The sequence below is a fragment of the Salvelinus fontinalis genome, chromosome 42, assembly GCF_029448725.1.
Source record: "Salvelinus fontinalis isolate EN_2023a chromosome 42, ASM2944872v1, whole genome shotgun sequence".
Taxonomy (NCBI): domain Eukaryota; kingdom Metazoa; phylum Chordata; class Actinopteri; order Salmoniformes; family Salmonidae; genus Salvelinus; species Salvelinus fontinalis.
Window position 1 is genome coordinate 24379910 of NC_074706.1, and position 121990 is coordinate 24501899.

The 121990-nt window shown below is 42.6% G+C and overlaps 5 protein-coding genes across 11 annotated transcripts; all 5 read left to right on the plus strand.

Annotated features, from left to right (window-relative positions):
- The first annotated feature begins 766 nt into the window (after positions 1–766).
- On the plus strand, positions 767–4424 carry LOC129841254 (zinc finger and BTB domain-containing protein 49-like). 2 transcript variants are annotated; one of them, XM_055909442.1, is made up of 4 exons: positions 770–1511; positions 1822–1952; positions 2120–2287; positions 2547–2674. In XM_055909442.1, exons 1-4 carry the CDS (start codon positions 1238–1240, stop codon positions 2577–2579), a joined length of 606 nt encoding a protein of 201 aa, XP_055765417.1. In that variant the 5' UTR covers positions 770–1237; the 3' UTR covers positions 2580–2674. The 2 variants fall into 2 exon arrangements, with proteins under 2 accessions (XP_055765416.1, XP_055765417.1); XM_055909441.1 differs by having other exon boundaries at positions 767–1511; positions 2120–4424.
- Positions 4425–4564: 140 nt separating this feature from the next.
- LOC129841265 (zinc finger protein 19-like) lies at positions 4565–13463 on the plus strand. Its single transcript, XM_055909460.1, has 3 exons — positions 4565–4727; positions 11262–11392; positions 11596–13463. Exons 2-3 carry the CDS (start codon positions 11387–11389, stop codon positions 12535–12537), a joined length of 948 nt encoding a protein of 315 aa, XP_055765435.1. The 5' UTR covers positions 4565–4727; positions 11262–11386; the 3' UTR covers positions 12538–13463.
- A 5116-nt stretch (positions 13464–18579) lies between these two features.
- LOC129841250 (sal-like protein 4) lies at positions 18580–31044 on the plus strand. Of its 3 annotated transcripts, none has more exons than XM_055909435.1 (7): positions 18580–19074; positions 19306–19436; positions 19638–19808; positions 22331–22495; positions 22853–22964; positions 28301–28428; positions 30048–31044. In XM_055909435.1, the coding sequence occupies exons 1-7, from the start codon at positions 18792–18794 to the stop codon at positions 30765–30767; spliced, it is 1710 nt and encodes a 569-aa protein (XP_055765410.1). In that variant the 5' UTR covers positions 18580–18791; the 3' UTR covers positions 30768–31044. The 3 variants fall into 3 exon arrangements, with proteins under 3 accessions (XP_055765410.1, XP_055765411.1, XP_055765409.1); XM_055909436.1 differs by having other exon boundaries at positions 28301–28401; XM_055909434.1 differs by lacking the exon at positions 30048–31044 and having other exon boundaries at positions 28301–29730.
- An 895-nt stretch (positions 31045–31939) lies between these two features.
- Positions 31940–61785, plus strand: LOC129841239 (neurotrophin receptor-interacting factor homolog). 4 transcript variants are annotated; one of them, XM_055909407.1, is made up of 8 exons: positions 31940–32444; positions 35122–35252; positions 35455–35637; positions 36157–36231; positions 48395–48556; positions 48960–49071; positions 53295–53422; positions 59724–61785. In XM_055909407.1, exons 1-8 carry the CDS (start codon positions 32162–32164, stop codon positions 60630–60632), a joined length of 1983 nt encoding a protein of 660 aa, XP_055765382.1. In that variant the 5' UTR covers positions 31940–32161; the 3' UTR covers positions 60633–61785. The 4 variants fall into 4 exon arrangements, with proteins under 4 accessions (XP_055765382.1, XP_055765386.1, XP_055765383.1 ...); XM_055909411.1 differs by lacking the exon at positions 36157–36231; XM_055909408.1 differs by lacking the exon at positions 59724–61785 and having other exon boundaries at positions 53295–54733.
- Positions 61786–71962: 10177 nt separating this feature from the next.
- On the plus strand, positions 71963–98419 carry LOC129841240 (zinc finger protein 205-like). The gene is made up of 7 exons (XM_055909413.1): positions 71963–72646; positions 73042–73172; positions 73379–73555; positions 75699–75857; positions 76207–76318; positions 76556–76680; positions 96510–98419. Exons 1-7 carry the CDS (start codon positions 72370–72372, stop codon positions 97509–97511), a joined length of 1983 nt encoding a protein of 660 aa, XP_055765388.1. The 5' UTR covers positions 71963–72369; the 3' UTR covers positions 97512–98419.
- Positions 98420–121990: the final 23571 nt, after the last annotated feature.

Below are 121990 nucleotides of genomic sequence, written 5' to 3' on the forward strand. Positions count from 1 at the left end.
GAACAAATTGTTATATTGACTACATCTGTCGTCGCTCGCTCATTGTCTTAATCGAAATTACGGATTGCCTCTTACCCGCTTGTCATCCCCTTATTCCATAGTTTGTACATTTCAATTGTCAGTAGAAACCACATTTGTTTAAGCAAGTCAGCTATGTTTCTTTAAAAGGCAGTAAATGAGGCTGAATGAACTGTTTCGCTGCCAGACAAGGCTCAGCTGAAAGCCAGGTGTAGCAATGGTAAGGTGTTGGGGCTGCTGTTGGGACAGCTTTGTGTAGTCCCTAACAATTTGTGGGCACCATTTGTCACCGTTATAGTGCAATTAATGTATTGTTTAGTGTTGTGTAGTAGCTTTGCTGGCATGCATCCCACATTTTTGTTTTATTTTGTTTTCCCCACCAAGATTTACATGCTGAAATAGCCACTTCCCAAGGGTGAGTGATTTCACTGTTAGCCCCCCAGTGAGCAGGTCTGAAGAGAAAGATCCAGAGAGGGTGAGTTTTAGTAAGGTAGGATTTCCTGCTTTAATTGCTATGGTTATTAATTATCTGCACTGATGGAGCATAAATCCCAGAAAATAGATGTGGTAGTGGCATCAGCTGTTGGCCTGCAGTAGGATCTGGTAGGGCTAAAGTATTGGTATATTGTTACATATGTGTATAGTTAGATAGTGGTGAGATGTATTTTTCCCCTTTCTTTTCTGTGACATATTGTGCAATTCGTACTCCGACCTGTAAAGGCCAGCAACATTGCGTCAAGTCTGCAGGAAACTCACAGGAAAATGAAGTAAACGGAAGCAGAGAGGAAGAGGCGAAGCGAGAGGATTTACGCCGCCCAAAATCGGTTCTCGTGAGATATTTACATTTACATTTAAGTCATTTAGCAGACGCTCTTATCCAGAGCGACTTACAAATAAGGTTTAGAAGTGTCGAATTACGTGAGGCTTATTCAATCGAATATTAAGTTTCGTAATATTTAGGCTGTTCTAAATGTACTGATATAAGCGGACGTGCGTGGAATTCAGGCAACTGAGGAAAACGACTTAGTTGTAAATAATCTTTACGGAAATGAAGTGTCCAATAACAATTTCCACGTTAGCGTTTCTATTGTTATTTAGGCGTGTATTAACACCCAACTAAAAATATTACTCATTTAACTGCATAGAATCACATACTTAATTCGCATTGGAGACAGGACTTGGTTGATGTTATCTAGGTAACGCTAGCTAGCTGCTAAAAATGGCTAACAGTATGGTTTTTCACACTCAAATAGCCTCCATCGTGGAGGTGTTAGCGAATGCAGCCGTGGCAGAGATCTGTAAACTCGTAGACGACGACTATGCAGTGTTTCGTTTGGAAATAACTCAAAGCCAGAAAGAAAACAGGGCATTGCGGAGGAAACTACTGGAACTGAAGGTGGCACGGGAGCGCGCAGAAAGGACAATGCGAGAGCGCGTCCTCGCCAGTCGTCCAAGTATCAAGATCATCGACCGATACAGAGGAATAGCAAGAGGTAGGTCAATTTTTGGATAGTATGCAATAATTGCCCTGATTACCTAGCTATCTTGCGCAAAGACAAAATATAATGTTCTTGATTTACTGCATTTCCTATTACTAATTAATTAAAACAATGTGATGCATCAAACATAACACATCAATCAATAAATAGTATATGAAGAAGTTATGCAAAGTGTTAGCTTGCATCCTTGCCAATTATAGACAGTGTCAATAGTGTACAACATACCAAAAACTGTCAATAGTGTACAATACAGTGTTGGCAGTAGCTAAACTAATTGCCTCTTTTCCTCCAATCACTCTCTCAGGTGAAGGACATCTCACTGGAGGCCACAGGAGCTTTGTGAAGACAGCAGGACACAATACATTGAGAGATGACCAACCAATCACTGTTGATGAGGGGAGTGGAACCTCAACCCAGCACATTATTGTGATAGAGGTTAGTGTAGTTGTGTTGCATATAGTGTTACTTTGTGGCCCCTTTATTTCAGAAAGGCTCCCCTCAGCTATTCACTTGCTTACATGTACATTCTCATCATAGGGGGACTTGTGAGACATTGTTATACAATTCAACTCATGTAATAACCATCTCTCTTCTTATGTCAGTCTGCAGAGGCTGCAGGTCCTGGGGTCAAGCAGGAGACATCTGAAGGAGAGGAGAACCCACTGTACAACAGAGACCTCCAAACTGGAGCAGTTGGAGCGCCTCCTGTAGCCACGGACAAACCCACCACCGCCCCAGTGCAGCCCAAGACCCGACGCAGCATCACGGAGGTCAGTGGAACGCTGAACACCGTCCTCAAGTCAGAGACAGACACAGAGACTTTAACTTTAACTGTAACACAAAGGCTTTTACACACAGGATCTGACCAAATGTCAGACCCAGAGAGAATGGGGCTGGGGAGACAGGGCTGTCCTCCTGCTCCCGCCTCAGAGTACATACTTTATGGAAGCCCGAGGACGGTTCATTCCCATCCGGACTCAGGTGACGCGTCAGAGACTGGTAATGATCCTTCTTGTTCTTATATTTCAGAGATGGACCCTAGCGAAATGCCCTTGGGTTTAAAGGCACAGACTGATCTGTCTAGACGGGACTGGAACCGGTGCAGTAGAAGTGTATACTCTGAAGGGTGCCTATATGAGCCAGGGGAGGGTATGGCGGTAGATGACGTGACTGTGAAAGTGGAGGGTGACATTCCTCCCACATGGAATGCAGATAGTCACCTAGGAGATGGACACTCACAGGGCAGAGATTTCTTAGATTACAGGGAAAGCTTGGAGACCAATCCAAATGTCGCTGCCCACTACCCTTTACACACGCTCAGGGATCGTGACCCATTGTCCACGTCGATGGGGCCTTCTGATTCACATGGCAGCGTCCTTTTCGATCAGGTATTGAACTCAAACGACAGGACTAGAGCCCAGGCTCAGAGAGGGGAAGCTACATCAGGCAATAGTAAAGATAAACGGTTCCCCTGCATGTTCTGTAACAAAGGCTTCAGCTGCCCCCAGAAGGTGGAGATCCACCAGAGGGTCCACACAGGGGAGAAACCCTACAGCTGTGCCCAGTGTCACATGCGCTTCACCCAGGCTGGCAACCTGAAGAGGCACCAGAGGGTGCACACTGGGGAGAAACCCTACAGCTGTACCCAGTGCCACATGTGCTTTGCCCAGACTGGTCACCTGAAGATGCACCTGAAGGTCCACATGGGAGAGAGGCCGTTCACTTGTACGCACTCTGGGAAGAGGTTCTCAGAGAGAAGCTACCTCAGGATACACCAGCAGAAAAAACACTCCACTTTGATAGCTTCTGACGTTTAGATCAAACCCTGGATTTTCAGCAGAAAAGCTCCACTTGGAATGACAAGATTAACAGATTTCGGTGTGGAATATTCCTGGGTAGAGTGTTGCATCCAGACATTGGCATATTTAAGCCTACAAATCTGTTACATATTGTGTTTGTACTGTGTTGGCTATATGATGTTCACAAATGCCTATTTCAATACTTCCATTCAACTACTTACTTTTTTCCACAAGACACTTTTTTTTATTTTTTTTTATTTTTATAAATGTTTATCCCATTTTCTCCCCAATTTTCGTGGTATCCAATCGCTAGTAATTACTACCTTGTCTCATCGCTACAACTCCCGTACGGGCACGGGAGAGACGAAGGTCGAAAGCCATGCGTCCTCCGAAGCACAACCCAACCAGCCGTACTGCTTCTTAACACAGCGCGCCTCCAACCCGGAAGCCAGCCGCACCAATGTGTCGGAGGAAACACCGTGTACCTGGCCCCCCTTGGTTGGCGCGCACTGCGCCCGGCCCGCCACAGGAGTCGCTGGAGCGCGATGAGACAAGGATATCCCTACCGGCCAAACCCTCCCTACCCCGGACGACGCTATGCCAATTGTGCGTCGCCCCACGGACCTCCCGGTCGCGGCCGGCTGCGACAGAGCCTGGGCGCGAACCCAGAGACTCTGGTGGCGCAGTTAGCACTGCGATGCAGTGCCCTAGACCACTGCGCCACCCGGGAGGCCCTCCCAAGACACTTTTAATGAGAAAATGAATGCAGTTTATCAAGTTCATGCCTAAGTTTTGTATATGTGTGGTTTTCGTATGGTGTATTTAACAGTTTTGTTTAATAAACACAAAATGGGACTTTTCATTCTAAGACTTTCATTGAGACTCTTTAGTATACGTCACATCTTATCTGTATACACCTGACAGCGCTTTATAACCATATACTTACTAAATATACCCATACCCTTACGAATAGCTACTGTAGACTTCTACATAGTTTAGTCAGGTTTCTCTAATGATGACTTTTGACTTATCATAGCTAACTTGTATTTTCCCACATCTTATTTATGTCCACCATGATGGGTTTAACAACAATGAAGTCATTCTATAACTACAGTATAGGACTCAAATGTAGTTGCGATTGGTAAACACTCCATGTTGAAAGTGTGTTTATTATTTCTGTGTGTGTGTATGTACATACGTACTGGAGGGAGTGTATGTCTGTGTTATCTGTATCACCTCTCTCTTCCAGGAGGAGGAGAGTCCAGAGGTGCTGCTGGTGAAGGAGGAGGGCTGTGAGGAGGGTCTGGGGAACCCTGAGGGGACCATGGTCATGGAGGACATCCAGACTACACCTCCTGAACCCACAGAGGAACCAGCTGAGCAGCACAAGACCACACAGAGTCTCACTGAGGTAAGCCCACTGTGAACTACTGTCTGAATGGTATTAGGTCAGGTCCCGTATCCACAAAGCCTCTTTGAGTAGGAATGCTGATCTGGGATCAGTTTTGTCTTTTAGATCATAATGAATAAGACCTGATCCTCAATTAGCACTTTTACTCGGACTCTTTGTGCTGGGCCCATATCCACAAAACATCTCAGAAAAGGTCCTAAGAATCCTATAAAAACCTGTTTTTAGGTCTAAAAAATCTCCCTGCTCAGAGTAGGTTTTAAGATGATAGATGATGTTAAGACACTGCCCATACATACTCTTGTGCCAGGAGTAAAATCGACTCAAAAAATATTCTCAGCTGATAATTACAACAGTTTGAGTTACCGCAAAGGAAAGATAGTGATGATGCTCATTGACATTTTTGCAAATGATGGGGAATAACCAATCACAATGAGGCATCACCAACTGTGAACTCTATAGCACGCTTCAGACAACCACGGTGAATGTGACTGTACATCAAATGTTGCCATGGTAAACGTTTGATATCATTTTCACCTGACAAGATCACTTTGCCTTCTCTTAATTATTGCCTAATATGTTGGCATGCATAGCCTTTTTAATTTTTTAAATAATTACCATTATCAACACATCGTGACTCCTGTTTAACAATTTTAAATTGCTTTGTCACAGTAGGAATCAAGTCACTTGCCGATAATGTTGCCTACAACATTTTAAAGGTCTATTATTTTAAATTAACACAACCAAAGTTAACATATGCCTTCAATTGCCCAATTTAAGTATATTTTTTTAACAACGCGATATTGCGCTCCAAAATGATGACTTGAAATAACATAATGTAGGCAATAGAATAATAACACTGCCTCATTAATGTGGATGCTACCATGATGAGTGAGAAAGTTTGAGGCATAAATATCACCCCCCTTTCCCCAATAAAATAAATAACTGCTAACCTCCCCTGTTATTGGTAATGCTAAGAGGTTGCATGTCTTGGGGGTATGATCTTTGTGACTTTGTACATTTCTGACTCATCATCATTTCATTCAGGACTATCTGTAATCATGGTAGCATCCACATTAATGTAGCAGTGTTCATAAACTATTCTTACTTAAAATAAAAGTGACTCCAAAATGACACAATACATGATTTACCATTCATTTCTATTGGGCACAACTTAATCTGTCTGTTGCCTCGTATGAAACATTTGATCTCAAATCCAAAATGCTGGAGTAGGCTATAGAGACAAATGAAGTTTTAGCTTCACTGTCCAAATAAATACATAGGGGAGTGTGCGTCACCATGTCACTGGGATAAGAGCCAATTTACGCCTGATCTGAAAATGTGGTCGGAGGTGACGTATGGATGGTGTGACGCAATTGCGGAGCCTCCAGAGGCATGCAGAAGCCAAATTGAGCTCCGTACCACATCAACGTGCGCCTCTCAAATTGTGTAACAATGTGGAGGGCTCCGTATAGCTCCGCATTGACATGATTAGTTTACGGTAGGTGAGGGCGGGAGGTCTAGTATAAACACACACTCACTTCCTTGACAACAGCTCTGTGCTGCTTGGTGAAGTGCAAGAAATATGAATGCCCTGATTTCTGCAGAGGCCATATCACTGTAAATGCTGTGCGGTCAATGCAGATGTCGGTTAGACCATACAGCACCTTTTAGTCTACAGTCCATGACCTCAAGCTGTTTGCAGTAAATGGCCTATAAGCCATGTGATGACTGAGGTGAAATATTATGAACTGAAGTGCACATGTACTTGTTGTTGCAGACTGACTTGTCTATACAAACTGGGTCAGAGTATACTTCTGTTTAGGAGTGTAATTAACCACATACCCTTCATTAACCCTTTGTTAACTTGTCATTTGAAACAGGCTTGAGTAAATACCTGTTTTTAGAGAGACAGTAAACCTAGGCTAGAACAAGGACAGTTTAATATTTACCTTACTGAGGTGATGTAGATGGAATAAAGACATATTACTTTCTACTTTATTCTTGTTAACACACTTCTTTCTAAACCAGTCTGCTCTGCGCTTGAAAAATATTGATCACGAATAGGAGATTTGATGTCTAATGTAATAATCAGTACCGTATTTAAAAGACATGTTATAACATTTTCATTTAGCGACACCGTTTGAGCAATGATGCCAATCAATAACATTGTATAGAGATCCCAATAAATTACTAGAGGGGCTTTGTCATCAACCCTAAAAGTTCTATAAAGGCGCGATAATGGCAGCCATGTTGGTCAGGGAGAAATCCAAACCAGTCTAATTGGAATGATTGGTAATAGGGGCATAATCCGGATTTGACTTATACAGGAAAAGAAAAGTAAGGCATGTGATATCAAAAATTGTATAATAGAATTCTTGTCAACCTAAAATATTGTCATGATTATAAGTACAGTTTATATGAGTTTTATACACATTTTCTGAATAAATAGCCTCTAAAATATATGTAAACTGACCATAAATGTCTCAAGTTGGCTTTTCCACTTGGAAAGTGGTGAGTGCTATTATACGATAGTTTATCAGTACTTGTTGCATTTACAACTTGTCTAAGTTCTGTCATCAACTGATTTCAGCCAGTCTATGGTATGTTGGCAGTTAATTTGAAAAATTTATACAATTATTCCTCTAAAACAGACTGGCTAGTTAGCTAACAAACATGCAGTGCAGATACATTCTTAAAATGTATTATTTGAACCAATATTTTATCACAGCACTGGCAAAGCATGGTTGACCAACTCCCTGACAGAAATGGCTGACCTTTAACTCATCGCAGGCAAAGTCAAAATTGGCTATATCGTAAAAATGAATGAAAACAAAAATTGGGTTTTAATTAAAGGTTAGACGTAAGGTTAGCAGTGTGGTTAAGTTTAAAATCCCATTTTAATAAAAAAAAACATTGTAGAAATGGGCGGGGTTTATGACTTTGTGGCTGTGGTAACGACCCCATAAGAAGGTTTATGTCCTTTCTAGTACCGGTATTCTAATTCTATGTAACATCCTTTCTCGCCAATGTAAACGGAATTGAAGTGAACAGTGCCGAAGAACATTTTCCACGTTAGCGTTTTTATTGTTGTTATTTAGACGCGTATTTACCGGCACAGCATCACATACGTACCCCCATGCAGCCTTTAATTCGTGTTGGAGACAGGACTTGGTTCATAGATGTTAACTAGGTAACTCAAATAGCCTCCATTATGGAGGTGCTAGCGAATGCAGCTGTGGCAGATATCTGTAAACTCGTAGACGACGATTATGCAGTGTTTCGTTTGGAAATGACTCAAAGCCAGAAAGAAAACAGGACATTGCGGAGGAAACTACAGCTACAGGAACTGAAGGTGTCACGGGAGCGCGCAGAGAGGACAATGCGAGAGCGAGTCCTCGCCAGTCCCAGTAGTATCAAGATCCTCGACCGATACAGAGGAATGGCAAGAGGTACATTTCGCAGAAGGCGCATGCTGCGCGGGCTTAGGCGTTCATATGTACAGTAGCTCCACTAGTGGAAAGGGGACTCAGTTGTCATACTTGAGCAAAAGTAAAGATACCTTATTAGAAAATGACTAAAGTAAAAGTCACCCAGTAAAATACTACTTGAGTAAAAGTCTTAAAGTATTTGGTTTTAAATATACTTAAGTATCAAAAGTAAATCTAATTGCCAAAATATACGAAAGTATGAAAAGTAAAAGTATAAATAATTTCAAATTCCTTATACACTGCTCAAAAAAATAAAGGGAACACTTAAACAACACAATGTAACTCCAAGTCAATCACACTTCTGTGAAATCAAACTGTCCACTTAGGAAGCAACACTGATTGACAATACATTTCACATGCTGTTGTGCAAATGGAATAGACAAAAGGTGGAAATTATAGGCAATTAGCAAGACACCCCCAATAAAGGAGTGGTTCTGCAGGTGGTGACCACAGACCACTTCTCAGTTCCTATGCTTCCTGGCTGATGTTTTGGTCACTTTTGAATGCTGGTGGTGCTTTCACTCTAGTGGTAGCATGAGACGGAGTCTACAACACACACAAGTGGCTCAGGTAGTGCAGCTCATCCAGGATGGCACATCAATGCGAGCTGTGGCAAGAAGGTTTGCTGTGTCTGTCAGCGTAGTGTCCAGAGCATGGAGGCGCTACCAGGAGACAGGTCAGTACATCAGGAGACGTGGAGGAGGCCGTAGGAGGGCAACAACCCAGCAGCAGGACCGCTACCTCCGCCTTTGTGCAAGGAGGAGCACTGCCAGAGCCCTGCAAAATGACCTCCAGCAGGCCACAAATGTGCATGTGGTATGAGGGTGGCCCTCATACCACCCTCATGGAGTCTGTTTCTGACCGTTTGAGCAGACACATGCACATTTGTGGCCTGCTGGAGGTCTGAGGACAGTGCCCCGCATACAAAAACATGAAAAACATTTTTCAACCAGGCAGGTGCGACACGAAAGTCAGAAATAGCGATATAATAAATGCCTTACCTTTGAAGATCTTCTTCTGTTGGCACTCCAAAATGTCCCAGTTACATCACAAATGGTCCTTTTGTTCGTTAAAGTCCTCAGTTTAGCTGGCGCGCTTCATTCAATAGTCCACCGGTTTCCCTCCTTCAAAATGCATACAAAATGAATCCCAAAGGTTACCAATAAACTTATCCAAACAAGTCAAACAACATTTATAATCAAACCTCAGGTACTCTAATATGTAAATAGACGGAGAATAGTATGTTCATTACCGGAGATAAATAACAAAGAACGCACTTTCACCCACGCGCATCGAAACACTACAGCCAAAATGGGAGCCACTTAGAAAAACTAACTCATTTTTCCAAACCAGCCTGAAACTCTTTCTAAAGACTGTTGACATCTAGTGGAAGCCCTAGGAACTGCAATCTGGGAGGACTTCGCCTCATAATAAACATGAAAGCCATTGGAAACAGTGGTAGGCTGAAAATTATAATTTTTTAGATGGTTTGTCTTCGGGGTTTCACCTGCCATATCAATTCTGTTATACTCACAGACATCATTTCAATAGTTTGAAACATTAGAGTGTTTTCTATCCAAATCTACTATAATCTATTATATGCATATCCTAGCTTCTGGGCCTGAGTAAAAGGTAGTTTACTTTGGGCATGTTTTTCATCCGGACGTGAAAATACTGCCCCTTACCCAAGAGAGGTTAATTTATCATCTAATCACAGCCTTCTTCAACTTCGCCAAACAGCTGATGATTTAACAAAAGCGCATTCGCGAAAAAAGCACAATCGTTGCATAAATGTACCTAACCATAAACATCAATGCCTTTCTTAAAATCAATACACAGAAGTATATTTTTTTAAACCTGCATGTTTAGTAAAAATAAATGCATGTTAGCAGGCAATATTAACTAGGGAAATTGTGTCACTTCTCTTGCATTCAGTGCAAGCAGAGTCAGGGTATATGCAACAGTTTGGGCCGTCTGGCTCGTTGCGAACTGTGTTTCTTCCTAACAAAGACCGTAATTAATTTGCCAGAATTTTACAGAATTATGACATAACATTGAAGGTTGTGCAATGTAACTGCAATATTTGCACTTAGGGTTGCCACCCGTTCGATAAAATACGGAACGGTTCCGTATTTCACTGAAAGAATAAACATTTTGTTTTCGAAATTATAGTTTCCGGATTTGACCATATTAATGACCAAAGGCTCGTATTTCTGTGTTTATTATATTATAATTAAATCTATGATTTGATATTTGATAGAGTAGTCTGACGGAGCGGTGGTAGGCAGCAGCAGGCTCTTAAGCATTCATTCAAACACAACTTTACTGCGTTTGCCAGCAGCTCTTAGCATTGCTTGAAGTACAGCGCAGTTTATGACTTCAAGCCTATCAACTCCTTATCAACTCCTGAGATTAGGCTGGCAGTACTAAAGTGCCTATAAGAACATCCAATAGTCAAAGGTATATGAAATACAAATAGTGAGAAAGAGGAGAGGAGAGAGAAATAGTTGACGCGTCATAATTCCTATAATAACTACAACCTAAAACTTCTTAACTGGGAATATTGAACCATCAGCTTTCATATGTTCTCATGTTCTGAGCAAGGAACTTAAACGTTAGCTTTTTTACATGGCACATATTGCACTTTTACTTCTCCAACACTGTGTTATTGCATTATTTAAACCAAATTGAACATGTTTCATTATTTATTTGAGACTAAATAGATTTTATTTATGTATTATATTAAGTTAAAATAAGTGTTCATTCAGTATTGTTGTAAATGTCATTATTACAAATATATATAAAAATGAGCCGATTAATCTGTAATTGCTTTTTTTGGTCCTCCAATAATCGGTATCGCCGTTGAAAAATCATAATCGGTTGACCTCTACAATCAATAAATAGTATATCAATAAGTTATGAGAAGTGTTACCTTACATCCTTGCCAATTCTAGACAGTGTCAAAACTGTCAATAGTGTACAATATAGTGTTGAGCATTGATGGTACCTAACCTAACCATCTCTTTTCCCCTAATCACTCTCTCAGGTGAAGGACATCTCACTGGAGGCAACAGGAGCTTTGTGAAGCCAGCGGGACACAATACATGGAGAGATGACCAACCAATCACTGTTGATGAGGGGAATGGAACCTCAACCCAGCACGTTATTGTGATGGAGGTTAGTGTATAGTGTTGCATAAAATATGAGTTACTTTGTAAATCAAATGTGGGCTGTTTATTTCAGAATGGCTCACCTCAGCTATTCACTTGCTAACATTTACATCCTAATGTATCTGCCATATGGCTTGTAAGACTTCCATATGATATTGTTATTAAATTCAAATCATGTACTGGTAATAACATCCTATCTTATTGTGTCAGTCTGCAGATACAGAGGCTGCAGGTCCTGGGGTGAAGCCTGAAAGAAAGGAGGACCTACAGCATAGCATAAACATCCAGACTGGAACGGCTGGAGCGCCCCCTATAGCAACGGAGGACTCCACCACCACACCAGCGCAGCCCAGAGCCGGCTCAGAGTATTTACCGGTATTTCACCAGATCCAGAGGACAGTTCATTCCCGTGGAGATGGTGGCGCACCAGTCACTGGCGTTGATGATCCATCATGTTCTTACAGTACAGAGGTGGACTCTGGCAACATGCCCTTGGGTTTAGAGACACAGACTGATCTGTCTAAAGGGGAATGGAACCGGTACAGTAGTAGTATATACTCTGAAGGGTGCCTAGATAAGAAAGGGGAGTGTCTGGTTGTAGATGAGGTAATTGTGAAAGTGGAGGGCGACGCTTCTCCCACATGGAATCCAGATAGTCACCTAGGTGACGGACACTCACAGGGCAGAGATTTCTTAGATTACAGGGAAAGCTTAGAGACAAATCCAAATGTTGCGACCCACTCCCCTGTACACATTCTCAGGGATTGCGACCCAGTGTCCACGTCGATGGGGCCTTATGATTCACACGCCCACGTCCTTTTCAATCAGGTATTGAACGCAAACGACATGGCTAGAGCCCAGGCTCAGGGAGGGGGAGCCACATCAGGCAATAGTAAAGAGAAACGGTTTCTCTGCATGTTCTGCAACAAAGGCTTCAGCTGCCCCCAGAAGGTGGAGATCCACCAGAGGGTCCACACAGGGGAGAAACCTTTCAGCTGTACCCAATGTCACATGTGCTTCGCTGAGGCTGGCAGCCTGAAGAGGCACCAGAGGGTGCACACAGGGGAGAAATCCTACAGCTGCCCCCAGTGTGAGAAGAGGTTCTCCCCCCAGCACCATCTGAAGAGGCACTTGAAGGTCCACACGGAATAGAAGCCGTTCGCCTGTATGCACTGTCGGAAGAGGTTCTCATAGAGGAGCTTCCTCAGGATTCCACTCTATAACATAGAAAGTTACCATTCCATTCAATGGCTTCTGATGTTTAGATCAAATCCTGCCCTAAAGATAGACTGAGCGAGATGACGTAGATCAATTTCCACAACATCAAAGAGCGTTGAAGGCCAAGACATTTTGGTATATATGCGCCTAAAAAGTCTTAACATAATTTAGCCCAGTACAGACACTATGTTCACAAATGCCTATTTCATTACTTCCATTCAACTACTTTTTCTTCTTCAATAATCACTTTTATTATTATTTTTATTATTTTTTACCACTTTTTCTCCCCAATTTCGTGGTATCCAATTACAGTCTTGTCCCATTGTTGCAACTCCCGTACGGACATGGGAGAGTCGAAGGTCGAAAGCCCTCTGAAACACAACCCAGCCGAGCCACTTCTTGACACAATGCCGCTTAACCCGGAAGCCAGCCACACCAATGTGTCGGGAGGAAACACCGTACACCTGGCAACCGTGTCAGCGTGCATTGCGCCCGGCCCGCCACAGGAGTTGCTAGAGCGCGATGGGACAAGAACATCCCTGCCGGCCAAACCCTCCCCTAACCTGGACGATGCTGAGCCAATTGTGTGCCGCCCCATGGATCTCCCGGTTGCGGCTGGCTGAGACAGAGCCTGGACTCGAACCAGGATCTCTTGTGGCACAACACAACTAGCACTGTGATTCAGTGCCTTGGACCACTGCGCCACTTTACTAATAAACACTTTTAATGAGAACATTTATGAAGTTCATTAAGTTAATGCAGATTTGTAGTTGAGATGTGTATGTGTGGTTTTCATATGGTGTATTTAAAACGTGTTTGTTTAATAAACAGAAAATAGGACTTTCATTCTAAGACTTTCCCGTTGGCCCATGTTGACTCCAATGCTTCCCACAGTTATGTCAAGTTGGCTGGATGGGGGACCATTTTTGATACACATGGGAAACTGTTAAAAGTGAAAAACCCAGTAGTGTTGCAGTTCTTGACACAAACCAGTGCGTCTGGCACCTACTACCATACCCAGTTCAAAGGAACTAAAATATTTTGTCTTGCCCATTCATCCTCTAAATGGCACACATGCACAATCGATGTCTCAAGGCTTAAAAATCCTTCTTTAACCAGTCTCATCCCCTTTATCTACACTGATTGAAGTGGATTTAACAAGTGACATTAATAAGGGATCATAGCTTTCACCTGGATTCACCTGGTCAGTCTGTCAATTAGTACTCTTAGTGTATATGATCTTCTGTATAATTTGTGTTTACAGTCTGCAGGCCATGAGGACTTGCTGATATCCAGTCTTGTTGGCGGGAGAGAGTGGACCTCTGAGGTGGCTGGTCATAAGCCATGGCCCCGGATCAGAAGTCGTCCTTCTTCCTTCCCGAGGCGGAACCAGGACCGAACCACAAGGGACAGAGACTCCACCACCACACAGCACATAATCCCACCAACACCCAAACAATGGCTAGAGGTCAAGGGGGTCAGACTAACCACCTGAGGGTGGTGGCTCCTGCTTCTACCTCTGGTGTCTTTGGGTCACGACGTGGGAGGCCAAAGCCGTACACTTGCTAGACGTGTGGTAAGCGCTTTGCTAAGGCAAAATATGTGAAGTAGCACCAAACCGTTCACACCAGGGACAGGCCCTGCAGACTGTTACAAAAGCTTCTCCTTCCTGAGTAGCTTTATAAAGACATCGAAATGTCCACAATGGGGAGACATCGTAGCAGTATAGTTATCATGTGAAGTGTCTTGAGGTAAGAGGCTAATCAACCACATTAACCCTTTGTTAAATTGTCATTTGAAACAGGCAAGTAAAATAACTACCTGTTTTTAGCGAGACAGTTAATCTAGGCTAGAACAAGGACTGTTGAATATTTACCTTACTGAGGTGATGGAATAGTCATTCATTCTATTATTTTCTACTCTATTCTTACTAAACAAGTCTGTTCTCAGCTTGAAATATACTGATCATTGGAGATTTGATGTGTAATGTAATAAGCAGTACGGTATTTTAAAGAACCACACCCTTTGAGCTGACGCCAACCAATAAGATCCTTTCTCTTCTGTGTAAACGAAGTGGGCAAAATTATGCTTGACAGGAGAGCCACCAGACAGCTGAGATGCAGGTAAGCACTGGACTTCAGCAAGAACGGTGAGAGTCATGACGAGGAAGAATGGCGCCAATCTCAAACCTACGTCTTCCGAATATAAATCTAGTGTTGGTTTTTCGTATTAAACAACTACTGAGGCTGATTTCCTTACGTCTTAAGTTGAAGAGAGTGATGAAGTATTTATATATTTTTTTAAATGGAGGAGCGGCTTCAGAGCCACAAGTTGTGGCTGCTGCTGTGTTTGTGGAGCACGAGGGGAAAAGAGCAGAGTTGGGGACGAGAAATCTGCAACCTGTCCACGATCAATTCTTTGTTGATTGGAGTACGATTCAAGGAAAAGGTCGACCATGGGGTTTTGTCTGACCCGTATGATGTCTCGCAGTGAGTAAGCGAGGGAAAGTTCATTCAGTCAAGGTTGCGAGGAGTGGCTTCATTATCATAGGGTGTACCACCATCTGCCGGAGGAACTGAGTTTTGCGCTTGGTTCAACTGAGGTCACGAGAAGTAACGCGCTTTAGCCTATGGAACAGAGCTCCTCTCTAGGGAGTGTCTTTGGCTTTAAAGATAATTACAATTGTAGGCTATAACAAATTGCAGTAACAGAATGCTGCAGTAATTGAGAATGCAAATCATTAATGATTACTTACACTGAACAAAATATAAATGCAACATGTAACAATTTCAAAGATTTTACTAAGTTACAGTTCATATAAGGAAATCAGTCAAATGCAATAAATGAATTAGGCCCCGATCATTGCACATGACTTGGAATACAGATATGCATCTGTTGGTCACAGATACCTTTAAAAAATGGTAAGGCCTCCCGAGTGGCACAGCGGTTTAACAAGCTGTAGACCTTACTCAATCGTTGCACCCACACTGCTTCCGACCTCAACAAGCGTTTGCTTTGCCAGGCGCTAAAATTGAACTTGGTTCTATTTGTGACGCATAATGTACTGCAAGTCCCGGGAGATGGGGTCATGGAAGAACGTGGAAGTTTTCAGCATCGAGGAATTGTGTACAGATCCTTGCAACATGGGGCCGTGCATTATCATGCTGAAACATGAGGTGATGGCGGCAGATGAATGGCACGACAATGGGCCTCAGGATCTCGTCACGGTATCTCTGTGCATTCAAATTGCCATCGATAAAAAAGCAATTGTGTTCGTTGTCCGTAGTTTACGCCTGCCTATGCCATAACCCCACCGCCACAATGGGTCACTTTGTTCACAACGTTGACATCAGCAAACCATTCGCCTACACGACCCCATTCGTCTGCCATCTGCCCGGTAGAGTTAAAATTGGGATTAATCTGTGAAGAGCACACTTCTCCAGTGTGCCAGCGGCAATTGGAGGTGAGCATTTTCCCACTGAAAACTGCCGAATTGCACTCAGGTCAGAACGACGAGCTTCCCTGAGACGGTTTCTGACAGTTTGTGCAGAAATTATTCTGTTGTGCAAACCCACAGTTTCATCAGCTGTCCGGGTAGCTGGTCGACACCTTAACCATTACACCAAGAGGTTCTAAGTCTAGAGCAGAGCAGAACATGTTACATGTGAGTCTCAGCATTTAATCATTTGAAAGATATTTTTGTAAATAAAAGACCAGGCCCCTTCTGGATCCGCCCCTTCTCTCACAAACACCGCTCTAGCTCAGCCCTTGTTAATCACACAGACAAATGGTTGGTACCAGCAGATGCAAAATAGATATAATCCAATTGTAAAACCCAGAAGAATGTAGCTCAAACACAGTGGGCGTGTCCGAATACCCATACTTGCGTCCTAAATAGTAGACTGTTTGAATATGTGATAAAAAATAAATAAAAATTGTAATGTGACATTTCGAAAATGTACTGTACTTTTAATGTCATACTCATTTTGGCTTTGACAACAGCTAAAATCAGATATGGGGATGTGCTACCGAAGTTAACCAATAACGCGAAACAGCCCAATCGCGCATGACGCATTCTCAATATGCAAAAATAGGACGTTTTTATAGTATGTGAATTTTAAAAAATCGAGTATGGTTTAAATGTCAGGATGTTATAATTTCAGCTCTTCATCTATACGTAACAAAAATATAAATGCAACATGCAACAATTTGAGACTTTGCTGAGTTCAAATCAAATTGTATTTATCACATGCGCTGAATACAACAAGTGTAGACCTTATAGTGAAATGCTTACTTACAAGCCCTTAACCAACAATGCAGTTTTAGTTCATATAGTTACAGTTCATATAAGGAAATCAGTTAATTGAAATACCTGAATTAGTCCCTAATCTATGGATTTCACATGACTGGGCATGGGCGCAGCCATGGGAATGAGTTTTCCCCCAACTAAAGGGCTTTATTACAGACAGAAATATCCCCTCCCTCCCCCCGACGATCCCGTAGGTGAAGAAGCTGGATGTGGAGATCCTGGGCTGGTGTGGTTACACGTGGTCTGCAGTTGTGAGGCCAGTTGGATGTCCTGCCAAATTCTCTAAAACGATGGAGGTGGCTTATGGTAGAGAAATAAACATTGACTTCTCTGGCAACAGCTCTGGTGGACATTACTGCAGTCAGCATGCCAATTGCACGCTCCCTCAACTTGAGACATCTGTAGCATTGTGCAAACTGCACACTTTAGTGTGGCTTTTTATTCTACCCAGCACAAGGTGCACCTGTATAATGATCATCCTGTTAAATCAGATTCTTGAAATGCCATACTAGCCGGTGGATGGATTATCATGACAAATTATAAAATATTCACTAACAGGGATGTAAACAAATTTGTGCAAAAAATGAGAGAAATCATTTTTATGCGTATGTAACATTTCTGGGATCTTTTATTTCAGTTCATGAAACATGGGATCAGCACTTTATATGTTGCGTTTTATATTTTTGTTCATTGTAATTGAGTTTGATGCACACTTTTCCACAATGCATTGGAAATTCTGCCTTCTCCCTACAGTTTTCAGCGATTAACTTTGCCCACGACTGGCTCATGGGACTCTGTGTTTGAATGTAAATAATCATTGCTTGCGATACGGCTGTGGAAACAATTGTCCCTTATCTTTATTCAAAACATACGGGCCTTCTTTCATCACTGTGAAAGAATCCTTCAAATAAAAAATATACGCTTAATGTAATTAGCAGTTTTGCACAGATCCATACAACTGTGACTTTATGACCAACATTATCCTATTTATACTTTAGTAAATTTCAACACCAGAATTAATGTTTCTGACTCATATCGATGCCACATAGAACCAAATTATCTGGTTTTAAACAGCCTAAGGGACAGTTGACATTTATTTTAACCATACACTCTTTAAGCTATGAGGCCAACCAATAAGATCCTTTCTCTTCAGTAATGGAGAGGCCAAGGGCTTAATAAGTGATTTTTATTTATTTTTAAATGGTAGGAGTTGTGGAACAGGGAGGGAAAGGGAAGACACCTGTATAAGATCCAGGAAAAGGTGGGGGAGGTCCTCAGGTCAAGAGAAGGAAGGAAAGTCTAATCACAAGGCTGAGACTCATAAGGCTCAACAGCGCTTTGAAATCAGTAGGGAAACATCCAACTGGAAAGTGTAATCACTGCCAGGAGATGGAGACAGTGGAACACATTCCATTTCAGTGGCAGCGCTATAGGAGGCAAAGATACCATTTGCTATAAGGATTAAGGAATAATGGTATTGAGGAGTAATATTGAATTTAAAAAAACCTTACGCTGATATTGTATTTATTTATGTATTCCGTTTCCTTGGGGAGAAGGCGGGGTTTGATGGGTAGAGTTCAACTTTAGACACGTTTCCAGTCGCTGGTTCACACTCCAGTCCAGTTGGTGGTGGTAATGCATCACTAAAGTTGATTGCCAACCGCCATTTAAAAACCACAGAAGTGTAAACGAAAGTGAAGTGACCAAGAACAACTTCAACGTTAGCGGTTTTATTAGTTATATATTAATTAACACACGACCTCAAAACATGACTTAACTACACAGCATTACATACTTATCCCAGGTAGTCTTTAATTCGTGTCGGAGACAGGACTTGGGTGACATCTGTTATCTAGGTAACGCTGACTAGCTGCTAACAATGGCTAACTGTATGGTTTTTCATACTCAAATAGCCTCCATTATGGAGGTGCTAGCGAATGCAGCCGTGTCAGAGGTCTGTAAACTCATAGATGACGATTACGCAGTGTTTCGTTTGGAAATAACTCAAAGCCAGAAAGAAAACAGGGCATTGCAGAGGAAACTACAGCAACTCGAATTGAAGATGGCGCGGGAGCGCGCAGAGAGGACAATACGAGAGCGCGTCCTCGCCAGTCGACCCAGTAGTGTCAAGATCCTCGACCGATATAGAGGAATGGCAAGAGGTACATTTTGCAGAGGTTGAGGGGCCTTTCGCCCCGTTCACATATGCAGATTTTTTACATTAGATGTCTTAATCACATGTAGTATGCTATAGTTCTCCTGATTACTTGGCAAACTTACTGAAAGACACTCACATTCTAACCAGATAATAGATTTCCTATTATTTACTCTTTGAAAACATGAGCATTGACAGCAGAGTACCTAACCACCTATTTTCCCCCATTCTCTCTCAGGTGAAGGAAGTCTCACTGGAGGCCACAGAAGCTTTGTGAAGCCAGTGGGACACAATACATGGAGAGATGATCAACCAATCACTGTTGATGGGGGGAGTGGAACCTCAACCCAGCACGTTATCATGATAGAGGTTAGTGTAATAGTATTACATCAAAATTACAGTACATCAAATGTGGCCAGTTTAATTCAGAAAGGCTCCCCTCAGCTTTTCACCTGCTTATATGTAACATCCTCATTTATCTGCCATAGGGGAGCTTGTGAGACTTCCCTACGACATAGTTTTCCAAATCTATTCATGTACCGGTAATAACCTTCTCTCTTCTGGTGTCAGTCTGCAGAGGCTGCAGGTCCTGGGGTGACACAGGAGACGTCTGAAAGAGAGGAGGACCTACGGCACAGCATAGACATCCAGACTGGAGAAGTGCCTGGAGTGGTGCCCTCTGTAGCCACTGGGGACCTCGCCAACGTGCCCCAGGCCAGGTCCCGGTGCAGCATCACGGAGGTCAGTTTAACGCCGAACGTGGCCCTCAAGTCAGAGACAGACACCGAGACACTAACTGTAAAACACAGGCTCTTACACACAGGATCTGTCCACAGATCAGACCCAGGGAGACTGGGACTGGGGCCACTGGGATGTCCTGCTGCTCCCAGCTCAGAGTATTTACCGGTATTTCACCAGAGCCAGAGGACTGTTAAATCCTTGGAGATGGTGATACGTTAAACACTGGTGGTGATGATCTGTCTTGCTCTTACACTACAGAGATAGACCCTGGCAACATATCCTTGGGTTTAGAGGCACAGGTTAATCTGTCTAGAGGGGACTGGAACCACTACAGTGGTAGTGTATACTCTGAAGGGTGCCTAGATAAGAAAGGTGAGGTTATAGTCGTAGATAGCGACTGTGAAATTTGAAGGTGATTCTCCTCTAACATGGAATCAGACAAGACTCACTTAGGGGAAGGACACTAACAAGGCAGAAATTTCTTAGACTACAGGGAAAGCTTAGAAACAAATCCAAATGTTGCATCCCACTCCCTTTTACACACGCTCAGGGGTCGCGACCCAGTTTCCACGTCAATAGGTCCTTCTGATTCACATGACTGCGATCAGTTATTGAACTCAAAGGGCCAAGGCTCGGGGAGGGCGAGCAACATCAGGCAGTAGTAAAGAGAAACGGTTCCTCTGCATGTTCTGTAGCAAAGGCTTCTGCTGACCCCAGAAGGTGAAGATCCATCAGAGGGTCCACACAGGGGAGAAAGCCTACAGCTGCCCGTAGTGTGAGAAGAGGTTCTCCTACCAGAACCAGTTAAAGATGCACCTGAAGGTCCACATTGGAGGAAGGCTGTTTGCCTATATCCGAGAGGAGCTATCTCAGGATACACCAGAAGAAAAAACATTCCACTCTATAACATAGAAAGTAACCATTCCACTCGATCGCTTCTGACAACAAAGATTACTTTTCATTGTTGTCAGCATAAAATATCCACAGATGCATTTGGAATAACGAGAGTAACATATTTCAGTGTTGAATATTCCTGTGTAGAATATTGCATCCAGACATTGTAGGCTACGTGATGTTTACAAATGCCTATTTCATTACTTCCATTCAACTACTTAATTTTTCCCCCCAAGACACTTTTTTAATGAGAAATTATGCAGTTTATCAAGTTAATGCAGATTTTTAGTTGAGACATTACATTTTTATATTTACATTTGAGTCATTTTGCATTCCCTTTTATCCAGAGCGACTTACAATTAGTCTTACAAAAGCTGGGTGAGACAACCACACAACATATTTGTAGCACGTTGGGGGGGATGGATTCATTTAAGATACTCTTTGAAGAGGTAGGGCCTCAGATGTCTTCGGAAGATGGGCAGAGACTTTGCTGTCCTAGCTTCAGCGTTAAGCTGGTTCCACCATTGGGGTACCTTGACAGAGAAGAGCTTTGACTGGGTTGAGCAGATGTGGCCAAGAAGCCAGAGGTGGCAGAACGGAGTGCTCGGGTTGGGGTGTGTAGGGTTTGAGCATAGCCTGAAGGTAGGGAGGGGAAGTTCCCCTTGCTGCTCTGTAGGCAACCAATATGGTCTTGTAGTGGATGCGAGCTTCGACTGGAAGCCAGTGGAGTGTGTCGAGGAACGGGGTGACATGGAAGAACTTGGGAAGTTTGAGTACCAGACGGGCTGCGGCGTTCTGGATAAGTTGCAGGGGTTTGATGGAACAAGCAGGGAGCCCAGCCAACAGAGTTGCAGTAGTCTAGACTGGAGATGACAAGAGCCTGGATTAGGACTTGTGCCGCTTTCTGTCCGAGGAAAGGTCGTACTCTATGGATGTTGTGGACTATGAACCTGCAGGAGAGTCAATGCTTTGATGTTTGCAGAGAATGACAAGGTGTTGTCAAGGGTCACGCCAAGGTTCTTTTCACTCTGGGAGAGGGACACCATGGAGTTGTCAACCATGATGAAGAGGTCTTGGAGCGGGCAGGCCTTCCCCGGGAAGATAAGCAGCTCCGTCTGAGCTCGAGGTGGTGGGCTGACATCCAAGCTGAGATGTCTGCCAGGCATGCCGAGATGCATATCTGTGTGTGGTTTTCATATGGTGTATTTAAGTTGTTTATGTTTAATAAACACACAATGGGACTTTTCATTCTAAGACTTTTATTGAGACTCTCTTTAGTATACATCACATCTGATCTCATCTTATTCTGCATAAACATGACAGCGCATTATAACCAGTATATACCTACACATACCCACACACTAACAAACACCTGCTGTACACGTCAAAATAGTTTAGTCAGGTTTGCCTGATGATTCATTTTGACTTATCATAGCTGACTCCTATTTACCCACAACATCATATTTATGTCCACCATGATGGATTTAACAACAATGAAGTCATTCTGTAACTACAGTATAGGACTCAAACGTAGTGGGGATGGGTAAACACTCCATGTTGAAAGTGGGTTTATTATCTCTGTGTATGTACCTGAGGGTGTATATATATGTATCACGTGTCTCTTACAGGAGGAGGGTGGTCTAGAGGTGCTGCTGGTGAAAGAGGAGGGGTGTGAGGAGGGTCTGGGGAACCCTGAGGGGACCATGGTCATGGAGGACAACCAGACTACACCTCCTCCTGAAACCACAGAGGAACCAGCTGAGCAGCACAGGACCACACACAGTCTCACTGAGGTGAGCCCACTGTGAACTACTGTCTGAATGGTATTAGGTCAGGGCCTGTATCCACAGAGTGGGAGTGCTGATCTGGATCAGTTTTGTCTTTTAAATCATAATGAATGACTATATAGGCAGATGGGGACCTGATCCTAGATCAGCACTCTTACTCTGACACTTTGTGAATACGGGCCCAGGTCTTGACCATGCCTTTGAATTATAAAACTATGAAAGAGTGTCAAGTGATCAAATGAACTAACATGTTTGCATAGTACTCACAGCAGTCCCTCATTGCCCAATCAGAAGATGCTCCATAGCAGGGTGCTCATATCAGATTTCTTGATCCAACATCCTCTCACTCTGTATCTCTTACAGTCAGTAGACATGGAGGATGGAAAGCCTGATCTGCTGCTGGTCAAAGAGGAGACAATAGAAGACGGATCAGAGAGCATTGACCTGCTGAGTGGTCTGAAGATGGGGGATCAAGGTGAGGGAGAAATGCGTTCTGTGCCTAAAGAAAGTATTCATAGCCCTTGACTTATTCCACATTTGTTGTGTTACAGCCTGAATTCATTTTGTATTAAATAAATAACAAATTCTCACACAATACCCCATAATGACAAAGTGAAAACATGTTTTTAGACATTTTTTTAAATGAAATTCAGAAATATCTAAGTCGCGTAAGTATTCACGATGCACTGTGTCAATACATCCTGGAATCACCTTTGGCAGAAATTACAGCCGTGAGTGTCTGGGTAAGTCCTGCTGAAAAGTGAATTTGTCTCTCAATGTCGGTTGGAAAGCAGACAACCAGGTTTTCCTCTAGGATTTTGACTATGGATCTATTCTCTAGGATCTATTCCATTTATTTTCATTACCAAAAAAACTCCCTAGTCCTTGCGGATGACAAGCATACCAATAACATGATGCAGCCTCCACCATGCTTGAAAATATGAGGAGTGGTACTGGATCTGCCACAAACATAATACTTTGTATTCAGGACATAGTTAATTTCTTTGCCATATTTTTTGCAGTTTTAATTTTGTGCCTTGTTTTAAACAGGATGCATGTTTTTCTTATGTTACTTTTTTTAAATACATTTTTCGTGATGTCCAATTGTCCCATCGCTGCAACTCCTGTACGGACTCGGGAGAGGCGAAGGTCGAGACCCAGTCAAGCCGCACTGCTTCTTGACACTCACTTAACCCGGAAGCCAGCCGCACCAATGTGTCGGAGGAAACACCGTACAGCTGGCGACCGAAGTCAGAGTGCATGTGCCCGTGCACCACAAGGAGTCGCTGGATTGCGATAGGACAAGGACATCCCAACCGGCCAAACCCTCCCCTAGCCCGAACGATGCTGGGCCAATTGTGCGCCGCAGCCCGGGATCGAACCCGGATCTGTAGTGACGCCTCTAGCACTGCGATGCAGTGTATTAGACTGCTGCACCACTCGGGAGGCCCTACAAGGATGCATGTTATAGAATATTTGTATTCTGTACAGGCTTCCTTCTCACTCTGTCATTTAGGTTAGTATTGTTGAGTAACAACAATGTTGTTGATCCATACTTAGTTTTCTTCTGTCACAGTCGTTAAACTAAACTAACTGTTTTAAAGTCACCATTGGCATCATGGTGGAAATCCCTGAGTGGTTTTCTTCCTCTCCGCAACTGAGTTAGGAAGGACGCCTGTATCTTTGTAGTGACTGGTTGTATGCAAACACCATCCAAAGTGTAATTAATAACTTCACCATGCTCAAAGGGATATTCAATGTCTGCTTTTTTGTTTATCCATCTACCAATAGGTGGCCTTCTTTGTGAGGCATTGGAAAGTCTCCTTGGTCTTTGTGGTTGACTCTGTTTGAAATTCAGTGCTCGACTGAGGGACCTTACAGATAATTGTAGTTGTGGGATACAGAGATGAGTCATGTTAAACACTTATGTGGGTCTCCCGGGTGGCGCAGTGGTCTAGGGCACTGCATCGCAGTGCTAGCTGCGCCACCAGAGTCTCTGGGTTCGCGCCCAGGCTGGGCTGGGTTCGCCCCCAGGCTCTGTCGCAGCCGGCTGCAACCGGGAGGTCCGTGGGGCGACGCACAATTGGCATAGCGTCGTCCGGGTCCGGGTTAGGGAGGGTTTGGCCGGTTTGGATATCCTTGTCTCAGTATGTAAAATGTAATAAAATGTATGCACTCTACTGTAAGTCGCTCTGGATAAGAGCGTCTGCTAAATGACTAAAATGTAAAATGTAATGTGACTTCTTAAGCACATTTTTTTTTCTCCTGAACTTATTTAGGTTTGCCATAGCGAAAGGGTTGAATACTTATGCATGTTTTTCTTATGTGTTTTTTTTTGGGGGGGGGGTACTTTTTTTAAAATCAAGATATTTCAGCTTTTAGACATTTTTACAAATTCATAAATTTTTTTACTTAATTCCACTTTGACATTATGGGGTATTGTGTGTAGGCCAGTGACACGCATTCTCAAAATGTGGAGAAAATCAAGGGGTGTGAATCCTCTCTGAAGGTACTGTATAGCCTACATACTGTAGAGTAATAGATATTCAATGGGAATAGTGATGCACCTGGCTATTGTTTGTTCTTCATTTTCCTCATTCATGAAATCAATAAAACTTATGTTTACATAGAAAAACACGCATTATAGTGTATGAACTAAAAAAACAATGACTTATCAGTGACCCAAGTCCAGCTCAGATTATCCCTACCATTGTGTCACTGAATTGTCGGAGTGCTGCTGCAAAAGTACATTGTCAGTCATAATGTGTGTCCCTCTAACTGCCCTGAATGCCTCTGTTGATCCTACAGCTATTGTTTGCAGTAATCGTGTGCCTATGAGCCAGAGTTCTACTCTTAGCACTGAGGCGGTGTGCCCTAGTAGGAGGTACACTGTGTGCAGCTCACCTTGCACTATAAACTCAAACATAAATAACATTGTCATGTCTACTTCTGATCAGCTTCCCATTAAAGCAATAAAAAATATTAAGCATCCCAGAAAAGTGCTGAAAATAGCCCACATTAAGAAACAAGGTTCATGAAATCAATAATTTGAGGCGGCAGCGTAGCCTAGTGGTTAGAGCGTTAGACTAGTAACCGAAAGGTTGCAAGATCGAATCCCTGAGCTGACAAGGTACAAAATCTGTCGTTCTGCCCCTGAACAAGGCAGTTTAACAGTTTAACCCACTGTTCCTAGGCCGTCATTGAAAATAAGAATTTGTTCTTAACTGACTTGCCTAGTTAAATAAAGGTAAAATAAATAAAGGTAAAATAAATAAAAACTTGCTAGTAACAGATGAAATTCATATTCTGAAATGCACTTAGATAAAACCTTTGATAATACAGTGGCAGCAATACATGGTTATAACATCTACAGAAATGCCAATGGAGGCGATGTTGCGGTCTATATTCAGAACCACATTCCTGTAGAGCTTAGAGAGGATCTGTTGATGTAATATGGCTACAGGTTCATCTGCCTCACCTGAAGCCCATTCTTGTGAGAAGCTAACAGTCAATATCTGGATAATGTGTGTGAAATGCTTTATAATGTATGTGATATCAACAGGGGGGTATAGTTTCTGGTAATTTCTATATTGACTAGCTTTCATCAAGCTGCCCACTCAAGAAAAAGCTTCAAACTGTAACCAGTGCCTGCCATTAGTCAATCTACCAGGGTAGTTACAAACAGCACAGGAATGAAATCATCAGCATATATTGATCACATCTTTACTAATGCTGCCAAAATTTGCTTTAAAGCAGTATCCAAATCCATCGGATGTAGTGATCACAATATAGTAGCCATATCTAGGAAAACTAAAGTTCCAAAGGTTGGGCCTAATATAATGTATAAGAGGTCATACTAATAAGCATGCATCCATTAAGAAAATTACTTAAACTGTTGAATTCTGTTTGATTTATGAGGAATTAAAACATTTTATGGTTTTGAGGGATGAGGCGAAAGGAATGGCAAATAAGTTTGGCTGCACAACCGATTGGTAAATGTGACTAAACTGAATAAAAAGAAGAAACTATACTATGAAACAAAGATGAATGATAGTAAAAAGCTTTGGAGCACCACCTTAATTAAAATGTTGGGCAAAAAGGGTAACTCGGATCCATCATTCATTGAATCAGATGGCTCATTCATTACAAAACCCACTGATATTGCCAACTACTTGAATCATTTTTTTCATTGGCAAGTTTAGCCAATTTAGGCATGACATGCCAGCAACAAACGCAGACACTACACATCCAAATATAACTGACCAAATTATGAAAGAAATGCATTGTAATTTTGAATTTCCTAAAGTGAGTGTGGAAGACGTGAAAAAAGTGTTGTTTATCAACAATGACGAGATACTGGGGTCTGACTACTTGGATGGAAAATTACTGAGGATAATAATGGACGATATTGCCACTCCTATTTGCCATATCTTCAATCTAAGCCTACTAGAAAGTGTGTGCCCTCAGGCCTGGAGGGAAGCTAAAGTCCTTCCACTACCGAAGAATAATAAAGCCCCCTTTACTGGCTCAAATAGCCGACCAATCAGCCTGTTACCAACCCTTAGTAAACTTTTGGAGAAACATTTTGAGCCAGATAATGCTATTTTACAGTAAACAAATTGACAACAGACTTTCAGCACACTTATAGGGAAGGACATTCAACAAGCACAGCATTTACACAAATTACTATTGATTGGCTGTGAGAAATTGATGATAAAATAATGTGGGGGCTGTTTTTTTTAGACTTCAGTCAGGCTTTTGACATTATCAATCATAGTCTGCTGCTGGCAAAACGTATGTGTTATGGCTTTACACCCCCTGCTATATTGTGGATTAAGAGTTTAACAGAACACAGAGGGAGTTCTTTAATGGAAGCCTCCAACATAATCCAAGTAGAATCAGGAATTCCCCATGGCAGCTGTCTAGGCCCCTTTTTTCTATATTTACTAATGACATGCCACATGTTGATACAACAGTACCTAAGATGGGGAGAAGTCTGTCCATAATAAAGCGCTGCTCTGCCTTAGCACTATCAACAAGGCAGGTCCACCTGGACTACTGTTCAGTAGTGTGGTCAGGTGCCACAGAGGGACTTACAAATTACTATTGGCTCAGAACAGGGCAGCACAGTTGGCCCTTAAATGTACACGGAGAGCTAACATTAATAATATGCATGTCAATCACTCATGGCTCAAAGTGAAGGAGAGATTGACTTCATCACTACTTGTTTTTGTAAGAAAAGTTGACAACCTGAAAGCACCGAGCTGTCTGTTTAAACTTCTAGCACACACCCATGCATACCCCACAAGACATGCCACCAGAGGTCTCTTCACAGTTCCAATGTCCAGAACAGACTAGGGGAGGTGCACAGTACAACATAGAGCCATGACTACATGGAACTCTATTCCACATCAGGTAACTGATGCAAGCAGTATAATCAGATTTAAGAAGAAAAAAAAAGATTAATACACCTTATGGAACAGTGGGGACAAGTGGACACACACACACACACACACACACACACACACACACACACACACACAGGTACAGGCACATGCTAGCACATGCACTCTACACACACATACATTGTAATATTGTTGAATGGTGGTATTATACATTTTGCATTGTAGATATGTAGTGGTGTAATAATGTTATATGATGTACTGTTTTAGCTTTTGTTTTATGTGTGATGTAAGTGCCTTAATGTGTTTGGACCCAGGAAGAGCAGCAGCTATTGGGGATCCCTAATAAATACATATGTAGAGTTCTCTACCATGTTTGTGAAGTCTACTTTGTAACCTCTTCCTGCAGGTGGTTGGCTGGAGGCTAACAGAGGAGACTGGGCAGCCATCTTGAATTCCCAGACCCAGACGGGTGCCGCCAAGGGCCCAGGGGACATCATCACTGAGCAGGTCAGGAACAGAGGCGACATAGTGGAGGTCAGTGGATGGGACAGCATCAGCAACTCTGGGCTGGGGAACAACACTGTTAACTACAACCAGAAACAGACAGTGGAACACAAAACAACAACCAAACTTAGTCTCCATGACAGCAGACTGGCTGAGACCAGGGCGAGGCTTAAATTTGGTCTGCGGGGACTGGGAGGTGTCCGTATGCAGCGAAAGAGAACAGACACAGACTTTGCTAGGGATGCTCCGTCCTGCTCCTATAGTTGTGATTCAGAGAGACTGATGGTGCCTCAGGTTAACCCCCTAACAATTGCTGCCTTCAGCCTGCCTTCTATAGGATCTATCAACTGGAACATGGACCCTGCGACAACACAGACACTCCCTGGCCTTCATCCTCCTCACACTCCCCTAATGTTAAACCAGACCTCAGACAATGCCAGTGCCTCAACACTAAATGGCAACACAAGCCCATTGACAAATTATATTAGTAGTAACGCTATTAGTAAATCCGGTGGCAAAGAGAAGCGCTTCCCATGTTCGTTCTGTGGGGAAACTTTCAGTTTCCCCCAACAGTTGGAGATCCACCAGAGGATACACACGGGAGAGACATCGTTCAGCTGCCACCTGTGCCGGGCCTGTTTTTCACACTTGTCCAGCCTGAAGAGGCACCAGAGGGTTCACACAGGGGAGAAGCCATTTGGCTGCCACCTGTGCAAGGCCAGTTTTTCACACTCGTCCAACCTGAAGAGACACCAGAGAGTCCACACAAGGGAGAAATCCTAGAGCTGCCCCAGTGTGAGAAGAGGTTCTCGCACCAGCTGAAGATGCACCTGAAGATCCACACAAAAGAGCCTGTTCGCACTGCGGGAAGAGGTTCTCAGAGGAGCTAACTCAGGATACACAAGCAGAAAATGCACACGGCCCATGTGTTGTGACATGTAATGTAATACTAGTTAGTTTGATGTTAATTCTGTTTGTTTTGGATTTACTGGGAAACTGGATGAGATGAACTGAGGAAAGAATGAGTATGATGAGGCAGAGTAGATGATATGGTTGGTGTGATGGTGTCTGTGAAAATGCTTCACTGATGAAGTGACAACCTTGTCCAGTTGTTTGATGCTAGTCTTTTATATTGAGGAAATTAGTGCCTTAATTTGTTTACTTGACATGTAGTAGTGAAGCAGTGGAATGCAATGCTGAACCTTTTCCAAAGTATTCAAAAATGTATTTTGTCAAAGGTAGGGTACCAGATTTTAAGAAAAGGTTGTTACCATAGTGAGAAAAGTTATTCTACTTGTCACATGTTTTGTACAATTAAAGTTGTGTACTTCACTATGAGAGTGTATGACCATTTTGTTGAAATTAAATACAACATTGACTGTTCTGAATGACTTAGTCCCTGCAATGATACAAAAATAACTGAGTTTTCCTTATCTCAGTGAAACCAAAACATTATACTTCATTTTTGAATCAACACATGTCATTTTTTAAATAATAAACTCCAATGGATCCATATTGTTAGGTACTTGAATCACAGTGTTAGAGATGGGCTTAACTGTGGTTAACATTTTATAATGTCATGTTTCTGTGTGTACAGCAGAGTTTCTTATATAAACTGCTATGCTTTTCTGTTCAATTTGTGTTTACAGTCAGCAGAACATGAGGACCTGCTGATATCCGGTGTTACTGGCGGGAGAGACTGGACCTCTGAAGCAGCTGGTAACAAACTCTGGCCCCGGATCAGGACACTGGATCAGGAGCCGTCACTCTTTCTTCGCGAGTTGGAATCAGGACCCAAATGCGAAGGACAGAGACACCACCACCACACAGAACACAACCAGTGGACAGGTGGTCTGAACAACCTCAGTCCTGGTGGTCATCAGAGAGACAGAGGCTCCAATCAGGGATCCAGTCAGCAACCGAGGCCCTTCTCTTCACAGTCTCAGTGCAGGGATGTAGCAGTGCCTGGGGCTGATGGGGATAGACCCTCCTATTCCTATGATACAAACACCACAGTATCCATGATGAACAGAGCAGGTCACACTGGGCTTCAGCCTTCACAGAGAGTGGTGGAAGACCCGCCTAGTGGGAGTCTAACAGGAAGTCTTTCTCCTTCAAGATCTCCTCTAATGCCTGGTAACTGGGTTCATAGAAGGTCTGGGTCTAGCCTTCCTCATGGTTATCCCACCAATACAGACAGGGTCAGGATGGGCTTTCACCATGATAGGTACCTAGCCTATAACATTGCAGACAATCCCAGCAACACCCAAACAATGGCTAGAGGTCAAGGAGGGAGCTCAAAGGGTGGTGGCTCCTGCTTCTACTTCCTCTGGTGTCATTGGGTCACAACGTGGGAGGCCAAGCATTAGGACGGACGCCGACAAGCCATACATCTGTCGCACGTGTGGGTAGCGGTTTGTTAGGGCAAACTATTTGAAGGAACACCAGACTGTTCACAACAAGGAGAGAGGCTCTTCAAGTGCAAATTGTTACAAGAGCTTCACCTTCCTGACTAACCTTATCAGACATAGGAGTGTCCACAACAGGGCAAAATAGGAGGAGTGTGGCTTGAGATGTGCGCAGGGCCTATCTGGGAACCATTCTGTAGGTGACATTTAATCCAATAAAATCATTTTCTCAGTTTAATTTCTCCAGGTGTCCTGTTCAGGTTCTCTCTCAATCACTTTTTTAAATAGAAAAACATTTGATAAGTCCACCAGAGGTTTGGGAAAAATATTAGATATTTAGATTTTTGGGGTGTAGTTACCCTAAGTGTGCACCAGCAAGAGACTATCTTTTGGTTGTGATGTTTCTGTACCGCTCATGTGATTGCAGAGTTTGCTAAACAAATGGCCACTGGATTGATGCAAATAATCAAGCCAGGTTGTAGGCTACATTGTAGTTAACATTTAAATTAGAAGGTTTTTGGGAAAGGCTTCCTTTCCCAAAAAAAAGGAAACCTTTTCCTTTTCTTTATTAGAAGGTTATCATTAGCATCATTGCTAACGGCTACACAAAGTGTATACCTAGGCACACGGGCATTCCTGTTTCAGGAAGTTGCAGGAAAATAGAAATCATTGATGCATTTTTTTCATATTATTAATTTATGACACATTTTTTAAATATAGGTGAATTACGTTTTAAAGTCTGGAATCTGTGATTACGTCCGTTTTTAATAGGGCTCTACATATCATGTATAGTGTCTTGGTCAGATACCCCTCATTAACCATTTAACTTTTCATTTGAAACAGGCTTGTCTGAATACCTGTTTTTAGAGCCCGTAAACCTTGGCTAGAACAAGGACAGTTTAATATTTACCTTACGGAGGATGGAATAAAGTAATTATACTCTATTCTTGCTAACACACTGTTCTATCTAAATTAGTCTGAGCTTGTAAGATAGTGATCATGAATAGGAGAGTTTATGTATAATGTAGTAAGCAGTACCGTAACTAAACGAACAGCGCGCATCCCTATTCCTTTAACCCCAGCAGTTTAGCTATGACGCCAACCAATAAGATGCCTTCTCTTTAGTGCGAAATTAACCTAACGTAACCAGGCTTAGTGAAAGGAAGTGTAGTGACCAAGAACAAGTTCCACGTTAGCGTTTTTGTTATTTAGACGTTTATTGGCACCCTGGAACTCAAAATATGACACATGTAACCGCGCTGCACATACTTACCCCAGGTAGTCTTTAATTCGCGTTGGAGACGGAACTTGGTTGAGGATGTTGTCTAGCTAGCTGTTAACGTTAGCAAACAACAATGGCTGACTGTATGATTTTTCACACTCAAATAGCCTCCATCATGGAGATGCTAGCGAATGCAGCCGTGGCAGATATCTGTAAACTCGTAGACGACGACTATGCAGTGTTTCGTTTGGAAATAACTCAAAGCCAGAAAGAAAACAGGGGATTGCGAAGGAAACTACAGCAATTGGAACTGAAAGTGGCACGGGAGCGCGCAGAGAGGACAATTAGAGAGCGCGTCCTTGCCAGTCGTCCCAGCAGTGTCAAGATCCTCGACCGGTACAGAGGAATGGCAAGAGGTACATTTTGCATTAGGCTGAGGCTGCGGGGAGTGTCGCCCCCTTCCCCTCTGCGCATGTGTTAAGATGTGTACCCAGAATTGGGTATTGGTCAGTTTTTGGATAGTATTGTAATGAAACAGACAGGGAGTGCAGCAAGAACCCTCAACCTTCAAGCCCGTTGCCCCGCGGAAATCGATAGTGCTAAAAAAAACATGATCAAGTGAGGTTGTTGTGTGGCGGACACTGGTTTAAAAGAGCAGATATCTACTCTGCATCTGCTGTTTTAAACCAGGGTCTGCCACACAACTCCATCACAGGACACCTTTCTAGGAGTATGCAGCATTGCTAGTTATTGTTTATGGCCCTCTCATGATAAATTACTTTTGTGGATTATGTAGATTACATTTCAGATTACTTTTAGTTACATTTAACTGGTTTTAATATAGACAGCGTGAATTGACTGTGAACTCTGCCATGATACACAGACACACGCACACCTTCAATCTCCAGGTTTCTCTCTGCCACCCCCACTGCTCTGTGTGGTTTAATCTGCCCTGTCATGGAATGTATCCGTGAAGGGCATGGGGCTTGATGCTGTGCATTGATGACATGACACCTGGGTCCTGCTGGTTATTATATGGGATGTCTTCCTTAATCTGAACTGGCAGTGTCTGCGGGGTTGGCAAGTGAGAGGGTGTGATGTCATGTACAGTACCAGTCAAAAGTTTGGACACACCTACTCATTCAAGGGGTTTTCTTAGTTTTTACTATTTTCTACATTGTGTAATAATAGTGAAGACATCGAACTATGAAATAACACATATGGAATCATGTAGTAACAAAACAAGTGTTAAAGTAGCCACCCTTTGTCTTTGACAGCTTTGCACACTCTTGGTATTCTCTCAACCAGCTTCACCTGGAATGCTTTTCCAAAAGTTTTGAAAGTGTTCCCATATATGCTGAGCACTTGTAGGCTGCTTTTCCTTCACTCTGCGGTCCAATTCATCCCAAACCATCTCAATTGGGTTGAGGTCAGGTGATTGGGGAGGCCAGGTCATCTGATGCAGCACTCTTCACTATCCTTGGTCAAATAGCCCTTACACAGGCTGGAGGTGAGTTGGGTTATTGTCCTGGTGAAAGACCAATGATAGTCCCACAAAGCATAAACCAAATGGGATGGCATATCGCTGCAGAATGCTGTGGTAGCCATACTGGTTAAGTGTGCCTTGAATTCTAAATAAATCACTGACAGTGTCACCAGCAAAGCACCATCACACCTCCTCCTCCATGCTTCACAGTGGGAACCACACATGCGGAGATAATCCGTCCACCTACTCTGCGTCTCACAAAGACACAGCATTTGGAACCAAAAATCAAACATCAGACCAAAGGAGAGATTTCCACCGGTCTAATGTCCATTGCTTGTGTTTCTTGGCCCAAGCAAGTCTCTTCTTCTTATTGGTCTCCTTTATTAGTGGTTTCTTTGCAGCAATTCGACCATGAAGGCCTGATTCATGTAGTCTCCTCTGAACGGTTGATGTTGAGATGTGTCTGTTACTTGAACTCTGTGAAGCATTTATTTTGGCTGCAATTTTTGAGGCTGGTAACTCTAATGAACTTATCCTCTGCAGCAGGGGTAACTCTGGGTCTTCCTTTCCTGTGGAGGTCCTATGAGAGCCAGTTTCATCATAGCATTTGATGGTTTTTGTGACTGCACTTGAAGAAACTTTCAAAGTTCTTGAAATTTTCCGGATTGACTGACTTTCATGTCTTAAAGTAATGATGGACTGTCGTTTATTTTACCAAATAGGGCTATCTTCTGTATACAACCCCTACCTTGTCACAACACAACTGATTGGCTCAAATACATTAAGAAGAAAATAAATTCCACAAATGAACTTTTAACAAGGCACACCTGTTAATTGAAATGGATTTCAGGTAACTACCTCATGAAGCTGGTTGAGAGAATGCCAATAGTGTGCAAAGCTGTCATCAAGGCAAAGGGTGGCTACTTTGAAGAATCTAAAATATATTTAGATTTGTTTAACACTTTTTTGGTTACTACATGATTCCATAAGTGTTATTTCATAGTTGTCTTCACTATTATTCTACAATGTAGAAAATAGTAAAAATAAAGAAACATCTTGAACGAGAAGGTGTGTCCAAACTTTTGACTGGTACTGTAGGCAAGAGGAGTAGTGGTGCACGCGCACGCCAGTCATGTACACGCACTGTTGTGGATGCAAGGTCCAACTCAGATCACTTCTGACACCAGTGTAATGAAACAGGCAGGGAGTGCGTCACGAACCATCAACCTTCTGGCCCGTAGTTCCGCGGAAATCGACTGCCCTAAAAGCATGCTCAAGTGGCAGTCTATCCATGCTTATAAATCCAGGGTAGCTACAGGATGCAACAATACTTCCCCTGATTACTTAGCTATCTTGCACAATTTATTTGATCTTTGTTTTACCAAGCAGGTCAGTTAATTAAGAACAACTTCTTGCACAAAGAAACTATCATATTCTTTCCAAATTCCTTATGTTCATACTCAACTAAAATAATGTGATGCATGGAACAATAAATAGTATATCAAGAAATTAGGACAAGTGTTACCCTACATCCTTGTCAATTGTAGACACTGTCAATAGTGTACAATATAACATAACCATCCCCTTTCACTCAATCGCTCTCTTAGGTGAAGGACATCTCACTGGAGGCCACAGGAGCTTTGTGAAGCCAGCGGGACACAACACATGGAGAGATGACCAACCCATCACTGTTGATGAGGGGAGTGGAACCTCAACCCAGCACGTTATTGTGATAGAGGTTTGTGTCATAGTATAACATTAAAAGTGACAGTACATCCGATGTGGCCCATTTTATTTCAGAAAGGCTCCCTTCAGCTATTCATTTGCTTACATTTACATCCTTATTTATCAGCCATAGGGGAGCTTGTGAGACTTCCCTACGGCATTGTTATCCAATTCAACTCATGTACTGATAATAACTTTGTCTCTTCTTGTTTTAGTCTGCAGATGCAGAGGCTGCAGGTCCTGGGGTCAAGCTGGAGAGGTCTGAAGGAGAGGAGGACCCACAGCACAGCAGAGACATCCAGACTGGAGCAATGGCTGGAGTGGCATCCCCTGTAGCTACCGAGGACCTCGCCACCGCTGCAGCACCTCAGACCAGGACCGGACGCAGCGTCACGGAGGTCAGTGGAACGCTGAACGCCGTCCTCAAGTCACAGACAGACACGGAGACTTTAGCTGTAACACAAAGGCTCTTACACACAAGATCTGATAACAGGTCAGATCCAGAGAGACTGGGGCAGGAAAGGCTGGGCTGTCCTACTGCTCCCGGCTCAGAGTATTTACTTTACGGTATTCCGAGTTTGAGGAAGGTTTGTTCTTATCGGGACTCAGATGACGCGTTAGAGACCGGCAATGATCTGTCTTCTTCTTACCCTACAGAGATGGGTTTAGAGAGACAAACTGATCTGTCTAGAGGGGACTGGAACCGGTACAGTAGTAGTGTACACTCTGAAGGTTGCCTAGATAAGCAAGGGGAGGTTATAGATGAGGTGACTGTGAAAGTGGAGGGCGATGCTCCTCTGACATGGAATGTAGACGAGACTCACTTAGGAGAACAACACTCACAAGGCAGATATTTCTTAGATTACAGGGAAAGCTTAGAGACAAATCCAAATGTCATGACCCACTCCCCTTTACAGGCTGTCAGGAATCGCAACCCAGTGTCCACGTCGATGAGGCCTTCCGATTCACACAGCGGTGCCCTTTTTGATCAGGTATTGAACTCAGACGACAGGGCTAGAGCCCAGGCTCAGGGAGGGGGAGCCACATCAGACAATAGTAAAGAGAAACGGTTCCTCTGCATGTTCTGTAACAAAGGCTTCAGCTGCCCCCAGAAGGCAGAGATCCACAAGAGGGTCCACACAGGGGTGAAATCTTTCAGCTGTACCCAGTGTCATATGCGCTTTGCCCAGTCCGGCAACCTGAAGAGGCACCAGAGGGTCCACACAGGGGAGAAACCCTTCAGCTGTACCCAATGTCAAATGCGCTTTGCCCAGGCTGGCCACCTAAAGAGGCACCAGAGGGTCCACACAGGGGAGAAACCCTACAGCTGCCCCCAGTGTGAGAAGAGGTTCTCCCACCAGCACCATCTGAAGATGCACCTGAATGTCCACACGGGAGAGAGGCCATTCAGAGAGTAACTACCTTAGAATACACGAGCAGAAAAAACATTCCACTCTAACATAGAAAGTAAACATTCCAGTCGATAGCTTCTGATGTTTCGATAAAACGCTGCATTAAAGAGAAAGATGATTTTTCATTGTTGTCAACATAAAAATATCCAGAGATGCATTAGGAATAAGGAGAGTAACAGATTTCAGTGTTGAACATTCCTGCGTAGAATATTGCATCCAGGCATTGTGTGATTTATAAGGCATACAGAAGCCTAAAAAGTCTGTTACAAATTGTGTTTGTACTTTGTAGGCAATATAATGTTCACAAATGTCTATTTCATTACTTCCATTTAACTACTTTATTATTTTAACAAACAAGTTTTAAATACACCATATGAAAACCACACAGACACATCTCAATCGGCATGATAATGTGATAAACTGGGAAGAAAATTAACACAAAATGGGACTTTTCATTAAGACTTTCATTGAGACTCTCTTTAGTATATATTACATCTGATCTTAACCTATTCTGCATACACCGACAGCGCTTTATAACCATGATATTATGATGGGGTCATTGCTGCCGGCTCACCTTACAGGCACCGCAATCGCTACTCCTTCCCCCTTCAAGGCACTCCGAATCAGAATCACCTTTATTCGCCAAATACATTTGCATGTACAGGAATTACAGAAGCCCTGAAACCCAAGGTGAAAAAAATTATAAAAATGTGACTCTTGGAATTATCTCATTTGAACGACTTAGTATCTTGTTCAAACAACTTAGTGTCTTGTTCTAACAACTTAGTATCATGTTTGAATGACTTAGTTAAAGTCGCATACAAGAGATGGTAAGTCATTCAAACGAGAGAATTGTTATTTTGTCTCATTAGGCCTTAATTTGTTATCAACTTTGTCAGACCATGTAATGGTTGCTGCAACCATTCATTCACTGTTTCTTTAATTGATATGATTGACAAGTTATTTGATAGCCTAAAGCATGCATGCCAGAGCATGGATCAAGGAGCAGAGCGTAATTGAGTTGATTTTTTATTGTATTTTTTGTCAGCGCTGTAACTGTACACGACTACACAGTCTATAAGACTGATGTACTCAGGCAACTGATTGATCAGACATTCTATAGGAGACTCACTACAAACCCCACAAAACAGCTTTTGGCTGTAATCGAACAGACTGTCCCCAAGGGCATGCACAATGGTGAATAGAACACAGATTATTGGTGTGTAAAAACAGCTCCACACCGGTAATCTGCAGTCACTAAAATATTGTTTAATTATATACATCCCCAAAGGGACAGGACGAATTTTCTTTGTGATATCAGACCTGGTTTGGCAGAAGGCATGAAGATCTCTGTTCAGCTTCAAATGCCCCGATTGATAAATATGCCGCTATCTATTGTGACACTTCTGTTTACATTTGAAGACATTTGTTAAACGTCTTCCCGCTAATAAAAAAAACGACTCCACTCAATATTATTGTCCAAATAATTTGTGTGCGCGTAAGATTTTTTTTTTCTTCCAGTAGTTGGTTTTGACTATAGCTTGAAGTATTTGAACTAGCTGAATAGTAAGTTAATAATAGTTTAATATTATAGCAATAATAAACTGCTACGACTGCATGAGGCTATAAAACTGCATGCCACAGGAAGTTGATCCCTGCAATGGGAGGATTTATTTTGCAACCCGTCCAACAAATCCATCCATTAAGCAAGGTTCTCGCATATCATCAAATGAATAGGTATATGTCATCGGTGCTATTGAAAATCAGATAGCTTCCTTAAGTTTCAGTAAACCATTAGCCAACACTTCAACGATGAAACAAAAGTTTCATCATGAAAGTTTACTATCATTTTATTTTGGTGATTAAATGTAATTTCCCCCCCCAGTTATTGTGAACTGTAGGCTATAACCTTTTTAATTGAAGGCCTATCACAAACCTTTTTTTTTGTAGGCGATTCTGATAGGCTACTAAAAGCATGTTGTTCACAGCATAAACCCGCCTATTATCTCGGATGTTCATTAATTTATTGGTGATGGATACTTTAACTGTTTGTTTAGGCTACTGTTAAAGCGCTCACATAGGCTACTCTCTGCCAGAGCTCGTGAGATAACTAGTAATTCCCTTATGATAGATATCATGTTACCTCCTTACACATAGGTGGCGCGTCCATAAGGCTAGGCGAAGCTAAGCTTTAAATTAAAGTGTTAAAGTAAATTTCATTAAATTATATAATTACCCTACTCCTGTCTATACAGAAATACATAAATAAAATCATAAAAAATAGGCAGCTAAAGCATGATTTGGCCACAGAGGAATATTAGCTTGTTTCAAAAAATATTAGTAGATGTTTTAAATCTTATTGCCTACAGTCAAAAGGAAAGGCAACGCAAACAATTTGTGCAGCTCGCACAGCAAATACTAAGTGGATGATTGTTGAATTGCGACTGTCGGGTTGCGACTGTCGGCATATTGCAATATAGAAAAAAAAGTGGGATTTTTGGGGGGGGGGGAAAGCAAATGCCTATTGATGTAAAGAATGCAATGAAATTACTCTCATCTGTCTTTTAGTCGGGGCGCAACTTTCACTGTGCAGTTGTATCATTGGAATGTGATACAAAACGAGGCAATAGGGTGCTTTAGGACCATGTGGACGCCTCGGAGCGGTCGGGTAGGCTGTTTGGAGTGTTTATCTGACTGGAAAATTTAATTAAAAAAGTTATGTCTCTCCCACATCTAAAACCAAAGTTTTCCCCCTGCTTTTAGTTATCAAAATTCTAAATTTAATTGAGCGATCAACAGTATAGCCTATCTTATTGGCATCAGCGGAGAGCATCGGCCATATCCCGGATGACTGCACATATTCACACTATCATTGTTGGGTCAGTGCCACTTAAATTTATTTTTTGGACAATAATTTCCTCCTCCAGTTTAGATGGACGTCATTTTCTATTTGTGTCTCCCCTTCTCGTATGGTCTATTACAGGGGTGTCAAACTCATTCCACGGAGGGCCTAGTGTCTGCAGGTTTTTGGTTTTTCCTTTCAATAAAGCCCTAGACAACCAGGTGTGGGGAGTTCCTAACTAATTAGTGATGTTAATTCATCAATCAAGTATAAGGGAGGAGCGAAAACCCGCAGACACTCGGCCCCCCGTGGAATGAGTTTGACACCTGTGGTCTATTATATGGATAACGTCGTTTTTATTGATCTGTTTGTCAGTGTCAGCAGCATTAAAACGATTCTGTTTATGTCTCCAGTCATATAAAGTGTAGTAGAATTGCATGAAATGTTTTTCCTGTTCAACGAAAGAAGAAACGTTTCTGATATAGGCTAGCCTATAGCCTAGGCCTACTCTACGCTTTACGCTCTCAACCATGCCATGCACCTCCCCTGAGTGAGACGTTAGCTCCACTAAATGCAACAAAAGTCAAACTTGGGGGGGGTCTCTAAATAATGCTAATTTAACCATTCTCCTATTAGTTTAAAATGTAATAGTAAATGTGTTTTACAGTGGTAAATATTAAAATATAAGCTTCCAAATGAAACTAGCACCCCCACCTCTTTGTCATGATTTAAACCATTTAAGTTAGCCTAGTGGTTAGAGTGTTGGGCCAAGTAACTGAAAGGTTGCTGGTTTGAACCCCCGAGCCGACAAGGCTCTGTTGATGTGCCCTTGAGCAAGGCACTTAACCTTAATTGCTCCTGTAAGTCCCAGAGCGTCTGCTAATTGACTAAAATGTAAACTTATGTAGTGGCGCTGTCCACTAAATAGTGCTGAATTTTGTCCTTTACTCAGATTTTCATTCGTACTTCGTAATTTTTGCCATTTGTTTGCCATGCGTCCTTGATTGTTTTAAAGTCACCATTGGCCTCATGTTGAAATCCCTGAGCGGTTTTCTTCCTCTGTGTCAACTAAGTTTGGAAGGACGCCTTTATCTTTGTAATGACTGGGTGTATTGATACACCATCCAAAGTGTAATTAATAACTTCAAAATACCCAAAGGGATATTCAATGTCTGCCTTTTTTTAACTTTTTTTTTTACTCATCTACGAATAAGTGACCTTCTTTGTGAGGCATTTGAAAACCTCCTTGGTCTTTGTGGTTGAATCTGTGTTTGAAATTCACTACTCAACTGAGGGACCTTACAGATAATTGTATGTGTGGGGTACATAGATAAGGTAGTCATTCAAAAATCATGTTAAACACTATTATGTGACTTGTTAAGCAAATGTTTACTCCTGAACTTATCTAGGCTTGCCATAACGAAGGGGTTGAATAATTATTGACTAAAGACATTTCAGCTTTTCATTTTTAATTAGTACAATTTTTGAAAAACAAAATTCCACTTTGACATTATGGGGTATTGTGTGTAGGCCATTGACAAAAACATCTACGTTTTATACATTTGAAATTCAGGCTGTAATACAAAATGTTTTGAACAAAGTTAAGGGAGTGTGAATACTTTCTGAAGGCACTGTATAGACACACAAATTACACAATCCACATACAGTGTGTACATACCAGGCAAAAAGAAAATACAGACTACACTATAAACATCAGTCTAAACTACAGACTACACTGTATGCCACGACACCTCAGTGGGGCTCGACGGCAGAACCAGCATCCTGGAACTACACCCTCGATCCACCACTCAACTCAGCCCTGCTTCCGTACTGCCTACTTGGCTCTGACACCGCTCATTCCACTTCAGGCAGACTCAACAGGATGTCCACTTCTGCCTGCTTGCTTACTGTACATCAGCCACTAGCTTCTTCCTTGCCACTCCTTCAATGCCAAGTAGCCACAGAGCTCTCCAGAGTGATTGGCCTGCGAAGCACCTGCAGCCGACCACAACTGGTAGATTCCAGGTTCTCCATCCATTCTGCTGACTCTCAAGGATGAGGGACTGGTATTTGAGCTTCCACTCATGCAACAACTCCATCCTCTCCTCCCAGGGCACTGTGAGCGTGATGAGGACCACCTGCTTGGAGCCTATAGACCAAAGAACGATAACCATCGGTCAGACCTGCTTGGCAGGAGGAGAGCACATGCTCGGTTGTCCACATATTGTGCTGCTGGGCTTTTTGCCAACCCCCACGTCTGGAGGTTTGTTGGTGTGGGCAAAACATTGTACACAGAGCAAGCCAGAAACTTCATCTGCTGCCCTTTCATGTTCCAGAAGTGTTGCTGGGTGAGTGCCCTGTCTCGCACGCTCTCTCGGCGTGTCCAGCTGGCTTGTTTTTTCATGGCTACAGCTCTGACGTGCCTTCTTTCTTCCTCAGCCTTTGTGACCTCCCTTTGTACTCTGCTTTCTTCCAGCTTGACGTGGTTCTGCATCCCAGACCCAGCCTGCCTTGGTTTACTGACCAAACAATGACAGCGTGTTGCAGTCGTTCCTCCACCTCTATGAGCGCTCTGCTGGCTGACCACTTGTGACCTGTTCTGACCTCGATCTCTAACCTCCTTTCAAACCTCTCAAATCAAATCAAATGTTATTTGTCACATGCTTTGTAAACAACAGGTGTGGACTAACAGTGAAATGCTTTCGTACGGGCCCTTACCTACAATGCAGAGAGAAAGAAAGTCGAGAAATAATAGAAACGTAAAACACGTAATAATAGATACACAATGAGTAATGATAACTTGTCTATATACAAGGGGTACCAGTATCGAGTCGATGTGCAGGGGTACGAGGTAATTAAGGTAGATATGTACATATAACTAGGAATAAAGTGACAGATAGTAAGCGGTGACAGCAGCGTATGTGTCAAAAAAGTTAGTCCAAAAAGGGTCAATGTAGATAGTCCGGGTAGCTATTTGCTTAACCATTTAACTAACTATTTAGCAGTCTTATTGCTTGGGGGTAGAAGCTTTTCAGGGTCCTGTTGGTTCCAGACATGGTGCATTGGTACCGCTTGCTGTGCAGTAGCAGAGAGAACAGTCTATGACTTGGGTGGCTGGAATCCTTAAAAAAATGTCTGGCCTTCGTCTGACACAGCCTGGTATAGAGGTCCTGGATGGCAGGGAGCTCGGCCCCAGTGATATACTGGGCCGTACACAATACCCTCTATAGCGCCTTGCGATCAGATGCCAAGCAGTTGCCATACCAAGCTGTGATGCAGCCAGTCAAGATGCTTTACATGGTACAGCTGTAGAACTTTTTGAGGATCTGAGGACCCATGCCAAATCTTTTCAGCCTCCTGAGGGGAAGATGCGTTGTCGTGCCCTCTTCAAGACTGTGTTGGTGTGTTTAGACCATGATAGATCCTTAGTGATGTGGACACAGAGGAACTTGCAGGTCTTGAGCCGCTCCACTACAGCCCTGTTGATGTGAATGGGGGCGTGCTTGGTCCTCCGTTTCCTGTAGTCCACGATCAGCGCCTTTGCCTTGTTGACGTTGAGGGGGAGGTTGTTGTCCTGGCACTAGACTGCCAGGTCTCTGAACTCCCTTTATGCTGTCTGATCATTGTCGGTGATCAGACTTATCACATCGTGTCATCGGTAATCTTAATGATGGTGTTGAAGTCATGCACGGCCACACAGTCGTAGGTGAACAAGGGAGTACAGGAGAATACTAAGCACGCACCACTGAGGGGCCCCCGTGTTGAGGGTCAGCATGGCGAATGTGTTGTTGCCTATTCTCACCACCTGGTGTTGAACGCTGAGCTATAGTCAATGAACAGCATTCTCACGTAGGTGTTCATTTTGTCCAAGTGGGAAAGGGCAATGTGGAGTGCAATAGAGATTGCATCCTCTGTGGATATATTGCAGCGGTATGCGAATTGGAGTGGGTCCAGGGTGTCTGGGATGATGGTGTTGATGTGAGCCATGATCAGCCTTTCAAAGCATTTCATGGCTACAGAAGTGAGTTTTACGGGGTGATACTAATTTAGACAGGTTGCCTTGGCGTTCTTGGGCACAGGGACTATGGTGTTCTGATGGTAGGTGTTACAGACTGGGTCAGGGAGAGACTGAAAATGTCAGTGAAGAAACTTTCCAGCTGGTCAAAACATGCTCTGAGTACGCATCCTGGTAATTTGCCCTGCGGCCTTGTGAATGTTAACCTTGTTAAACCTTGTTACAGGCTTTGGTTTTGCCATTTATATTTTGAGGTTGGGCGTTAGTATGTTTGCATGTGGGGCTCACTGATTGGTGTCACCTCGTTAGTCAGTATGTATTACACCTGTGCTGGCTTGTTCATCTCGTTAGTTGTAAGGTGTTTCACCTGTGCTGTCCCAGGTAATATTTAAGAGTGGTTGGCCCAGTGCTCAAATTGTCTTGAGCGACATGGAGGGTTAACACCTTCAGTTGGCATTCCCTATTTGATTTCTAGACAAACAATCCTTTATCTGATCTTCCCTATTTTGTTTTGACCACTTTTTGCTTTGCTTCCTGTCTTTAAGTTTGGTGTGGGTTTTTGTTTTGTTTGCCTCTTCTTGGGCAAATTTTGTGGGCTCTCATGGTGGGTTTCTTTCAGGTTACTGTTGTTGTTGCTAGTCAACTTGTCAGTGGACACCCCCATGAGTGTCTTTCAGAACCCCTCCTAAAATCCCACCTGTTTCGTTTTGGTTGTGGTCAGTGACTCTGTTAATTCCCCCTTCTGTTTGAGCAACATTATTTGGTTTACTTGCTGGGGAACGTAACAACCTGTTTAAAGGTCTTACTCGTATCGGTTACGGAGAGCATGATCACAGTCGTCCGGAACAGCTGGTGCTCTCATGCATGGTTCAGTTTTGCTTTCTTCAAAGCAAGCATAGAAGGTATTTAGCTCGTCTGGTAGGTTAGTAGGCTTGTGTCACTCGGCAGCTCACGGCTGGGTTTCCCTTTGTAATTTGTGATAGTTTGCAAGCCCTGCCACATCCGATCAGCGTCAGAGCCGATGTAGTAGGATTTGATCTAAGTCCTGTAATGACGCTTTGCCTTTTTGATGGTTCGAAGGGCATAGCAGGATTTCTTATAAGCGTCTTGGTTAGTGTCCTGCTCCTTGAAAGCGTCAACTCTAGCCTTTAGCTCAGTGCAGATGTTGCCTGTAATCCATGGCTGTTGCCTGTAATCCATGGCTTCTGGTGGGGATATGTACGTACATGCGCAGGGTCACTGTGAGGACGATGTCGTCGATGCACTTATTAATGAAGCTCATGACTGATGTGGTAAACTTCTCAATGCCATCGGATGAGTCCCAGAACACATTCCAGTCTGTGCTAGCAAAATAGTCCTATAGCTTAGCATCCACTGGCACTTCCTGTTTGAGTTTTTGCTTGTAAGCAGGATTCGGGAGGATAGTTATAGTCAGATTTGCCAAATGGAGCGCCAAGGGAGAGCTTTATATGCGTCTCTGTGTGTGGAGTAAAGGTGATCTAGAGTTATTTTTTTGCCTCTACTTGCACGGGTGACATGCTGGTAGAAATGAGGTAAGACAGATTTCAGTTTCCCTGCATTAAAATCACCGGCCACTAGGAGTGCTGCCTCTGGATGAACATTTTCTTGTTTGCTTATGACCCTATACAACTTGTTGATTGCGGCCGTAGTGCTAGCATCTGTTTGTGGTGGTGAATAGACAACTCTCTTGGTAAATAGTATGGTCTACAGCTTATCATAAGGTATTCTAACTCAGGCAAGCAGAACCTTGAGACTTCCTTAATATTAGAGATTGTGCACCAGCTGTTGTTAACAAAGAAACACACCACCCTCCTTGAGCTTACCCGACGCTGCCATTCTGTCCTGCTGATGCATAGAAAAAACAGCTAGATGTATATTATCCATTTCCTTATTTGGCCAAGTTAACAAAAAACATAGGATATTACAGTTCTTTAGGTCCCGTTGATAGTAATTGTACATTCACCAATAGAACAGAAGGTAGAGGCAGTTTATTTATTCGCTACGGTAGTTTCATCAGGGTGCCTGCACGTTGGCCTCTATATCGCGGTCACTTTCTCTTCCCAGTAAGGGGGTTAGGGCCTGGTCCAGGGTGAGTAAATCGAAGAATCCGATGGCGAAAACATTATGTAAAACATTTTTAATATCAGCGCAAAAAATCACACCAGATAGCAGAATTGGTCAGGAGCCTGTAAAACATCTCACACAAAACATCTCACAAAAAAAAAAAACATCTCACACAATCTTTGTCATTGAGATTGGCCATGTACCACTTTCCCAGGCTCTTCCCAGGCTTCTCTCTGATGGTGGGAATGGTCTCTCTGATCTTGAATTGTCGTTTTTTCTGGACTAGGCTTCTTGACTTTGCAGACTTGAACTCCATTCTGGCCCATTTGATGAGCTCTTCCAGATCCTCCAAAATCCATCAGCCTTCTGGAACAGACTTCATTTTCAGATCGTCCATGAATGCTCTGATTGGAGCCTGCTGGACGCCGCTTGCCGGTACTGCACCCTGTCTGAGCATCTCTTTTGATTTAACGAGAAGGTTCATCGCTGCAGAAATCAACATGATTGAGAGTGCACCCGGCCAAAGTCAAGAAGCCCAAAGTCCCAAAGTCAAGAAGATTTTACCTTCCACATTGAGGAGTGAGATGGTTTGGAATTGCTTGATGTTTGTGGAGTTATCTTCTTTTGGAATGAAACAGCCCTCAGCAACTAGCCAACTTTCTGCAAGATAGCTTTTCCTCCATCCCACTTTCAGCAGCCTTGTACAGAATACCATTAGGCCTTGGTGCTGATCTTCTCCTGGCCTTCTTGAGAAAGTAATCTCCTGCCAGCTGGGTTCCAACACCTCGAAGGGGATGGTGGATTCATTGGTTTGATGAGTTTTGCAATCTCTTCTAGCTCCTTTTCATGCCTGGGGTTGCTGTGGACTCCACGAAGGTGCTCCTCCACCTCTTCCTTTGTTGCTTTGAGCTCTCCTGATCTTTTGACCCCCAGGAGTTTTGATAGATACTGGAAGGGTAAAGTCTGTCCTCTCCGTCATCCGCCTCTTTCTGTCGCTGCAATGGTATTCAGCTCGGCACAAAGTCTTGATACGCTCTCTCAGATTGTCTCAATGTCCTTCGATGCTGGTTTCACTCCCTCCCTTAATTGGTGAAAAGCCTTCTTCAGCCTCCGCAGGTCGCGTCTTAGGGTCGTTATATTCTTCAGACCGGTTTTCTCTTGGCTTGATGTTCGTCTTGGATTTCCTCTCTTTTTTTCCAAAACTGTCAGCCCCTATGCTCCAGATGATAGTTGACATGGGTCAGATATTCTTCCCTACATCTCCTGCGAGTGTTACCTCCAGCACATGATCCACGTTTCGGTCGAACATGTCCTATTCCTTCTTTGCTGACACATTAGGCCATCTTAAGACCGATAGGGCCTTAATGATCATGTACTCTTATAATCTCCACCCAGCACAGCAAGAAGAGGACTGGCTACCCCTCGGAGCCTAGTTCCTCTCTAGGTTTCTTCCTAGGTTACAGCCTTCCTAGGGAGTTTTTCCTAGCTACTGTGCTTCTGCATCTGCATTGATTGGGGTTTTAGGCTGGGTATCTGTATAGCACTTTAACAACTGCTGATGTAAAAATGGCTTTATAAAATAATTGTTATTGATTGATGATTTCACAGGCTCCTTCCTGGTCTCTCCTGTGTTGTTTTGTACATATTGTCTTCTATGTTGTGTGCCTTGCCTTGCCTGTTGGTTCTCTGTCTCCCCTGGTGCATCAGTGATGCTCCGATTGCAACCCCTTGCCTGATATATCTTCAGACCCATCTCGTTTTTGAAAATCTTTACACATCTGTAGACCCTAGATAAATTGTTTAGCTGTTCGGTTGTCCTTCATGAGTGGTCATAACAGTGGTCTGTCCTGTACGTCGATCATCCTCCCCGCTCTGGCCCGAGAGTGCTATCTTATTAGGAATCTTTCCATAGCAATTGATAGTAGGTACCTTCTTGGGAAGGTTTTGATTAAGCCTTCCAAGAAAGATATTTAATGTTATGGGACTATTTTGCTTCCACTGGTACTGGGAATCTTAAGGTCAATGGCATCACTTTACTACCAGTACATTTTAGCCAAAAACCTGGTTGCCTGAAACTAACCCCAAGCATATATCAAAATCCACAAAGAAATGGTTAATTTACCAAAAAAAATCTACATTTTGCAACTGGCCTGAACCTCATTGAAAACGTTTTTTTTAATTGAAGAGGGCAGTCCATAAGCGCAGACAAAGAATATCAAGGATCTGGAAAGATTATGCATGCAGGAATGATCTAATATCCCTCCCAATTTGTTCTCCAATCTCATAAAACATTTTGGAAAAAGGCTGTGTTGTTATCCTCGCAAGGGTAGGGTGCTGGTGTATTGAAATAATTGAAACCTACCTTTTTTAGAAAAATTATTATTATTGTTAAAAAAATCTCTTTCTCTGAGCAATTCTGTTAATAAGCATATAATAAGCTCAGTATTTGATTTATTTTATACAGTCTTTTTTGCTTATATACAGTCTTTTTTGCTTATATTTATTAAGGGTGACAATAATTTGAGGTGACTGTACATTTGCATGTTCAGGAATTTTAATTGGTGAAATGGTATAGGACTCAAATGTATTGGGGATGGGTAAACCTTCTATGTTGGAAGTGTGTTTATTATAGTGTTGGGGGAAAAATCAATACAGTTACATATCGCATTACATAGCACCTAAGTATCGTGATAATATCGTATCGTGACATCCCTGGCAATTCCCAGCCCTAGTTTATTATCTGTGTGTGTACGTACCTGAGGGAGTGTATGTCTGTGTAATCTGTATTACCTCTCTTCCAGGAGGAGGAGGGTCCAGAGGTGCTGCTGGTGAAGGAGGAGGGGTGTGAGGAGTGTCTGGGGAACCCTGAGGGGACCATGGTCATGGAGGACAACCAGACTACACCTCCTGAACCCACAGAGGAACTCGCTGAGCAGCACAGGACCACACACAGTCTCACTGAGGTGAGCCCACGGAAACTACTGTCTGAATGGTATTAGGTCGGGGCCCGTATTCACAAAGCCTCTCAGCGCGAGTGCTGATCTAGGATCAGTTTAGCCTTTTAGATCATAATAAATAAGATTATATGGAAAGATCCTAGATCAGCACTTCTACTCAGGCTCTTTGTGGATACGGGCCCAGGTCTTGATTAATTTTGTCTTAAGTGTGGGACCATACCTTTTGAATTATCAAACCATTAAAGAGTGTCAAGTAATCAAATCATACATTTACATAGTATCACATCAACTAACATGTTTACATAATACTCATAGCAATCCCTCATTACCCAATCAGAAGATGCTCCATAGCAGGGTGCTCATATCAGATTTCTTGATCCAACATCCTCTCACACTGTATCTATTACAGTCAATAGACATGGAGGATGGGAAGCCTAATCTGCTGATTGTCAAAGAGGAGACAATAGAAGATGGACCAAAGAGCATTAATCTGCTTAGTGGAATAAAGATGGGGGAGCAAGGTAAGGGAGAAATACATATAACCTACATACAGTGACTTCAGAAAGTATTCATACCCCTTGATTTATTCCACATTGCGTGTGTGTTGCAGACTGAATTCAAAATGTATTCAATATATATTTTTTCTCACCCATCTACACACAATACCCCATAATGATAAAGCGAAAACATGTTTTTAGACATTTTAGAAAATGTATTCACACCCCTTAGTCAATACATGTTAGAATCACCTTTGGTAGCGATTACAGCTGTGACTCTTTCTGAGTAAGTCTCTAAAAGTTTTGCACTTCTCGATTGTACAATATTTGCACATTATTATTTTTTATAATTCTTCAAGCTCTGTCAAGTTGATTGTTGATCATTTCTAGACAGCCATTTTCAAATATTGCCATAGATTGTCAAGCTGATTTAAGTCAAAACTGTAACTAGGCCACTCAGGAACATTCAATGTTGTGTGTTTTAGGTTATTGTCCTGCTGAAAGATGAATTTGTCTCCCAATGTCTGTTGGAAAGCAGATTGAATCAGGTTTTCCTCTAGAATTTTGCCTGTGCTTAGCTCTATTCTGTTTATTTTTACCTCCCCCAAAAAACTCCCTAGTCCTTGCAGATGACAAGCATACCCATTACATTTACATTTTACATTTAAGTCATTTAGCAGACGCTCTTATCCAGAGCGACTTACAAGTACATACTTTTTTTTTGTTGTACCCATAACTTAATGCAGTGGCAGCCACCACCATGCTTGAAAATATGAAGAGTAGTACTCAGTGATGTGTTCGACTTGCCCCAAACATAACGCTTTGTATTCAGGACACAAAGTTCATTTCTTTGTCACATGTTTTACTTTAGTGCCTTATTGCAAACAGGATGCGTGTTTTGGAATATTTTGTGTTCTGTACAGCATTCCTTTTCGCTCTGTAATTTAGGTTAGTATTGTGAAGTAACTACAATGTTGTTGGTCCATCCTCAGTTTTCTCCTATCACAGCCATTAAACTCTGTAACTATTTTAAAGTCACAATTGGCCTCATGGTGAAATCCCCGAGCGATTTTCTCTCCGGCAACTGAGTTTGGTATGACGCCTGTATCTGGGTGTGACTGGGTGTATTGATACACCATCCAAAGTGTAATTAATAACTTCACAATGCTCGATGGGATATTCAATGTCTGCTTTTTTAATTCGTACCCATCTACCAATAGGTGCCCTTCTTTGCGAGGCATTGAAAAACCTCCCTGGTCTTTGTGGTTGAATCTGTGTTTGAAATTCACTGCTTGGCTGACGGACCGTACAGATAATTGTATGTGTGGGGAACAGAGATGAGGTAGTAATTCAAAAATCCTGTTAAACACAAGTATTGCACACAGAGTGAGTCCATGCAATTGATTATGTGACTTGTTAAGCACATTTTTACTTCTTAACTTATTTAGGCTTGCCATAACAAAGGGGTTGAATACTTATTGAGTAATTTTTTATTAATTTGTAAACATTCTAAAAACATAATTCCACTTTGACATTATGGGGTATCGTGTGTAGGCCAGTTACACAAAATCTAAATGTAATCAATTTTAAATCTTGGCTGTAACACAACAAAATGTGAAAAAAGTCAAGGGGTGTGAATACTTTCTGAAGGCTCTGTACAAATGAAGTGCGGTGAGGTCTGTCCATATGAAAAACGTTTCCATTCGGATGACATTACCCTTGTAGCATTTTCCCCTGGTTTTTCAGTTGGTGGCACCAGACCAGGATTTAGTTGCACCCATTTATTTTTGCCGCATCACGCAATATAAAAAATTTGTAGGGCTATCATCTTATAAAGTCATTCACAGTGCTTTATTAAAAAGTGTAATAGACTACTGAGATGGTATTCAATAAATAAGTTGTTTCATTCTTGTGATGTTGTGATAAGAAATATTTGAATGTGCAATCTAATCCAGTGATTTTTATGCATTTTGGTGGGTAGACACTTATGCTATTGTTGTCGCCAGTTGGAGGGTGTTTCCTCCGACATAATAATGCGGCTGGCTTCCCGGGTTAAGCGAGCAGTGTGTCAAGAAGCAGTGTGGCTTTGCAGGGTTGTGTTTCAGAGGTTGCATGGTTCTCGACATTCGCCTCTTCCGAGTCCGTACGGGAGTTGCAGCGATGGGATAAGACTGTAACTACCAATTGGATGTCCTGATATTGGGGAGAAAAGGTACAACAAAAAATTTATTAAAGATAGGCCTCCAGAATTGTCATATTTTTCCCGATAGAGATGAATTTGCATCTTTCTGTGCTCTAATATCATAGGCTAATATATTTGGGGATAATTCATCACCTGAGTATGTGGAAACGCAACACATTAGCTAGATCACTAACTCTAAACATAATACCCACTCATAGTAGCCATGTATGAATCTAAAAGTACATTAAAGGTCCCGGTTGTAGCCAACCGTCCGACGAGGCCTATGCACTCGCAACGGCTAATGCACATTTTCCTCGCTCCATATCTCAAAGGCATATAAAATATATTTGTCAAATAGTTGCTATTGAGCTCATAATTGAGAGTTGAGAAATATAAAGGATAACACTAAACCAAGGAAATTAAGTTCACCAAAGTGGTCAAACCTGGCTCTCGTCTGAACGTTGATATTGTCCAGTATACTGTAATAGATTTGCCCCCTCTCTACACTGATCGTCTGTTTACGACGAGTTCCGCTTTCTGCCAGGCCCAGTTCATTGCCTTTCAGCTCGAATTGCTCATAGAAACTATCAGTCTTGTAGCTGCTGTTCCAGTGCTACCAGAGGTCGAAAAATGGTTTCTGGTCAGCTTAGATAGAAAGCTACTGAGGATGGTTAGCTGACTCTATAGCCACATCTTTAATCTGAGCCTAGAGGAAAATCTTTGTCCTCGTGCCTGTAGGAAAGCCAAAGTAATTACGCTACCCAAGAGTGGTAAAGCTGCCTTTACTGGTTCTAACAGCAGACATATCAGCTTGCTGCCAGATCTTAGCAAACGGTTGAAAAAAATGGGAGTTTACAATCAAAGGAAAAACCAAGTAATTTAATCTCCTCAACATGCTCAACAGCCACACCACACACTAGAATTTACGGAATGAATGTACCCAATACAATGCTCTTAGTTTTAGAGATGTTCAGGAACCGTTTATTACTGGCCACCCATTCTAAAACTTTGTACATGTTGATATTCAATCTTCGTTGTTTATTCAATGCCAGATCTATCCGTGAGCTGCCAAATGTCTTAAGAGCTACAGTATCTGGCTTTGGATGTGAGAAAGATTTCTCATGCTTGTTGAGTGCTATAGGCAAGTTGTTGGAAGTTGCAGTAACCGGCTCTTGTCCACATGCTGTCGCTGGCGGATAACAGCAGGCAGGAGAAGCAGTAGAGTCGGCTGCTAGCTTCGCTGTCAGAGCCAGTCTTTCCGTTGATACCACTCAGATTGCAAAGATTGTGTTATTTTCTGTCACTTCCTTTGATGTAGGTCCCTAAGCTCAGGTGTTGATCTTCCATCCCTTGTTTCGCAAGAAAATCCAACTTTGAAAACTGTTTCAGATGCAAAGTGTTAGTCATTCTGATCAGCTTACTTTAGCTAGCAGTAAAACGAACATAACCGCCTGGCAGATGACGTGTGAAGTCCACAGGTAGGAGCGAGCTCTGTCTATACTCCTGCCTAACCCATTACTTTTTTCATGCCAATACGTATTTATTATTTGAGTGCAATGAAAAATAATGGGACATATTGACACATGAAAGGCAGCGAAGCTCTCTGCCTGCCTTTTGGTGTCCGTTAGCTGGCAGTATAAGGTAGAAAAACAGACGTGCAAGTCATGTCAATGCCTTGCATTGAGTTTGGAGTTTGAAGGGTGGGAAAAAGGGACACAGCGAGGCTGCCTTTCTCCCTGGCCTATTTGGGCATTTTGTACCAGATCACTACACATTTGGGAAGATGACCAGGCATTTTCCTAAATGAAGATGACAAGGCACTGCCTACCCTGAATGCACGTCACTGTTACAGTAATAGATCTTCTATGGGAATAGTGATGTGCCTGGCTATTATTTGTTCTTATTTTTCTTCATTCATAAAATGTAATCAATGCAACTTATGTTTACAAACAAAACACACACGTTATAATGTATGAACTTGACCAGGTCATTGACAAAAAAAAATCTCAATATATAGAGTTTTATGACAGAAAAAATATGTCTATTTTCTAACCTCTTCCTGCAGGTGGTTGGCTGGAGGCTAACAGAGGAGACTGGGGAGACGTCATGGATTCCCAGACCCAGACTGGTGCAGCCAAGGGCCCAGGGGACAACATCACTGAGCAGGCCAGGACCAGAGGTGACATAGTGAAGGTCAGTGGATGGGACAGCGTCCTCAACTCTGGGCTGGGGAACAACACTGTTAAACACAACCAGAAACAGACAGTCGAACACAAAACAACATCTGAATTTAGTATCCATGACAACAGTTTGGCTGAGACCAGGGCGAGGCGTAGATTTGGTCTGCGGGGACAGGGAGGTGACCGTATGCGGCTGGAGAGAATAGACACAGACTCGGCTAGTGATGCTCCGTCCTGCTCCTATAGTTCTTATTCAGAGAGACTGATGGCGCCTCAGGTTAACACCCTAACAGGTGCTGCCTTAAGCCTGCCTTCTATAGGATCTATCAACTGGAACATGGATCCTGTGACAACACAGACACTCCCTGGCCTTCATCCTCCTCACACTCCTCTAATGTTAAACCAGACCACAGACAATGCCAGTGCCTCAACACTAAATGGCTACACAAGCCCATTGACACGTGACAGTAGTAGAGACGGAATCAGTAAAGGTGGCATCGCCAAAGAGAAGCGCTTCATGTGTTCGTTCTGTGGGAAAGCCTTCAGTTTCCCCAATCAGGTGAAGATCCACCAAAGGATGCACACGGGGGAGAAACCGTTCAGCTGCCACTTGTGCCGGGACAGCTTCTCCCATTTGTCTAGCCTGAAGAGGCACCAGAGAGTCCACACAGGGGAGAAACCATACAGCTGCCCCCAGTGTCAGAAACAGTTCTCCCACCAGCACCGCTTGAAGATACACCTGAAGATCCACACGGGAGAGGGGCCGTTCGCCTGTACACACTGCGGGAAGAGGTTCTCAGAGAGGAGCTACCTCAAGATACACCAGCAGAAAATGCACACGGCCCATGTATAGAGTATTGTAACATGTAATGTAGTACTAGCTAGTTTGTTTGTAGTTAATTATTTTGGTTGTGGATGTATAAGGAGCTGGTTGAGGTGAACTGAGGAAGGAATGAGTATGATGAGGCAGAGTAGATGATATGGTGGTGGTTGGTGTGATGGTGTCTGTAAAAATGTTTCACTGATGAAAAGGGACAACCTTGTCCCTTTAGGTTGATATTGGTATTTTATAGTGAAATAATGATAGTGCCTTAATGCATGTTTACTTGTCATGAAGTAGTAAAGATGTGTGTAATGTGATGTTAAACCTTTTCCAAAGTCTTCTAAAATGTATTTGATCAAAGCGAGTCTACCAGATTTAGGAAAAGGTCATGAAGTTATTCTACTTGTCACATGTATCGTTTTGCGTAATAAAAGTACTGTACTTTATGTTTGGTGAGTGTATGCCCATGTTGTTGAAATGAAATACAAAACTGACTCTGTGGTGGTGACTGACTTTTTGTAACATTGTGGGGACTGAGTGCCCCTTATCTCAGTCGAACCAAAACATTATACTTAATTCTTAAATCAACACATGGACATTTTTTATAATTCACTCCAATTGCTCCATATTGTTAGGTACACTATACAGTGCATTCAGAAAGTATTCAGACACTTTCTCTTATTCTAAAATATATATTTTTTTTAATGTCTTCATCAATCTACACACAATACCCCATAATGACAAAGCAAAAACAGGTTTTTAGAAATGTTTGCTAATTTATTAAAGATAAAATACAGATACTTTATTTACATAAGTACTCAGACCCTTTGCTATGAGACTCAAAATTGAGCTCAGCTGCATCCTGTTTCCATTGATCGTCCTTGATGTTTCTACAACTTGATTGGAGTCCACCTATGGTAAATTCAGTTGATTGGACACGATTTGGAAAGGCACACACCTGTCTATATTAAGTCCCACATGTCAGAGCAAAAACCAAGCCATGAGGTCGAAGGAATTGTCCGTAGAGCTCAGAGACAGGATTGTGTCGAGGCACAGATCTGGGGAAGGGTACCAAAACATTTTCTTAAATGGAAGAAGTTTGCAACCATCAAGCCTCTTCCTAGAGCTGGCCGCCCGGCCAAACTGAGCAATCCGGGGAGAAGGGCCTTGGTCAGGGAGGTGACCAAGAACTTGATGGTCACTGACAGAGCTCCAGAGTTCCTCTGTGGAGATGGGAGAACCTTCCAGAAGGACAACCATCTTTGCAGCACTCCACCAATTTGGCCTTTATGATAGAGTGGTCAGACGGAAGCTACTCCTCAGTAAAAGGCAAATGACAGCCCGCTTGGAGTTTGCCAAAAGTTACTTAAAGGACTCTTGGATAAAACCAAGATTGAACTATTTGGCCTGAATGCTAAGCTTCATGTCTGGAGTAAACCTGGCACCATCCCTACGGTGAAGCATGGTTTTTAATTTTTTTGATTTTTATTTGGATCTCTTTTAGTCCTCATTTGGATTAATCTTCCAAGAGTCCTTAAACATTAAAATACAATTTAGAATACGAACACATTTTCACATATAAACACACTGTCACAAACAGACATAATACACTAACATATTGACCCGATAAATACTCAATCTAAAAATATATTGATTCTTCATCTACTATAGTCCAACACAACATTTCTATGTATTATATTTAAATGGTTTTAAAGTATTGTTTAAATGTATATATTGAGAGGTTTCTGGTTTGCTCAGTTAAATTTTCAATTTCTTTATTGCTCTAAATCGAAATGTTCTTTTGCCTTCTCTTTTCTGTCTAGATAACAATCTATTCCTAGTATTTACTGAATGTCTCTCTTACCAACTGAATACTGTTGTGAATAGAGTTTGCACGTTTTAAATGGTGTATATTATGAAATAAAATAAGCATGTTTTTTTTTCAATTATCTGGTTGATTGATGACCAACCAAGAACACTGCGCATGACTACAACAAAAGAACCATATCCCCACCTTAAAACAATCCTTGCTGCTTTGTTCTGTGCAATCTGCAGCCTCCTAATTTCACTTTCTGATGCATTTCCCCAGACCACAGAACAGTACTTCACCTGACTCTCAATTAATGCTTGTGTTATTTGCTTAAGAATCTTTCCTGGTAAATACTTAGCTATCCTTCTGATCATGCATGCTGTTTTGATTTGTTTTGGACATAGATGAGTTGTTTGAGGCGACCATGATAAGCAGTTGTCTAGCTGCACTCCCAGTAGTTTGGTTTCTGCCACTTCCTCAATTTGTACTCCCCCCATACTTAATTGTATCCCATGCTGTTTTGGCCTTTTCTTAGGGGAACAGACCAACATAACTTTGGTTTCCTTGGTGTTTAAAACAAGTCTGTTCCGGCAAACCCACTCCCTGATATTCTCCAAATCTCCTTGTAAAGCTTGCTGTACCTGTTGAACCGATTGTCTTGCTGTATAAATTGTAGTATCATCTGCAAATATAGTAGCTTGAGTTACAGATAAGGCATAAGGAAGGTCGTTGGTATATATTAAAGAAGTGGCCCAAGGCAACTGACCTGCGGTATTCCACAGTTTAAAGCATGAGGCGAAGAAAATGAACCATTGATAGAGGTGGACTGTTTCCTGTCAGTTAGATATGACTGTACCCAAGTCAATGCTACCTCCTTAAAATCATAATGCATGAATTTTGTCAAAATTATTTAATGATCCACTAAATCAAATGCTGCACTAAAATCTAAAAATAGTACACCCACAAACCTGCCATTATCCACAGCATTGAGCCACTGGTCAGTCATGTCAACCAATGCAGTGGTAGTGGAATGTTTTTGTGATAAGCATGCTGATGGGCTGTAATCAGATCCTTATTTTCCATGTACTCCCACATTTGTCTACTCACAATACCCTCCAATATCTTACTGAGTGAAGGGAGTAGACTTATTGGTCGACTATTGTAATGGGTTCTTTTCTGTCTTTCGGAATAGGACACAGTTTTGCATGCTTCCATACATTTGCAAACATCCCCTTTTCCAGTGACCAAATAAATATATATTTCAGTGGAGCTGCAATCTGGGGAGCAGCATAGCGAAGTAAAAAAATTGTCCATAAGATCATAACCTGTAGATTTACCATCAGGTAATGACTTCAATAGGTTTAACAACACCTCTACTGACACCATTTGTAGACTAAAAGAGCAGGTCTTGTTGCTCATAATATGATCATCAATCCATTGGACAATAGCTTGTTTGGAAGAATGTATGTTTACATTATTGCTCAGTAAATTAATTTTCTTTGTAAAAAAATCTGCAAAATGATTGGCAATATCAGCTGGTTTTGTTATTGTTGTCCCGCCAACCTCCACACTAGCTGGGCATGATGAGATAGATGTACCAAGTAGGCCATTAACTGTATTCCATACATTTTTAGAATCATTTTTACAATTAATAAAAGCATTTTTGTAAAACAACGCTTTTTTCTTACGATTCAATTTAACTCCATAATTATGTAATGTTCTATAATTCTGTTCATCAATTTCTAGTTCTGATTTGGCTGCTAAGATCTTTGCCATATTTCTTTGAGAAAAAGCCTCACCCAGTTCATCTTCAATCCATGGAGATAGACGAGCCCCAACAGCCTCTCTTTCTTACTGGGGCATGGTCCATACCTCAGTGAGCAAATCAATAAAACATTCTGTAGCATGATTTAAATCATTTAAATCAGCTCCCAAGGTACAGCAGCCAAATCATTTTGAAATAGCTCATGTTGAAATGTTTTACAATTTCTCTGTACCACAATCCAAGGGGGTTTCTTTGGAACCTTGGTGTTCATGGTTATGGTCACAATATTATGGTCTGTCCAGCCCACTGGCATTGACCTGGCGTTTAAACATTGCAATGGCATATTACAGAAAATCAGATCAATGCATGCGTCTGAACGATGACCCAACTTAGTTGATGATCTAGTTGTATCATTAAACCATTTGTTTCAAACCACATATCTCATCAATTTAGTTCTATTCGAATTATTATGATCCTTCCAATTTATATTAAAATCACCCAAGATAAATACATCTCTGTTGCTATTTGTGGCTTAGTCAAACCCAGTGCATAAGTCATCCAGATAGGACACCTTAGAGCTAGGAGGTCTATGCACACATCCTTCCAAGATGGCTGCCTGGTGAGGCAGATGTACTTGAGCCCACAGTGCCTCTACTTGACATACATTAAGGTCATCCCTCCTCTTAAAAGGTATATGATGATGACTATATCAATGAATGTTAATTTACACATAATTTACAGATGCATTTAAATGCATTTCGGTCAGAGACAAAATAGGAATATTATTTATGTTGACCAAGTTAAAAACCTCATGTATTTTGTTAGGAAGGCTACATACATTAACCTGAGCTATATGCAACCCTTTCCTTGTCAAGTGGAGATCAATAGAGCATGTATTCGTTATAGTTGAAGTTGTCATGATACACTACAACACAAACTCAGATTTGAACATTTAATTAGTATAGCCAGGGAGTTACTCTAGAGTTCCGATACAATTGCCTGTTGATGTAAAGTTTATCCATCACCATGGAGACTCGTTGATTGGTGGCAGCATCATGCTGTGGGGATGTTTTTCAGCAGCAGGGACTGGAAGACTAGTCAGAATCGAGGGAAATATGAACGAAGCAGAGTACAGTGAGATCCTTGATGAAAACCTGCTCCAGAGTGCTCAGGACCTCAGCATGGGGCAAAGGTTCACCTTCCAGCAGGACAACGACCCTAAGCACACAGCCAAGACAACGCAGGAGTGGCTTCGGGACATGTCTTTGAATGTCCTTGAGTGGCCCATCCAGAGCCCAGACTTGAACCCCATCGAACATCTCTGAAGAGACTTGAAAATAGCTGTGCAGTGACGCTCCCCATCCAACCTGACAGAGCTTGACAGGATCTGCAGAGAAGAATGGTAGAAACTCTCCAAGTTACAGGTGTGCCAAGCTTATAGCTTCATTCCCAAGAAGACTCAAGGCTCTAATAGCTACCAAAGGTGCTTCAACAAAGTACTGAGTAAAGGGTCTGAATACATATGCACCTTTGGGATGAATTAGAACGTCGACTTTGAGCCAGGCCTAATCGCCCAACATCAGTGCCCGACCTCACTAATGCTCTTGTGGCTGGATGGAAGCAAGTCCCCGCAGCAATGTTCCAACATCTAGTGGAATGCCTTCCCAGGAGAGTGAAGGCTGTTATAGCTGCAAATGGGGGACCAACTCCATATTAATGCCCATGATTTCGGAATGAGATGTTCGATGAGCAGGTGTCCAAATACTTTTGGTCATGTAGTTTACTTAAATCACAGTGTTAGAGATGGGATTGACTATGGTTTGCATTTTATAATATCCTGTCATGTTTCCGTGTGTACAGTAAAGACTTTCTTATATACATCTTTATATGCTCTTCTCTGAATGTTGTGTTTACAGTCTGCAGTCCATGAGGACCTGCTGATATCCAGTGTTGCTGGTGGGAGAGACTGGACCTCTGAAACAGCTGGTCACAAACCCTGGCACCGGATCAGAACCCTGGATCAGGAGCTTTCGCTCTTACTTCCCGAGTCGAAACCGGGACCGAACCACGAAGGAGAGAGACTCCACCACCACACAGAACACAACCAGTGGACAGGTGGATTGAATAACCTCAGTCCTGGTGGTCATCCGAGAGACCAAGGATCCAGTCTGCAGCCCAGACTCTTCTCTTCACAGTCTCAGTGCAGGGATGGAGCAGGGCTTGGGGCTGATAGAGATAGACCCTCCTGTTCCTATGATACAAACACCACAGTATCCATTATGAACAGAGCAGGTCACCCTGGGCTTCAGCCTTCACAGAGAGTGGTGGGAGACACCCCTGGTGGGAGTCTATCAGCAAGTCTGTCTTCTCCTTCAGGATCTCGTCTAATGCCTGGTGACGGCGTTCATAGAAAGCCTGGGCCTGGGTCTAGCCTTCCTCAGCTACCTCAGGGTAACCCCATGAATACAGACAAGGTCAGGATGGGCATTCACCACGAGAGGTACCTAGCCTATAACACAGCAGACAATCCCAACAACACCCAAACAATGGCTAGAGGTCAAGGACGGAGCTCAAATACTCCTGCTTCTACCTTCTCTGGTGACATTGGGTCCCAAAGTGGGGGGCCGAACGTTAGGACTGACGCCAACAAGCCGTATACCTGCTCCACGTGTGGGAAGTGCTTCGCTGAAGCGTACTATGTGAAGATGCACCAGACCGTTCATACCAAGGAGAAGCCCTTCAAGTGCAAACTATGTTACAAGAGCTTCTCCTTCCTGACTAACCTAATCAGACATAGGAGTGTCCACAATGGGGAGAAATCGTAGCAGTGTGGCTTGATGTACACAGGGGATATCTGAGAACCATTCTTTAGCTGACATGTTATAGTAAGAAGGTAATCAACCACTTACCCTTCATTAACCCTTTTGTTAACTTGTCATTTGAAACAGGCTAGTAAATACCTTGTTTTTAGAGAAATTGTAAACCTAGGCTAGAACTAGAAGAGTTTAATATTTACCTTACTGAAGGTGATGTAGTCATATTATTTTCTATTCTGTTCTAGCTAACACTAATTTCTAAACAAGTCTGCTCTCAGTTTGAAAGATACTGATCATAGGATATCTGATGTGTAATGTCATAAGAAGTACCGTATTTCAAAGAACAGCAAGCATACCTTTAACATTTAACCGCACCCTTTGAGGTATGACGCAAACCAATAAGATACATTCTCTTCAGAGTAAATGGAGGTAGGTGGAAACGGGAAGAGATGACTGACACAATGGCGGAAACTGATGTTTTTTTTAAAACTGCTGGCGAGTGAAGATGACAGTGAGAATGAGTGGGTTTCACTGGCGAAAAAGAAAGGAAACGAGAAGTAAAGTTGTGGTGGACAATAGGAAACTCTTAGACTGGTTTTTGATTGGAGTGGAGGTTTTGGACCAATGGAACCTGGGAGATGCATTTGAAGTGGCGTCAGTGAGAGTCACAAGAAGTGGGCTTATTTCGATTTTCTTTTGTGTGTCGAGACATGACAGGTGTCTCAATCAATGAGAGAAGACTTGAAATAGACAAGATGGCGGCGTACACATTGTTGGATACTTCGTGGAGCAAAAAAAGTATTTATTTTAACAACAGCATAAATCTCAATTCAAACGAATCCCTTGCAACTGGACACAGACATTTTATGGGGCTCCTGTTTCCACGAATTGAGGACGAAGAAAAGGATCTGTGCTACACCAAACAGTACCGATCCTGTAAGACCCATTAATGGATACCAAAAGTATTCGGATGAATCACATCTGGTGTAACAATCTGTAGCTAAGGATGTACAAGGAATCCTGTACATGAAGGTACCGCCCTCACAGGCCCCTGGACCTGTGTGGGGATTTGATTTGGATTGGACTGTGAGTGACTGAAGAAGTGGGATGGTTTTAATTGATCTATATTTGTATTTTGTGTATTGTCACCCCCCCCCCCCCCCCCCCCTTCCCGAAATGGATTTTAGAGGGTCCACACAGGGGGAAAACCCTAAAGCTGCCCCCAGTGTGAGAAGAAGTTATCCCGCCAGCACCACCTGAAGATGGTCCACATCATCTTTCAGGCGTGAGGCTGTTCGCCTGTATGCACAGTGGGAAGAGGTTCTCAGAGAAGAGCTACCTCAGGATACACCAGCAGAAAAACCATTCCACTCTATAACATAGAAAGTAACCATTCCACTCGATAACTTCTGATGTTCAGATCAAGCATTAAAGACAGATTCATTTTCATTGTTGTCAGCAGAAAATATCATTTGGAATAACGAGAGTAACAGATTTCAGTGTTGAATATTCCTGGATAGGATATTGCATCCAGACATTAAGTGTCTTATATATCGTGTTTGTACTGTGTAGGCTAAATGATATTCACAAATTCCTTTTTTTAACTTTCATTCAAATACTTTATTTTTACCTAAAGACACTTTGCAGTTTTGTTGTTTAGACGTGCGTGTGGTTCTATTGCTAACACTGGTTTCAATGTGTCACTATGGGATTTGCTTGGGGGCAGATTATTTTTTGAAGTATCCAATCACACAGCATCTGTTGGAGACAGAGAGGTCGAGTGGCGCCTACTGGTCAACAAGGATTATCCCTCAATCTCCTGCTTTACACAGAGCCCTGGCAACTACTGTTAACGCAGGGATCTTTTGACCCAGATTTCCCCTGTCCGGTGTCTGTGTTCTTTTGCCCATCTTAAACTTTTCTTTTTATTGGCCAGTCTGAGATATGGCTTTTTCTTTGCAACTCTGCCTAGAAGGCCAGCATCTCAGAGTCGCCACTTCACTATTGACATTGAGACTGGTGTTTTACGGGTACTATTTAATGAAGCTGCCAGTTGAGGACTTGTGAGGCATCTGTTTCTCAAACTAGACACTAATGTACTTGTCCTCTTGCTCAGTTGTGCACCGGGGCCTCCCCCTCCTCTTTCTATTCTGGTTAGAGCCAATTTGTGCTGTTCTGTGAAGGGAGTAGTACACAGTGTTGTAAGAGATCTTCAGTTTCTTGGGAATTTCTCGCATGGAATAGCCTTCATTTCTCAGGACAAGAATAGACTGTTTCAGAAGAAGTTTCAGAAGAAAGTTCTTTGTTTCTGGATGTTTTGATCCTGTAATCGATCCCACAAATGCTGATGCTCCAGATACTCAACTAGTCTAAAGGCCAGTTTTATTGCTTCTTTAATCACTACAACAGTTTTCAGCTTTGCCAACATAATTGGGTTTCCTAATGATCAATTAGCCTTTTAAAACGATTAACTTGGATTAGCTAACGCAACGTGCCATTGGAACACAGGAGTGATGGTTGCTGATAATGGTCCTCTGTGCGCCTACGTAGATATTCCATAAAAAATCTGCCGTTTCCAGCTTCAATCGTCATTTACAACATTAACAATGTCTGCACTGTATTTCTGATCAATTTGATGTTATTTTAATGGACAAAAAATGTGCTTTTCTTTAAAAAAAAACAAGGACATTTCTAAGTGACCCCAAACTTATGACCGATAGTGTAAGAGTGACCAACTCTTTGCGTCTTGGGCATCCGCCTATAAGTGCTGATCTAGGACCAGATTTGCCTTTTAAATCATAATGAATAAGACTATTGATCCTCAATCAGCACTCCTACTCTGACCCTTTGTGGATACAGGCCAAGGTCTTCAATAATTTTAAGTGTGGGACCACACCTTTGAATTGTCAAACCATTTAAGTGTCAAGTAATCAAATCAACTTACATGTTTGCATAGTATCAAATTAACTAAGACATTTTGCATAGTATCAAATCAACTAACATGAGGTTCTCAGAGGGGAGCTACCTCAGGAAACGCACACTGCCCATGAATAGAGTGATATGTAGTACTAGTTACTAGTTAATTTGTAGTTCATTCTGGTGGATTTGGATATTGTAGGAAACTGGATGAGGTGAACTGAGGAAATAATGAGTATGATGATATTACAACTATGTCCCTTTAGGTTGATACTGGTGTTTTATAATGAGATAATGATAGTGCCTTAATTCATGTTTACTTGACATGAAGTAGTGAAGCTGTGTGTAAAATAATGTTGAACCTTTTCCAAAGTATTCTAAAATGAATTATTTCAAAGCGAGGGTACCAGATTTACAGAAAATGTAGTGTTATCATAGTGTCACGTATCAGTTTGTTCAATAAAAGTACTGTACTTCATATTATGTGATTGTATGACCATTTTGTCTAAATTAAATACAAAATTGACTCTGTGTGGACTTTTATCTCAGTCGAACCAAAACATTATGCTTCATTCTTGAAACGACACATATGGAAAAAATATATAATAATAAACTCAACTGACTGTGGTTAACGTTTTGTAATATGTCATGTTTCTGTGAGTACAGCAAAGACTTATATAAACCTTTATATGCTCTTCTGCACAATTTGTGTTTACACAGTCTGCAGTCCATGAGGACCTGCTGATATCCGGTGTTACTCGCCACAGTCTCAGTGCAGGGTTGGAGCAAGGCCTGGGGCTGATAGGAACAGGAGGGTCTATCTCTGTGATACAAACAACACAGTATCCATGATGAACAGAGCAGGTCACCCTGGGCTTCAGCCTTCACAGGGACTGGTGGCAGACCCCCCCTGGTGGTAGTCTTTCAGCAAGTTTGTCTTCTCCTTAAGGGTCTCGTCTAACGCGTGGTACCTAGTGTGTAGTTCAGCCCACAATCCTAACAACACCCAAACAATAGCTAGAAGTCAAGGAGGGAGCTCAAAGACTAACCACCTGATAGTGGTGGCTCCTGCTTCTACCTTAGGTGTCATTGGGTGACAACGTGTGAGGCCGAGCATTACGGACGCCGACAAGCCATATGCCTGCCCACGTGTGGGACGCGCTTCGCAAAGGAGAAATATGTGAAGCAGCACCAGACCGTTCCCACCAAGAAGTATCCTTATGAGACATAGGAGTGTCCACAATGGGCACTGGGTAGTAGGTAGGAGTTGCCCTTAATCAGATATTTTTTTCATGCTCTCCTCCCAACTTTCATCATATCTGTTATGTGTATTATTGTTATTAATCTTCCATGGCTGTTGCAAACATTGTCACTCAATTATTGACTTACTCAGCCACACAAGTCACACACTCAAAGTTGGCTGTATTTATACTGATTTACACTCACACTTATTTGCTAGAGTATAGAACCAAATTAAAAGTTTTAGCTTCACTGTCCAAATAAGAAGCTAAAACTTTTAATTTGGTTCTATACTCCAGCATTTTGGATTTTAGATCAATGTTTCATTAGGCAACATTAGGAAAGTATGTTTGTCTATGGAGATTGCATGGCGGTGTGCTCAATTTTACACACCAACGGGAAAAGCCGAATCCACGAATTTGAAGGGGTGTCCAAATACGTTTGTATATACAGTGCATTCGGGAAGTAATCAGACCCCTTGACTTTTCCACATTTTGTTACAGCCTTATTCTAAAGTCGATTATATAGTTTTTATATTGTATATCGGTTGAAGAGCCAAGATTAAGTGAACTGCTGTGGAAATCTTCAGGGGATGTAGTATTTAATTATGTATTTCGTTTCCTTAAGGAGACAAGACTATTGGGTAGGATTTAGAGCTTCTATGTCTCTTGTAAGGCACCTTAAAGTTGGTTGCCAACCGCCATATAAAATCCACAGAAGAACCCAACATTAGCATGAATTGCATCAACAATTAGTACAACATTACAAATATTTTCCAAGATGTTAGATACTTAACTTGTTCTCTGTAATATCCTATAGCTTTGGAATCGTGACATTACGTAAGGAAATAGGCAGGTTTGTCGATTCATTCATTTTTATTCATAATACAAAAATCAACAACTTACATTGCTACATCAAACATGTCTAACAAAACAAAACAGGTATTAACAAGAAAATACTAAAACACACAAAAAATATCAATAAAATTATTAAAATAAAATAACAATTCTAGTGCAATTGTATGACTCACTTGTTCTTTGAATGTAAATTTGTGTCAGAATTTGGGGAAAACCTTGCAGAATATTTATTTACAATTATGAACACTACCCATGTTTTTGACATAAAGGATATAATATGTTACTATTGCAATGATAACAAGACCATTGAAATGATTGGGATTTTTTAAAATTCTTGTTGCCAAATACTTTATACACAAACAAAAATTCCAAAGTTCTATACCAAAATTACACATATTTTTAATTGAATTTAATTATCTTAAGACATTATCCCTAGTTGAATAACAAGAATAAATAATATCTTCCTGAATCATTATAATGAGATTTCAGAGTGAAAAAATAAAAATAAAGGTTTCTCGAATCATTCGCTGACTAAGAAGGGATTGCGTGACGAATAGCTTAGCAACTGCACGACGCAGCATAACAACGTGAACGTGATTGGTCGACAGTCTGCTGGGCGGGACGTAATACGTCCCTACATCCATTGACCAATGGGATTCCTATCTCCTCTTTTCTCTAATATATCTGGCAGCAGTGATGCCAATTTAGCAATTTTGTTGCTAGATTTAGCTACTTTTTTTTCAAACAGCACCTAGCAACAAATTTAGCTACTTTTAAAAATGTATTCATAACTTTTAGCAACTTTTGAAAATTGACTCAAACGCTAAAATACACACATTTTCCCTATAAATGACACAAAAACGATTTTCTCTGTCACAACACACGTGCCTGGCTGCAAAAGTGCATTGTGAGTGACGTCAGCAGCAGGCGCTCAGCTCGTGCACAGGCAGCAGCAGGCCAGCAGCAATTTCAACAAATTGCAAATCATTGTTGGCTGACTGCAGCAGCAGTAGTATGCGTTCGACGAGACAAACCCAATGAATATAGTTGGTCACAAATGTTTGATCTTGAACAGAACTTTCAACATCAATCAACATGTCTCAATCAAAATTGTACTGCCAGAGATAGTTCCTACATGATAGAATATTTGCCTTTTTTAAATCCAACTGATCTTGTCCTACCTGTGTCCTACCTGTGAACCTTGTTAATTGCTGCTCACAGCTATATTTATTATTATAATTATACATCACATCTGATCTCACCCTATTCTGCATAAACATGACAGTGCTTTATAACCAATATAAAGTAATAAATATACTTACACACACACACTAACAAACACCTACTGTACACGTCAAAATAGTTTAGTCAGGTTTGTCTGATGATTACTTGACTTATCATAGCTAACTTATTTTTAGCCACAACATTTACCGTGATGTCCACCGTGATGGATTTAACAACAATGAAGTGATTATGTAACTGCAATATAGGACTCAAATATAGTGGGGATGGGTAAACACTCCATGTTGAAGTACCTGTATGTCTGTATGTCTGTGTAATCTGTATCACCTCTCTCTTCCAGGAGGAGAAGGGTCCAGAGGTGCTGTTGATTAAGGTGGAGGGGTGTGAGGAGGGTCTGGGGAACCCTGAGGGGACCATGGTCATGGAGGACAACCAGACTACACCACCACCTGAAAGCACAGATGAACCAGCTCAGCAGCACAGGACCAAACATAGTTTCACTGAAGTGAGCCCACTGAACTACTGTCTGTATGGTATTAGGTCAGGGCCTGTATCCCCAATGCATCTCGGAGTAGGAGTGCTGAACTAGCATCCGTTTTACTTTTTAGATCATAATGAATAAGAATATGTAGACAGGTGGGGGATCTGATCCTCGATACTCAATCCCTCTTTGCCCAATCACGAGATGCTCCATAGCAGGTTACTCATATCAGATTTCTTGATCCAACATCCTCTCACTCTATCTCTTACAGTCAGTAGACATGGAGGATGGGAAGCCGGATCTGCTGCTGGTCAAAGAGGAGACAGTAGAAGACAGACCAGAGAACACTGATCTGCTGAGTGGACTAAAATGTAAGGGAGATCTACATATAAGATACAGCAACTTACTGTATGTTTACATACAAAAACACACATTATAATGTATGAACTTGACCAGGTAATTGACTCAAAACTCCATATCTAGAATTACCTCTACCATGTTTGTAAAGTCTATTTTGTAACTTCTTCCTGCAGGTGGTTGGCTGGAGGCTAACAGAGGAGACTGGATGACTATTTTGGAACCCAGACCCAGATGGGTGCAGGCGACAACATCACCGAGCAAGCCAGGACCAGAGGCGACATAGTTGAGGTCGGTGGATGAGACAGCTCCCTTAACTCTGGGCTGGGGAACAACACTGTTAACCATGACCAGAAACAGACAGTAGAACATAATACAACAACCAAACTTAGTCTCGATGACAACAGATTGGCTGAGACCAGGGTGTGGCGTAGATTTGGTCCGCGGGGACAGGGAGGTGTCTGTATGCTGCGGGAGAGAACAGACACAGACTCGGCTAGTGATGCTCCGTCCTGCTCCTATAGTTGTGATTCAGAGAGACTGATGGTGCCTCAGGTTAACCCCCTAACAGGTGCTGCCTTCAGCCTGCCTTCTATAGGATCTATCAACTGGAACATGGACCCTGTGACAACACAGACACTCCCTGGCCTTCATCCTCCTCACACTCTCCTTATGTTAAATGAGAACTCAGAAAATGCCAGTGCCTCAACTCTAAATGGCTACACAAGCCCATTGACAAAGGACAGTAGTAATAATTCTATTAGTAGATCCGGTGGCAGAGAAAAGCGCTTCCATTGTCCGTTGTGTGGGAAAGCCTTCAATTTCCCCAAACAGGTGGAAATCCACCAGAGGATGCACACGGGGGAGAAAGAAGTCGGCTTACACGTGTGCCGGGTGATTTTCTCCCACTCGTACAAGCTGAAGAGGCGCTAGAGGGTAAACACGGGAGAAATCTTACAGCTTCTCCAAGTGTGAGAAGAGGTTCTCCCACCAGCACCAGTTGAAGAGTGCATCTGAAGATGCACACGGGAGAGAGGTTGTTTGCCTATATGCACTGCCGGAAGAGGTTCTCAGAAAGGAGCTACCTCAGAATACTCCAGCAGAAAATGCACACAAGCCATGTTCACTGAGTGTACAAAACATTAGGAACATCTTCCTATTATTGTGTTGCGCCCCCGGAAAAGCCTCAGTTCTTTGGGGCATTGACTCTACAAGATGTCAAAACTATTGGAGAGGACTGCAATGCTTTTCACAATTGGGTCAAGTTGGCTGTATGTCTTTAGGGTGGTGGATCATTCTTGATACACACAGGAAACTGTTGAGCATGAAAAACCCAGCAGCGTTGCAGTTCTTGACACACTTAAATATGTGCGCCTGGCACCTACTACCATACCCCGTTCAAAGGCACTTCAATATTTTGTCTTGACCATTCACACATACACAATCCATGTCTACATTGTCTCAAGGCTTAAAAATATATTTTTTTAATTTAATTTGTTTTTACTTCTCCTCCTCTTCACCTACACTGATTGAAATTGATTTAACAAGTGACATCAATAAGGGATCATAGCTTTCACCTGGTCAGTCTGTCATGGAATGAGCAAGTGTTCTTAATTTTTGTACATTTAGTGTGTAGTGATACGTAGTACTATTTAGTGTGTTTGTAGTTAATTCTGTTGGTTTAGGATGTAGTGGGAAACTGGATGAGGTGAACTGAGGAAAGAATGAGTATGATGAGGCAGAGTAAATGATATGGTGATGGTGTCTGTAAAAATGTTTCACTGATGAAGAGTGAATGTCCCTTTACATGACATGAAGTAGTGAAGATGTGTGTAATATTGAACCTTTTCCAAAGTGTTCTAAGATGAATTTGATCAAGTTGAGGGTACTAGATTTACAAAAAAATTATTTACAGTGCATTCGCAAAGTATTCAGATCCCTTGACTTTTTCCAAATTGTGTTACGTTACAGCCTTATTCTAAAATGGATGAAATTATTTTTTCCCCTCAACAATCTACACACAATACCCCATAATGACAAGCAAAAACAGTAAATATCACATTTACATAAGTATTCAGACCCTTTACTCAGTGCTTTAAAGCACCTTTGTCAAAGCACCTTTGTCAGTGATTACAGCCTCAAGTCGTCTTAGGTATGCCGTTACAAGCTTGGCACACCTGTATTTGGAGAGTTTGTCCCATTCTTCTCTGCAGATCCTCTCAAGCTCTGTCAGGTTGGATGGGAAGCGTCACTGCACAGCTATTTTCAGGTCTCTCCAGAGATGTTCGATTGGGTTCAAGTCCGGGCTCTGGCTGGGCCACTCAAGGACATTCAGAGACTTGTCCGGAAGACACACCTGCGTTGTCTTGGCTGTGTGCTTAGGATCATTGTCCTGTTGGAAGGTGAACTTTCACCCCAGACTGAAGTCCTGAGCACTCTGTGGAGCAGGTTTTCATCAAGGATCTCCATGTTTTTTGCTCTGTTCATCTTTCTCTCGATCCTGACTAGTCTCCCAGTCCCTGCCGCTGAAAAACATCCCTATAGCATGATGCTGCCACCACCATGCTTCACCGTAGGGATGGTGCCAGGTTTCCTCCAGACATGAAGCTTGGCATTTAGGCCAAAGAGTTCAATATTGGTTTCATCAGACCGGCGAATCTTGTTTCTCATGGTCTGAGAGTCCTTTAGGTGCCTTCTGGCAAACTCAGAGCGGGCTGTAATGTGCCGTCTGGCCACAATGAAGGCCTGATTGGTGGAGTGCTGCAGAGATGGTTGTCCTAGAAGGTTCTCCCATCTCCACAGAGGAACTCTTGAGCTCTGTCAGAGTGACCATCAGGTTCTTGGTCACCTCCCTGACCATGGCCCTTCTCCCCCGATTGCTCAGTTTTGCCGGGCGGCCAGCTCTAGAAAGAGTCTTAGTGGTTCCAAACTTCTTCCATTTAAGAATGATGGAGGCCACTGTGTTCTTGGGGATCTTCAATGCTGCAAAAAATGTTTTGGTACCCTTCCCCAGATCTGTGCCTTGATACAACCCTGTCTCGGAGCTCTATCGAGAATTCCTTCGACCTCAAGGTTTGTTTTTTGCTTATATAGACAGGTGTTTGCCTTTCCAAATCATGTACAATCAATTGAATTTACCACAGGTGGACTCCAGTCAAGTTGCAGAAATGTCTCAAGGATGATCAATGGAAACAGAATGCACCTGAGCTCAATTTCGAGTCTCATAGCAAAGGGTCTGAAGACTTATGTAAGCAAGGTATTTCATTTTTTTTTTTGGCATGAATTTTAAAAAATCTGTTTTTGCTTGTCATTATGGGTATTGCATGTAGATTGATGAGGATTTAAAAAATATTTTTCATACATTTTAAAATAAGGCTGTAACGTAACAAAATGTGGAAAAAGTGAAGGGGTCTGAATACTTTTCCGAATGCACTGTACATTTACAGAAAAAAGTATTACCATAGTGAGAAGTTATTCTACATGACACATATTGTTTTGTGCAATAACAACAGCATCAATGTAACAGTTCAACTTTAGTCCGTCCCCTCGCCCCGACCCGGGCGCGAACCAGGGACCCTCTGCACACATCAACAACAGTCACCCACGAAGCATCGCTCCACAAAAGCCGCGGCCCTTGCAGAGCAAGGGGAACCACTACCTCAAGGTCTCAAAGCGAGTGACGTCACCGATTGAAACGCTATTAGCGCGCACCACCGCTAACTAGCTAGCCATTTCACATCGGTTACATGGACAGCAAAGAGTTTCTTATATAAACCTTTATGCTTTTTCTGTACAATATTTGTTTGCGGTCTGCAGTCCATGCAGAAAAAAGTAGTAGCGTGTGGCTAAACTTCTCAGCTGTTTCTGGTTCAACCAATCATTAGGGAGTTTTTGTTTGACCCACACGAACATGACCAAAACATGACTGAAACAGGAATACATTTCCCCTGGATATTTACAAATAAATGTGATATTTGAGGCTCTCTGTCACTAAGTGATTGTACAATGTACACCTGGGTTGGGCTCAATTTGAATTGAAGACATTCATTTCAGGAAGTAAACTGAAATTCCAATTCAATGATTGAAAAAATGGCATCTATTTTCCATACACTGAAAAGGAGAATCTATTTGTCAAAAGAACATATATATATATATACATATATATTTTTTAAATTCAAATCCCTTCCTGAATTGACTGACTTAAATTCAAATTGAGCCCAACCCTGTTGTGTGTTCTTCACCACGCTGTCTGTGTGGGTGGAACTTGAAGCTTTTCACCTTCTCCACTGCGGTCCCATTTTGGGTGATGGAAGTAGGAAGGTTTGTAGGGAATTATTTTATTATAAATTCAGGGTTAGTTAAGATAATATAGTGGTATAGATAGGTCGTAACAGGCCTCACATTCCAGTACAGTAGGTGGTGGTGTATGCTCCTGGCAGTTGGTTGCGATTCGCCAATAAAACAAAGAAGAAAAAGAAAACAGAACTGAAAAGCCTTCATGTTGTTCTTATTTTTACGTTTATTAACCAACACCCTGGAACTCAAAATCAGCATCACATACCCTAGGTAATCTTTAATTCGCGTTGGAAACAGGACTTGGTTGATAGATGTTATCTAGGTGACGCTAAATGTTAACTGCTAATGTTAGCCAACAATGGATAACTGTATGGTTTTTCACACTCAAATAGCCTCCATCATGGAGGTGCTAGCGAATGCAGCCGTGGCAGATATCTGTAAACTCGTCGATGACGACTATGCAGTGTTTCGTTTGGAAATAACTCAAAGCCAGAAAGAAAACAGAGCATTGCGGAGGAAACTACTGGAACTAAAGGTGGCACGGGAGCGCGCAGAGAGGACAATGCGAGAGCGCGTCCTCGGCAGTCGTCCTAGTAGTGTCAAAATCCTCGACCGGTACAGAGTAATGGCAAGAGGTAAATGTTGCAGGAGACTGCGGGGCCTGTCGCCCCGTTTCCCCTCGGCGCATGTGTGGCTTTAGATGCGTTTACCACAATGGGTATTGGTCAGTTTTTGGATTGTATGCAATAATTCCCCTGATTACTTAGCTATCTTGCACATGGACACAATATCATATTCTAACCAGATTCTTGATTTACTGAATTTCCTATTATTTACTCAGTGAAAACAATGTGTTGCATGGAACATAATACATCAATCAATAAATAGTATTTCAGGAAGTTATGAGAGATGTTAACTTACATCCTTACAAATTCTAGACAGTGTCAAAACTGTCAATAGTGTACATTATAGCGTTCAGCATTGACAGTACCTAACCTAACCACCTCTTTTCCCCCAATCACTCTCTTAGGTGAAGGACATCTCACTGGAGGCCACAGGAGCTTTGTGAAGCCAGCGGGACACAATACATGGAGAGATGACCAACCAATCACTGTTGATAAGGGGAGTAGAACCTCAACCCAGCATGTTATCATGATAGAGGTTAGTGTAATAGTGTTGCATAAAAAATTACAGTTACTTTGTAAATCAAATGTGGCCGGTTTATTTCAGAAAGGGTCCCCTCAGCTATTCACTTGCTTACATGTACATCCTTATTTATCTGCCATAGGGGAGCTTGTGAGACTTCCCAATGACATTGATATCCAATTCAACTCATGTACCACTAATAACCTCCCCTCTTGTGTCAGTCTGCAGAGGCTGCAGGTCCTGTGGTCAAGCTGGAGAGGTCTGAAGGACAGGAGGACCCACGGCACAGCAGAGACATCCAGGCTGGTGCAGCGTCTGGAGTGGCACCCCCTGTAGCCACAGAAGACCTATCCACCGCCGCTGCGCTCCAGTCCAGGAACCGACGCAGCATCACAGTGGTCAGTCAAATGCCATTCTCAAGTCAGAGACAGACACCAAGACTGTAACACACAGGCTCTTACACACTATCTGAATACAGATCAGATCCAGAGAGACTAGGGCCACCAGTCTGTCCTCCTGATCCTGGCTTGGTGTACTTACTGTTATTTCGCCAGAGCCAGAGTATGGTTTATTCCCATGGAGATGGTGATGCGTTAGACACTGACGGGGATGATCTGTTTTGTTCTTACGCTTCAGAGATGGTCCCTGGAAACATATCCTTGGGTTTAGAGAGACCGACTGATCTGTCTAGAGGGGACTGGAACTGGTAAATTTCTATATGGACCTCGTTTTGTGCACAGGGGCATTGTCATGCTGAAACAGGAAAGGGTCTTTCCCAAACTGTTGCCACAAAGTTGGAAGCATAGAATCATTCTAGAATGTCATTGTGTGCTGTAGCATTAAGATGTCCCTTCACTGAAACTAAGGGGCCTAGCCCGAACCATGAAAAACAGCCCCAGACCATTATTCCTCCTCCACCAAACTTTACAGTTGGCACTATGCATTTGGGCAGGTAGCATTCTCCTGGCATCCGCCAAACCCAGATTCGTCCGTCGGACTGCCAGATGGTGAAGCGTGATTCATCACTCTAGAGACGCGTTACCACTACTCCAGAGTCCAATGGCGGCGAGCTTTATACCACTCCAGCCGACGCTTGGGATTGCACATGGTGATCTTAGGCTTGTTTGCGGCTGCTGGGCCATGGAAACCCATTTCCCGTCAAACAGTTATTGTGCTGACGTTGCTTTTAGAGGCAGTTTGGAACTGGGTAGTGAGTGTTGCAACTCAATGAGCCGTTGTTTCTTCTAAATGTTTCTACTTCACAATAACAGCACTTACAGTTGACCGGGAAGCTCTTATGTAGGTGTCATAACCAGCCATAAAATAATGCAATACATGTCACAACAGGTTTAAATATGTGTTATGACCAAATTATTACAGGTTATGACTGTCATAACATGTTGACGCTGGGTGTCAAGTAAAGTGTTCCTAAAAATCCTTCTATAACCTGTTTCCTCCCCTTCATCTACAATGATTGAAGTGGATTTAACAAGTGACATCAATCAGGGATCATAGCGTTCACCTGCATTCACTTGGTCAGTTTATGTCATGGAAAGAGCAGGTGTTCATAATGTTTTGTATAAAGCCTGAAAGTCTGTTTCATGTTGTGTTTGTGCTGTGTATCTGATGTTCGCAGATTTTCCAAAGACACTTTTAATGAGAAAATGAATGCAGTTTATTAACTTCAGGCAGATTTTTTGTTGAGACATGACGAGTATGTGTGGTTTTCATATGGTGTATTTAAAACTTGTTTATGTTCAATAAACACAGTGGGGTCTTTTCATTCGAAGACTTTGATTTAGATTCTCTTTAGCATACGTCACATCTGATCTCACCCTATTCTGCATACACACAACAGTTCTTTTTCACCAATATACACTTAGTGCACAAAACATTAGGAACACCTGCTATTTCCATGACATAGACTAGTCAGGTGAAAGCTATGATCTCTTATTGATGTCACCTATTAAATCCACTTCAATCGGTGTAAATGAAGGGGAAGAGACAGGTCAAAGAAGGACTTTTAAGCATTGAGACATGGATTGTGTATATGTGAATGGGCAAGACAAAATATTTAAGTGCCTTTGAACAGGTATGGTAGTACTTGCCAGGCGCACCCGATTTGAATGTGTCAAGAACTGCAAGGCTGTTGGGTTTTTCACGCTCAATAGTTTCCCACGTGTATCTAGAATGGTCCACCACCCAAAGGACATCCGGCCAACTTGACACAACTGTGGGAATCATTGGAGTCAACATGGGCCAGCATCCCTGTGGAACGCTTCCGACACCTTGTAGAGTCCAAGCCCCAATGAATTGTATTCTAAAGATGTTCCTAATGGTTTGTACACTCAGTGAACACTCAACAAACATACCTACTGGGCGTGTCAGAGTTTTTAGTCAGGTTTGTCTGATGATTACTTGACTTATCATAGCTGACTTGTTTTTACCCACAACATCATATTTATATCCACCATGATGTGTGTTTTATCTGTGTGTAAGTACCTGAGGGAGTACGTAATCTGTATCACCTGTCTCTTCCAGGAGGAGGATCCAGAGGTGCTGATGATAAAGGTGGAGGGGTATGAGGAGGGTCTGGGGAACCCTGAGGGGACCATGGTCATGGAGGACAACCAGACTACACCTCCTGAATGCACAGAGGAACCAGCTGAGCAGCACAGGACCACACACAGTCTCAGTGAGGTGAGCCCACTGTGAACAACTGTCTGGATGGTTTCAGTTCAGGGCCCGTATCCACAAAGCCTCTCAGTGCTGATCTAGGATCAGTTTAGCATTTTAGATCATAATGAATAACATTACATTTAAAGATCAACACTCCTACTCTGAGACTCTTTGTGGATATGGGCCCAGGTCTTGACCATGCCTTTGAATTATAAAACTATTAATAAAGAGTGTCAAGTGATCAAATCAACTAACATGTTTGCATAGTACTCATAGCAGTCCCTCATTGCCCAATCAGAAGATGCTCCATAGCAGGGTGCTCATATCAGATTTCTTGATTCAACATCCTCTCACTCTGTATCTCTTACAGTCAGTAGACATGGAGGATGGGAAGCCTGATCTGCTGCTGGTCAAAGAGGAGACAATAGAAGATGGACCAGAGAGCATTGATCTGCTGAGTGGAATAAAGATGGGGGAGCAAGGTAAAGGAGAAATACATATAGCCTACATACAGTAATAGATCTTCAATGTGAAAAGTGATGCACATGGCTATAATTGATTTTCTTCATTCATAAAGTAAAATAAATACAACTTATGTTTACATAGAAAACCATACATTATAATGTATGAACTTGACCAGGTAATTGACAAAAGAAACTCCATATGTAGAGTTCTCTACCATGTTTTTAAAGTCTATTTTTCGTAACCTCTTCCTACAGGTGGTTGGCTGGAGGCTAACAGAGACTGGGTGGCCATCTTGGATTCCCAGACCCAGGCGGGTGCAGCCAAGGGCCCAGGGGACAACATCACTGAGCAGGCCAGGACTAGAGGCAACATGGTGGAGGTCAGTGGTTGGGACAGCATCTTCAACTCTGGGCTGGAAAATAAAACTGTTAACCACAACCAGAAACAGACAATGGAACACAAAACAACATCCTAACTTAGTTTCTATGACAGCAGACTGGCTGAGACCAGGGCGAGGCGTAGAATTGGTCCGCGGGGATGGGGAGGTGTCCGTATGCGGGGGAAGAGAACAGACAGACTCCGCTAGCGATGCTCCGTCCTGCTCCTATAGTTGTGATTCAGAGAGACTGATGGTGCCACAGGTTAACCCCCTAACAGGTGCTGCCTTCAGCCTGCCTTCTATAGGATCTATCAACTGGAACATGGACCCTGCACCAACACAGACACTCCCTGGCCTTCATCTTCCTCACAGTCTTCGTATGTTAAACCAGACCTCAGACAATGCCAGTGCCTCAACACTAAATGGCTGCACAAGCCCATTGACAAATGACAGTAGTAGAGATGGAATCAGTAAAGTTTGCAGTGCCAAAGAGAAGCGCTTCTCGTGTTCGTTCTGTGGGAAAGCCTTCCGTTTCCCCAAACAGGTGGAGATCCACCAGTGGATGTACATGGAGGAGAAACCATTCGGCTGCCACCTGTGCCGGGCCAGTTTCTCATCCAGCCTGTAGAGGCACTAGAGGGTCCACATGGGAGAAATCCTACAGCTGCCACCAGTGTGAATCAAATCAAATGTATTTATAAAACCCTTTTTACATCAGCAGATGTCATTAAGTGCTTATACAGAAACCCAGCCTAAAACCCCAAACAGCAAGCAATGCAGATGTCGAAGCACGGTGGCTCTGGAAAAACTCCCTGGAAAGGCAGGAACCTAGGCAGAAACCTAGAGAGGAACGGGGTCTGAAGAGTGGCCAGTCCTCTCCTGGCTGTGCCAGGTGGAGATTATAAGAGTACACGGCCATTAAGGCCAGATCGTTCTTTAAGATGTTCAAAAGTTCATAGATGACCAGCAGGGTCAAATAATAATCACAGTGGTTGTAGAGGGTGCAACAGGTCAGCGCCTCAGGATAAAATGTCAGTTGACTTTTCATAGCCGAGCATTCAGAGGTCGAGACTAGAGGTCGACCGATTATGATTTTTCAACGCCGATACCGATTATTAGAGGACCAAAAAAGCCGATACCAATTAATCGGCCAATTTTTAAATATTTTTATTTGTAATAATGACAATTACAACAATACTGAATGAACACTTTTCTTTTACCTTATTATAATACATCAATAAAATCAATTTAGCCTCAAATAAATAATGAAACATCAAAAAGAAAGGAGGACCAAGGCACTCTTCATATAATTAATTAAAATGCCTTTATTAGTATGGCATGTTCGATAGAAACAAAGTTGTTTAAAAACCGACGCGTTTCGGCTGCATGGCCTTCGTCAGGGAGTACAGAAAAAGGAGAATACAATGTCCTCTTTTGAAAGGCTTTTCCAATTAGCCCTAATTAGAAGAGGGAGTGGTTACCAAATTGGACACACCTAGTAAGCAATAATATACACATGAAAAGGTGAAATACTGTAGCTATGTTATCATGAGCATACAACTCCAATCTAGAAGCATCAGAACACCCAGAGAGGCAGTTCCAACCCTAACCATGACTGGGAGAAGTGTCCAGAACAAGAAAGCAATATATTCCACAGTACACTAGACCACAGCAAAACATGAACAACAGTCCAAACATAGCTGAGGGCAATTGAGGAAAATGTCCACTAGATGACAGCAAATGGACCCATCACGACCCTACAGGAAGGGTGAGAAATCCATATCTTCATTTAAACCAGGGTACTTAGTGGCCTGTAGTTTGTAAATCCCAAAACTTTCCATTTGGTTTAACTGTTTAAGACGGTCCCCTTTTCTAATAGAGGCCGGAACATGATCAATACCCATAGCTTGTAGGGAGGCAGGGTTGCCATGGTGTAAGGACTTGTAGTGCCTTACACTACATAAGGAAACATGTTCAATTTGGTTTAAATAATGCAAAAACAAAGTGTTGGAGAAGAAAGTAAAAGTGCAATATGTGCCATGTAAAAAAGCTAACGTTTAAGTTCCTTGCTCAGAACATGAGAACATATGAAAGCTGGTGGTTCCTTTCAACATGAGTCTTCAATATTCCCAGGTAAGAAGTTTTAGGTTGTAGTTATTATAGGAATTATAGGACTATTTCTCTCTATACCATTTGTATTTCATATACCTTTGACTATTTGATGTTCTTATAGGCACTTTAGTATTGCCAGTGTAACAGTATAGCTTCCGTCGCTCTCCTCACCCCTACCTGGGCTCGAACCAGGAACACATTGACAACAGCCACCCTCGAAGCATCGTTACCCATTGCTCCACAAAAGATGCGGCCCCTGCAGAGCAAGGTCTCAGAGCAAGTGACGTCACCGATTGAAACGCTAGTAGCGCGCATCCCGCTAACTAGCTAGCCATTTCACATCGGTTACACCAGCCTAATCTCGGGAGTTGATAGCCTTGAAGTAAGTCATAAACAACGCAATGCCTGAAGCATTACGAAGATCTGCTGGCCAACGCACGAAAGTGCTGCTTGAATGAATACTTACGAGCCTGCTGCTGCCTACCATCGCTCAGTCAGACTGCTCTATCAAATCATAGACTTAATTATAACATAATAACACACAGAAATACGAGCCTTTGGTCCTTGATATGGTCGAATCCGGAAACTATCATTTCGAAAACAAAACATTTATTCTTTCAGTGAAATACGGAACCGTTCCGTGTTTTATCTAACGGGTGGCATCCCTAAGTCTAAATATTGCTGTTACATTGTACAACCTTCAATGTTATTCATAATTACGTAAAATTCTGGCAAATTAGGCGGCCCAAACTGTTGCATATACACTGACTCTACGTGCAATGAACGCAAGATAAGTGACACATTTTCACCTGGTTAATATTGCCTGCTAACCTGGATTTCTTTTAGCTAAATATGCAGGTTTAAAAATATATACTTCTGTGTTTTGATTTTAAGAAAGGCATTGATGTTTATGGTTAGGTACACATTGGAGCAACGATACGCACCGCATCGATTATATGCAACGCATGACACGCTAGATAAACTAGTAATATCATCAACCATGTGTAGTTAACTAGTGATTATGATTGATTGATTGATAGTTTTTTATAAGATAAGTGTAAAGCTAGCTAGCAACTTACCTTGTCATAATTATGTACAATTCTGGCAAATTAATTATGGTCTTTGTTAGGAATAAATGAACTTCACACAGTTCGCAACGAGCCAGGCGGCCCAAACTGCTGCATATACCCTGACCGCTTGCACGGAAAGCAAGAGAAGTGACACAATTTCCCTAATTATAAGAAATTCATGTTAGCAGGCAATATTAACTAAATATGCAGGTTTAAAAATATATACTTGTGTATTGATTTTAAAGAAAGGCATTGATGTTTATGGTTAGGTTTGGCGAAGTCATCGAATCATCACCCGTTTGGCGAAGTAGGCTGTGGTTTGATGAGAAATTAACAGGCACCGCATAGATGATATGCAACGCAGGACACGCTAGATAAACTAGTAATATCAACCATGTGTAGTTAACTAGTGAATATGTTAAGATTGATTGTTTTTTATAAGATAAGTTTAATGCTAGCTAGCAACTTACCTTGGCTTCTTGCTGCCATCGCATAACAGGTAAAAATCGGTCGTTCTGCCCCTGAACAAGGCAGTTAACCCACCGTTCCTAGGCCTTCATTGAAAATAAGAATGTGTTTTTAACTGAATTGCCTAGTTAAATAAAGGTGTAAAAAAAATATTGCGCGAGAGGGTCGAAAACAGAAGGTCCGGGAAAGTTAGCACGTCCGGTGAACAGGTCAGGGTTCCATAGCCACAGGCAAAACAGCAGAAACTGGTGTTGCAGAACGACCGGGTGCTGGGGAAGGTGACTGCCAGGAGTCATCAGGCGAGGTGGTCCTGAGGCATGGGAGAATTAGAGGGAGCATACTTTAAGTTCACACAGGACGAAATAAGACAGAAGAATTTCACCAGACAGACTGACCCTAGCCCCCCGGCACAGACTATTGCAGCATAGATACTGGAGGCTGAGACGGGGGTAAAACCCCACCCACTTTGCCAAAGGACAACCCCCACACCACTAGAGGGATATCAACAGACCACCAACTTACTACCCTGACACAAATGCTGAGTATAGCCCACAAAGATCTCTTCCACCGCAGAGGGGGGCGCAAAACCGGACAGAAAGATCACGTCAGTGACTCAACCCACTCAAGTGACGCACCCCTCCTAGGGATGGCATGGAAGAGCACTAGTAAGACAGTGACTCAGCCCCTGTAATACGGTCAGAGGCAGAGAATCCCAGTGGAGAGAGGGGAGCCGGGCAGGCAGAGACAGCAAGGGCGGTTCGTCACTTCAGTGCCTTGCCGTTCACCTTCGCTCCCCTGGGCCAGACTACACTCAATCATAGGACCTCCTGAAGGGATGAGTCTTCAGTAAAGGCTTAAAGGTCGAGACAGAGTCTGCGTCTCTCTCAGGGATAAGCAGACCATTCAATACAATTGTAGCTCTATAGAAAGCCCTGCCTCCAGCTGTTTGCTGAGAAATTATAGGGACAATAAGGAGGTCTGCGTCTTGTGACTGTAGCAAACGTGTAGGTATTTACGGCAGGACCAAATCAGTGAGAGTTGTAGGAGCAAGTCCATATAATGCTTTGTAGGTTTGCAGTAAAAACTTGAAATCAGCCCTAGCCTTAACAGGAAGCCAGTGTAGAGAGGCTAGCACAGGAGTAATATGATCAAATTGTTTGGTTATATTCAAGATACTAGCAGCTGCATTTCACTGAAGTTTATTTAGTGCTTTATCCTGGTAGCCAGAGAGTAGAGCATTGCAGTAGTCTAATCTAGAAGTGACAAAACATGGATTAGCTATCTGCATAATATTTGGACAAAAGGTTTCTGATTTTTGCAATGTCACGAAGATGGAAAAAAAGTTGCCCTTGAAATATTCTTGATATGTTTGTCAAAAGAGATCAGAGTCCAGAGTAATGCTGAGATCCTTCAGTTTTATTTGAGACGACTGTACAACCATCCAGATGAATTATCAGATCAAACAGCAGATCTCTTTGTTTCTAAGGACCTAGAACATTGTCAGAGTTTCAAAGTAAAACATTTGCCGCCATCTACCTCCTTATGTCTCAAACACAGGTCCAGGGTAGGACATTTTGGGGCTACACCATGTTTATTAATTGAAATGTACAGCTGTGTGTTGTCCGCATAGCTGTGAAAGTTGACATTGTGTTTCCGAATGACATTACCAAGACATAGAATATATAGTGAAAACAATAGTGGTCCTGAAACGAAACCTTGAGGAACACCGAAACTTACAATTGATTTGTCAGAGGACAAACCATCCACAGAGACAAACTGATATCTTTCTGACAGATAAGATTTAAACCAAGCAAGAACAATTAGGTTTCCAATCTCTCCAAAAGAATGTGGTGATCGATGGTGTCAAAAGCGGCACTGAGGTCTAGGAGCACGAGGACAGATACAGAGCCTTGGTCTGACGCCATTAAACATTTTCCACCTTCACAAGTGCAGTCTCAGTACTATGATGGGGTCTAAAATAAGACTGGAGCGTTTCGTATACATTATTTGTCTTCAGGAAGGCAGTGAGTTGCTGTATAACAGCTTTTTTTACAAATTTTTATTTTCGATATAGTCCAATCTCGGGTTTTTTGGGGGGGGGGCGGGGTGTCAAGGTTTGGCTTTTTCAGGACGGGCTTTATTACTGCCACTTTTAGTGAGTTTGGTGAACATCCGGAGGATAGGGAGACTTTTTTTATTATGTTCAACATTGGGGGGCCAAGCACAGGAAGGAGCTCTTTCAGTAGTTTAGTTGGAATAGGGTCCAGTAGGCAGTTGGAAGGTTTACATTTTGCAGACGCTCTTATCCAGAGCGACTTACAAGAGCAGTTAGGGTTAACCTCTATGGGATCGGTGTCCTTATACCGGGACGGTTGAGCTAACGTGCGCTTATGTGATTAGTAAGGCGTTGTAAGTAACAGCAAACTTTCCAGGACATAGACATGTCTTATATGAGCAGAAAGCTTACGTTCTTGTCAATCTAACTGCACTGTCCAATTTACAGTAGCTATTACAGTGAAAAAATAGCATGCTATTGTTTGAAGAGACAGCGCAACAAAACACTTTTATCACGGCAACTGGTTTGATACAGTCACCTCTGAAGGTAAATAACGTACTTACATTAAGTAACCTTGCTCTGATTTGTCATCCTGAGGGTCCCAGAGATTAAATATAGCATAGTTTTGTTTGATAAAATCAAGTTACATATTCAAATGAATGTAGGAACTGGGTTCTACAGTTTGAAGCCCTGCTGTCTCTGGCTCCACACCCACCCCGCCCGGCCATCTAGATGTTTGAAAGTTAGTGCATAAGCTAATGATCCATCATGTATGACATTCCTGGGAGTGTGTAAACTTAAATTTTGTTTTACCATATAATTTTTGTATGTTCTCTATACTTATGTACTTCAAAATGTATCAGTTGACCAATTTGGCACATTTGGGCAGATTTTATACAAAGTATTGTCCAGTGCTTCACTGGCTCAATTTGAAACTTTGCGCACACACTGCTGCCATCTATTGGTAAAAATCTAAATTGCACTATAATGTCCTTTCTCCTCCATTTCAAAGATGACAGAACCCCAAAAAATGTGAAACCTCTAAATTCCACAAACTTCAGTGTTTCCTTTCAAATGGTATCAAGCATATGCATATCCTTGCTTCAGGTCCTGAGCTACAGGCAGTTAGATTTGGATGTCATTTTAGGCAAAAATGTAAAAAAAAAAAAAAAAAAGGGTCCAATCCTTAAGAGGTTGTTTAGTGCCTTCCTCATCGACAGATTTTTCACCTAGTTATCTTGAGATTTGAACCGGCAACCTCTTGGTTACTGGCCCAACGCTCTTAACCGCTAGACTATCTGCCGTGAGGCCATTAATATTTTCGTGAATGTGTCAGGAGATACAGGATAAAAAACTTGAGTGTCTCCGTTGATCATAGGACCTGGCAGTTTTGTGCAGATTCAGGACAACTGAGTTTTGGAGAAATATGCAGATTCAAAGAGGAGTGCTTAATTTGCTTTCTAATGATCATGATCTTTTTGTTGAAGAAGTTCATGAATTCATCACTGCAGAAGTGAAGGCCATCCTCTCTCTGGGAATTATGTTTTTTAGTTAGCTTTGCGACAGTATCAAAAATAAATGTTGGATTGTTTTTATTCTTCTCAATTAGAAGGGGCTTATTAGTGGCGCAGCGGTCTAAGGCACTGCATCTGTGCTAGAGTCATCATTACAGACCCTGGTTCGATTCCAAGCTGTATCACAACCGGCCGTGATTAGGAGTCCCATAGGGCAGCACACAATTGTCCCAGCATCGTCCAGGTTAGGGTTTGGCCGGGGTAGGCCGTCATTGTAAATAAGAATTTGTTCTTAACTGACTTGCCTAGTTAAATAAAATAAAAATAGGTTGGAAAAGTAGGCTGATCGAGCAGCACTCTCCGATACTCCACTGTACTGTCTTACCAAGCTAGTCTGAAGACTTCCAGTTTAGTGGAGCGCCTTTTCTGTATACCAGGGAGCTAATTTCTTGTGACAATTGTTTTACATTTATAGTGGTGTGATTGCATCTAGGGTATTACATAAGTTTACATTTAGATCCCTGGTTAGGTGGTTATCTGATTTTTGTACTCCAACGTCCTTGGGTAGGTGGATGGAGTCTGGAAGGGCATCTAGGAATCTTTGGGTTGTCCAATAATTTATAGCGTGGCTTTTGATAATCATTGGTTGGGGTCGGAGCAGATTATTTGTTGCGATTGCAAATGGTGGTCCGATTAGTACAGATTATGAGGAAAAACATTTAGATCCACAATATTTATTCCTCGGGACAAAACTGAATCCCAAGACATATTGGACAAACCCAATTGAGTCGATGATGGCTCCGAAAGCCTTTTGGAGTGGGTCTGTGTGAATATTGAAGTCACCAAAAATGTGAATATTATCCGCTGTGACTACAATGTCCAATAGGAATTAAGGGAATTCAGTGAGGAACGCTGTATCTCCCACCAGCAGCAGATGAAGATGCACCTGAAGAGCCACATGGGAGAGAGGCCGTTCGCCTGTATACACTGCGGATACACCAGCAGAAAATGCACACGGCCCTTGAATAGAGTATGTTTGACATGTAATGTAGTACTAGTTAGCTTGTTTGTATTTAATTCTGTTGGTTTTGGATGTAGTAGGGAACTGGATAAGGTGAACTGAGGAAAGAATGAGTATGATGAGACAGAGTAGATGATATGTAATGGTTGGTGTGATGGTGTCTGTAAAAATGCTATAGTGAACAAAAATATAAACGCAACATGTAAAGTATTTCATGAGCTGAAATAAAAGATCCCCAAAATGTTGAATACACACAAAAATATTATTTCTCTCCAATTTTGTGCACAAATTTGTTTACATCCCTGTTAGTGAACATTTCTCATTTGCTAAGATAATTATTCCACCTGAGAGGTGTTGCATATCAAGAAGCTGATTAAATAACATGATCATTACATAGGTGCACCTTGTGCTTTGGTCAATAAAAGGCCACTCTAAAATGTGCAGTTTTGTCATACAATACAATGCCACAGATGCTTGCAATTGGCATGCTGACTGCAGGAATGTCCACCAGAGCTGTTGCCAGATAATTTATTGTTCATTTCTCTACCATAAACCGCCTCCAATGTCGTTTTAGGGAGTTTGGCATTACGTCCAACCGGCCTCACAACCGCAGACCACGTGTATGGCGTCGTGTGGGCGAGCGATTTGCTGATGTCAACGTTGTGAACAGAGTTCCCCATGGTGGGGTTATGGTATGGGCAGGCATATGCTACGGAAAACAAACACAATTGCATTTTATTGATGGAGATTTGAGTGCACAGGGATACCATGATGAGATCCTGAGTCCCATTGTCATGCCGTTCATCCACCACCATCACCTCATGTTTAAGCATGATAATGCACAGCCCGATGTCACAAGGATCTGTACACAATTCCTGGAAGCTGAACATTTCCCAGTTCTTCCATGGCCTGCATACTCACCAGAAATGTCACCCATTGAGCATGTTTGGGATGCTCTGAATTGACATGTGCGAAACAGCGAATACAGTGATCCCTCGCCACTTCGCGGTTCACTTATCGCGGATTCGCTATTTCGCGGATTTTCATAATGGCGAATGGCCACTGAACTTAAGCGAGTAGCTGAGGAATGGGACCCTTTGATGAGCCGTTCATTACAGTTCTCCAACGTAATCGATGGTGGCATGTCGGTGTACAAGGATCTTTTTGCAAAGAAGAAAAAAGAGCGACAACAGCTGCCTATCACTATGTTCTTCTCCCGAACAAACACACCTGCACCGCGGGCTTCAGAAGAAGAGAACACTGCAGAGCGCAGTCAGGATGCAGCGGCCCAGTCTGAAGAGCAGTGAAACGGCCTACACGTGAGTCACTGTATTTGTATACATGTAATAGTTGCTAATTGTAAAAAAAAAAAAAAAGTTTTCTATTTCGCGGATTTCACTTATCGCGGGTCATTTTCGGAACGTAACCCCCGCGATAAACGAGGGATTACTGTATATCAACAGAGATATTCCTGCCAATATCCAGCAACTTTGCACAGCCATTGAAGAGGAGTAGGACAACCTTCCACAGACCACAATCAAAAGCCTGATCAACTCTATGCAAAGGAAATGTGTTGCGCTGTATGAGGCAAATGGTGATCACACCAGATACTGACTGGTTTTCTGATCCATGCCCCTACTTTTTTTTAAGGTACAGTATATGTGACCATCAGATGCATTTCTGTATTCCCAGGCATTTGAAATCCATAGAGTAGGGCCTAATTTCATTCTTTACATTGACTGATTTTCTTATATGAACTGTAACTCAGTAAATCTTTTGAATTGTTGCATGATGCATTTATATTTTTGTTCAGTATATGTTCCTTTAGGATGATACTGTTTTTATTAATGTTTACTTGACAAAGTATTGAAGGTCTTTGTAATGTCATGGTTCTCCTGTTCAGATCTGAAGGATCAGGTTAGTGGCTCCGCTCTACAGTGCTCTCTCTCTCCCGCAGAGGGGAAGAGGGGTGAAGTTGGCCGTTTTATGATGGTCATAAATTCCTTGCAGAAACTCTCTTCACTGGACATTCAGTATTGAGAGAGGATTTACTCTGTGAAACAAAGACATACTTCCCGCCAAAACTCGATCATCCAAAAGTGGGGAATGAAACAATATTTCCGTAAATCGAACGGGTTGGAGTTGTCCGTGGGTACTCGATTATTAACAATTTATGTCAGATCAGTTGTGTTTAGGGATCTCATGAAAGACGGTAGAACAAAATAACTATCTCTGAATGTATATATTCCCCAGTTGTCAGGGTCACATCCAAACGTTGGGGAACTGATATGATTAAATATGAAACTATTTGTGAGAAGATGTAATGTGATGTCAGCCTTCTAAATGAGAGAATTGTTTTTAATATGAAGTCTTAACCAAGTCAGTGACCGTGAGCACAGACTTTACGAAAAAAGGAGGGACTGCCTCTTTTTCCCTGAGTGCCTAAATAGCACTCGTGACAAAATGTACATTAAGTCAAGAAAACGCATTTAAATGGCTACTGCTCTATAGACCAGAGAGCATGGAGCTGGTTAAGAAAACTACAAGACTACACATTCACAGTGTGCAGCTGTATATGTAAAATAGTCTAGTAAACTCGACCGAAGACGAGAGGAGAACACTTCCCTATCAAACGACCGAATGGTACTCTGAAAGATCCATTCTGGAGAACATTTCCCTATCAAACGACCATTGGTACGTCTGATGTCTCCAGTATTACAGAGGACAAGCTACAGCCACGAAATATATTGAGTTCTGGGGAACACGACCAGAGACTTTCTGTCGACTGACTCTCCAGCAGACGGACCGGCGATTTCAATAGATACGAGACATACAGGCGTAAATATATACAGTTGAAGTGGAAAGCTTACATACACCTTAGCCAAATACATTTAAACTCAGTTTTTCACAATTCCTGACATTTAATCCTAGTAAAAATTTCCTGTTTTAGGTCCGTTAGGATCACCACTTTATTTTAAGAATGTGAAATGTCAGAATAATAGTAGAGAAAATTACTGATTTCAGCTTTTATTTCTTTCATCACATTCCCAGTGGGTCAGAAGTTTACATACACTCAATTAGTATTTGGTAGCATTGCCTTTAAATTGTTTAACTTGGGTCAAACGTTTCGGGTAGCCTTCCACAAGCTTCCCACAATAAGTTGGGTGAATTTTGGCCCATTCCTCCTGGCAGAGCTGGTGGAACTGAGTCAGGTTTCTAGGCTTCCTTGCTCGCACACACTTTTTCAGTTCTGCCCACACATTTTCTATAGGATTGAGGTCAGGGCTTTGTGATGGCCACTCCAATATCTTGACTTTGTTGTCCTTACGCCATTTTGCCACAACTTTGGAAGTATGCTTGGGGTCATGTTCCACTTGGAAGACCCATTTGCGACTAAGCTTTAACTTCCTGACTGATGTCTTGAGATGTTGCTTCAATGTATCCACATAATTTTCCTACCTCATGATGCCATCTATTTTGTGAAGTGCACCAGTCGCTCCTGCAGCAAAGCACCCCCACAACATGATGCTGCCACCCCCTTTCTTCACGGTTGGGATGGCGTTCTTCAGCTTGCACGCCTCCCTCTTTTCCTCCAAACATAACGATGGTCATTATGGCCAAACAGTTCTATTTTTGTTTCATCAGATCTGAGGACATTTCTCAAAAAATTATGCTGTTTGTCCCAATGTGCCGTTGCAAACCGTAGTCTGGCTTTTTTATGGTGGTTTTGGAGCAGTGGCTTCTTCCTTGCTGAGTGGCCTTTCAGGTTATGTCGATATAGGACTTGTTTTACTGTGGATGTAGATACTTTTGTACCTGTTTCCTCCAGCAACTTCACAAGGTCCTTTGCTGTTGTTCTGGGATTGATTTGCACTTTTTGCACCAAAGTACGTTCATCTCTAGGAGACAGAACGCGTCTCCTTCCTGAGCGGTATGATGGTGTTGTTTATACTTGCGTACTACTGTTTGTACAGATGAACGTGGTACCTTCAGGCATTTGGAAATTGCTCCCAAGGATGAACCAGACTTGTGGAGGTCTACAATTTTTTTTCTGAGGTCTTGGTTGATTTATTTTGATTTTCCCATGATGTCAAGCAAAGAGCCACTGAGTTTGAAGGTAGGCCTTGAAATACATCCACAGGTACACCTCCAATTGATTCAAATGATGTCAATTAGCCTATCAGAAGCTTCTAAAGCCATGACAAAATTTTCTGGAATTTTCCAAGCTGTTTGAGGCACAGTCAACTTCTGACCCACTGGAATTGTGATACAGTGAATTATAAGTAAAATAATCTGTCTGTAAACAATTGTTGGGAAAATGACTTGTCATGCCCAATGTAGATGTCCTAACCGACTTGCCAAAACTATAGTTTTGTAACGGTTTTCCTCCTCCTCTTCATCCGAAGAGGAGGAGTAGTGATCCGACCAAAATGCAGCGGGTTTTGAAAACATAATGAATTTATTAACTGCCGAAAACGAACACGAAAACAAACACTTGGAATGACTACCAAATAACAAAACGAACATAGACTGACCTAAAACATGAGAACTTACATATAACACGAAGAACGCAGGAACAGGTACAGACTATAACAAACGACCGAACAAACGCTACAGTCCTGTGTGGTACGAACGAACATACAGACACAGAAGACAACCACCCACAAACAAACAGTGTGAAAACACCTACCTTAATATGGCTCTCAATCAGAGGAAATTAAAACCACCTGCCTCTAATTGAGAGCCATATCAGGACACCCTTAACAAACATAGAAACACACAACATAGACTACCCACCCAAACTCACGCCCTGACCGTCAAACACATACAAAATAACAGAAAACCGGTCAGGAACGTGACAAGTTTGTTAACAAGAAATTTGTGGAGTGGTTGAAAAACGAGTTTTAACGACTTCAACCTAAGTGTATGTAAACTTCCGACTTCAACTGTAAATTGAAATTCCTTTCGAATGAGCAGCTATTCATGTGCAAGGTATTAGCATTTCAATCTGCATAGTTATCAGCTGTGTGTAGGATAGTAAAGTCCTCCCTCTCTTTCTCACATGCCCTCCCTTTAAATTTTGTGTAACAAGCCGTCATATCGATTTAGTCCACTAGGGACTTTCCATTGCATCATGTCCAAACCAATGTATAACCTATCCTGTGTGTGTGCGCTTATGTAATTCTGTGTTATTATTTAGTTAGATAGTAAATAAATAATCAAGCCAATCTATATATCGCTGATTCATAATTTATGCAAGGGTTCGTGCAGATATCCAAGAGTTTGCGACATTCAGAATGAGACTGATAGAATGTAAACAATTAATTAATGACTGATTGATGACTGAAATGTAAGAGATATTTATATCTTTCAGAGTTAATTCGGAAAATGGTAACTCGTTAAATAAACTTTTTCCGTGGTATCCCCAAGTTTGCTAATGAGTTAATTGTTACTGGATTAATTTAATCATCATAATTAAACTTTGTTAATCGATTTGATAAAACAATCGTCATCACATTAATGATAGCCAAGACACGACAGTAATGTAATGTTTAACCTTTTCCAAAGTATTCAAAAATGTATTTTAATGCCAGATCACGTGACCCCTGAACAAGATGGCCGCATGAACTAGGAGCTCTGCTCAAGTAGTTTCCAATTCCTAATCTTACCTCAACTTCAAGTTTAAACTCATTTAGCTTTAGTCAAAAAGTCATGGCGGCGACACTACAGGTGACATTTTTACCCGGACTCGAGCACTAGCGACGGAAAAAGCCTCCAAGAAGCAGCTAACTTCAGAAAAAGCTAGCGCCATTAGCCAGGAGCAAGAGGACCCGTTCCCCCCCGAGGCCCAACCTCGCACTCTGTCGAAGACATCTTTTCTGAGCTGAGATCCCAACGTACAGAACTCAACACTAAACTAGATGCCATTAACGCTCAGCTCAGTGCGATAGGGGGCAAGGTGACAATCCTGGAAAATGCTTTGCCTGACATAAACAACAAGATAACTATAAACGCGGGGCGCCTGGACGAGGCAGAGGGGCGAATCCTATCCACGGAAAAGTTATTGACGGACGCCATGGAAACAATAGCATATGCTAAAAAAAAATAGAGCAGCTGGAAGAGAAAACAGAGGACCTGGAAAACAGGGGGCGAAGGAATAATTGTGTTGTATTAAATCTGGGCGAAAAAGAAGAGGGAAACATGCCACTGATCCGCTACCTGCAAGACAAACTTCCCGAGTGGCTCCACCTGTCCACTGACAGGCCCATAGAACTCGAGAGAGCTCACCGAGCACTAAGGCCCCCACCAGCAGCGAGACAACCACCGCGCCCAATCACCATACGTTTCCTGAGATTCACCGACAAGGAACGAGTCCTACAGGCGGCGAAAACCAACACCATTACAGTGGGAAACGCCAAACTCACCTCACTCCAGGACCTGTCAGCTGGAATACGCCGAGAGTTTGACGAGGTGAAGAAATGCTCCATTGACCGAGGTATCTTTAGGGGATTCAAATACCCAAACGAGTTCAGGATTCTTCACCAAGGAGCCCTGCGCCACTTCAAAACTCCCGAAGAGGCAAAACGTTTTTTGAAAGACAACCCAGGTCAATGAGAAATGGACCAATGACTAAATGCGATTACTGCTATTACTAAAGGAGGTAAGACAACATATAGCCGATATCCAAAGACCCACCCGCTCCGCTAAATGTCATTACAGCCGTCTAATCTATATTTATGTTCCTTTTAGCTGAGAGGGATAGGCCCCATATTATAACCTAAGCCTACTATATGTAGGCTGGGCTATTGATTTTATTTTCTCCCATTTTTAATGGGGTCTGGACGGGGGCTACGTTGTCATTTACTCAATGCGGGGCGGAGAGGATGAGGCATTTCTTTGGTGGGTAGGGGGAGACGTTGTGCGTTGCTAACTGTTCCCGTTTTTTTTTTGGAACACAGAATTGTGACTGAGCGGGGAGGTAATAGATCCAACGGGATATGTCGAGTTGTTTGGGAACTCGGCTGGGGTGTTCAGAGATTGTTATTTTATGTAAACCATTTATTTTCCTTTTATGTGAGCGCAGCTGTAACTACTATCCACCTTTACCCAGAGATGACTTGCACTAAAGTTCGATTACTGTTCGATGACGATGATTAGTACCTTAAATCTATTGACATGGAACTGCCATGGTCTAGGTCATGCAATAAAACGGAAAAAGATACTATGTGCTCTAAAAAAGGAAAAAGCAGACAAGAGACACACATCTGTGATGCAGAATATGCCAAACTCCGCAGAGCTTGGGTGGGACAGGTGTATTTCTCATCTTTCAAATCCAACAGCAGAGGTACAGCCATACTTATCCATAAGATTGTTCCATTCATAATTTACAAAAACATATCTGATCCGGAGGGGAGATTTATTTTGATAACTGGGTCACTGTATGGGCAACCAATTACTATTTTAAACATATACGCCCCTAACACAAATCATCTCAAGTCCCCACCACAAATCCTAGATCTGCAAAGATGTTGAACTCTCTTACTAAAGAGATGGGACTGATAGATATCTGGAGGGAGACTAATAGCTCATCTATGGACTATACATACTACTCTAATGTCCATAACACCTACTCCCGTATAGATTACTTTTTTATCCCAAAGAGTTTCATAAATTCAGCCACGTGTACAATCGGACCCATAGCGCTTTCGGATCACGCCTTTGTCCACCTCTGCTTTGACCTCTGCAAAAACATCCCGAGGTCAAAGAGCTGGAAATTCAACACCTCCATGCTATCAAACGAAGCATTCCATACATTGGTAACTACATGGATAGACAACTACACACAAGACAACAAAGATTCTCCTGTTTCTCCAGCCACAATGTGGGACGCTGCTAAAGCCACACTAAGAGGTCATCTAATTGCATATGCTTACTCAAATAAAAAAGCAATGGAAGCACACAGGCTAGATCTGGAGAGGGAGCTGGAACGCTGTGAAAAAGTACAAAAACAATCCCCAGACAGCACCTCCTGGAGTCAACTTAAAGCAGCCAAAGCCAAACTGAATTTGGACTATACTCGGGAGATAAAAAAAAAACGTTTTCTTTGCTAAACAGAAATGACCATGCGTATGGCAATAGGCCTAGTAGATTGCTTGCTTATCAATTAAAAAAAGAGCAGTCAGAGCGTACAATTATGGCTATCCGAACAGCAGAGGACGAGGTCACATATGACCCAAAAAAGATAAATTTAACTTTTCATGATTTTTACTGCAAACTATATACCTCTGAGAGAAAACACACGGAGGCAGAACTCCACTTCTTCCTAGAGGGAATCTCGCTACCTAAACTATCAGAGACCGACCAAGAAGATCTCAACTCCCCCTTCACTCTTGAGGAGATCCTGGAGGCAATTACCTCCATGCCACCTAACAAGTCCCCAGGCCCAGATGGATTCCCCAGAGAGTTCTACAAAGCTTTTTGGCCCCAGCTTAGCCCTATTTTCATGCCAATGCTGGAGGATTTTTGCAAAAACGGAGTTCTCCCAGACTCAATGCACACAGCTCGCATTACAGTGTTGCTCAAAAAAGACAAGGACCCCCTATCCTGCTCCTCCTTCCGTCCCATAAGCTTGTTGGATTTCAACTACAAAAGAATTACCAAATTGCTCGCCAAAAGACTAAACACTCTTCTTCCCAAAATAATAAAAGCGGACCAAACTGGATTTATTAGAGACAGATACTCTTCTGATAACATTCGCCGTCTCTTTGATATTATTGATCAAGTAAACGCACAGAAGACCCCTGTCCTGCTGGCTTCACTGGATGCTGAGAAGGCGTTCGACAGGATGGAGTGGAGCTTTCTGTTCTCAGTCTTAGAAAAGTTCAATATGGGCCCAAACTTTATTAAATGGATCAAATCACTATACTCTCATCCAAATGCCATGGTGACTACTAACGGACTGAACTCTGACAGATTCCCTTTGGGACGGGGCACAAGACAAGGATGCTCGCTGTCCCCCCTGCTCTACTTGTTGGGGGCGGAGCCTCTGGCAGAGCTGATAAGGAGCAATCCAAGTATTATAGGTGTTCCTGCAGGCGGCCTGCAGCACAAGATTTCGCTTTACGCCGATGATGTCTTGCTCTACATATCCAACCCTGAGAAATCCCTTCCTCCCATTTTAGACACAATTGCTCAGTATGGCACGTTTTCAGGTTATAAGATTAATTTTAACAAATCCACTGTCTGCCCTCTCAATATTACACTCACCAGTTCTATGAAGACACTATGCCCATTCCAATGGAAGACACAGGGGTTTCAATACCTTGGAATATTCATAACACCGGATCTGAATAGGCTTTTCAAGGAGAATTATCTTCCACTCCTGGATCGAATCAAGAACAACCTCCAAACCTGGATCTCCCTCCCAATTAGCTTAGTAGGAAGAATTTATGTAATCCGTATGAACATCCTCCCTAGACTGAACTATTTATTTCAGATGCTCCCAAGCTATCTCCCAGCTTCCTTTTTCAAAACAATTAACCAAAGCATCACCAAATTTATATGGGGCAATAAAAAACCTAGGATCAAGCTCTCCACTCTATCGAAACCTGAATCTAAGGGTGGTCTTGCCCTTCCCTCCCTTCAATTGTACTACTGGTCTGCCCAAATCCGCAACATGCTAACATGGATCACAAACAGACAAGAGTCAACGTGGATCCAGATAGAAGCCCAATCCTGTGGTTCATTGCCACTAAGCTCAACTATATTCATTAATAACTTTAGTGAAGTGGGCAACATAGCCAAAACATTTGTGATTTACAGCACCCTACTAGCGTGGAGGGACTGTAAGAAATACCTGGGCATCTCCTCCCAAATATGTTCTCACTCGCCTATAGTAGGCAACCAAGACTTGCCAAAAGCTCTGAGGGATGCCAACTTTAATCTTTGGCATACTCTAGGAATCAGGACCTTTTCAGACCTATTTCATCAGAAGACCCCTACACTGAAATCCTTTCAAGAGCTCTGCAGTGAATTTAATGTGCCAAGATCCCATTTCTTTAAATATCTTCAAATTAGACATGTCATCTCCTCATTTACTTCCAAGAGGAGGTTTAGAACTCAGTTGAATGAAGTTGAAACCCTTCTTGTCACAGCACAATCCATTAAAGGCAAAATATCCTATATCTATAGACTCCTTTCTGAGAAAGGAGGCTCCTCCTTTACTCCTTTGAAAATAATCTGGGAAAAGGACCTTGGTCTGACTATCAGTGATGAGTTATGGGCGGAGGTTTGCGACAGGGTATACTGCTCCTCTACTAATGTAAAAATGAAAGAATCTAATTACAAATTTTTGTTAATTTTTTTTTACACTCCCTTGAGACTCCATAAAATGAAAACAGACATTTCTCCTAACTGTAAAAGATGTACCTCTGAAAGTGGAACCTATATGCATGTATTTTGGAGCTGTAGAGAGATTGCCAGATTTTGGCAATCTATACATACTGCTGCACAGAAAATACTAGATGTACAGTTTGATATGACCCCGTGTCGCTATCTTATTAATGCCCAGCAGGACTTTGTTCTTGATCCTGACAGAGAAAATTTGCTCATGACCATTACATACTTTGCTAAGAAATGTATTCTTCTATTGTGGGCCTCTAGTACCTCTCCTACATTTAAAATGTGGATTGACCAGATTGTTGACTTTCTCCCTCTTGAAAAGCTGACTTATGACCTCCACAAGAGACAGACCAAGTTTGATAGACTCTGGTCTCCACTACTCAACTATATTTCAAATTGGACAGAGTGAATGGGGGGACCAGGGAGATGAGCAGATGCGTGTTGTGTAAGGTGCTGTAAAATCTAAAAAGCTCATTATTGGCTCGTCATCTCAGCTAAGGCTGGAAATAGCTAATAAGAACCTTGATAGTGCTGCTGCAAGTTCTATATTTTAAATTTTGTTATAATTATTATTTGTGTGTATGTGTATGTATGTATGTGTATATATATATATATGTATGTGTATGTATATATATATATATATATATAAAAAATATATATATATATTTTTTAATGTTTATTTTTTAAGTCTGTCACATCTGTGAATGTGGAATGTGTTTGGTTGGTTGATTGAAAAAAACTTTAAATTGAAAAAAAAAATGTATTTTAACCAAGCGAGGGTACCAGATTTACAGAAAAATGTAGTGTTACCAAAGTGAGAAGTTATTCTTCTTGTCACGTATCATTTTGTGCAATAAAAGTACTGTACTTCACGGAATGTGAATATATGACCATTTTATTGAAATTCAATACAAAATTGACTCTGTGCTGACTGACTTGGTTATTTTTGTATCATTACAGGGACTGAGTTTCACTTGTCTAAGTCGAACCAAAACAATATACTTAATTCTTGAATCAATACATACAGTATGGACATTTTTTAAATAAACTCCAATGGCTCCATATTAGGTACTTGAATCACCGTGTTGGAGATGCACTTGACTGGTTATCAATGTTGATGTGTCTGTGTACAGCAAATTATTTCTTATATAAACCTATATGCTTTTCGGTTCAATTTGTGTTTACAGTCTGCCGTCCATGAGGAACTGCTGATATCCGGTGTTGCTGGCGGGAGAGACTGGACCTCTGAAGCGGCCGGTCACAAACCCTGGCCCTGGATCAGAACCCTGGATCAGGAGCCATCGCTCTTCTTTCCCGAGTCAGAACCAGGACCGAACCGCGAGGAACAGAGACTCCACCACCACACAGAACACAACCTGTGGACAGGTGGACTGAACAACCTCAGTCCTGGTGGTCATCAGAGAGACAGAGGCTCCAGTCTGCAGCCCAGACCCTTCTCTTCACAGTCTCAGTGCAGTGATGGAGCAGGGCCTGGGGCTGATAGAGAGAGATCCTCCTGTTCCTATGAAACAAACACCACCGTATCCATGATGAACAAAGCAGGTCACCCTGGGCTTCAGCCTTCACAGAGAGTGGTGGGAGACACCCCTGGTGGGAGTCTATCAGGAAGTCTGTCTTCTCCTTCAGGGTCACATCTAATTCCTGATGTTTGTTTTCATAGAAAGCCTGGGCCTGGGTCTAGCCTTCCTCAGCTACCTCATGGTTACCCCACCAATACAGACAGGGTCAGGATGGGCATTCACCACAAGAGGTACCTACCCTATAACACAGCACACAATCCCAACAACACCCAAACAATGGCTAGAGGTCAAGCAGGGAGCTCAAAGACTAACCAGCTGACTGTGGTGGCTCCTGCTTCTAGCTACTCTGGTGTCATTGGGTCACAACGTGGGAAGCCGAACATTAGGACCGACGCTGACAAGCCGTATGCCTGCCCCACATGTGGGAAGTGCTTTGCTGAGGCAAACTATGTGAAGATCCACCAGAGGGTCCACACAGGGGAGAAACCCTTCAGCTGTACCCAATGTCACATGCGCTTCGCAGAGGCTGGCACCCTGAAGAGGCACCAGAGGGTCCACACAGGGGAGAAACCCTACAGCTGCCCTCAGTGTGAGAAGAGGTTCTCACACCAGCATCATCATAAGAGGCATCTGAAGGTCCACACATGACAAAGGCCATTCACCTTCTCTGATGGTTTCAGAGAGGAACTACCTCAGGATACACCAGCAGAAAAAACATTACACTTCATAACATAAGAGGTAACCATTCCATCCTCAGGGTACAGATTGTCTCCCCATCATTGGTGTTCGTGCGGTGACATGCTGCCAACCTTCATTTTCTCTCATTAGCTTTAGTCCTGCCCTCTAACCTTTTTTTGCCTTAGATCTGTTCTTCCTCCAAGCTAGCCCTTATGTATTTCTCGCTCACATTCACATTTAGTAGTTCTCTCCTTTTGCCCACCTAACCATGCATGTACTCTTTGAGGTTGTCCCTTTCCTTGAGTTCCTTTTATTTGTGTGTACAGAACATGATTCCTTTCTCATCTTTATCTACCCTCTTATCTTCCTACTTCATGCTGCTCATTGGTTAGCTGTCACAGTGGAAGCCCCCACTCGGCCCACCCCCAAGCCCTGCAGCAAAAGCTCTGAATAGGCTCAGTCAGCTGGACAAGATCCATAGAGCCAATCAGGATGCTTCTTAATCTTCTCTCAAGACAAAGATTAATTTTCATTGCTGTCAACAGAAAAGATCCACAGATGCATTTGGAATAACGATAGGGACAGATTTCAATTATGAATATTCCTGAATAGAATATTGCATCCAGACATTGTGTGATATATACAGTATAATGCATATATAAGTTAAAGGTTTATTGCATAGTGTTGTGTAGGTTATATGACGTTCACACATGCCTATTTCATTACATCTATTGAACTACTTTGTTTTTTCCCAAGACACTTTTAATGAGAATTAATGCAGTTCATCAAGTTCATGCTGATTTTTAGTTGAGATGTGTGGTTTTCAATGGTGTATTTAAAACTTGTTTATGTTTAATAAACACAAAATGGGACTTTCATTCTGACTTTCATTGAGACTCTCTTTAGTATACGTCACATCTGATCTCACCTTATTCTCCATACACCAGACAGCTTTACAACCAATATACACTTACTAAATATACTTACACAAACACCTATTGTACCAAATAGTTTAGTCAGGTTTGTCTGATGAATTTTGATTTGCCATAGATTACTTATTTTTTTACCCACAACATATTTATGTCCACCATGATTGGTTTAACAACAATGAAGTCATTCTGTAACTACAGTATAGGACTCAAACGTATTCAGCCTAGTCTCAGAGCAAAACATTGTTTTACTAAAATCCATGTCACTCCATTTAGCATGATATGTTTACTTTACGTTATGTTACATTACATTGGCCTACATAAATCTGGGACACTCAAATTAGTATATGTTACTTAAGGCAAAAACAAAAAGGGGGTGGATGGGTGGGCGCATAACGCAAACTTCTAGCAACCAAATGCGTGTTATCATGGACAAATGTAGCATTTTAGCAACTGCAACTACTTACTACTCTAGCTACTTTAACTACTCAGCATTTTAACAAACCCTTCCCTTAAACCTAACCTTAACCCTTATATTACAAAGGTACAGAGATTGTTCTGTCCACTGGTGGATCTAAATATTTTTCCTCATAATCCTGGACCCCAACCAAGGATTATCAAATGTTGCGCTATAAATTCTCGGACAACCCAAAGATTCCTAGATGCCCTTCCAGACCCCCTCCACCTACCCAAGGACGTTAGAGTACAAAAATCAGTTCACCACCTAAACGAGGATCTAAATTTAACCTTGAATAATGCCCTAGATGTATTCGCACCTCTAAAAAATAAGAAATTAGCTCCCGGAAATGGCGTTCCACCAAACTGGAAGTCTTCTGACTAGCTTGGAAAGACAGTACCATGTGATATCGGAGAGCCCTCACTGCTGCACAATCAGCCTACTTTTCCAACCTAATTGAGGAGAATAAAGAGAATATATATCCATATTTTATTTTTGATACTGTCGCAAAGCTAACTAAAAAGCAGCATTCCCCAAGAAAGGATGTCCTTCACTTCAGCACTGATGAATTCATGAACTCCTTCGACGAAAAGATCACGATCATTTGGGGGAAAATTATGGAGTCCTCTTTGAATCTGTGTATTTCTCCAAAACTCAGTTGTCCTGAGTCTGGACAGAACTACCAGGACCTAGAATCAATGTAGACACTCAAGTTTTTTTAATCCTGTATATTTCGACACATTCACGAAAATAGTCATGGCCTCTAAACCTTCTAGCTGCCTACTGGACCCTATTCCAACTAAACTACTGAGAGAGCTACTTCCTTTGCTTGGCCCTCCTATGTTGAACATACAGTGGCTTGCGAAAGTATTCACCCCCTTGGCATTTTTCCTATTTTGTTGCCTTACAACCTGGAATTAAAATTGATTTTTGGGGGGTTTGTATCATTTGATTTACATAACATGCCTACCACTTTGAAGATGCAAAATATTTTTTGTGAAACAAACAAGACAAGAAAACAGAACTTGAGCGTGCATAACTATTCACCCCCCTCCAAAGTCAATACTTTGTAGAGCCACCTTTTGCAGCAATTACAGCTGCAAGTCTCTTATGTCTCTATAAGCTTGGCACATCTATCCACTGGGATGTTTGCCCATGTCTGGCCATTCTTCAAGGCAAAACTGCTCCAGCTCCTTCAAGTTGGATGGGTTCCAACCTGATGACTCCTGTCTTTCCCCAGGCCACCTTGTTGAGCTGCTGCTCTAGTTTCAACTGTTCTGCTTTGTAACGGCAGCTTTCCTCCTCTTCACGAGAAGAGAGAGTGTAACAGGGATCGGACCAACACGCAGCGTAGTTGGTGCTCAACATATTTAATAATACGAACTGTGAACACTACAACAATACAAAAATAACAAAACGTGGCAAACCGATACAGTCCTAGCTGGTGCAGAGAAAACACAGAGACAGGAAACAACCACCCACAAACCCTAACACAAAACAAGCCACCTATATATGATTCCCAATCAGAGACAACACAAAACACCTGCCTCTGATTGAGAACCATATTAGGCCAAACATAGAAACAGACAAACTAGACACACAACATAGAATGCCCACCCAGCTCACGTCCTGACCAACACTAAAACAAGCAAAACACACAAGACCTATGGTCAGAACGTGACAGTACCCCCCTCCTGAGGTGCAGACTCCGAACGCACCCCCTAAAACTCTAGGGGAGGGTCTGGGTGGGCATCTGTCCGCGGTGGCGGCTCCGGCGCTGGACGAGGATCACTCCACCATTGTCTTTGTCCCCCTCCTTAGCGTCCTTTGAGTGGCGACCCTCGCCGCCGACCTTGGCCTAGGAACCCTCACAAAGGGCCCCATCAGACTGAGGAGACAGCTCCGAACCGAGAGGTAGCTTAGGACAGAGAGGGAGCTCAGGACAGAGAGGTAGCTCCGGACGAATGGCAGCTCCGGACTGAATGGCAGGTCCGGACTGAGTGGCAGCTCCGGACTGAGTGGCAGCTCCGGACTGAGTGGCAGCTCCGGACTGAGTGGCAGCTCCGGACTGAATGGCAGCTCATGACTGGATGGCAGCTCATGACTGGATGGCAGCTCATGACTGGAGGGCAGCTCATGACTGGAAGGCAGCTCATGACTGGAAGGCAGCTCATGACTGGAAGGCAGCTCATGACTGGAGGGCAGCTCATGACTGGAGGGCAGCTCATGACTGAGGGCAGCTCATGACTGGAAGGCAGCTCATGACTGGTGGGCGGCTCTGGCAGCTCCTGACTGACTGGCGGCTCTGGCAGCTCCTGACTGGCTGGCGGCTCTGGCAGCTCCTGACTGGCTGGCGGCTCTGGCAGCTCCTGACTGGCTGGCGGCTCTGGCAGCTCCTGACTGGCTGGCGGCTCTGGCAGCTCCTGACTGACGGACGGCTCTAGCGGCTCAGGACAGACGGGCGGCTCTAATGGCTCGGGACAGACGGGCGGCTCTGATGGCTCAGGACGGGCGGGCGGCTCTGACGCCGCTGGGCAGACGGATGGCTCAGATGGCGCTGGGCAGACGGATGGCTCAGATGGCGCTGGGCAGGCAGGCAGCTCAGACGTTGCTGAGGCGCACAGTAGGCCTGGTGCGTGTTGCCGGAACTGGTGGTACCGGTTTGTAGACACGCACCTCAAGGCTAGTGCGGGGAGCAGGAACAGGGCACACTGGACTCTCGATACGCACAGTAAGCTTGGTGCGTGGTGCCGGAACTGGTGATACTAGGCTGGAGACACGCACCACAGGGAGAGTGTGTGGAGGAGGAACAGAGTTCTGGAGACGCACAGGAAGCCTGGTGCGTGGTGTAGGCACTGGTGTTACTGGGCTGGGGCGAGGAGGTGGCGCCGGATATACCGGACCGTGAAGGCGTACAGGAGCTCTTAAGCACCGAGCCTGCCCAACCTTACCTGGTTTAATGCCCCCCGTAGCCAGGCCAGTGTGGCATGGTGGAATAGCCCGCACTGGGCTGTGCTGGCGAACCGGGGACACCATGCGTAAGGCTGGTGCCATGTACACCGGCCCGAGGAGACGTACTGGAGACCAGATATGTTGAGCCGGCTTCATGGCACCTGGCTCGATGCCCACTCTAGCCCGGCCGATACGTGGAGCTGGGATGTACCGCACCGGGCTATACACACATACAGGAGACACCGTGCGCCTTTCCGCACAACACGGTGTCCCGTACTCTCGCTCTCCACGGCAAGCCCGGGAAGTTGGCCGGGGTCTCCTACCTGACTCCTACCTGCCCCCCCCCCCCCCCCCCCCCCCCAATACATTTTTGGGGTTTCTTCTCGGGCTTCCTGGCCAGCCATGTTCACTCATAACACCGGTTCCCCTTCGCGGCGGCTTCCGCTCTCCTAGCTGCCTCCACCTGTTCCCATGTAAGGCGATCCTTACCAGCCAGAATCTCCTCCCATATGTAGCAACCCTTTCTGTCCAACACCTCTTCCCAAGTCCATTCCTCCTGGTACCGCTGCTGCTGCTGCTGCCGCTGCTGCCCGTTGCTACGCTGCTTGGTCTGAGATTGGTGGGTGGTTCTGTAACGGCAGCCTTCCTCCTCTTCATGAGAAGAGAGGGTGTAACAGGGATCGGACCAACACGCAGTGTAGTTGTGTGCTTGCCACTATGGAACCCTGACCTGTTCACTGGATGTGCTACCTTGTCCTGGATCTGCTGTTCATTCTCTCTCTCCCCCTTTGTATGCTCAGCTATAAAAAGCCAACTGACATTTACTTCTGAGGTGCTGACCTGTTTAACAAAAAATAATAAAGGTTTATATAAGTAACATTTTGCTGTACACACAAACATGACATGCTATTATAAAATGTTAACCACTGTCAAGTCCATCTCTAAGACTGTGATTCAAGTACCTAACAATATGGAGCCATTGGAGTTTATTATAAAACAAAGTCCATGTGTTGATTCAAGAATGAAATATGTTTTGGTTCGACTGAGAGAAGGGAAACTCAGTCCCTACAATGACACAAAAAATAACCAGTCAGTCAACACTTTTGACTTTTGTATTTTCAATAAAATGGTCATACACTCATAACATGAAGGACAGTACTTTTATTGCAAAAAATAATACGTGACAAGTAGATTAACTTCTCACTGTGGTAACACTACATTTTTCTGTAAATCTGGTACCCTCACTTCGATAAAATGTATTTTAGAATACTTTAGTAAAGGTTCAACATTACAAAGACCTTCACTACTGTCGTGACTTTACTTCTGATGACTTATTTATCTAATCAAAAAACTGTTTAATTCATTAGGATTTGGGGCACCACGAGGGCGGTTGTTTAAAGAGTTAGCATCTCCTGAATTAAACTCTAAAGGTCTTTACCTATCACATCCATAAAACAGTCAACGTATTAATCATAACCTTGCATCATATCATCATTTTGAACAGTCGTAACCTCCACCATCTGCAAAAACCCCAGTGTTACGTACGCCTCGTGGAGGAGGGAACGCAACACCCTGCTACATCTCAACTCCCCGTGGAGTGAAAAAGTATGTGATCGTAGGTGCGGGGAAGGACCACAGAGGCAGAGAAAAATACCGTTTACAGGGAATTTATTATTCCTTAACATGGTAATGTGGGGAAAAGGGGCTGGACGGAACCAAAGCAAAGAAAGTAAAAATGAAAGAGTCTCCTCTAATACCTTACCTGCCTTCCCACTTCTTACCTAACCTTTAGCACCACTTGGCTTGCTAACCAAAATACAGGGGGTGGTCCGCCCAGGTCTTACCTAGTGTGCATAGACAGATTAAATACTACGTTATGTATGCCCGCAGGCCTCTTGCCTGAACCCTCCCAAGGTGCGTTCCCCTTCCCCCCTAGGAACAAAAAAAACAGAATAATTTACGTGAACAACTTCAATTAACCAAAAATACTAAAATCTATTGGCATACATATAGCTCTGAAGGAGCAGCTACAAAATAATATCAACAAAACTTTCACTGACCAACAACCAACACAAGACATAAAAAGCTCTCCTCCCTGGCGAAGGAAAACTGGCTTTTATCAAGCTGGAGAAGGAGTTGGTAATTGAAGAGACAGCTGTTTTGTTACAGTTTGTTACAGTTATAGGGGTCAGAGCTCCAATTAGCGATTGGGCTGACCAATCAGCTGCTTTAGGATTCCAGGAAGCCAGTTCCTGAAATACACACACATACAAACAACACAGAAACTGGGGAACGTAACACCCAGCCTTACTTATGATTCAGTACTACACAAATTGGTGTAATTATTTATTTACTAGCTAACTAAATGATAACATACAAACTTAATACATTAGGAAAAGTACCCTAGCGGACTGACACAATATTGTGGCTTTTTACAAACGGAGAGGGAGAGAGGGAAAGAGAGAGGAAAAAGAGACACTTATCGTTGATACATTTTAGAAACTTTTCTCACAGTAATCATAAACTTTGCACACGAACCGCCACCCATTTGGAGTAAGAAATCATTAATATATTTACGTGTCAATGCCTTGGTTCGCGATTGGGCCTCTTCGTGGCACGCTTTTAAGGCTCTAATTGTCCAAAAGGGGTCCCCCCTTTCCGTTCTTCTACTGTTGTTCACTCTGGACGATGCTCCTTGGAAGATAGGCTAGCCAGCCGTGTCGATGGTTCCCATTGGTGATGAGAGTAGTAGATACGGTGATTTGAGAAGAGTAGTAGAATGGTCCCACTTAAATTCGCTTTTCTAGATATTTGACTTAGGACCGCTAATCAGCTTTACCAGTGATTGTCTGGGAGGTGAGCTTCTTGCCTCCACCTCGTGTTGCTATTCACAGTTCAAACCACTTTGGATGTGAGCCGCGGCTCAACGCCTTTCTGGTCCAAATGTACATTTCATTACCAATCCTTTTTGCACTCTGGTCGACAGGGACGGTTCAGTCAGGCTGACACACTCTCTGACCTCACTCAGGGAGTGGCTACTTACTGCGCAAAGTTTATAGGAGACAAATTCTCTTATGGCTCCGAAAATCACATTCATACCTTAACAAAAATACTTTCATAATTGTTCATATACAATGTTAAGGATGGAAACATCGGACATGTAGTGTATATACTTTTCAGTTACAGCATTTCCTTTTATAACAATTTTAATGACATCACAAAATATAAACCAATATAACATAAATTTTCTATAGCTCACCACTGACCATTCCCCACGTTCTCTGTCAGATATATTTTTTCAGTATTCGCTTTAGAATGTGTTTTGGTTGTTGTTTTGTGTCTCACTGGCTGTTTCTGGCTGTGATTAACAGAGTTGTTCCCCAGTCCAGAGTTGACGGCTCCGTCCCAGAGAGATTAAAGTAGATGTCACACGTCAAAATTTGATGGATGACCCTATGTGAACCTATGTGACCGCTATGTGAACCCTATGTCCTGTTGTAGGAGGCCTGCACATATTTGGGCTGCCGGTCAGGACATCCTGATGGTTAGGTGGGGGCTGGTTGGGTAAGTGTCAAGCTGTCAATGTCGTAAATCAAAAAGGATCATGATTTATGACCCTATGTAGTGATTGATGACCCAATGGCGTGTAGAAGGGGGGCATGCAAATATTTGGGCTTCAGGTCAGGACATCCTGATGGTTAGGGGGGGCTTTTTGGGTAAGTGACCAGGTGTCAATGTCGTAAATCAAAAAGATCATGATTTATGAACCTATGTAGTGATTGATGACCCAATGGCGTGTAGAAGGGGGGCATGCACATATTTGGGCTTCAGGTCAGGACATCCTGATGGTTAGGGGGGGTTTTTGGGTAAGTAAGTGACCAGGTGTCATGTCAACCTGTTCCTGGATGTCTAGTGTTGGGGGTTGTTAATGAACATTTCAAAGAGGTTGGCTTTGCAGAAGCCTTATAAAGCCCCAGAACAATTCCTGTTTAAGACTGTACAAGATCTTAAGAATAACCATGGAATTTGGGATCGATGACAAAGCAGTGATGACTGTAACAACTGAAGCGGGTCCTCGGTTGGTCCATAGAGCACGGGCCAAGTATCAACCCGCAATATATGATGCTCCAAAAAAACGTTTTTTAAATGTGTATAGAACCCAAACACCTCCAGCAAATGCGCTGAAAGATCAAGTGTTGATGTCTAATGGACAGCTGTGGGGGTATCGGTTTGATTACCTGGCCTGTAGAGTGACCCTCTATACGGTCGCTGAAGGAGAAGAATATACAGACCAGACTGTAGGCTTGGAATATGGTGTTGAAGACTGGTCGGTTTTTCGCAAGGTTGTGTGTCCTGAACTGCGCCTTATCACCAAGGGGTATAGTGTGTTCACGGGCCACGAGACCCGTTGGGAAGGTACCCCTGACTCCTCAGGACGAATATTTCACAGGGTGAAAATACAAAGACAGAATGGACGTCCCTGCGGCTGCGTGGAGTTCTATATCGGCACCCAGGAAATCCGAAACCAAAACCTCAGGGAGGGGGGCCATACTGGGGATTCCAGACTGCGTCTGCTTATTCCTTTTAAAAGTTGGGATGCACTGGAATTGAACATGTTGAAGGCGTTGGATGCTCTCTTTGTACAGAGCCAACAGCGGCAGAGCCTTGTTCATTTAAAGAAGTGCATAATATATACGAATCGTGAAGATTACGTTTCAAAAGAGCCTCAAGAAGATACACCTTCAGAAGAAAACTAAGTACGGGGAGGCTTTAACCACGCCCAGATACCCAAAGGTGTGGTTCTACGATAAAAGGAAAAGCAGACAGTTCTTCATTTCATCATAGACCATGGATATCCCTACCTTCTACGAGGACTCCGCTACGTCATGGGGACCCGAAACTAAGGACTCAATGCCTCGCAGCCCTACACTCTACTCACCCCTGGCAAGACCCGAGACACCCCCTACATGTACCCAGCCTGAGGATGTGTTTGATGGGGTGGTCAGTACTATTTTTGTGGATACCATCAAGGCCTCTGTAGCTACACTTTTAGACGTGGTGATTGGCGACTATATAAGAGAAAAATGCATCGGCTGTGAGATCAATCACCCCAGCCAGCGTCGTCATCCTTGCCTATACGACCCTCCGAGATACTACTTTTTCAATCATTTTGAGGAGCTGGTGAAAAGACTCTGGTCCCGCAGGTTTATACCAGCGCTGGTCAGCGCCCTGGAGTCTATGGGTCTTGTGCCGTCTATCCCTAGAGTTTACGGGGTAACCGAGGCCTTCCTACATGAACTGAAGGAGGCAATTTTCATCCACGAGAAACTCAAAGAAAACCGACACACCCTGGTGGCCGACAACAAATACCGGGAAGCTGTGGTTGCTGATGTGGTGCTTTTCTGGCTCAATAAATCCCAAGAGACCGAGTGACATTTTGTTATTTAGACGTAAAAGCTATGGGTAACTATGTGTCTACGATGTTGGAGCGAATAAATACATTTTTTCTTTTGAGAGACCTTACAAATGTTATGCATCAGATTATTGAAAATAAAGTGAATAATGTATCGTTCTACACGACACATAATACCTGGGCTAATGTAGAGCGTTTGCTGAAAATGGAACAAATCATGAATCATGTGCGACATACGGGGGGGAGTTTGCAATGGACACAAATGGTATCAAGAATTGTTGATGAGTCTGAAGAGCTAGAAGTAACTTTGGCTAAGATTTTGCATTATTTGTTTGAACCCCCATTTAATGTGAACGTGTATCATATTTGTTGTTTATATACTTATATATCCGACGTGTGTGTTTTAAAAATTCAGCGACACAAACCTGTAAATCTAAACCATATATACAGGGTGTTGCATGATGTGATTGTTGAGAAAACTGGGACTTGTATCTTGCAACAAATCCTGAATTGGTTGTATACGTAATACTTGGTGTTAAAAAAAAAAAATTCTCAAACTGAAATGTTGTCGTTATTTGAAAGTGGCTCATTAACGTTATTGTCCCTCAGAGAGGCAAGAAGGATGGCTGAACAGCTGTTGAAAAACATTTATTATAATCCCGCTAACCCAGGGTCTTATGGTGGTAAAGAGCGTTTACAGAGAGCAATAGCCGAAGAAACAGGTAGCCTGTTAAGCGATGCTAAAGTGAGTGAGTGGTTATCAGAGCAGGATGCCTATACTCTCCATAAATCTGTAAGAAAACAATTTCCAAGAAATAGAGTTTTTTCTACGCATCCCTTATCCCAATTTCAGGCGGATCTATGCGACATGCAGGCCCTTGCCGATAAAAATGATAGAAATCGCTACATGCTAACGGTTATAGATATTTTCTCTAAAGTAGCCTTTGTAAGGGTGTTAAAAAATAAGAGCGGGGCCGAGGTAACCCGGGCCTTTGACTCGATCTTGAAGGCAGGAGGAGCACCCAATAAAGTGCAGACTGATGGCGGAAAAGAATTTTTTAATAAGACATTTCAGAAGCTAATGAATAAGTATAATATAATACATTTTGCTACAGGCTCGGATTTGAAAGCTTCGGTTGTGGAACGCTTTAATAGGACTTTGAAGGAGCGGATGTGGAGATATTTTACAGCTCACAACACACACCGATATCTCGATATAGTTCAGGATTTAGTAACGGGTTACAACAACAGCCATCATAAGAGTATACGGATGAAGCCGTCGGAGGTGTCTTCTGAAAACTCTTTTCAAGTCTTTAAAAATCTGTATGGTTTGTTCCCCGTTCGCCGTAAGAAAAAAATTAACTTTAAATTCAACGTGGGTGACTTGGTGCGTATATCTAAATTGAGGGGTGTTTTCGACAAAAAATACGAACAAGGCTTTAGCTCGGAGTTGTTTACCGTTACAGAATGTCTGCCACGCATACAATCTGTCTACAAATTAAAAGATTATGACGGGGAGCTTATAGAGGGATCTTTTTATGAAAAGGAATTACAGAAGGTCCAGTTGGGTAAAGACAAAGTCTTTCACGTGGAGAAGATTCTAGATCAGAAGAGAGAAAAGGGTAAAAAATGGTTGCTGGTCCGCTGGAAAAACTGGCCCCAAAAGTTCAACAGTTGGGTATTGGAGCATGATGTGGTGGAGGCAACGGGGATTAACTTAAACCCACAGTCCTGATAACTAGCTCCTCATTCTCGTGTACACAGGAGTGCATCATGGAACACAGCGGCTTCTACCTGACTCTCCCCAGTAATGCGTCTGCACATATATATCGTAATAATCAGAGTTCGAATTATACAACCAATTTTCCAAAGCCTATAGAGTTATCCGAGGCTTGGGAAGTAGGTCTCAGCGAGATTACATACCCCCATAGTTGGTATAATATCAAAGATAAGGACCGTGATTTTTATTGCAAAAAGTTATCGGAACCTGCGAAACTTATTAAGCTTAAAAAAGGTTTCTATAGAACCGTCGACAGGATCGTCTCAGAGTTGAATGAACACCTAACCCTAAACAAGATGGAAATATTCCTATTCTACAATCCAATCCATAAAAGGATACAAATCTCAGGGCCTGCTAACGGGGGTATAAAGACCAGCGGTAATTTATCCTACATGTTGGGGATGGGTCCCAATAAATGGACGTATGTGAAAGATAAATTATTCCCATTCCCTGCGGATATCCATGCAGGCTTTTACAACATATTTGTGTATACCGACATCATAACCTATCAAAGGGTCGGAGACACATGTGTGCCCCTCCTGAGAACAGTTCATATAGACGGAAAGGATGGGGACATCGTCACTGTCAATTATGACAAGCCGCACTACGTACCCGTCAGCAAGAAATATATTGAAAACATTCTGGTTGAGCTTAAAACGGATCAGAACGAAAACATTGAATTTACTTATGGTAAAACGATTGTAAAACTACACTTTAGACCCACCAAAACCTCTCTACATATATAATATTTGGTATTATATTTATAAACATAATACAAATAAAAGGGTTATGGAGCACCCTCAGCTCGACCCCAACCGTTATGTTTCATACTATGTGGATCAAGTTGGTAATGGACTACCAGGATATCATGGAGCACCGACAATGTACGGTGCGGGGATAGGGGGTATATTTCGTAACCTCTTTAGGATGGTTTTACCGTTTATGAAGAGAGGCTTCAGCATAGCCAAACCACACTTAAAATCAGCGGCTAAAAATATAGTAAGTGAGGTTGTAGCAAATGCTATGACCCGCAGGGCGTCACCAGAGGTGGAGCATCAAGAAGGCTCGGGTCTTATGATATTGTCTCGAAGGCCAAAAAAGAGACCCCCAGGTTTAAGACGCAGGCCTGCACCTAAAAAGCGGAGGTTAACTGTTAAAAGAACCTCAGTAAGTCAAAGACGTGGTAAAGTGAGGAGGTCTGGACCAAAAAGAATACTAGGAAGTATTTTCTAAAAGAATAAGTGACATGGCTCTTTTACACCGAATGTCCTCTGAAGCTATAAAGACAGAACTCGATCTTTTCACAGCACCGTTAACGCAGCATTCAATAGACAGGTCCAGTTATGTGGAGATAGCTCCTCTCTCGGCTATTACAGATAACGGGCCTATCGAATTTTTCATACCCGGCCACGGTGACAACTATCTGGACCTCAACAACACCTTGGTGCATTTACGTCTAAAAGTGACCAAAAGAGATGGGTCTAATATTGCAGGCGATGCCAAAGTGAGTCTCATTAATTACCCCTTGGCCACCATATTCTCCCAAGTGGATGTGACTTTGGGTGAACGCCTAATCAGTCAAAGCAGCGCCACATACCCATATAGAGCCATCATGGAGTGTTTGCTAAACTACTCCGAAGACACTCTCAAAACACAATTTAGCGCCGGGTTGTTTAGCAAGGATACTGCAGGAGTCTCTATGGAATCGACAGACCCTTCCACCGGGGCAAACAAAGGACTGGCGGCACGCGCTCGCTACTGCGCCGAATCTCGAGAGTTTCATTTGCTAGGCCCTATACACTCTGACATTTTCTTTCAAGAACGGTTGCTCTTAAATTCTGTTGATTTAAGATTAAAATTAACCAGGGCCAAGGATGAGTTTTGCCTGATGTCTCCCCAAGACGGGGATTTTAGTTTGAAAGTGTTGGGGGCCACCCTTTTTATTAAAAAAGTGTCTGTATCTCCGGCAGTACGCCTGGGTCACTCACATGCTTTGATGAAAGGAAATGCCCTTTACCCTCTCCAAAGAATTACCATGAAAACCTTTAGCATACCTGTGGGCAGTAGAATCTGCAGTCAAGAAAACCTATTTCTAGGCCCTTTACCTAGATATGTGGTTATAGGTCTGGTTGATCACGCCTCTAATACGGGGAGTTTAGATAAAAAAAACTTTAATTTTCAACACTTCAATGCAGAGTATGTAGCTCTCTGTCAGGACGGACGTCAGGTTCCGGCTAAGGCTTTCCAACCCCAATTTAACAACAACATATCTGTGCGAGAATTTTACAATCTATTCCTGGCTACAGGGCGACATCTCAAAGATCTCTCTTTGCCTATTGACAGAAATGATTTTGCAGAGGGTTACACTTTGTATGCTTTCAATTTATCCCCTGATGATGACACCTCAGGAAATCTGTCTGTGATGTCCCAAGGTAACCTCAGGCTGGAAATGCGTTTCCGTACACCTTTAACATGTACAGTTAGCATGATTGTTTACGCATGCTCTGATTCAATCTTGGAAGTGAATGCCCGAAGACAGGTCTTAGTGGATTATTATTAAGGACCTTTGAGCAAAGACATGAATACCCAAGAGTTGGAAGGGCTCATGAGCCGCTTGATTGGAAAACAATTTTGTGGAGTGATGGCTTGTGATGAATTACCTATTGAGATATGGCCTGAGAGGCCTGCAATGTTTATTGTCAATACCCATCCTAAACACATGCCTGGTGAACATTGGCTAGCTATGACATTAGAACAGGAAGGTGGAAGAAAAATCTCAACTTTTTTTGATTCCTATGGCTTTCCCTCCGGTTTTTCACATTTCCCTAAATCTATTAAAGATTTTTTGACCCTAAACGGTTCAAAGATCTACTACAGCATCAAACAAGTGCAAGATAACCTTTCCACTACATGCGGTCACCACTGTGTATTTTACCTGTGCCAAAGAGCCCGGGGAGTTTCTTTTGAAGATGTTATGTTTCTTTATAAGGATGATTTAAGAAGTAATGATAACCTTGTATCTTGTTTTGTTAGAAAATATCAAAAGTGTTCAAATGTGTGTCGTTTAAGAACGCGTAATCAAGGCGTATGCTCACGTCATATGTTTCAAGAATGCCACAAATGTTAAATTGCTTATTTTTCAAATAAAACATTTTATTGAATTTAATCATAGTCATTCAAAAGTCATTTTCAAAAGTCTAACCACGCCGAGAGATCGGGATTAGGAAAAGGTCCTGAGACGTTCATGGGAGTAAATGAGTTAGCATCATCGCTTTCATAGGGGGGCGGTGTCGTTGTGGCATCTTTAGGGGTGCTGTATCTCGTTGAAGGCTTTTGTTTTAAAACTTGAATCTGTTGACGAAGCTTATGGTTGGGTACACCCGAGAGGGGAATGTTGAGGATTGCCAGGGCCTTAAGAAACTGACGCCAGCCGGGAGGCCTTCGGTCATCAGCAACCTTGTGGGCAGCCGTGGTACTTTTAAGTAAGTCCAGCATATGTGAACCCCTAACAACAGAGCCCTGAAGGATAAACTCTCCAGAGTCGTTCCAAGCAGCTAACCCCTTTGAGTCTTTTATCTTGTTCATAATGTATTTAACATTCTTCCTGTTACGTAAAGGCACATGTGTCAGTAGGTCATGCATAACTTTATCTTCAAAAAGCATTTGAGCTTCACCAGACATATGATCTTCACTAGGTAAGATCGCCGGTACAGGCCTTACCGGGGCCTGGCTATCGTTAGGTTCGACATCTGTTAAAGGGTCCGGTAGGGAAAGTGTTAAATGGTTGGTCTCTCTCTCCCCTTGCTTTACCAGAGTCAAATATCTTTGCATTAGGTTTGCGTATTTTTGGATCTTATCATAGGGGTTCAATCCTTTTCGGTTCAAAACATCCTTCATGGCCGTATCCAAATCATTTTCAGCTGTTTGTCTGATATTTTCAGGACACTGCATTTGATTTTTAAGTCTATCCAACTCTTGTTGAGGCACCAAGTACATTTTAGTGGCCATCACACCGCGTGTTCACGTCTGGCCGCAATAAGGCTGGTGATGAAGGGCACGGCTATACTGAGTAAAGGTAGAAGAAAACCTCCAGACTGTTGTATACTATGTCTTTTCTTTTGAAGACTAGCCCTTTTATTGGCAAAGAGTTTGATCGCGGTCTTTTGTCTCTTTAATTTTTTCAATTGGTTCAGGGTGAGTGGAATGCGTCCTTTGAGAAGATTCAAAGCAATCTCACATAAGGCTAATATGAGATCTGAAGAACAGCTACCCAAGATGGCCTTCCGTTCTTTAGCTGTAGACCCAACTAGCCTTCTCAAGAGGGGCAGGTTTCTTTTTAAACGCAGAGACATAACGTTTACTTTTTAGGAAGGTATGCAGCAGGCCGCTCCCACGGAAACAGACCTGTACGTAGCCTAAGGTGTTCTGGAGTATTTGCTTTTAAATCCACGATTAAATAAGAAAATGGCTCTTTGGTAGCGTCCTCATAGCTCTCCATAAAGTATGATTTCCTTCCAGGGTACATCTGCTGAGCTAGAGTGCTAATTTGCAGTTTGTCTCTAGGATTTTTAAACAATACCATGTAGTTGGCATTCAAGCTAATGGTACGGCTATTTTTACCTTGGTGAAACACATTCTGGACCAAGTAAAGCACGGACAGGTTTCTATGATGAGTATATTGGGTAAAAGCTCGTGCAATTTCAGGATGTTCGCTACCAGCATATAGCATATCGTCCAAAACAAGCAGATTGTTTATATGGGGGGGGGAGAAGTTCAGCATCAGACAGAGAATCGGGTATTCCTTCAACAAACTTGATTTTTATTGTCTTCAATAATTCATCATACAGAGGTTGGTAACAGGAATAACACCATACAATATTGTCAGGCTTTTGAGATAACACATGTTCAGAATTCTCTAAAATACTTTTTACAAAAAAAGTTTTACCACTGTTTGATGGGCCTGCAATTAAGGCCGAAAAGGGCAGTTTTAAACGGGGGTCAAAATCCTCGACAGCCGTCATTATATCTTAAGCTTTAAGACACACCGGGGCCTGTAGCCTAAGTCAGTAGCCAAAGGGCAATGTGGTACCGTCAGGCAATAGCCGTCTCTTGTCATAGACTACCCTGAATCTTTTAGTGAGTGGGGCGTTTCTTAGATGGAACCCCTTTTTATCCCTCACTATTTTGTTGTAGGAGCTCAAAATCTCCAAGTCACTATACCTGTCATTTACGAACCCCTCGACCAAGCGCGTGATTGATTCCAAGTTTACACGCGGGGCATTTTCGTAGTTTTGAGTCACGCCTTTGGCTTTCAACACCACATGATTGTCTTTAGTCCTAAAAGCATAGCTTTTGGGCCCACATGAGGACCATTCTGTGATATGGTCACCCTCGGCGAGTTCACTAGTTAAACCCCCAAGATAGTTGCTAAGTGGGGGGTTCCAATCCCCTGGCTTGCTTACATAGACCACAGAGTCTGTGTCGTGGTAAAGAACCCGCCGCTGAAGCTGTTCCATGAGGGTGTACAGTTCAAGTCGGGCATAGGCTGTGGTAAATGCTGCAAGAAACACATTTACATTACCTGGGGGTAGAACCCACTTTGGGTTGCGCCGCCATTGCACCAAGGCAATGTCTTGACTCAAGAATGAAAAATGTGAAATTTCGTATTGGTCCGAAAAAACAAATTCCAAAAATTCTTCCGGGTCTTTAATGATCGAAGTTGTTAGCATATTGCTTCTCTGCGCTAATTTCCCCCAAAGGGAGTTCAAGTACAATTTCGAAACATTTCTTTTGGTTTTGTTGACCTGTATTCTGTCAGGGTCAAGAAGTATGCCTTCTCTGTCATGGTAGTCTTGAATGTACTTGTCTTTACTCTCTTGATCTGTGACCGATGCTGGATAGCCTGAAGCCATCTGCTTGCATCTCAAGAAGGTCTTGATGTACTCTTTAAAAAGTGTGTCTGATTTCCTGGAAAAGTTCCACACTTCAAAGATTTTGGCCACACGATACCCCTTCTCCAAAGCCTTAGAGAATTCAACGGTGACCCATACACCGGTCAGGGCTCTTTCTTGATCTGAGTGATCACATGGGTTTTCCTGGTTGTTGTTTTCACAGCATGAGCGACAAAGGGGAAAGAAAAGTTTTCCTTTAGACCCCTTGTAAGGCAGCACAGGTATAAACAGACCCCTAGGAGGGTAGACAGTCGCTTTGATTAAACCAAAATAATTTTGAGGTATGTCAAAGTCGCTGTGAATAATTTCAGGATGCCCTATAGGATAGCATGAGGAACTCATTACATGAGGATATAGGGATGTAAAATCTACATAGCCTATTGTCTCGTCGGGTTGAGCTACATAACGCAATGTCAAAGCATTGGTCCTACCTCCAAACAAGGCCTGTCTTGGTTCCAGGGGCTCTGGAGGGTCATATTGGGTAAGGAAGGCCTGAACATGAGGATCCGCCTTTTTCAGGGCTGTCCATTCGTGTTCCCACAAAACCACAACTTTTAACCCGTAAGTAGCCTTTAAAGAATTCAGTTTGTCTTGAAACTCTTGGTACATTTCCCCAAAAGTCTTTTGGGTTAGGACACACATGGCCTGGGGGACAAAGCATAATTTACAACCGTGGAAGAAACAACCGTTGTACTCATACACTGTCTCAACCCCGTCAATCTGTGTGTATCCATCTACATGGTAAGGCCCAAAAGCCTTCTCCCCCCGATTCAAAGCATGTTGGATAAAAACATTTTTATCGTGGGCCAGGTACTCCAACCATTGAATGGAACCACTAGAGTAGGCCTTAAATTGTCGTCGCTAGTTGTCTGGCGATGGGATAGCTATAGATGCTGGAGTTAGATAGTGTGTACGATAGGTTTTCATGCACGCGGATGCAATAGTTGTACAGCTCCAGGGGTCAATGCCCGCATCTTTGATTACCTCTTCTCTGAATCTGAGGCATCATTCACGTAGTATAACCACGTCATTGTCACAGTATGATTCCATCTCTTTATGAAAATCAAAAGTTCCATGTCTTACTGTCTCGTACCACGTCATTAATTTCTCACGCTCTTTGGGAGACATTTGATCACAACCGTACATTTCGGGGGCTGGATAAGCTCCTATATAATGTAGATTCTCCTCAGATGTGAAGAAGTGGGGGAAATAGCCTTTGACAGAGTTTTCAAAACCCAAGGCCTCTGGCATTTGAGCCAATCTCATGGGTAAGAAGCTTAAGCTGTCAATGTATCTCTGTTTGAAGGCGTGGTCAACAAAACATAAGATTTTACTCCCTTGAGCAATGACACTGGGTGCCACGCCTTGCTGTATCAAAGGGTTCAGAAGCAGATAGGAGTCATAGGCTCGCGCATTGTGAGCTATAAACGTGAAGTTTCTGTACTGGGCCTTTCTAAAATGTTTTAGAAAGAGTCGGGCGCAATTGGGCCCCTCGGCCGACCACTTTTCACCGGTGAAAGTCATGGTAGATACAAAAATAGGCAAGTGAACCCCTGATTGCTGATTTGTCTCAAAATCATAAAAAACATATTTCTCTGTATGTTCATCTTCAGCCAAGGGCTGAATGTAACACTCATGTGGTACTTCTTGAACAACTTCTGCGTCTCTGCTTTTCAAGGGCCCTTTACAGATTGGGCAATGTAGAATACCACAAACATGGGGTTTAGGGCTGTCTATTTTAAGGTTGTAATTGCAATGACATTTTGGACATTTCTTGTTAATGTCACAACTGCTTACAGATTTACAGGCCTTGGGGTGCCATGTTTCAGTTTTGTGTTTTTCGTAACAGTAGGCCGAACGACATGTGCGGTGACAATCCTCACAGGGTGTCAAGTTTAGCGGTTGCATAGGGCAATGTTTATCCAGACATACTGAACAGTTATAACGGCACGAGTGCCCCCCCTTGCGGGTGTAGCCGGTATGACAGGCTGGACAGACATATGGGGCGCCTAAAAATGCTGTGATGTTAGTTACGGCATAGTAATGCTCATTTTGCACATAAAAGTACATAGTCTTAGGGTGTGGTTCTTGTATATTTTGGAACTTCAAGAGAGCGTCATTAGCTCTACTGTGGTACAAAACCACAATCTTGATATTCAGAAAGTTTTCAAATTTGCCTATGTCTGAGAAAGCCACAGCCTCCTGTATACCTAAACCCACAGCCTTTTGTAGCTCTTGAGCTTTCTGTAACGCTTCGCGCTCTGTACATCCTGGGCTGAGTAAGTGGGCCAAACCTATGGCAAAGCATAGCTTATTACAATGATTGTGAACGATTATGAGGTAGGCCCTTTTATTGCTTATGATTTCGGACTGCATTAGGCTATCGAGTTTACGTCTCTGCCCCCCGCCCCCTTGTGGTGGCCGGACTAATTGTACTACAAGTTCGAGGGTCCTATCTGCTAGCACGTTTAAATTTGACTGAACAAGGCGTTCTAGCAGGTTAACAAATTGTTCAAGAGCTGCTTCACCCTTCTTTAAAATAAGCGATACACGGCTCTGCAGACTGTCTCCAAAAATTTCCAACTGTAAGGTATCCCTTGGTTGGCTATAAGCTCTAACTCTATCTACCAGTTCATTCAAAGTGTCCATAAGCATTACGTAAAACACAGCATATTCCCGAATCTGACCCCCCCATGCGAAATTGAAAAACTGTCGAACCTCAATATTGTGGAATTTATTTCGATACAAAACATGTTCACTGCGATCAAGACCATCCCCATCCTGATTTGCTAGACAATTGTCCAACTGTTCAAAAACATCGTATTGGGTTTCAGACTCTTCGGACATGGGTGTTAAAGTCTGGCTTAGAGGTGTAGGTGGTGCAGAATTAAACCTAGGGCTCTCGTTCTGTACACTGTGATCAAGACCTTCCCCCTCCAGATTTGATAGACATTTGTTCAGCTGTTCAAAAACATCGTATTGGGTTTCAGACTCTTCGAACATGGGTGTTAAAGGCTGGCTTAGAGGTGTAGGGGGTGCAGAATTAAACCTAGGGCTCTCGTTCATCTGGGTAATTAAAGATATGATTGATTCGGGTATCTGTGATAACCTGTTTTCATCGGCAGGCCCTGACTCATTCATACGTGTAATAATTTCAATGAGTTCGGAGGGAATCTGGGATAATAGGTTTTCATCTATAGGCCCTATGTCAATTAGCCCCGAATCATTCATATGGTTAATTATATCTTGGAGCTCTGTAGGGATTTCCGCTAAGAGGGTTTCAATTGTCTCGCTTAGGTCTATAGGTGGCGCCATTTCTCTACTTAAGGATGTGTGTGCTTGTGTTTTTTACATATGTGTTTTTTAACGGAGGTATTTGCTTGTTTTAACCCTACTGTTGTTTAACATGCGGGGAAGCTCTCTACGCCAGAATGACACATCCTGATTGTATTGATGTCCGAATAGAATACCCATACGACGTTGAAGTAAAGCCTTTCGTGATTTTAAACCCTGTGTAAAAGCCTTGAAAAGCACGGCTTGGTCTATTTCAGAAGCGGCTGTTGCCCCACCAGAATTGGCCGCTTCAATAAGGTTGGCCACTTCACAGAACATCAAATCGTCTACCTCAGAAATGTCATTTAAAACTTTGAAATCATCAGGCTTCGATGTTCTGGTGACTGGGGTCTTCGGCGCCTCCTCGGGGTCTAGATGTGTAGCTTCTTGGATGTCTTTATAAGCCGGAGAGGAGTCTGCATTAAAAATAATACATACAGAAAAATAGGTTATTAACCCTAAAATATGTTTGATAAAAATGTAAAATACATTTCAGATATAAGCCTATATATTAACAATACATTAATTAAATACCTCTGCTTTTTTGAAGAGGGCTGTTCTGAAGAAGCTCTGAGAACTTGGGAACATGTCTTTGGGCAACCCTAATTACAGCATCTGCCGGGTCTGTAGCTTGTGAGCTTGAAATTTAAAAAAAAAAACAGCATTAGGCCATGTTTTAACATATTCAGGCATAAAAATAAAATATATATATAAATGATAATTGATTCATACCTTGTCCTTGTAACGCTGTCTCGTGAATACCCGCCCAGTAGTATTGTTCGGGTGAAGCGGACCTGTGGATCTGGGCACTGATTGTCCGTTGGTGTTTAGAAATATGGGGCGCCCCACGGTCCTGGCTCAGGGGAGTTGACCTGCCGTTTAAAGTCTCTGTTCGCGGCTTGTGTGTAAATACATCCTGGGAGTAGGGCAGAATTGTCTCGTAGGCATATCCTTCACAGAAACCGTGTAGACTCCCTATGGCATCCCTTCTAGGCTGTATTTCCGCTGTAAACACATAAAATAACTTTTAATATAAGATGCCGACACTTTTTGTTTTTAAGGTATAAATATTCTTACGGAATTCTTGGATCTTACTTACTACAATTCAGGGTCGGCGTTGGGATGCAAGCAATTTGTTCCGGAGACCCTACGGCCGGTTCGAGCTCAGTTATATCTCGGAGAATCTGCGTGAAGGTTTGAGAATCTAAAAAAACATTAGATAATATTAAAGCTATAATCATTTTAGCTAATATTGACATGTTATACGTTAAGAATCCGGGCCCTAAGGCCTGTTTAATATTTCTATAACATACAACGTTTTCAAACAATTCCCCAGAACAAACAAATCTAATATATAGCATATGTAAATATTTATTTCAAGAACTAACCTTCAGAAATATCCATGAGGAGGTTTTTCCAGATTATCTTTTTAACGGGGTCCGTCCGATAACTATTCCTGGGGGGATGCTGTAGGGTAAATTTGTAGCGGCGCTAAAAACGGGTCTAACAGCGGGACCTGTTTTGCATAGCTTTTGTACCCGTCTAACACGAGTGGTGTCGTATTTTTTCGCGCTAAAAACGCCTCAAAGTTATCTTTGAAGCCTAAGGTATTTGGTTCAAACACCTGGCATTTGGTTCAAACATATGGTATTGGGGGTGTCTAAACATTAGGTACCTTTTGATATTCTAAAATCTCCGGGGGGCTAGCATCTAGATGCTGGGGTGGGGAGGTCTCGACATCGCTGGGCTGAATGAGCGAGAGAGCCTTGAGCGCAGATGCATGGGCATTTTTGAACACACACCCGACCCTTTTTTCTCTGTTTTTTGAAACACACACACATCCACTACAGCACACGCACGCACACACACGCGCGCATTCCGCAAGTTTTTTTCTTTTCTCATACTGCGCTAAGAGTGACCAAACTAAAAGAGTTCCTGACATGGTAAGATTCTGCTTTTAAAACCATTTATTTCATTCAAAATATTTAGTACATACAGTTTATAGCCTTACATTATTAAGGTCTTTTACGAGGCCTTTCTTACAGATCCAGAGGTCTGGTTAGCCCTGACCATTGTCCGATCGCTAAAACGCTTGCACACTCCCTAAAAGCTCCGTAAGTTTTTCCCTACAGGGGTAGCTAATCCATCCGGCATGTAAATCCTGGGGGTATGCCCCCAGCTTTAATGAATAAGATGGGTAGAAAAATAATCTGTTTAAGTCATAAGTAAAGGCCTTTCCTAAAGAGGCTGTCATGATTGACTGTGGCTCATATTTAACACGTATTGCTTGTTACCTAAGACTATTGTTGTACATTGAATATCCACTAGCAGATTTGTGTAGCATGCATCTCCAGTATATCTGTCATGTTACTGGGGTCTTTTTAAAAGTCAATAAACATATGTGTAAAATGTACACTTTTGTTTCACTGTAGATTTGTTTAAGCCCACCTAGAAATGTTTTTCCCTGAGGGACAGACTGCGCTAAGAGGGAACAAACTAACGAGTTCATGACATGGTGAGATTCTGCTTTTAAAACCATTTATTTCATTCAAAATATTTAGTACATACATTTTATAGCCTTACATTATTAAGGTATTTTACGAAGCCTTTCTTACAGATCCAGGGATCTGATGCAACCACCCCCCATTGTCAGTTTCCAGTTGGTCATCAAAATGCCGGGATCTCTTGCAAGGTTCATCAACACTTGGTAAGTTTTCACTCCAGGGGTAGATCCTACGTCGGGCCTTTTGGTCCTGGCTATGTCTCAAGGACAGCCGAGGCCAGCGCCTTAACTGTTCGCGATTTTTGAAGAGAATGTCCAGCTTATTCATAAGTGTTATGAAAATTGGATAATCCACCCATTTAAAACTAAACACAGGAATAAAAAAGTTGACATCTTTGCATGCTCTGGATGCTACTGGAGAATTGACAGACTTTGTAGCATTACACGCATCATAAACTTCACAGGCTAAAATTGTCACTTTGTTGTCAGGGCTATAGTCCATTGAAGCAATTCTTAGAGCCTTGAGATCCCTGCCCCCGAGGACCTGTTCTTCCAACGCATAGCCGGGCACAGGTGTACCACTCAGGACCTGTTCAATTTTACAGAGCGCAAGCCTGATCTTTAGCCATTCTCTCATACCCAGAGCAGGAGAAAAACTCCCAGGTTTTGCCTGATAAACGGGTTTGGGGCCACTGGCGTTGAAGATCTTTACCGTAGAATCCTCCGGCTGGAATATGTAAGACATGTGGCCCTCACTCGTACCCAAAAATCCTTTAAAACATTCTGGAGCTTCACACAGAACTTCCTCAATGCTTTGGTCACTGGGTTCATGACAAGCCGAGCATAACATACCATAAATTGGCATATGTGTCATTTTTGTTTAATATTCAGGGGGTTTATCTTGTACAGTCTTAAACATACATTGTTCTGGGGCTTTATAAGGCTTCTGCAAAGCCAGCCTCTTTGAAATGTTCATTAACAACCCCCAACACTAGACATCCAGGAACAGGTTGACCTGACACCTGGTCACTTACTTACCCAAAAAGCCCCCCTAACCATCAGGATGTCCTGACCTGAAGCCCAAATATTTGCATGCCCCCCTTCTACACGCCATTGGGTCATCAATCACTA

What these genes read in the sequence shown, in the direction of transcription:
- LOC129841254 (XM_055909441.1), top strand. Translation starts at nt 1,238, where the DNA reads ATGGCTAACAGTATGGTTTTTCACACTCAAATAGCCTCCATCGTGGAG. An exon ending in ATACAGAGGAATAGCAAGAG is followed by an intron (nt 1,512 to 1,821) that starts GTAGGTCAATTT and finishes TCACTCTCTCAG; the next exon opens with GTGAAGGACATCTCACTGGA. An exon ending in AGCACATTATTGTGATAGAG is followed by an intron (nt 1,953 to 2,119) that starts GTTAGTGTAGTT and finishes TTCTTATGTCAG; the next exon opens with TCTGCAGAGGCTGCAGGTCC.
- LOC129841250 (XM_055909434.1), top strand. Translation starts at nt 18,792, where the DNA reads ATGGCTAACTGTATGGTTTTTCATACTCAAATAGCCTCCATTATGGAG. An exon ending in CCCGGTGCAGCATCACGGAG is followed by an intron (nt 19,809 to 22,330) that starts GTCAGTTTAACG and finishes TGTCTCTTACAG; the next exon opens with GAGGAGGGTGGTCTAGAGGT. An exon ending in CCACACACAGTCTCACTGAG is followed by an intron (nt 22,496 to 22,852) that starts GTGAGCCCACTG and finishes TATCTCTTACAG; the next exon opens with TCAGTAGACATGGAGGATGG.
- LOC129841239 (XM_055909407.1), top strand. Translation starts at nt 32,162, where the DNA reads ATGGCTGACTGTATGATTTTTCACACTCAAATAGCCTCCATCATGGAG. An exon ending in AGCACGTTATTGTGATAGAG is followed by an intron (nt 35,253 to 35,454) that starts GTTTGTGTCATA and finishes TTCTTGTTTTAG; the next exon opens with TCTGCAGATGCAGAGGCTGC. An exon ending in CCAGAGGTGACATAGTGAAG is followed by an intron (nt 53,423 to 59,723) that starts GTCAGTGGATGG and finishes TTGTGTTTACAG; the next exon opens with TCTGCAGTCCATGAGGACCT.
- LOC129841240 (XM_055909413.1), top strand. Translation starts at nt 72,370, where the DNA reads ATGGATAACTGTATGGTTTTTCACACTCAAATAGCCTCCATCATGGAG. An exon ending in GTACAGAGTAATGGCAAGAG is followed by an intron (nt 72,647 to 73,041) that starts GTAAATGTTGCA and finishes TCACTCTCTTAG; the next exon opens with GTGAAGGACATCTCACTGGA. An exon ending in AGCATGTTATCATGATAGAG is followed by an intron (nt 73,173 to 73,378) that starts GTTAGTGTAATA and finishes CTCTTGTGTCAG; the next exon opens with TCTGCAGAGGCTGCAGGTCC.